Source organism: Centropristis striata, chromosome 4 (genome assembly GCF_030273125.1).
Source record: "Centropristis striata isolate RG_2023a ecotype Rhode Island chromosome 4, C.striata_1.0, whole genome shotgun sequence".
Lineage (NCBI taxonomy): Eukaryota > Metazoa > Chordata > Actinopteri > Perciformes > Serranidae > Centropristis > Centropristis striata.
In genome coordinates this window covers 41,763,261-41,907,439 of record NC_081520.1, presented here as the reverse complement: position 1 = coordinate 41,907,439, position 144,179 = coordinate 41,763,261, and the positions used below count along the sequence as shown (strand labels likewise).

General features: G+C 40.3%; 5 protein-coding genes across 7 annotated transcripts in view; 2 read left to right on the top strand and 3 right to left on the bottom strand.

Annotated features, from left to right (window-relative positions):
* The window catches only part of dnajc30b (DnaJ (Hsp40) homolog, subfamily C, member 30b), a 2,439-nt gene extending 1,241 nt beyond the window's left edge, over positions 1-1,198 (top strand). Inside the window, exon 1 of the mRNA XM_059331459.1 lies at positions 1-1,198. This exon is cut by the window's left edge and continues 1,241 nt beyond it. The gene's annotated coding sequence lies outside the window, so the exon portion shown is untranslated.
* A 3,835-nt stretch (positions 1,199-5,033) lies between these two features.
* LOC131969489 (SH2B adapter protein 2) lies at positions 5,034-21,845 on the bottom strand. The gene is made up of 8 exons (XM_059330507.1): positions 20,887-21,845; positions 11,977-12,078; positions 11,762-11,853; positions 11,372-11,472; positions 11,118-11,279; positions 10,838-11,040; positions 8,789-8,963; positions 5,034-6,275 (listed from the first exon to the last, which is right to left on the bottom strand). Exons 1-8 carry the CDS (start codon positions 21,820-21,822, stop codon positions 5,938-5,940), a joined length of 2,109 nt encoding a protein of 702 aa, XP_059186490.1. The 5' UTR covers positions 21,823-21,845; the 3' UTR covers positions 5,034-5,937.
* A 29,944-nt stretch (positions 21,846-51,789) lies between these two features.
* Positions 51,790-125,703, bottom strand: cux1b (cut-like homeobox 1b). 3 transcript variants are annotated; one of them, XM_059330687.1, is made up of 23 exons: positions 125,577-125,703; positions 106,510-106,620; positions 102,651-102,698; positions 98,671-98,749; positions 95,819-95,956; positions 91,316-91,439; positions 87,384-87,460; positions 86,383-86,449; positions 80,103-80,151; positions 75,183-75,284; positions 74,467-74,655; positions 74,167-74,225; positions 73,620-73,662; positions 73,425-73,521; positions 71,353-72,153; positions 70,525-70,608; positions 69,908-70,009; positions 69,239-69,786; positions 69,000-69,141; positions 68,071-68,358; positions 67,745-67,933; positions 65,642-65,906; positions 58,992-64,800 (listed from the first exon to the last, which is right to left on the bottom strand). In XM_059330687.1, the coding sequence occupies exons 1-23, from the start codon at positions 125,637-125,639 to the stop codon at positions 64,296-64,298; spliced, it is 4,170 nt and encodes a 1,389-aa protein (XP_059186670.1). In that variant the 5' UTR covers positions 125,640-125,703; the 3' UTR covers positions 58,992-64,295. The 3 variants fall into 3 exon arrangements, with proteins under 3 accessions (XP_059186672.1, XP_059186670.1, XP_059186671.1); XM_059330689.1 differs by lacking the exons at positions 58,992-64,800; positions 65,642-65,906; positions 67,745-67,933; ... (4 more) ...; positions 70,525-70,608; positions 71,353-72,153 and adding exons at positions 51,790-52,723; positions 53,336-53,400; positions 53,500-53,580; ... (3 more) ...; positions 56,038-56,150; positions 58,520-58,723 and having other exon boundaries at positions 125,577-125,701; XM_059330688.1 differs by lacking the exon at positions 70,525-70,608.
* A 6,959-nt stretch (positions 125,704-132,662) lies between these two features.
* On the top strand, positions 132,663-134,056 carry LOC131970331 (alpha-(1,3)-fucosyltransferase 4-like). The gene has a single exon (XM_059331703.1). The coding sequence runs from the start codon at positions 132,691-132,693 to the stop codon at positions 133,855-133,857; it is 1,167 nt and encodes a 388-aa protein (XP_059187686.1). The 5' UTR covers positions 132,663-132,690; the 3' UTR covers positions 133,858-134,056.
* A 9,685-nt stretch (positions 134,057-143,741) lies between these two features.
* LOC131970232 (collagen alpha-1(XXVI) chain) overlaps positions 143,742-144,179 on the bottom strand; it is a 36,778-nt gene continuing 36,340 nt past the window's right edge. Inside the window, exon 14 of the mRNA XM_059331571.1 lies at positions 143,742-144,179. This exon is cut by the window's right edge and continues 17 nt beyond it. Coding sequence (XP_059187554.1) covers positions 144,057-144,179 — 123 coding nt within the window. The 3' untranslated portion in view covers positions 143,742-144,056.

Genomic DNA, 144,179 nt, shown 5'->3' with positions numbered 1-144,179 from the left:
AGTTAGTTGATTCTCTCTGGTGTGTTGCAGGAGTGAACAGAGCGCGCTGCAGCTGACGATTGTTGTCATAGTTGATTAATCTGTTGATTATTTTCTGGATTCATCGATTCGTTCTTCGGTCTATTAAATGTCAGAAAACGGTGAAAAATGACAATTGCCGTTTCCCAAAAGCCCCACAAGAAGTAACAACGTCTTGTTTTATTTTGTCCACAACTCAAAGATCTTCAATTTACTGTCAAAGAAGAATAAAGAAAGCAAAAGTTTCACATTTAAGAAGCTGGAATTAGAGAATATTGAGTTGTTTTTTTTCCACTTTATAAACCAAATAGTCAATAATCAAAATAGTTGTCTCTTAATTTAATAGTTGACAACTGATCAATTAATTGATTTCTCTTTGCAGTTTGACAAGAGAGCAACTGAACATGTTAATTTTCTTCATGTCTAGGATCTAAAAAGCATAAATGTGCATACACTTACCTCCAGAGGGCTTTTGATGCATCAAAACACAGAAACAACACAGAACAGGATGTTTGATTATTTATGTCAGTTGCAGTGATTGGAGCGTGTAGCTCATTTGAGAGTTTTAAAACCACCGAATGTAAGGGTGAATATCATATTTCATGCTTTCCAACATTTTATTTATGATGAAATTCTCAACATTTGTCCAACCAGTTGCAACACTGTCTGAAGCCAAACAACTTTTTTTTTTTTTGGCAGCTTAAACACTTCTTTTAATCCGAATGCTGCACAAGTAGGGCTGGGCGATATCCTGATAATAATAGGTGGGTCATTTCATAAATCCTGATAAATTAATAGGCTACAGGAAATAACAACATGATACATTTTGTATACTCCATGTGAAAGGATCAGAAAATAAATTGTACTTCAAGTGAAGTAAATATTGCCATAGTGCAGTTTGGCAGCTGTTTTTTTTAACATTGCAATTGAAAGATATTCATTTTTGACAAAATATATATCGCCCAGTCCTGTGCACAAGGTTAGAAAAATGAAAAGTATCATGCTGATCAACGCACAATCCCTCCACCTGTACACTGAATCTGTAGAAACTTTGAAATGGAAAATAAATTATGATAATAATTAAGTATGTATATGCGGTTGTACTGTACATACTAATGGCCATTTATGTTAAATAGTTTATTTTGTGCAAAGGAAACAATTAAAAACTATTATAAAGCTGTTTGTATATTTGTTTTATTCTAGTTTTATTTATCAAAGTTGCAATCACCAAGCATGTGTTTTCTTCCTGCAGTGTTATGTTCAGATGTGACCTCTAGAGGGCGCCACAGCACATCATAAAGGTTCTCTGGTTCCAGCTGCAGGCCTGAGGCGCTCCGAGAGTTGAAACTGTGTGGGACGATATAAATGCAGGTTGTGGAGGTCCAGCTGGCTGAGAGCTGCTGCAGGGATGTTGACACTATGTCCGTTTATTTCCCTGAAGATGCAACATACATTAATCTTTAAACTGACTGATGTGGTCAAACCCACTTTGATCTTTGAAACTGGCTCTTATATACATACTGACATTGAATGTAAAACAACTGAAAGTGTGGTCCTAATTATAGATCATAGGCTCTTTCATCTCATCTAAATGGAAACAAAAGAAAACCACATCATGTTTCACCCCTCATAGAGCTCTACAGAGCGCTGCACTCTCACTTTGATCAGATTATTTTTGCAGCGTGTAAACTCTTGATTTACCTGAGCCTTTAACCCATAAGAACCCATGGTGACACGTGTGTAACAAACACTTTAAATCTTCTATAATCTCCCATATTCAGCTTTATGCTTCACCTTAACTCATTAAGTCCCTAAGAGACGTATACTGTGTGACTGGAAACAGAAATGTGTAAAAGTAGCTAATTTTAAAAAGCGTATTTTTTGTTACTAGGCTAAATTTAAACCCATTTAACAATTCTAATCCATTAATAGTTTTGTCCTGTGTTGCATTTAACTTGTTCTGATCAGATTTCCTGAACAAATTAAAGTCACAATTTTGATAAAGGTTATGGAGATGCAAAATAAAAAGGAAAATTTGTGTCCTTGTAAGCAGAAAATGTGTCTAGTTTTTCTCTATCTTAAAACAAAAAATATCATAAACATAAATACCATAAACGCCCATTGTAACGTATATGTCACATCACACATTTTTGAGATTTAGAGGTAGTATTTTTACTTTTAAAACATCAGAAATCTGTTCTATGTGGTCCACTTATAGAACACATCCTTTAAGGATAACTGGGTCTGGGTTCTTATGGGTTAATCTGCAGCATTTCAGGCTCAGATTGTGACATCTATGAGTTAAAAACCTGCAGAAACAGGTGCAATAGTTTGTTCACATTTTATTCACAGAAATATAAAGTAGTATGTCAAGTACATCACTTTGTACAAAATTGCACAGACTCTTCAAAACTCAGTCAGACAACAGAAAATTTAGCTTTAAGAAGTGTTAAGAAAATAAAAGGGAGGCATGAGCGATTTGTGATATGTGAGATGGGCTCCTGCAACAGACGGCTTCCACTGAGGACGTTTCATCAAGAAGAATCAATCAATTGTACATAAATAAGACTCGATAGGAAAAATGTAATTTACAACGACTGAGGAATAAATATGTTTCAAAAATAGGATTCAAATTGGCACATGAACTGCTCCGCCCGCTCCTCGACTCCAATTCTAAACTTCACCTTTAGAAGCTAAATGGCCATGCTTGAAAAGGCAGATGGTGACTCTTGATATGTTTATTATAACTGAACTAAAGTGTTGCATATGTTTGAATACAGTAGCTGGAAGGTGTCTGCTCCTCTCTTCTCTCCAGGTGTGTATTAAAGGCTGTGAAAGAAAAAGTTTGACCATTTGGGAAGAACACTTCATGAGACAGATAAGAGGAATGATAGCACTCAGGTTTCTGTATGCTAAATATGAAGCTACTGCTAGCTAGGTGGCTAAATTAGCTTAGCACAAAGACAGGAAACACCTGGCCCTGTCCAAGAGGAACAAAAAGCCTTTGTTATGTTATTTTATATTATTTCTCATTTGTCTAATCTGTACAAAAGTGAAAGTGTTAAAATGACAAATCCCGGTTTAATTGGAGGTTGTGTGCTGAACTATCTCTTGATTGAACTAAATTTCAAATAACCCCTCAATAAAACAGCAACTTCTCATTTTTTAATGTCTCTGGGCAACGAGACCGTTTCCCACTCAATTCAAACACTTGCTGCATTTAACACTTGCTATTTTGAGTGCATAAGTGCGTTCAAACTGACAGTCATGACAAAACGCAGTATGTGCACTACAAGAACCTGGACTGTTCCCCTTATAACCGTTCAAAAGTTACTAAAAGCTACTTTGCTATGTAGCAGAAGGGGCGGGGCCAGACTTTCAAACTTGTAAAAATGTCCTGCAGTGGTTGCAAATGAAACGGTTATCACAGAACTACACAAATTAACGTTATACATGTTTTTTTCACAAAGTACCACTGCACTGTAGTCTGATAGAAGTCATTATTGGGTTAATTTATTAGTCTATATTGAATATTTGTTGATACGGTGTTATTTTTGTGGCTTGTTCCACCTTTCTGTAAGTGCATAATTTTCGTGTGTAACTTGAGACAAAATTACTCTGTTGAAATTCACACACTTCGCAAATGAAGCACATAATGTATGCAGTGTGTATATAAGTGTATTAACAGAAGTATCTGAACTGAGACACATCAATCGTTTCCTCTTTTTTCAGCCCCAAAAAACCCCCACATGCGAGCAGAATAGCTTCATATTAATTACAGACATAAGAGTGGTATCGTTTTTATCATTCAACTCTCGACCAGAAGTGAATAGGTTTCCCATAATGTATTTTTCCTTTAAGAGGATATTTAGAATGATATGTTTTGCATGATAATGAGGATCATGATGTCAGTTCTTAGGGTAATTTGAGTATTTTGTGATGTGAATCTTTTTTTTTTTTTTGAGTTATTACCTTAAAAAGCTTGGTACTCTGTCAGCATTAAGTAAAGCAGCAATGTCTCATCTTTTCCCATTCAAGCATGGCCGCCTAGCAGCCTTCAGCTTCCTGCCTGCACCAGGCTGCACAAACAGCACGCAATACTGCAACCTTTCTAAAAAACAAGTCCCCAGTCCCTCCGGTAGCCTAAATGCTGGATTTGGTATAATAATATCTTCAAGGCATTACTTCAAAGTGAACTCCTATATTAACAGCATATCTAATCTACAGGTTATTGATATGATAAGCTTGAATACAGAACCAGCACCAGGCGGAGGGACCTCGAAAACCATGTTTCAGAAACACAACTGTAGCACACCGATCATTGAAAAATATTTGGACTCTAATACACCACCACACACTCATAGAAAGAACCAGTATGACCAGTATGACAGCAACATGGGAGCCACCCTGCCATATTCATACAGAATTAACCTTTGTTGTTCGTCATAACCAATTTGAAAAACAACATACGACCAGCCATGTGTCTGAGTGTGTGTGTGTGTGTGTGTGTGTGTGTGTGTGTGTGTGTGTGTGTGTGCGTGTGTGTGTGCGTGTGTTCTTGTACTTCCTACATAGTGAGGACCAGAACACGTTTTTAACCAACAGAGTGAGGACATCTTTGCAAAGTGAGGACATTTCTGCCGGTCCTCACTTCTTTAAAGGCTTTTTTTAGATTTCAGACTTTGTTTTAAGGGTCAAAGGTCACATGATAATGATAATTAACTGAAACTGTATTGTGTGGTTACAAAACTAACAAAAATGATCGTGAAAATGTCCTTAATTTTCGTCTTTGTCAAATTTTTCATACATAATGAAGATGGATAAGACAAAGGAAATAAAGGCAAAATTTACTGTGACCTCTTTTAATCTCCCACCCAACAAATACCCCATTACAAAAAACTAAAACTAGCAAACTCACTCTAAAAACTAATTAAAACTAACTGAAATTGAAAACAGAAATTAAAACTAAAACTAATGAAAAATCCAAAACTATTATAACCTTGCAAAGGAATTCACTGTTCCAATGAGGGTCCTCACAAAGATAGAAGTACAAGAATGTGTGTGTGTGTGTGTGTGTGTGTGTGGGTATCAGCCATTCATGAAACTGTGAGAACTAAACCATTTCAGTATGCAGTGATATGTATGTTCAGTGTGTTTTCAAGCAGAAACTGGCGGTAAATAATCACCTGCATTAGATATTTGGGCTTTTGTGATTCTGCGAGACGTCACCACCATCCTCCCTGTCACATAGGGCGACAGTCCCTTCAAGTCCAAGGTAATTGTCAGGCACTAAGACCCTTTAGGCTGTACACGTTTAAGAAAAACATCTCCGAGCTAACACTAACACACCCATGATTGCTGCAGAGCTTTGTAGGGAAACCCTGCAGGGACAGCGAGGATATCCGGGACAGACTCGAAGCAGCTTTACAAACATTAATGTGACGCTCTCGGGAGCTCGGAGGAGCTCGGAGGAGCTCTGAGGGGAGGGGCTGTTTCTTCAGGGGTCATTTCAATCTCTCAACCCTTCAGCGGGGTGGTGACACAGCATCTGCTCCCAGCGAACAGGAAGTGGTCAGGAGAGATGAATCAAAGCCATATGACTCCACCGGGTGACTTCCTTTTGCTTTTGCTTTCTCCGCCTACACTCATCTTCGCTGCTCCGTTTCTTCCTGTGGCCTTCTGTTTCTTTGTTCACTGACATTCTTTGAGTTTGAAGCGAAGCCACAGAGCCTGAGGGATTTATCAGCGTGGACGCGCTGCTGGTTGGATCTCACCTCCCATCTCAAATCAGAGAAAACAGGAAATTGCCTTGAAACAAAAACAAACAAACAATACGATGTGTGATCCAGTGATTTGGACCGTTTTCATCAGGAGCAGAGCGCCCCATGTCCCCTCCAGTACATGACTGCTCCGGGCCCTTTAGTAGAAAGAGTACTGGTTCTCCACGGCCCGGGCCCGGCGGGTCCCGTCAGCGTCGTGGTAGTCATCCGACGCTCCACTCGAGGCCTCCAGCAGGCGCTCAGAGCTGTTGCTCCGGCTCTGTAGGCCTCCTCCTACTCCTCCTCCAGTACCTGGGTCACTGCGGGAGAGGGAGGGGAGGTGGGCGGTGGGTGAGGAGGAGGTGCTGGAGGAGAGCGGAGGATCAGGAGGAGGCCCTGCGGGAGCTGCGATCCCAGGAGGGAGGAGGGCCGGCTGGGCTGAATCTGTCCGGCAGCCTGCGTCCCTGGGCGGCGTGAGGACCGGAGGCACCGTCACATCTGCAGCAGGAGAGAGAAATAATTGAATAAAAAGCTGATTAATAGTATAGATCAGCGGTTCCCAAACTTTTTCAGCCGTGCACCCCCTTCTATGTCCCAACTGGGTTGACGCACCCCCAATCCCCCACACCTTCAAAAACCAAAATGCAATAAGAGTTTTTATAGCCATATTAAAGGTGGAGGATGATGACAGGCTCAGGATCAGAGGCAGAAAGCAGATCAGTTGGGAAAATGTTGTAATATTTTGAGCTGCGTTGAACAAAAATTGCAGCAAATTTAAATGAGCGTGGAGTGAACACAACCCGTCATCATAACACAGGCTGGAAAAATGATACAAGAACAAGAAGATAACTTCTTCTACGCTTCATTATAAGATCAAAAATAAGCAAAAATGACACAAAATTATCAAAATAGACACAAATTGACCAAAAATACATGTAAAAATTACCAAACAACCAAAAACTAGATGCAAAAATGACCAAAATAGATGCAAAAATGAACAAGAAATGACACAAAATTGAATAGCCTGTATTTATTAATTAATAAATAACACGTCTTTATTGTGTGGGGGGAAAAAAATGTAATTGTGTCATTATCAGACTGCCATTACATTTTTCATCTCGCGCACCCCTTAGCAGCAGCTCACGCACCCCCAGGGGTCCACGCACCACACTTTGGGAATCCCTGGTATAGATGAATCAGTGAGGCTGATAACTGTTGGTTTATGGAGCAGCGCTGCCAGCTAAAGGCTCCTTCATGGAGCTCCTTCATGGAGCTCCTTCATGGAGCTCCTTCATGCAGCAGCATGTCAACACAGACACTGTGGCCTCCTTTATTATGCTTTCTCTTGGTGGGCAATAACACCGACAACACTGGTGCCAAAGACTCGCCTGAGCAGTGTATCAGTGGAGTCTTTTAGCGCTGAATCAAACCTCGCTCTATGTCAGTATGTGCATGGGGGTGAGTGTAGGTCCAGCGCTGGGAGGAACAGAGGGCCTCTTTGTGACCACCAGGGTGGGTCGGGGCCCGAGACTCGGCCTGCATGCAAAACTCCTGCGGTATAATCGCCCACTCACTCTCCTGTACAGGAGGGCATTCATCCCATGCCAGGAGAGAGGGGCAGGAGCAGTTAGCATGGAGGAGGAGGGGAGGGGAGGGGGGAGGGTCAGTGAGTTTTAGCTCTTTTACTCCGTCTGTAAGGACAAACTGCTGCAACACATCAACACAACTAACTGTCTGGAAGTTTCTCATTGCCCTTTATTATCCACGGACAGGAGCAAGTTGATTTATTCCAAGCTGATTTTTGGGGTGGGGGGTTAAGTGACTGAATATGAATAACTCTAAATCAAATCATAAATACATATTTGCTCTCTTACCTGTAGTGCTGTTTGTCAGTCTGTATTGTTTTAGTGTGAGTTGGAGATATCGGCTCTGGAACTTGTTTGTAAAAATACATTTGAAAAATTCAACAGCAACGTCTTCTTCTTGGAATCACGACCCCGTTACTCAGGATCATCCACAGATCTTAGTATGAGCAGTTACATGTAGGAACTACTTTCTTTCAGAAGGCAGCATGCATCTACTCATAGATGAAAGGTTTGTGATAGTGTGAGATGTTAATGATGATGTTAATGACGTCCTTCTGAGCTGTAAAGTTAACTAACTCTTAACTATTAGTGCTCTTCCTTCTGCACATTTAGACGGTTGGTAGGTGTAGTTTGATAGAAAGAAAACAACACAGACTGCTGACAACAAGGTCTGTGTTGCTGTCAGTAACCGAGTCATGATTCCTAGAAGAAGACGTTGCCGTTTAGTTTTTACAAACATATTTTTTTGGTGCTTCGAGTGCCACAAGTTAATTGCAGTGAGTTGGTTTCATTCTATTCAAGAAAAGGCAGACATCTAGATGGACACAGAGCACTACCGATTAGAGACAAATATGTATATTGTTTTTAATTTGGGGTGAGCTGTCACGTTAACTTAAGCAGACTCAGCTTTTTCAGGAGTGGGGCTTAAAGAGACAGGTGCTGAAATGGAGCATTTGAATACAGGTATTTTCAGATGGACAGTATGAGAAAAACAATGTATTTCTTTTACATTAAAGCATGTAAACAGGCTGCTGTAGAAACCCTAAATATAAGTATGAACCTGAAAATGAACATAATACAACCCCAATTCCACAATAGTTAGAAAATGTGATAAAAACATAAATGTAATGATTTCCAAAACCTTTATGATCTGCATTTAATCCAATAAAGTACAAAGACAAGATATTTGTTATGAAAAATGTAAGTCTGAATGCTTTGATCTTTCCAGTACACCTGCAATTAATACAGTTATAAAGTAAATTAATTACTCGTCTCTAATCTGGATATTAGGGACTGCATAGTAGAAGGCCTTTAAGTACACATTTCAGGCCTTTGTATGTTAAAAATAACACTTTTACAGCTTTAAATGAAAATGAATAGAGATGAACAACATTAAATGGTGTATGAGCAGCTTGTGTTGTGTACCTGTGGTGGAGCTTCGCTGCACTTGTACATAGGAGCGTAACGTGATGTCAGCGGAGCCTCCAGACTCCAGGGGGATGGGGTGGGCGTGGAAGTGTCTCAACATGTCCGACACGGTGTGGAACCACAAGTGGTGGACGTGGCACTGCCCGTTCTCATTTACCGACAAACGCAAATGCTGGAAAGGAGAAGGAAGGGAGGCAGGATTAATATCCAGGGGAGAAAAGTGCAGTGGCGGTTCTACACAGGGGCCTCCAGGGGCCACTGCCCCTGTGAAGAAGCCCTTGGCCCCTGCTGTGGCCCCTGTGTCAAATTAATAATAAAATGATCAATTTATAACGATGAACGACTGAACAATTCTTACCTATTTTTTGTTCAAACAATATCTCATTGTACACAAAAGGAACCCAGAATCTGTACATTGTATATTAGTTTAATAGTGCAATAAAAGCTTGTGCATATTAAAAAAAAAAAAAAGATAATTCTGACTGTACTGCACTTTTAAAATAAAAAAACTAATTGTGCACAAAAATGAGAAATGTCATTGTTGTACAAAAATAATTGTTATTGTAAGTAAGTCTCATTATTTCAATCAATGTTTTTGTATCTTCCAAATATACTTCAATGAAATTTTAAAATAAGCTAAAATAAAGGTTTTGGATGCTTTAATATCATCTTTGCCGTTTTTTAATGTGCCCCTCTGATTAAACACTGGCCCCTCCTTGGCCCCCACAGGAACATTGGTCTAGAACCACCACTGGAAAAGTGTGTGTGATTTAAAGGACTGAAGAGAGAGAGAAGGGAGAGAAAAAAAAGACGAAACACAGAAAGGCAGAGAAGAGCAGAGTGACACACGGTGAACATGTGGAACAGACGTCCAAGACAGAGGTCAGGACTTGATCTCAAAGTGTCTCAGAGCAGAGAGACAGCATGCCAGGCTGACACCAGAGGAAGTAGCGGCAGCTGACACTTCCTCAACACCGCCGGCTGGCAGGATGTGATGTGCAGGGATCGAGTTACAGAGGAGAACACAAAACGTTGACGCTACTGCATCGTTTCCAGGACCTGGACCACCGAGGACTGCTGAGAGCTGCAGAGAGCTGCAGGGACTACATCTCACAATGTCACAACATTTTGAGATGTAGTCTCTGCAGCTGGGAGCAGATTTTCATATATTCTTGTGCAAAAACAACAAGTTAATTTATTATTTTAAGGACTTATATTATGGAAAACTCACTTTTCATATTTACTTATGCATGTACATTTGGGTATCTGGAGTCCCTACCAACACAAATACTGAAACATAAGACCACCAAGTCTTATTTTAGAGGGCCTACCTGGATCAGAAAACAAAAAAAGAGCCATTCAGATTTGGCTCCCCTTCACATACAAGATCACAATATACCGCCTGAAATGTATATTTATAGCAAGCCAATCAGAGCTTTTTCAGGAGTGGGGCTTAAAGAGACAGGTGCTGAAATGGAGCATTTGAATACAGGTATTTTCAGACGGACAGTATGAGAAAAACAATGTATTTTTTTACATTAAAACATGTAAACAGGCTGCTGTAGAAACCCTAAATATAAGTATGAACCTGAAAATGAACACAATAAAACCCCAATTCCACAATAGTTAGAAAATGTGATAAAAACATGAATGTAATGATTTCCAAAACCTTTATGATCTGCATTTAATCCAATAAAGTACAAAGACAAGATATTTGTTATTTAATATGTAAAATCATTCTGAATGTGTTGCATTCTGTTTTTATGTATGTTTTACACAGCTTCACAAAAAAATGTGGTTACAATTTTGAGAACCAATGGATTGTTTTAAGTATTTTATAAAGTAGAAATATAAAATATTTTTTGGTTCCAGCTTCTGAAAAGATCATTTTAAACCTCAACTTTTGATTTCAATAATTTAAATCTAGAGCTCACTTTTTGATATAGAATTGAAATCTTGACATCACTTATCTATACACAAACAACACAATCATCCCATTAGTAAATTTACAGAAAGTATAAGACATCATAATTGTATTTGTCTCACCTTGGCTTTGCCCTGAAAGTTGAAGGTGAGGACGTACTCGCCGGGCCGCGTCTCGCTCTGACGGATCACAAAGAGCCCGTGGCTTCTGGCGCCGCCCGCCAGCACCAACTGAGCGGCTCGTACGCGGGACAGGGTCCCGTGGAACCACGGGTACCCCGCCAGGCTGGCATCGCCGTCGGACTCTTTCGCTCCTTCGCTGCCTCCTACGTCCAAACAAATCAAGGTTTTAATTCTTGATCTGTAACCTTCTTCTGAGTATTGAGTGTGTGTGTGTCACTACCTGCAGAGGAGTTGGAGCTCTGGGCCTCGGGCGACTGGAGGAAGCGCTCTAAAGGCATGTGGGACGGGTGCTGGGTGAAGGGGGGCTCCCTGCAGCGGACTGAGGGGGCGCTGTAATGCTCTGCTGCCGTAGGACACGACCTCTCCGGAGCACGATACACACCTGAGCACATATTAAAATATAAGAAACATCCACATGGAGCAGAAGAGTTAGGTTTTATGCTGCAGGTGCTGGATAAAAGAGTGTGTGCTCACCCTCAGACAGCAGCTCACAGCTGCAGGAGGCCACCATGGAGCAGTCTTTGGAGGCCTGACCGTGAGGACATGACGCCAGCTCGATGTCATCGCCGCTGTCACTGCACACAACAACGTATACACATGAAGGTAAACAAGCATCACAGTCCTGACTCACAACGCTAACACACATCCACATCCTGCAAACACCGACACAAATAATGGTTGTGTTTACGTGCTGCGACAGGAAGCTGAGGAGGAATGTCAGCGGTGTTTGTGTTAAAGCAACCTGTCAAAAACTCTCTAATTTGATGATTAATGACTGTATGTGTTTCCCCTCTTTCCCCTTCCCTCTCTCTCTCCGTCCCTCTCCATCCTCAGCCAACAGCAAATATTTATCTGGTGGTTTACCCGGGGTCGATGCAGTCCTGGATGTCAGCAACCCAGGAGTTCTTCTGCAGCGAGTCGATGGTTTCCAGGATGTACTCTCCCCCGTTTTCCACCTGTGGAAGCAGCCAAACACAGTGATCACACACTGAGCTCTGTTCACAGGACCACATCAGGGTTCAGAACAGATCTGAAACTAAAAGCAGGTTAATGTTAATGTTAATGTTTGCAGTTTGTACCTTGAGAACAAACGTGTTGTCCTTGTCGGGCATCTCCAGCGGCATGGTGGTCCTCACCTCCACGATGGCCGACAGAGGGATGCTCACTTTGGGCTTTGACGACTGAGGAGAACATGCAGACAGACACAGGTCACGATAACTAAAGAAGAAAAAGACCGACGTTCTTCTCGTGGTTTGTGGTATAAAACCTCATACAGGCGACCTTATAGGACCTCCACAAAGAAAACAACACTTCCGCTGCAACAGCATGTTTGAGTCTGAATTTTCAAATCTGATCAAACTACAGCTGTTTTTAACTTTAACTACTTATCTGTTTTAATGTATGTTTTACACAGCTTCACAAAAAAATGTGGTTACAATTTTGAGAACTGATGGATTGTTTCAAGTATTTTATAAAGTAGAAATATAAAATATTTTTTGGTTCCAGCTTCTGAAAAGATCATTTTAAACCTCAACTTTTGATTTCAATAATTTAAATCTAGAGCTCACTTTTTGATATAGAATGTGTTTCTGTGTTTTTGTTTTTGTTTTTGTTTTTAACTGTAATTATGTATTTACATTGTGAAGCACATTGAGTCTGCCTTGTGCATGAAATGCGCTCTATAAATAAAGTTGAATTGAATTGAATCTTAGTAAGTAAAAAGTATCAATAATTATGTTATTATAATTATAATAAAGTACTAATATCATTATTAATAATAATTGTTTAACCCTTTATCATGCGAAGAATTATATTTGGTAACTTCAGTGGATATCAAAATGGGGCGAGAAAAAAGTTGCAAATTTACTAGATTAAAGTGGCAAATCTACAAGAAAAAAAGTAGCAGATTTAAGAGATTTAAAGTGGCAAATCTGCGAGAAAAGTTGTTTTTTTCCCACTTCTTTCTCATAAATCTGTGACTTTTTTCCACGCAGATTTCCCACTTTAAATCTCTTAAATCTGCAACTTTTTTTCTTGTAGATCTGCCACTTTAATCTAGTAAATTTGCAACTTTTTTCTCAAAATATTTTTATTTTTTATTTTGGATATCCGCTGAAGTTACCAAATACAGTTCTTCGCCTGATAAAGGGTTAATAACAGATATTTTCAGCTAAGCAAATTTTTCACGCAGCGTGTTTACATACAAAACTTAATGCAGGATTCGATGTAAATACATATCCCAGCAAGCTGAAGTGATTCAACTCAAAACATTATAATATTTTGACCAAGTATCTCAATATCCATCTTTTACGATTGAATATTGGTGCTTTTATAAAAATATTTACACTAAAATAAATAAAAATAATAAAATAAATACTAAAACAGTTGGAACATCCTGGTATGTACAGTAAATTATATTACTTTACTGTTATATGGAAAACACAACACTAAGACGATGTCTAGTCTCATATCACAATATCAATATTATATGGATATATTGCCCAGCCGTATTTCAAAGAGCAAAAGATTTAATGTGACGCTGTTTTGAAATCATAATCAGATTCTCCTGACGTCACTCAGAATCAGACCTGGAAGACAAACGTAATGCTGCTCTCTGACTCAACGTCAGTACAGAACGAAAGAGGAATATAAAAGAGAAGTAAAAGTCAGAGACTACATGGTTCTGAATAGTTACTGATACAGGCTGTTAAAGGGGAATATTTGTGAGTTGTGAAATACCAAAAAAAACCTACTCCAGTTGCCGTATTTGTGTGAGTAACAGTATTATACCAGTGTTATACAGAACCTGGTCTCACAGGAATCCGTGGAATAGCCACGGATTCACTCAAATTTCTGTGAAACTGACACAGATTTGGCTACAATGCAAGTTAATGACAGTCATATCCCGTGGCTATTCCATGGATATTTGTTCCTATTGGTTTGTTCCAAGTCACGTGACTTTCAAGGTCCCGGCGGTCAGAACAAAAAACATGGCGGACAGTTCTCTCATTTTAGTGAAAAAATCTATATTTTGACTTAGTTTCTGCAAAAAAAATACATTTTGTGTCTTTTTTTTTGGTCATTTTGTGTCTTTTTATTAGTAATTTTGTGTCTTTTTTTGTAATTTTGTGTCTTTTTTGGCCATTTCGTGTCTTTTTAAAGTAATTTATTCAGTTTCTGCATAAAAATGGATTTTGATCACATTTCTAGCAAGAAATATATGTTTTATTTTCTAAATATTCACTCAGTGAATGTACATAATCACTTTGTATGTTGGAATAGCCACGGGATATGACTGTCATTAACTTGCATTGTAGCGAAATCCGTGTCAGTTTCACGGAAATTTGAGTGATTCCGTGGCTATTCCACGGATTTTGAGTTAAGCGAATCCGTGGCTATTTCCAGGTTGGTTGGTTATACAACATAATACCATAACAACATTTATTTTTCTGCTCAACAAAACTAAACTAAACAAAAAATGCATCTCTCCCTGGGTGGTACTGTAATTTTCCACCAGTGTAATAATCCCCAAAAACCAGAAAAAGTAATTATGAACGTTTCAAAGTTAAATCTGATTCTTAATTACATCCTGTAGGAGGCAACTGCAACACTTGTAAAAGTCGAAACTTTGCATTTTACTACAAAAAAAAAGCTTTAAATAGAGCTTTTAATTAGTGGTACAGGTTTAAATAGTTCCACTTCTCTGTCTTTAGTGAGAAACACACCCAACTTCTCCAAACGATAATTAAGAGGCAACATGCAATCTGAATCATCAGAACAACCTTAGCAGCAATAAACTGCATCCTTTAAAGAACTCATTCACATAAAATAAAACCAACATTACACCGGTGTAACAAACACTTTAAATCTTCTAGAATCTCTCATATTCAGCTTTATGCTTGAATAAAGAAGTGACTTCTCCAAAATGTGTAAAAGTAGCTAATTTCAAAAAGCTTTTTTTTTGTTACGAGGCTAAATTTAAACCCATTTAACAATTCTAACCCTTTAATGTCCTGTATTGCATTTAACTTGTTCTGACCACATTTCCTGAACAAATTAAAGTCACAATTTTGATATATGCAAATTTTTATTTATTCATTATTTTTTTGTTACTTCAAAACAAATCTGAAAAAAATGTGTTAAACAGCACTTTTAATGTCACAATTTTGATAAATGATGTGGAGATGCGAAGAAAAAGGCAAATTTGTGTTTCTGTAAACAGAAAATGTGTCTATGGTATTTATGTTTATGATATTTCTTATTTTAAAATTAAAAAAATAAACGCCCAATGTAGCGTATATATGTCACATCACAGATCTTTGACATTTAGGGGTAGAATTAAAAAAAACAAAAACATTATAAATGTGTTCTATGTGTCTACTTGGTCTGTGGTACATCCCCATAATTTTCCTTTAAGGATAACTGGGTCTGGGTTCTTATGAGTTAAAATAATAAGGAGGATTTTGCACAATCTGCACACTGCAAAAAAAGAAAAATTGGGTGAACTCAAAATTTCAAGGCAACAAACTTCGATAAAATTTTAAGTTGGACGATTAAACTAAATACTTTAAGTCTTGTTTTTGAGTTTGCTCAACTCTGAATTCAGATTTTTGTCAACTCAACTCTAAGTTGTACTAATTTATAATTTTACATTGTAATAACTTTTAATCCTTACTTCTGCTAACTTCTGCAATGTGCTGAATTGGCACGATTGAAACGCCGCTATGAAATGTCAGCTAATGTTGCAACCACAATTTTGAGTTAGCATTAATACGCTAATGGCTACTCTTGTAGCTGTAACAAGCAGCGCCGCTAGCATCAGTTAGCCGCTAGCATCAGTTAGCCGCTAGCATCAGAAAGAAAATAAGAGTTATCAGAACTATTGTCCCTTGTTGTGAACCCCAACTTAAAGATATAAGTAACAACAACTCACCAACTTGTTTTTGAGCAGACAACTGGCTTCCTTTGTTGTGCTAACTTACATTATTGCCCTAAATGTCAATAATTTATATTTCCAAGTTTTACCAACTTAAATCACTGTTTTAGGCCAAAAAATACAAGTTGGCTTTTCTGCAGTGCAGCAGTGAGTCCACAGCTCAGTTTTTATGCCGTCTCTTATTTCTCGTTGCGTTTCTCAGCGATTATTTCTGCTGACTGACTGCAACAAACATCAGAGTTTACAAGAGAGTGAACACAGAAAACATCGTGGCCTCTGTTTGCCCTCTGCAGAGAGTTGGATCCAGACGATAATCTTAACAGATCTAATGAGTGTGTTTGAGGCGGTGAGCTGTGTGTGTGTGTGTGTGTGTGTGTGACTGATGGTCTGGCTGAGGCTTATCAGCTGATCTGTCTGGAGCAACACTGTTCTGATCTTGATGTGCCTGCAGCTGGCTGCCGTCCACGCCCACCATTCCTTCCTCTGGATCAGATGTCAGAAACCACTTCCTGTATTAAACCATCTGACCGTTTCCTGTCCCTGTCTCCTGCATGGCCCAATCTCAGTGGGAACCGTGTGTTGAAATGTTAAGTTAGTGGAAACCAGTCTTAACCAGTGAACATGTGCTCCACCACACAGCTCTGACTGTCTCACAGGAAATTAGTGAGTGGAAATAAGCTGCTGTGGTCAGTCTTTCTGTTCTGTAGTAAAAAAAATAATACATGAAGGGTCCGTCTCCATCTGTTCAAACCCCTCTTCTTCAGCTTCAGTGTTGCAACTGCCTCAAATTCACATCGCTGCTAGTTTGAATAGTTTTGAATTGTTGTGAGTTGCTTTCATCATGATCTGATGTGAAAAGAGCTTTAAAGTCATGTGAGGAACATGAGATGAACAGCTAATAAGAATAAGTAGCTCTTTAGCCTCTAAATCAGGGGTGTCAAACTCTGGCCCAGTGTAATTTTATTTGTCCCGCGAGCCAATATCAAATTATTATATTATTATTGTACAATAAAAGCTGACCCGCCGATATTATACGGCGCATGTACCGCTAATACTAGATTTATTATTGTTATTTTATTTTTAAATGTATTAACCTGTTGAAAAAACTTTATTTTGATATTTAAATCAGAAGGATGCAAATAGAAAAGAGGCATACGATTTTTATTTATTTTTTATTTAATAAATTAATGACATTGATGTGTTTTTTATTTGAAATTTGATTTGCATGTCTGCACTATTTTGTTATATATTGTATGTTTATAAGCGTTGCTGGTTCCATATTTAATGTTAAAGCAAAACATGTTTGGTATATATTAAAAGGTTTATTTGTTCAATGTTGGCCCGCGATTTTATTCAAGTTTTACATTTTGGCCCATTGTGTATTTGAGTTTGACACCCCTGCTCTAAATGCTCCGCTATGATCACCAAATACTATCAACCTGTGTCTGTCTGCTGTACAGGGCTGAGCAGTAGCGTACTTTTGATTATTATCTATTATCTTACTTATTTAGGCAATATTTATTTATTTAAAGTTTTTTTTCACATCTTCTCCTATTTCGATTTTTACTACTTATATTTTTCTGTCATTCAATTGTATATTTGTAGTCTTTGTATAATTATTATTGTCTTTATCTTGTGTTTTTTTTAATCTATTTATTTTATTTTTTATTATTACTATTTTTTTATTGTTTTTTAATGTCACACTGTAAAGCACTTGCATGTATGAATGGTGCTAAATAAATAAAGTTATAACTATATAAATAAAATAGTTATTATTATTTGTTTTGTTTGTTTGTCACTACAAGTTATCCCTCTCACATTACACACATTATTAAATTTATTGTTTCTATGAAAATACTGATTAGTGCAGAATTTAAAAAAAAAGAAGGGATTTTAATATATTTACGGATTTTTTTTAATGGACAAATAAAACTAAAGTTATCTAAATGGTTAAATTCCACTTTGATGTAAGTAACAAAATATTTGTTCGGGGTTTTTTTCTTCAATTTCCCTGAAGTGACTCTTTAAACAATTAAAGGAAATGACTCAAACCAAATGAGAGCCAAGGGAGTATTGTTCAGATTATCTTTGTAGATATAAAAAGGATTTCTTACTGAACTGCTGTGAGATGAGACTTCAAAACATCTGGAAAAAATCAGTAACTGCACAATAACTTCAATCGCTCAAAGAAAGTTACCACTGTTTGGTGGTTGTGGACATGAAATATAAATGTTAGTGTGGCTAACTAAATAAATAATTATGAGCACGGTCAAAAACTAGTGTGCTCTCCTCGTCTCCATAATCCTAATTAAAACAAGTATGCAATTATAACGTTACACACATCTCAGCCAATAAGAAGAGTGCAATTCCTACGAACCAATAGGCATTCCTACAACCTCAATAAAGAACTATGAACTACAAATCTGAATTATTTATCAGCTTTTCCACAAGTTATATTCTGTTATATTCTAAAAGCCTGCTAGCTCATGGCCTGAGCAATTAGCATTTAGCAAATACTGCATTTATCTTTAAGGTTATATTATCCATGAAAAATAATAGAATCACACCAGCAAATGAATAGTCCCATAAAGGTTTTATATTCTAAGGGGGGGTTGGGTAACACTTTACAATAACCATCATTTATAAATGGTAAACAGATAGTTTATTAATGTTTAATCATCGTTTATAGACCGTATATAGGCCATTTAGAATGGTAAATACATAATTTTATTAATGTTTAACTAACTAAATGATTTATAAATGGCAAATAGATGGTATATTAATGTAAATTAATCGTTACTTTACCATTAACAAACCAATATATTATAATTAATAGTTAATTAATAGTTTTAGTTGCACTCATTATAACATTTTTAACACCATATCAAGTATGTTATGTGGTTTTGAAACGATTCATATACATTTAAGAAATTGGTTTAAAACATTTAAAAATTAAACATGTATAGCACTTTGTAAATGGTTAATAATTGGTCTATAAACATCACTTAGGTGGTTATTGTAAAGTGTTACCGGGGGTTGGATATTTTTATTTAAAGCTGTTTCTTTTTTGATAATAACAGGTAATGCGATGTGCTCCAGCTGCTGTTGCTCTGTAGTTTTAGCATGTTTCTGTGGGTTTTGTGCAGCAGTTTTCCGGCTGCTGTGTCATAATGCAGCCGGTTAGCGTGCTGCAGTGTGCAGATTGATGATCCTGACAGGGACGGAGCCAGGAGCGGGCCAGGAGTGAGATTTTATGAGTCAGTTTATCTTTCCGACACTGTTGACTCTGCACTGTTATGATTTGTAAGACCTGAATAAGACGGCGGAGATAAAACAAGTCAAAGTGTCTGCAGGGCCGGCCTGTCGAGGTGTCTGCCTTTTAATTAATGTGTCACTTCAGCTGCGACCGCTGCTCTGAAGTTTCTCCTAATCTCACATGATAATAATTTTCCCACGTGTGAAACGTTAATAGAACAGAGGAAACAGCTGAAGTGCAATTATTAAGTTTCGTCTTATATGTTTCCCCTTTTGGCTCCTCTCTCTGAGTTTTTCAGTGACTCACAAAAACTATTTTGGTTCCTATTTTCAGTTTGTCACTGCAGCCAAAGACGAAGAACCAATCAATATTTATTTTTTGCACATGAAAGGGAATCTTCACAATCCGCTGCCTCTTACAGAAATCAATGTAACAGCTTCCTCTCTCTCTCTCTCTCTCTCTCTCTCTCTCTCTCTCTCTCTCTCTCTCTCTCTCTCTCTCTCTCTCCCCCCCTCCCACCTGTCCTCCCCCCCTCTCTGCAGGCTTATCCCCACATTCCCACCAGCCATGATCAAAGGACAGTGGCAGATTTACACTCACTCAGCTGCACAGCCTCATGGCCTCCTTAAGGTCAGGGGCAATGATCTGGAAATCCCATATAGACAAATGTGAAGTGTGCATGTGTGCACCAGTGTGTAGTTGTGCTTCACTCGGGGTCAGAGGGGTCGGATTATCACGCGGGATATATATCTGGGAATCATGATGGGCTGCAACTCTTGATTATTTTCATGAATTATTAATATTTTAATCATTTTTGCAATCAATTTTTAAGTCTCATGTTCAATTAGACTTCTCTTGAAGGGCTGGAAATGCACTTGTCCTCCCGCTTTTAAAAGTGGCTGGACAAAATGACTTCCTCAATGTATATGGAAAATAATATCGCTGAGTTATGATATAGTGGGTTTGGTTAAATGTTTAATATGATTTTGGATAAACACATGGACTCTAAACCCTAATAACCCTAATAAGTAAGCTAATTTTACTGCATCTTACCTTGTTTTCTGTAAGTACTGATGTTAAAAATGTGTATGTCTATCTTTGTTGTCAGGCAGAGTTGGTTGGAAAGATCTAGAAATATCATTATTAATTGAATCATCCATTAAAGGAATAATTGGGATTTTTCTAAAGAAGGGTTGTATGAGATACTTATCTACAGTCATAAGCAATGTACTACTGTTGCATGTTACATTTTTTTTCACCACTTTACCTTGCTGTTTATATTTATTCAGGGAGAACTTCAAAACCGTTGAAATCCACCAGACTCCATTGACAAAAACAGTCATTTTACCTTGCAGACAGTAGAGTTGCTGGTCTCCCGCTGCCTTGATCAGTTCGTTTGTGTTACTGTGTGATTTGGAAATCTGAACGTACTCTTTAAAACTCCAGATACACAATAACACAATTGAACTAAACAACGGTAGATCAGCAACTCTGCGAGAAAAAATGAGTGTTTTTGTCAACGAGTCTGGTGGCTTTGAGTAGAGCAAGTTCACCAAGTTCAGTTCCCCTCTGTAAACTTTAACAGGACTGTCAGACGACAAGGTAGAGATGTGAAAATATTCTAAATATAGTATACACTTAAAGAGATATACAGTTTCTCTGCTGCCTGTCCACAGCTGTACATTGCTTATCTTCCATGCTGGTACTCGTGACAAACAACACTTAAATAAAGCCAAAGTATCTATTTAATCATGTTTTCTGCCTAATTTTCCTCCATGTCTGCGTGTGTTTGCGTACCTTGGGTGGCACATAGAACTCCAGCAGGAACCTCTCGCCTCCTTCGTCTCTCTTCGTCTTCCTCAGCAGCAGGCGGCACTTCTGCCACTGAGCGGCGCCCATACAGTTTGTGTCATCAGCCACCATGTACCTCAGAGCCCCCTCCCTCTGGATCTCCAGCATCTCGGCCTTGTGGCCCTGGGAGCCCCTGGGGAGACGCAGCTTTTGGGACCATTTCTCTCCCCCTGCAGCCTCCCCTCCTCCTCCTCCTCCTCCTCCTCCTCCTGCCACTCCTCCCCCGTTAGCCCTCCTGGCTCCAGAGGGCCCGTCCGGTTCGGGGGAGGCTCGTCGGTGCCACATCTCCTTCACGCCGTCCACCACGCAGAGGCTCATGTTCCTCAGGGAGAAGCCCTTCTTGAAGCGAGCCTTCGGGTGGCTGACCGATACGTCCTCTGAGCTGCGGGACTGTCCCAGAGCAGACACCTTGTGGGTGGGCTGGGGGCCTCGGGAGGCGGTGGGGCCGCTGCCTCCCCCGTCCATCCCTCCCCCTCCGCTGTCCATGCTGTCCAGGGACTCGCTGGACGCCCCGGCGTCCTTGCGTCTCTGGTACAGGTCGTGTCCGTAGGACAGAGGGCAGCCCTGGATTCCCAGGAAAGGAACGATGCTGTACTTGGGCGCTGCGTTGGAGCCGTCCTCCCCCGGCGAGGACGCCTGGTTCTCCCGGGCCTGGGTCAACGCTGCAGAGAAGCACTCCAGGAAGTGGTGGGCGAAGTGCTGTGAGAAGCTCGCATCGGCGCCGGGCGAGTCGTAGCACGGGTTCTCCGACAGGAAGCGCTGGAACTTGTCGGCGAAGTCTGCAGCGGAGGCTCGAGCATGAAGCTCACAGAACTCTCGCCAGTCTGGCAGCGGGCACGAGGAGGAGAGCTCCGGGCTACCGGGCACCGCCGCGCCGTTCATCACTGGGCCATGGCAACTCACCGAGGAGAGGCTGCAGGAGGAGGAGGAGGAAGAGCTCAGAGTTAGTGGGGATGCAAAGAACAAACTGCTGGCTTTGGATCAGACGTATCTGATGTAGTCAAAGATGATAAAGATGTGTGAATGAAGCAGCTTGTTACTGTCATTTTAATATTTACATCTCCAAACAACAACTCTGTGCAGATTTTGCTCTGAACTATGTTGTCTGACAGGAAAGCCAGGCGTTTGGTGTCTTTAAGGCGAGATGCCATACTGTACAGCAAAGTACCCATGGCTGCCCCCGCGACCCGGCCCTGGATAAGCGGAAGAAAATGGATGGATGGATGGATGGATCTCCATGATGATTTTCTACAACATATGGTTATCAATAAAAGCAAAAGTTTAACTTTTTCTTCTTTCAAAATAATTTAGTTTTACATCAAAATCCCCTCCAATATTCTCACATTGCATCATACTGAATGTGGAACAGTGATAACCAGGATCTTAGAGTGTTCACATCCCATAAATATGTGACTCGACATCAAAGTCTCAACATTTGATTATTTCAATTACATATTTTCATCTTATTTCTTTAATTATTGTTCTGTCTCTGTGCTGTAAAAAACCATTTATCTCCAATTTAGTTTATGAGATTAGAAAAAGGTCATTTTCTGATTTGTGACGATACATTTTTAGATGTATGATGATCCAGTGTAGTTTCTTCCTAATAACATTGGGCAAAAATTCTGACATAAGTTTCAACATATTCCAATTCAAGTGGTGGCTTGTGACAGGTGACTTTGGCCAATCACAGGTCATTTCACAGAGAGGACGTTCCTATTGGCTGTTCTACAACTGCAGCTCTGTGTTCACGTCCCTTCAGACGGTGAAAGCCTGAGAGACAGATTCATCATCAGAGAATCTAAATACAGTCTGACAATAAACGCAATAAAACACGTGTCACATTCAGTGAAGGGTTTCAGAGATGAAGAGAAAATGTTGCAAATAGTTTAGCCTGCTGATTACCGTAGCTAAACTAGCATGTTGGTGGCTAATTCAAGTTCATATTTATGTAGTTAGAGCTTTGGATCGCAGGACATCATTTGAAAGCTTTACAGGTCAAAACATTTGCAAAGAAAACAAGGTGGTAATTCTTGGAGAATTGCAACTATATAACATAGTTTGTATGAAGCTCATGCATATACTCATGCTGAAGGACAGAGAGAGGAGATCTGCAGGAGGAGGACTTTTCTTTCCTTGAAGTTGGAAATCAGCATAATCCCTCAATATGAAGATAAATGGTTTTCAGCTCAGCACACTGGCAGAAAATTATGACTCTTACATTAATTTATTGGCCTAAAAGTAGGCTTAACGACATATATTTCCTTTAAAAAAAAACCATTGTAATCAGCTTGTCATGACTAGAAGCTCCCTCCTGGTCTCTAAAACTCCCAAATACTCCTAAAATGTTCTGACACGATGACCTCATTGTCCTCGGCGGTTACTACAGCCGCAGTGACAACAAACACTAACAACACACAGAGTCCAGAATCTGTGACAGCTGAAGATTATGCACAGGGCTGGCATGTCATTGAAGGTTTGAAAACAGCTTGTCAACAGATTCAATGTGACAACAGATCGAAGAGAAATCATCCAGAAACCTCAAGTCTCCATCTGACGAACTCTGATTATCTGAATTATCTTAAAGTAAATAGTGTCGGACCAGGTGATGTCACATCCACCAACTCCTCTTTATGTCCCATTTATGTGGTTTTTTTGTACATAATGAGCGTTTTCTAAGACCGCAGTTGCTCTTGTCCACTCATCCTTACATTCCTCTGCTCCCCAGCATGTGTGTGTGTGTGTGTGTGTGTGTGTGTGTGTGTGTGTTGGTATGACTCAGCCCTCAGCGCTGCCTCCCTCTCTGTGCCAAACCACATCACATCACTGGTAGCAGCTCTGTCTCTGGCTGTGTCAGTAGCAACATCCAAGGCCAGTTTTCACCCCCTCCTCTCTCTTTTTTTGCCTCAACACATCAGTGACTAACACAGCATCAGTGAATGGTGTCGCACAATCAAACACATGTTGGTTTGGTTAGTGTTGCCTGTAAATCAGGCAGATAAAAGGATCTGGTCTGAGTGGGCAGGTTGGGTGACATTGCTGTGAAAGCTCATTCTCCCAGCTGATGATGCTTCTCCGGCAGTTTGATCACAATATGAGCTCAAATGTTTCCTTCCTGCGATTGCTCTCTGAAGCCAAATCAGATATCAAGCATACGTGCAGACATTTGCACGGAAGAGTTTCCTGGAGTTTCCCCCAGCAAGCAGCTTTATTGTCATTTTCAAAAAAGCATCCATGTGGGTCGTCATTTATTAAGGATTAGCGCAAAAAAAACAAAACTCTTCCCTGGAATTAAGTCTGACACACGTTCAACTACGAGCCAATCTGTCTCTCTTTCATTCCCTCTTATTCACTTTCCCTGCAGATGTGAAACAAACAGATCAGAGAGAGGATAAGTACACAGGAGTCCCAGCTCTCACTGCACAGAGAGAGAAACTCTTGGATGCAGAGACCAGGAGTCAGAATTCAAGAGGATGCTGTGATGGACTGAGACACTGGAGAGTAAAGGAAAGGAAAGGTTGGGATCAAGGTTATAATAGTTTTGGATTTTTCATTAGTTTTAGTTTTAATTTCGTTGTGAATTTTTGTTTTCAAATTCAGTTAGTTTTAATTCGTTTTTAGAGTGAGTTTGCTAGTTTTAGTTTATTTTTTATTTTTTGAAAATGCTTAGTTTTAGTTTAGTTTGTATCAGTTTTAGTGTTAGTTTTAGTTTTTTTGTAATGGGTATGTGCCTTCATTTCCTTTGGTTTATCCATCTCAGCCCCAATAAGGTTATTAACTCTTACAGTTCTGGGTGTTTTGTATTTTGGTTCTAGTGTAAACATCCCAGTCTCAGTAAACATATTCACCATGTGTTCCTGCATGCTGAAATAGAAACACTGAATTATGTATGAAAAAAGTTGACAAAGACGAAAACGAAGGACATTTTCACTATAATTTTAGTTAGTTTTAGTTATTTTTGTCACCACACAATACAGTTTCAGTTAGTTATCGTTTTTTTAAAAACTCTTGTTTTTGTTTTTATTTCAGTTAACGAAAATGTTTTTTCAATTTTAGTTTTCTTTATTTTGTTAGTTTTCGTTAACTATAATAACCTTGGTTGGGATTCAAGAAGAAGAATAACAAGTGTATCTGTGTGGATGTCCCAGAGGAATCTGAAGTGGCAACATTGTGGCCATTTAGCTTCATTTTACCTCAACTATTGTGAGTGTGGGTCAAATTGAGCTGCTTTGATTGGCAAAGAGTTGTTGTTGTTGTCCCATGTTCTGTTACCAGGTCTGAAGGTCTGAAGGGATGGGAGCGCTTCACAACATATCATCAGCTGACAGAAATACATCGTGACAGCTTCAGAAACTCACGCAGCAAAAAGAACGAGACGAGATGTTTGAATGTGTTTGTCTTATCCACAAACTGATGACAAACTCAGAGAAAGGTGGAAAAAAAGAAAAGAAAGAATGATATGATAATTATAAAAGGTATATAAGCTGTTAATAATGGTTATTAATTGATTTACTAAAGCAGACAGTTAGAAGCCATCTTTAGCCGGTTTTCTTTTTCTTTTGGAGGTTAAAGCAGACTCTTTTTTAGGACTACAGTGAAGTAATGACATCATATGAGAGTAGAAACCATGCCACTGCATCTTGTCAGGAAGCTAAGGTGGTTTTCAAAGTGGCCCTCTGATCCCAAAATTAAAATGTGCTCTATGGTACCCATATGTCTCCTCCTTACAAACATGCCTTATGATGATAACATACAGTTTAATAACAGCCATGGGTTGCCGAATGGTAAAAAATCATAATCATCATCATCACAAAAAAAAAGCAAAGTTTTAGATTCACCTATCACTCCCTGAACCATTTCTCTCTTCCGGTTCTGACACAATTGTATTCGTTCTTCTGGTTTTCAAGATTAGAGCTTTAATGCCCTCCTCTCGATCTACAAACATTAATAAATCATATCATATCTTGTTAATAAGTGGTACAGAGTAAATAAAACTAAGTCACCTACTACTTTCATTCATGATTCCATCACTTCATTCATCCAAACTAACGTCCATTCATCCCTTAGAAGGTTTGCAAGCTAAACTGCAAAACATGAAGTGTTGTTGTAATAATTATCTTGCTCCCTGTGTGTGTGCGTGTGTGTGTGTGTGTGTGTGTGTGTGTGTGTGTGTGTGTGTGCTGCTGCGAGGAAGTCAATACCCATTCAGCTATTTAAAAACCTGCACTGGGCCAACTTTCCACTCATTCAGCAGAAAAACAACAACACACAGTGAGGTGTGTTTCTCAAAACTCCCGTCCTTCCGCAAAGATGAGGATGTGCCTCTCTCAAGGAGACTGAACTGACTGTACACCGCGCCCACACACACACACACACACACACACACACACAGACACACACACATACCCTTACCGAGTCAGCATGAAACTTAAGCCATGAGGTGCTAGAGGAAGTGGACAGCATTAAGGTTTTCTGAGGCTCAGCAGACTGAAGCAGACGACTTACTGCAAAGCACACAAAATGATTGGCTCAGACACAAGCGGTGGTGGTGGAGAGTAACTAAATATATTTCATAATATACATTTCCAGTTATTGGCTGATCATTGCTTCGTACCGATATATCGTGCATCCCTAATTAGTAATCAATTGAAGTTGTGTTTCTGTCCACCTGATGAATGTAAATCCAGTATTCACTTTCTTTTTGCACCAACTCCTGGGGAAATATCTGACTCTTTAGCTGCTAAATGCTTCACTATGTTCCCCAGCTAGTCTCTAACGGTGTCTGTCTGTTGTTGCAGTAGGTTTTTGGAGCTTTGTCATTAAAAACAGCTGCCTGCTGCGGCCAAAACACAGCACCTGAGAGCGGCAAAACGGCAAAGTAGCGGACTGGCAGCTAAACAATAAGCTGAAGTGCTCTATGAAGCTCTGGGAAGTCGAGGGGAACTGCAGATTCTGGTGATAATTCTATTTAGGTTCATTCATATGCAACCCCTTTTCAGACTAATATTGATCATAGCTACTTTAAAAGTCCAGTGTGTAAAATTTTGTGCTATCGGGGTGAAGAGGCCTACGACCAACTAAACCAACTACCTTCAGGTCACCACAGCATGTAGAGAATCTGCGTCGGTTGTCAAGTAATGTAAAAAAAAAACTAAAAAAAACACCTTTTAACACACATGGGGCCTTTTAATGTGAGTTTTGGATGTGCAGGGGAAGTCCGAGAGACTTCAACGCGTGGTTAATGTAGTACATTCACACAGAAGCAGCAGTTTCTGAGGTGAAAGTCCATCCATCCACACCAACCTGCTCTCCACACACACTTTAGCGCTCTTGATACGACAAACTCTTACTTCCTGGGGCAGCCCAGCACGTCCAACATGGCGCCCAGTATGTTAAAGAGAAACGCCAAGTGGTCCTGGCCAAGCGTCTGACTGTGATGAATGAGGGAAGTGATGGTTTGTCTGCTAAGTATGAAGGACTCATTATAAGCTAACGAAACACAACAATTCTTGGTTTCAGTTGATTATACACAAATGGAAAACATTCACCTAATCTACGATTCAACAAGATTTTTGATCTTAATGTCACAATTTGATTAAATTTTTGATTTAAATGTTTTTTTCTTTCAGCCCTAAAGTCTTTGCTGTTTCAGATAATGGAGTCCTGATTGGTAAAGATCAACAGATCATTGCTTGTATGCACTACAGCTGTCATTTACATTTTTTTACAATTATTCTTTGAAAAAGTGTAACAGCCACATTTTCACATCGATTTTTCTGATCCTGCTTTTGATTTTGATAATTGAAATTATTTGGATCTGTTTTCAATTCAGAGCTGTTTCTCTTAGAACTTCTGTTTTTCTTAAGTCTCTCTTTTTTTTTTTTTACAGTCACTAGGACTTCACCTTGTAGTATTTGGACATTGTTTTATTGGTACTTTTACTGAAGTAAAGCATCTGAGTAGTTGCTCCAGCACTGGAGGGGGGCATGTTTCTGCTCCATAGGCCAGCTGCTAAAACAATCAGTGAGTGTGGAGGTGGAGGAGACGAGGGGAGCGTAAAGAAAGGGAGTCATACTGCAGGACGAGGGGGAGCAGAGGCACCATGGAGAGCCTCACATCCCCACGACTCCCTCCGGTCTTTTTTAGCCCCATTGATGAACCTGAAGTAGAGAAAAACAAGACTAAGGGGAGTCAAGGGGAATCTAAAAATGTTCACCTCCATCCTTCAGGCCTCAGAAGCCCCCCTCCTGTGTCTCCTCCCTATCTGTTGTAAAAATCTACCACTACTGTGCCCCCTCCTCCTCCTCCTCCTCCTCCTGCTGCTCCTTTGCCCAGGGGAGCAGGGCTGATATCTCTGTCAGATGGTTGGGAGTTCTGTCTGTAACAGTAAACTGACTGTGGAGGAGACGGAGGAAACATTACTGTGCAGGGAGAAACTATCAACTGCAGCCTGCAAAACACATCGTAGCAGATCCGTTTGGTTCAAGTCGTCTGTGGAGCCTCGCAGGACCCGACGGTGCAGAGCCAAGAATTACATATGGCTGATTAATACTGTGGTGTTACTGTGGGCAGCAATAAAGAGCTACTGAGGAAATGACACTGTAGCCAAGCATAGCGGATGTACCAGGATTTGTGTTTTTAAAGCTGTGTGTACGCATACCTCGGTGCACTTACAGAGATAAACACTGTATATGTAGTTTAACAGCCTCCTATATCCAAACACACACGCTGCTCAGAGCCGTGTTCATGCCAGCAGCACGCCCCTCTCTGATTGGCTGATGAGGATGATTGGTGATGTTGTGCTCCCACCCCGGGGAGTTTGGGCCCAGCCATGTTTTCTAAGATTAGCCCGCTCCACATCACAGCACACAGCTAGCAGCACAGCCAGTACAGTACAGCGCTGTACGGACACACAGCGCTGTGTCAATCCATTAATTATGTCTTCTTATATAAGATAAGTAAATATTGCAGCAGTTATGTGGATTGAGGGCAAACAGGGACATGTGATATGTCATGTTTGTCACATGTCACCCATAAAGTTGGAATCATTTTGTTTTCAGTCAATCCTCTGTTCATTGTGGTTTCACTTCCATTGTGACATGTGTTTAGAATACATTAATTAATTAAGTTTTACGAAGATATAGAATAGAATAAATCACAGTGTCACAATCATTTAATGGAAAGAGGTAAAAAATGAATTCCAACTTCACTGTTGCATTAATGCTGGTTTATACATACTCAGAATGATTTTCATACTTTTCATGCATACCCAAGTATCAATAAAAAGCATAAGTACAACTGGAACAATTGATTAGGTGACAGTTAGAACATTTTGATAACTAGTTTATAGTTTAAGTCATTCCAGTAGGAAAACTGGAAAAATCTTCTGTGGCTAGCATCTCACAGCTCTGGATTTGCCGCTTTTCTCAACTTTTTTATCAACCTAAATTAAACATTTTAATATTTTGGACTATTGGTTGGATAAACTAAGTTATCTGAAAGCACCACCATGGGCTCGGGGAACATGTTAGGAGTATTTTTCCACTATTTTCTGACATTTTATCGACTTAACAGTGAAGCAGTTGATCCCAATAGGGAAACAGCCTAGTCTAGAGCAAAACAATTAACAATTTAATGCTTCAGTAAACCACTGGTGAATCTGAAACTGTTTTATTTATCCAGTGACAAAGCAATCGTCTGCCATTGGTCCAGGGTGATTGTTGGATGGTTTGTCTCAAATTTTTTTAACATAGCATTGTCACCCATTTACAATGTGTTAAGGTAACCGTGTGTGCAATATGTTTAAAGCAGGATTCATCTGTCATAAACTGTCATGTTCAGCATTTCTGTGGTAAAAAAATAAAAATAAATGCAACGAATCTGTGGTTTGCAGGAACATAAAATGTTTCATGTTATTTTTGTGTTGCTCTGGGTTGTAATGTAAATAATTTTTTGTTGCAGTTTTGGTAATTAGGGCTGCAATCAACAAATCATTTATTTTATGAATTGTTGAAAAGAAAAAGAAAAAACTTTTAGAACTTCTGATGACATCTGCAAATGTATTGATTTGTATTTGATTTGTTTCTCACAATGTTAACAGAAGAGGAAAGATGTTTTATTAGCAGGTTTTACCTCGGCCTATGCTTCATCCTTCTATTAAGTTTCATGAAGATCAGACCAGTAGTCCTCGGTCAAAACACTCATCTTTACTTGGTAAAGTTAACCCTGTGTTGTGTCTGCGCTATGTAAACAACTTTTCAACTAATGACAAACACTAAACGTCCAAAATTAAAACTCAATCTGCAGCACAAAGGAAGGTGACAGAGTGGCAGAAATCGTCAGGATCATGCTGAAGAAGGAGAGAAAGAGCAGCAGACAGTGAGACACACTGACTCACCTACTGAAGTCAAAACAGAGAATATCACGGCACACATCCAGGTGTGTGAAGACAGAGAGAAGAGGAAACTATGTAAACCAGCTCTGAAAGTGGAAGGAAAAGATGTAGACACAAGATAAAGAAAAAAAATCGTCTGGAGGGAGAAACGGCAGATAAAGAGGATGACTGACGTGGTAATATAGGAGGAAGAGCAGGAGTGGGAGGCAGCAGTGATAGACTTTACCCTTTCCTTTACCTTCTCTTAGATCTGTCTGACCTTTGACCTGACCCCAGATAGCCCAGCCCCTCCCTGACTCGACCTCGATGTCGTCTGGAGAGTCTGTACCAGTCCCGACGCAACACAGGACCACCAGAGAGCCTTATGAAAGGTTTCTGATCCAGACACTGATACACCCGGCTGCATAAAGCTATCTGTGTGTCTGTCTCTGCATATGTGTGTGTGTGTGTGTGTGTGTGTGTGTGTGTGTGTGTGTGTGTGTGTGTGTGTGTGTGTGTGTGAGTGTGTGTGTGTGTGTGTGTGTGTGTGTGTGTGTGTGTGGACGAAGACAGACAGTGATAATAAACCAGACGTGATGAGAAGATGGAGATTCCTGAGAGACTGAGCACAAATGTTCAGCTTGTGGGTTTTTCACAATAAAGGTAGCAGGGCCTCATCACGCAGATATTAAACACATTAATTAGTCCTCCACCAGCAGGCTCTCCTCTCTCTCTCTCTCTCTCTCTCTCTCTCTCTCTCTCTGCTGTTTTCTCTGGTGAGCAGCGACAATGTAAATATTGAGTGAGCTGAGCATCCATATGGCAGCCAGTGATAAAGGATGGAGCGCGTGGGAGACGCACATTCCGCCACCGACTTCCATTTCCTGTCTCTCACCCACCGGGTCTAACTAATTTCACAGATGACCACAGGCCTCTCGCAGAGGAGGAATACTGCACAACCTGTGTGAGCATCAAGTGTGTCAGTTACTGGAACAGATGGGTTTTTTAATTCGGTGACGCAGAGTGAAGCTGATGTAAAAACCAGCCTGATAATCAGAGTTAGGCTGGAGAACATGCATGTCTCCATGTAACAGGACTTCCTGGGCTCGGGACACAGTTTGCCTTCACAGTGCTAGCTCTGTTGGCCAGCTATGGACTCCTTATTGCCATTAAAGGTCAATGTGTAAGATAGTTTTAGTCCATTGCAATAGTGTTTGACATGCAGGTGCAACATTCATTTTACACAGGAAAGTTTGCTTTGCATTTTGGAGGACTTGCACCTTTTTACAAGCACTTTTCAAGGTGAATTTTCATACTTTTTCAGCACCTAACAGCTAGTAAAATAAATTAAAAATTAGAAACTGCACATACAGTACTGATTATTTCACTTCCTCACCACATTAAATCAGATGTTACTGAGTTATAAACAAGCCAAACTCTATTTTGCAACACCAGTCTACGAAGTTTCATCGACTTGGTCTCCTATACAAGCTAAAATCCAACATCACGTTAAAATAAGTGTTTTCAATTATTTCAGCACTTGTAGGTTTACTGTGTGTCTAACACAATCTTTAACCGTGTCAAATGTAAAAACAAAATCTTCCAAATTCTGCACAAGGTAAAATACTGCCATGTTTTTGTTTTTGTTTTTGAGCATGTGGCCAATAATTACTAATTACCCTAATAACTTGTGTGATCCAATAATTTTCTCACTGTGTCATATTTGTAATTTTAAGATTTTTTTTTATGTTTGAATTAATGAATTGATATGTAAATGTGTTTGCTAACGTGCTTGCCTCAGTTCAAGTATTTGGGATTGGATTGGAAATAATTTATCAATCAATCTCTGAAGCATTTTTACAATTATAGACTAGCTTTGTTGAATGGTAACATACTGAAGTTGTAGCTCGTTTTGCTACAAATAGATCCTAACTCTCCGGTCCATACATGTGTACACTTGTAGCTTGTTTTGCCACTGACTGCTCCATCTCTCTCTCTCTTAATACTGGGCCAATTTGAAAAAAAATTGTTACCTATTCACAAAAAAAATGTAAAAATTGGGTCCAGGTTAAAAAAAATCCATAATTCACCTCTAAAACTGTATAAAGGGGAACTGGCTAGATCTTTTCATGTTTCATATAAACTCTCAAATGCATGTCGATTTGGATAAAAGCATCTGCTAAATGAAATTGTAAATTCAGAGTATATCTAGCCTGGGTGACATATGGTTTGAGCTGGGTCAGCTCTGAAAAGCTTAACTCTTAGTGAAGGACTTATTGCATCTTTGTAAAAAAAAAAATTAAATGCAACGAATCTGTGGTTTGCAGAAACATAAAATGTTTCGTGAAAAAGAGAGAGATTTTAGAGAGATGCTGCTTACATATCATAACAAAACAACATATCTAATAGAAAACTACAGAAATTATTTATGGACTAAAGCAGATGAAGAGACATTTTCTTCTCTTATGTCACTATAAAATCACAGTATAGCGCCAGAGAAGCAGTATGGAGGTATTATCATATGTGACAACGATCAGTGGTGGAAGAAGTCGTGAGATCTTTTACTGAAGTAAAAGAAACAATGCAACAATGTAAAAGTTACAGTGCTGCAATCAAAATCTGACTTGAGTAAAATTACATTTTTTACGTGTATATATAAGTATAGTCAGCAATTATTTTCACACTTATATTTTAAAACATAGACACACTACATATCTAAAGAAAGTGTTTAACTTTTTGGCACACAGGCTATATAAAATGTGGATTCTGATTATTTAAAAAACATTCTGTATAATATATTTTTAAAGCATAAAAAAGAACAATAATAAGAGTAACTTCAATATAACATGCTTATAAAAATGTATGTAGAATGGAAATAGTTTAAAATAAGTTGATTGATAAAATTTTAATCATAAAATAAACGCACATATCATTATTCATATAACTCATCTGAAAACTGATCAGGGACCCCCTGCAGAGAATCACTGGTCTTATCAATCACAATGCTAGTTAATAGTTATTTTTTAGTAAATAACTATTTTAAAGATAGCTCTGGAAAAAATAAGTATATAATTGTCCCAGTTTCCAAGTATCTTAAAATGGAAATACTGAAGAAAACTTCAGAATACCTCTAAACTGTACACGTAGCCAGTACTGGAGTAAATGCACTGCGTTAGTTCCCAGCCCTGACAGTGACGTAGAGGCCTTTATAAACCTGCATCCTGTTATAATGAGGCTTATTAGGCTTCATATTAACTGACTGTCTCGTGTAGCCTATAAAAAGACACACGAGAGAAAGTCAATAGCAGGCCTGGACCAGGCCTACTGCAGGCCTGTTTACAGCCGACACTGGATCGTTGTGCAGGCAGCTAATGGACTTCATGAATGGGACTGACTGACTGGGCTGACTGGGACTGACTGGCTGGCTGCAGCCTGCTGCTGAATGGCTGACAGCTCCGGTCCACGCAGCTCCACATGAATGGAGAGCTGCGCGCGGAGTCACGAGTCGGTCCACTGATTGTGGATCATCTCGAGCCCGGCCTGGGCATCATCACATCTCATCACATCACATCAGGCCCTGAGTCCTGTCACTGACCACGACTTGACCACCCTCGAGGCTATTAAATGGATTATCGGAAAAGCCCCTTTTTGCACCGCGGACCCGGTCCTCAGAGTCCGGGGACCCTGGTCCTCTGTCCCCCTAACGAGCCCGTTGCACTTGTTCTCTGGCGTCAAAAAGCCGATTGTTAACGCAGGATTCCTCCCGGAGGCTGGCTGTGCAGGGTGCATGGAGATGAATCGGTCTATCACCAAAACACAGCAGCCTCCTCCTCTCCTCCTCCTCCTCCTCCTCCTGCTCTCCTCCTGCAGGTTTGTTGTTGTTCTCCTGCCACCTCCTGCTCTGCAAACATCTAATCACAGCGTCAGAAGGTCCAGACGCGCTAATAAGAAATAAAAGACGCAGCAGCGGCTCTCACCTCAATGCAGGACTGGTTTCATGACGCTGGTGTCTCTGAGGGGGTCCTGGCTCTGTGGTTTATGAGGACGCTGTTTATTGTGGAGCAGACATGTTTTTATTCCCTCTCCTCCTGCTCTTCTCCTCTCCGCGTTATAAGCGCTCACAGCCGGCCAGCTCTGCCTCCATCTCTCCGCTCGACGCACTGTGCTGCTGTACCTTTGGCTCTGCTGTCCTCAGACCACTGACAAGACACACACAGGCAGGAAAAACACACTTCCGGTTGATAGTTTCAGAATAAAGGCCCAAGTTGTTGAACATGTGAAAAGCTTATAAATGTTTGTTCTTTTGGGACCATGAATAAGCTATTTTTTCTTCTTAAATATTTTGGTAACACTTTACAATAACCAACTAAATAATGTTTATAGATGGTTTATAAACCAATAATAAACATTTACAAAGTGCTACACATATTTAATCTTAAAAAAATGTTCAACCAATTTCTCAAAGGTATACAAATCATTTAAAAAATCATTAACATATTTAATATGGTGTTAAAAATGTTAAAATGAGTGCAACTAAAACTATTAATAAACTATTCATTATAATGTAATTCTTTGTTGATGGTAAAGTAACTATAAACTTACATTAATATACCATCTATTTGCCATTTATAAATTATTTAGTTAGTTAAACATTAATAAATTATGTATTTATCATTCTAGATGGCCTATATACGTTTATAAATGATGATTAAACATTAATAAACTATCTGTTTACCATTTATAAATGATGGTTATTGTAAAGTGTTACCAATATTTTTATCAAACTAATTTCATCATATAGGATAAATAAAGCCGTATTCGGTCGAATTTCTATATCTTTAAGTGAGAAAACAAAATAATACATTTTTTAAAAATCATTAAAATAGTAATATATATAAAAAAGTGTTTTATATTTTGTATATTATTTGGTGACTTGGTATTATGTATTCAAGAAATCTTTAAATTCAATAAAGAAAATAAAGGGACACTAGAAAAGGAGTTAATTTTTCTGGTTCTTAAAAGTAAATCTCTATGGGGATAAATAAGAAGTGTAAATATATTTGCCTCCATTTATCATTATAAAAAGGCCCTTCAACATAAATAAAATAGCGATAAACACAATAAGGGAAAATAAAACAAAGTATTTTAAAATACATGCTGTAAGTGTCTGCCTCAGACACCCAGAGAGACAAAAGGTCCCATGTTCAATAAATGTTAATGGGTTTCACTAATTTGATGGTAATTTGGTCACTTAACCAGCAATTTATGTTGCTTTTAAAGGTAATTTCCTAATGAATTCCTAGAGATAACTAGTTGTTATGGTACACTTTAGATTATTAAGGTATGGAAAACAATATTCTGAGATAGTTGGTTCAGTTTAGTTTGTCGATTTGTAGATGGATTAGATTAAATTAATTTGTCATTTTAAACCACAGATACAGAAAAAAAAAAATTTTGGCTAAGTAGGAAGTTTGTACCACAAAAGTACATTATGAATAAAAGTCCTATATCATTTTGGTTTATAATTTGCATGGTGAAAGGTACAAATGACCACAATCTGACACACAGAAACCTGAAGTACTGTTGACCTGGTTTCTGTTTCATTACTTTTTAATTACTGAACAAAGTGAATTATGGGTGATGACTCAGAAGTGTGGAAACAGGTTGAGTTGCTGTTATCAAAATACTGGTTCATTTCTGAGGCTCTGAAGCTGCATATGAAAACTCTAATGTAGGTCAGGGGACTATGAATAAAACAGAAAATGAAATAGTTACTGGGCTTTGAAAACAAACTCATGCTCACGAGGATATAGGGAACTGAGAATATATTAAGGTTCAGCACAAAAACATATTGATTCTTGGTTCCTTAAAAGCTAACATTTTAAACAAAAACCTTAACCCACAATAAGCAAACAGAAAAAACACATTTGTTCCTTACTTCTACTGCTAGGGATGCATCTTCTCATTCACAAGAGGCAAATCACACCAAAACAATCTAGACTGTAAAATAACACGACAGGTAAGAGGAAAAATATGGTTTTGATTCTAATTTTGGGGGTAACTGTCCCTTTAAATCATAAGGCGTCACTGAGTTTTTCCTAATACATGAGTCACTTATAGGCTCTGGAGGCTTTTATTTTGAAGGCACAATCAAGTACTGTCATATTGTGTGTGTCTCTTGACCCCAACTTCCTTCACTTGTGTGTGTGTGTGTGTGTGTGTGTGTGTGTGTGTGTGTGTGTGTGTGTGTGTGTGTGTTTCACTGATCTATTTAACAGCCAGCGATGACTGCCCTTAAAGGAGCCACGCCCTTTTATTGTTGCCATAACTGACACAATATAAGAAGTCCTGTGTGTGTGTGTGTGTGTGTGTGTGTGTGTGTGTGTGTGTGTGTGTGTGTGTGAGAGGCAATTCAAGAATTAATTAATGCATATAAGAAAACATTTGACCCCCTCCTCTCTCTCGCCACACACACACAATAAAAACACACAAAAATACAAACTAATCTTTTTTCATTAGGCTGTGGGGTCCACACACACACACACACACACACTGTTATTCTGTTATTCATTTTAAAAGAAAAGAAAAACTAATAATTCAATTCAATTCAATTGGCTTTATTGGCATGACGTAACAATGTATATATTGCCAAAGCAAGCATCAGAGAAAAAGATAACAAGATAAGGAAAGCAATATTTACAATAAATTATTATAATTCTGTTATTCATTTTAAAAGAAAAGAAAAACTAATAACAATAAAAGAAAGCAATATTTACAATCATTGAATTACAATCAACATATAATTTATACAATCTAACTGTCCCAGCAAAAAAAGAAGAAAAAATAAAATAAACACACACACACACACACACACACACACACACACATTCTTGTACTTCTATCTTTGTGAGGACCCTCATTGGAACAGTGGATTAGTTTTAATGAGATTTCAGAGTGAAATGCTTTAGTTTTAGTTTAGTTTTTATTAGTTGTAGTGTTTTGTAATGGGGTATTTGTTGGGTGGGAGATTAAAAGAGGTCACAGGACCGGCCGAAATGACCTCACTTTGCAAAAATGTCCTCACTCTGTTGGTTAAAAATGTGTTCCGGTCCTCATTATGTAGGAAGTACAAGAACACATACACACACACACACTCAGTATTGACTGACCTCGGTGTGTGTTTTCTCTCTGATGTTGTCGTTTCAGACTGATTAACTGAAATCATCCATGTTGTGTGGCCCAGCGAGTGTTTTCACGTGACTCGTGATGTTTACCACTCAGTGAGTGACTGGAGCGTAGCACACCTTCACTACTAATCCACTGTGAGAGGATTGACTCCAGGTGGGGTTAAGGGCTAAAATAATAACCTGGCTGGGCCTCAGACAGGTGGTAGCGGGAGAGGATGAGCCTTCAGAAGGTCGCCGTCTAATCTGAGCGTTTCCTCTTAAATCAGCCGCTCTGCGTGTGTCTTTCACACAGAGCTGGCAGGCCGGGGTCTTGTTTTGCAAACTCTTCTCAGCTGTTAAGCAGCTCTATGTAATGATTAGCAGTAGAGGAATAATTAAATGAAAGCATGTGATTGAAATGTTGCCAGTTTTATGGCCAATATGCTGCTGAGGTGTCCTCAAGGAAGCATCTTCCAAAACCCCCAAAACACAAAAGAACATTTAAACAGATCGTCTTCTGACAAAAGGTCCAATAAATGTCTGATAAATGTTGCTGTTTAGTGTTTAGTGTCAGCAGAAAGAGATGATTTTATATTGACCTCACTCACCCTACCTCATGCCCATTTATTTATCATTTTAACTATCTTTTGCTATACTTAAACATGTACTTTTCCTCCAAACCTTTACCAAGTCATTGTTGTTGCCTTAACCTACAAATGGAACTGTTTCACCACATTAAAAACGTGTTTATGTCAGTCCTTTATGTCAGTAGTTCTCAACCTTTTTGAGTCGCGACCCCCAATTTAACATGCATGTTGTCCGCGACCCCCGCTCACTGAACAGAATTTCACACGCACAGTTCAGATCACCCAAAAAAGAAACAAAATGATCAAAAAAAGACACAAAATGACCAAAAAAGACACAAATTGACCACAAAATGATCAAAAAAGACACAAAATGACCAAAAAAGACACAAATTGACCACAAAATGATCAAAAAAAGACACAAAATGACCAAAAAAAGACACAAAATGACAAAAAAGACACAAAATGACCAAAAAAAGACACAAAATGACAAAAAAAAGACACAAAATGACCAAAAAAGACACAAAAAACAAACAAAAAAAAAGACATTAAATGACCAAAAAGACTAAAACACATGAACACTTTAACACAGTGGAGACAGAGCTGACTTCCAAAATGATTTGGCGACCCCCAGAAATCATCTCGCGACCCCAACTGGGGTCCCGACCCCAAGGTTGAGAATAGCTGCTTTATGTTATGTTCGCTATGAGGACGTGTTCTTATGATTCCAGTGGTGAAAAAGTATTCAGGACTTTACTAAAGTAAAAGTACTAATACCACACTGTGAAATTACCTCACTACAAGAAAAAGTCCTGCATTCAAAAACTTACTGAAGTAAAAGTACAAAAGTATCAGCAGGTATCTGTAGCCTGTCAGCATCAAAATGTACTTAAAGTATCAAAAGTACTTGTTATATAGATATGTGTACTCAGATATATTAATATACTATATAGTCAATATTCTCAAGGTAGGGCCAATTTGTAATATTTAATATGCTGCTATGAGGTTTAATTTAAATAAATGTCTAGTCACTTTTTGTGTTAAATCTTGAAATATAACTAGTTGAGTAAAAATACATAATTTGCTTCAAAATGTAATAAAGTAGAAGTATAAAATTACGTAAAAAGGAAGTACTCAAGTACATTAGAAGTACCTCAAAATAGTCCTTAAGTACAGTACTTGAGTAAATGTATTGGGTCACTCATGTTTAAACTCTCCTGTAGATCATATTAGACGGCAGGAACAGACGTATGGATGTGGTTGTATGGTTTCGAGGATTTATTTTTTCATATGCAAAAAAATGTAATAGTAAAATGCAAAAAAAAGCTATGCTGGCAAATAAATGTGGTGGAGTAAAAAGTATTGGTAACCCTTTATAATAAGGTCCTTAATAACCATTAATTAACAAGTAATAAGGCATTGTTCTCGCTTTAGATCCGGTAGTTGCAAAAAGCATAGTTAACTTATAGTTAACTTATAATAAATGAGCAATAAAGTATATTTTAATATCAATAAGCAAACAAAATAAGATTAATAAAGGCATGGCAAAGACATAATGGGTGGGTCATGGGTGTTTGTAATGCCATTATTAACACTTATATAAGCTTATAAACACACAATAATGTTAATAAGCATCTTGTAAGGACTTACAAGGGCCTTATTACTTGTTAATTAATGGTTATTACAAGGACCTTAATATAAAGCGTTACCAAAGAATTTCCCTCTGAAATGTAGAAGAGAAGAAGAAGAAAGTGGCACAAGAGGAAAATACTCAAATACTCAAATACGTAAGTACAGTTCTGGATGTGTACTCACCACTACTGTCTTATATATTTGTCTCGTATATATTTATATATTTCTCTGTCAAATACAGATGTAAGATGATTAAATCCATTGGGTAAGATTAAGGCGGCCATTGTTGTTTTTATTATCAGTGTGATGGAGACGACAGAAAGCTTTAAGCTCATTATTCTCAGGTCTAACCCAGACCGGAGCGAGGAGCTGCCTAATGAAACTAGAACAGATCTGGGCTGGGCCGGGGCTCTCTCTGCTCTCCTCCAGAGACTCTCGCTTCTTATTGATCCTCACACACTTCCTGCCGGAAGGATGAATCAACGGGAGCCTCGGGGGGGCGAGGGGGGGCTCTCCACCCTCCTGGTCATCCATAGACCCCTTACTGTCTCTCCCACATCACCTCAGCTTTTAAAACCACCTCCGAGTCTTAATCCCTTCATTTCACCATCAATTTGTCACATTGTTCCTTTTTAATTCCTCCCATCTCGCCCCTTAAGGTCACTGTTCTCAGTCCTCCAGAGCAGCTTGTCCATATTTCTTCTCATTGGAGACACATAGTACAGTACAGCAGCTATTCTCAACCTTGGGGTCGGGACCCCAATTGGGGTCGCGAGATGATTTCTGGGGGTCGCCAAATCATTTTGGAAGTCAGCTCTGTCTCCACTGTGTTAAAGTGTTCATGTGTCAATGTGTTTTAGTCTTTTTGGTCACGTAATGTCTTTTTTTTGTCATTTTGTGTGTGTTATTTGGTAATTTTGTGTCCTTTTTTGATCATTTTGTGGTCAATTTGTGTCTTTTTTGGTCATTTTGTTTCCTTTTTTTGGTCATTTTGTTTCTTGTTTTAGTCATTTTGTGTCTGTTTTTGTTAATTTTGTTTCTTTTTTTGGTTATTTTGTGTCTTTTTTGGTCATTTTGTGTCTTTTCTGGTCATTCTGTGTCTTTTTTTTATCATTTTGTGGTCAATTTGTGTCTTTTTTGGTCATTTTGTTTCCTTTTTTTGGTCATTTTGTTTCTTTTTTGGGTGATCTGAACTGTGCGTGTGAGATTGTGTTCAGTGAGCGGGGGTCAGGGACAACATGCATGTTAAATTGGGGGTCGCGACTCAAAAAGGTTGAGAACTGCTGCAGTACAGGAACCCATCAGGCAACAGCACGTCCTCCTCGGTGGGCGTCATCGATCAGGAGTTTAAATATACACCTCATTTAGACTTCAGAGAGGTGAGACACAAGACAAAAGATAATAAAAGGACATGCTTTGGAGCTGATTTCCTGTGAAAGCATCTAAAGTGGTTGAGATGGAGATTGGCCTCCTGAGGCTGTTTGAGGATCAATGTGTCAGCAGGCTTTAATAAGAAAGTGCCCCTCACCAGGAAAACACAATACTGAGGGACACAGAGAACCGTCTCTGAAGATACCCTGCATCTGTAGAAATGTGTGAACGTACAGTCTGCACGCATGAATTACTGATGGGAGGCTTTTAAACGCTGTAACCTGAAGCTTGGTGGAAAACACGGGGATTATCTGCCAGAGGAGGAACAGACACATAAAAAGGAAGAATCTAAAGGTTCAGTGATCTGAAAAAAGGGGGAAAAAACAAAAATGTTCCTGACAGAAGGTGCTGATTATAGGATGCATAAGGAACGCACATGTCCTCTCAATCAACATAAACAAACCTCTTCTGATTCAACATGTATCTGATGAAGGTGGGGCTGAGTGTGGATTGAGACCAAATCAGTTGTAAAAACAACAAAGGAACAGAGCTGGTTGAAGATACCAGCGAGTCAATGAATTAAACCAACCAGGTGGAGTTAAAGTGTTTAACCCTCCTGTTATGTTCATTTTTTCAGGAACAGCAATAACCCGAGGCATGTTTAATTATCCAAAAGTGTTAGAAACAAAAGAAAAATCCCCATAACATTGTTTATATTTCATTAATAACTCCATTACTAACCATTTTAATCAATATTTAGTACAATGGTGTTCTTTACCTCTCATAGATCAGGTTCAATGAGGATAATTCACTTGTTTTTCATAAAAAAAATTCACGTTAAAACTTTTTTATGTACATTGAAAAGACCTACATATAAAGTACAATGGTTTTACATGGCACTGATCTTTTTAAAAAAATATTTTACATTTGAAGTTTTTTTCTTTTTATGAAAAAATCTTTTATATTTATTTATTTTTTTTTTTTTTTACAATTTTTACTGACTTATCAGATGCATAAACACTGAACTTGCACCTCTGGCCAAAAAGACAACTTACAAAAAGTTTTCTATTTCCACTGATTTATCCAGATGAGAATCAGAATCAGAATCAGAATTGGAATCAGAATCAGAATCAGAATCGGAGTCGGAGTCGGAATCGGAATCGGAATCGGAATCGGAATCAGAATCAGAATCAGAATCCCTTTTAATCGCTTATTATTCTGAAATTTTTGCCGACTTTTTGTGTGTAAAGCTACGAAGATGCTGGCATCATTTGACACCATAAGATCTAAGGAATCCAATGGTAGCAACCATTCAGGAGATATATGATTTGTTTGGTAAATGAAGCTACTTCACTCCTTTGCTCCAGCATGTTGAATGAAACCTACAGGTAGTTTCTTCTCATTTGGTCTAAGGATACATTAGCTGTAAACACTGTGTGCGTGTGTCCTCTCTGTTGTTGGCTGGTAGAGATGAAGTTAATGTCAGCTGGTATCAACTTCAACAACAATGTTTTCTGCTCCTTGTGGGAACAACACAGTTTTACCACCAAGGATAAAAATGATAAACAACTAATCAGTGAGAAAAACAAGCCTGTTGAAAGAAAATGTATTAAACATGAACCTGAAGAGAAAGAGAGACTTTCTGAGATAAAACCCCACATTACCTAGCAGCCAGCTCCAGCTGGTGACCACTCATTTAAGGAATGTGTAAATAAGGAAGTGATGACACTAATGTTTGAAAGCTTAAAGATATTTCTGTCTAACTGCCTTCACTGTGTGTGTGATTTACTTTTCTTTGCTTGTGCTACAGTTTGTCACATACAAAAACAAGTAAAACAATGAATCATGCTAATAAGTGTCATGTAACTGCCAATAATGTGGTTTCACTCAAACAAGGCCAGTCAGACTGTCATTATATTATATTATATTATATTATATTATATTATATTATATTATATTACCTGAGAGGCACTTTGGCACTAATGTACGTATTTTTTTATTGAACTGTTGTTGTTAACTTGTAATTGCATTTTATGTCAATCTTTCATAGTTATAATAATGTGTTTTTATGATGTTTTGCAGCCCGTAACCTAAGACTATTTTTTATCACTTTGGGATAGAAAATAAAGCTTTTAGTAACTCTTTATATTAAGGTCCTTGTAATAACCATTAATTAACAAGTAATAAGGCCCTTGTAAGTCCTTACAAGATGCTTATTAACATTATTGTGTGTTTATAAGCTTATATAAGTGTTAATAATGGCATTACAAACACCCATGACCCACCCATTATGTCTTTGCCATGCCTTTATTAATCTTATTTTGTTTGTTTATTGGTATTAAAATATACTTTATTGCTCATCTATTATACGTTAACTATAAGTTAACTATGCTTTTTGCAACTACCGGATCTAAAGCGAGAACAATGCCTTATTACTTGTTAATTAATGGTTATTAAGGACCTTATTATAAAGCGTTACCAAGCTTTTTAACTCTCAAATTGTTTATAATACTCACAGACTGGATTTCACAACTCCGGAAATGATCATAGGAGCATCTGTTATACCTTTTGTCACAAAAAAAACAGTACAAGGGCATGTCTTTCGTGTGTGTGTGTGTGTGTGTGTGTGTGTTGGGGTACTAACTGGTTTCAGCCCAGTTAGATCTCATCACACAGTGTCAGAAGTGTCAGTCTGCCAGATGAGTCACACCAACTTTCTTTGCAACCGCTTCAAACGAGGTGACAAGAAATGATCAGCGCTGATCCTGAGATGACCTACTGGTGAGTGTGTGTGTGTGTGTGTGTGTGTGTGTTCTGCGTCACCCTGTACCTGAGGTTGTGTTTCTCCCGCTGAGCTGGCAGGAGATGATGCATGATGTGTGCGATGATGTCATCGGAGCCTCTCTCTTGGAGCCGAGCCCAAGATAGCTCAGTAAACAACACTATCAGTGACACTGTAAACAACACGAGGAAACAACAACAGGAAGGAAGGGAAGCACGTCAGTTAATCATGTGCTGGAAATAAATGCCAATAAACTTCTCAGGGAGTCAGGACAACATAAGGGAGAGAGTGGTGGAAAGTACATTTACTCAATAATCATTATAACATACAGACTGGATGACTTTATATCTCTAGATTTTACATTTTGTTTTTATTATTTATATTATTTTCCTTTTATTAAGGAAGAGATAATGATTAATTAGTCTCACAGCAGTGAAATCTGTAATGTTAATTGAGAAAAATATAATATGTTTGCTATTATTGATTACCAAAAAATTGAATCTATCCTTGACTAAAGAAATTCTGAACCGTATCTGTTATTCAGGAAAGGACAAATAATGTGACGGAGACAGGTTTTTTTTCAATCCGAAGCTATGCTCAGCCATTCTGTTTCTTGAAATGATGAAAAGAACAGTGTGAGGATGTAGAAATAGACTTTATAATTAATGATATGCCAATATTAAATCAATTAGATGCTTTGAAGGCATAAAAATTGCATAAGCACTGAATATTATATTAGAAAAATAGAAGATGTAGATAGAATAGGAGTTTAAAACACGGTCTTCTAACAAATACAGAAACAGAAACAGATATAGATACAGATACAACTAACACTCAATTTTGACGACTAATCGATAATTTGATCTAATCGAAAGATCTATAACATTTCAGTCAGGTGAATATTTAATCTATTGTTAATACTTTTTTATATGTCTTCTGGTTTATATAGCTTGGTTACTATTTATTGTTATTTTATTGATGCTTCTCTTTATTTTTGCTATCCACTTGCTGCTGTAATACTGGAAATTTCCTCGTCAACGGGCTAATAAAAGGAATGTTTTATCTTGTAAAACTGAGTTTCTCCACAAAGAATAAGAAGGCACCAGTTTAAATCCTGTTGTTACCAGAGAAGTTTTTGGGGAGATAAGTCATTCAGCCTGAAAAAGGAAATCTTTGTCAACTCAGAACAAAACAACCGATGAGTTGACTAACTGACTAAGAGAGGACAGGCATAGAATAAATATTTTTTATATACTAACATGGAAATTTGTCTTTGGCTTCACAGACATAAACATCTGCTTAAAAACATCCTCAGATACGTGAGATAAAACAGTCAGATAATAATTAATTGGTAACGCTTTATAATAAGGTCCTTAATAACCATTAATTAACAAGTAATAAGGCATTGTTCTCGCTTTAGATCCGGTAGTTGCAAAAAGCATAGTTAACTTATAGTTAACTTATAATAGATGAGCAATAAAGCATATTTTAATATCAATAAGCAAACAAAATAAGATTAATAAAGGCATGGCAAAGACATAATGGGTGGGTCATGGGTGTTTGTAATGCCATTATTAACACTTATATAAGCTTATAAACACACAATAATGTTAATAAGCATCTTGTAAGGACTTACAAGGGCCTTATTACTTGTTAATTAATGGTTATTACAAGGACCTTAACCCATAAGAACCCAGACCCAGTTATCCTTAAAGGATGTGTTCTATAAGTGGACCACATAGAACACATTTCTGATGTTTAAAAAAAAAAAATACTACCCCTAAATGTCAAAGATCTGTGATGTGAAATATACGTTGCAATGGGTGTTTATGGTATTTATGTTTATGATATTTCTTATTTTAAAATGGGGAAAAAATAGACAAATTTTCTGCTTACAGAGACACAAATTTGCCTTTTTCTTTTGCATCTCCATAACATTTATCAAAATTGTGACTTTAATTTGTTCAGGAAATATGGTCAGAACAAGTTAAATGCAATAAAGAACACCCTGTTAACGGATTACAATTGTTAAATGGGTTTCAATTTAGCCTCGAAACAAAAAATAAGCTTTTTAAAATTAGCTACTTTTACATTTCTGTTTCCAGTCACACACATATTTTGGAGAAGTCACATGACCACCACACCAGGGTGTTGAGTATACGTCGCTTAGGGATTTAATGAGTTAATGTGAAGCATAAAGCTGAATATGGGAGATTCTAGAAGATTTAAAGTGTTTGTTACACGGGTGTCACCATGGGTTCTTACGGGTTAACATAAAGCGTTACCAATTAATTTAATAATTTGTTTAATAAAATCAAATTAGGAAAAGTAACAGAACATCCATTAAATTAGAGGCTGTGAGTTAGATCGTTGATGTGATGTTGATCACGTGTTTGGTCTTTGCAGTGACTGTATAAATCTTTTGTCTGTGAATTAACGTGATCAAACCAGCCGTCACTAATCATCACCTTCATCAGACGAGGTGAGAGGAAGGCGGGCAGGAGGGGAGGGGCTTTGGGGTCATGAGAGAGAGAGAGAGAATAAAAGAGAGAGAGAGAGAGGGTAAGGCTCCATATTCAGCATCTGGACTTGCTGATTCGGGATCACGTGGCCGAGTGATTCAGCCAGACGATGTCAGAGCAAATCAGAGCGCCAGGGAGCGTTCAGCATGGAGCCACCTGACAGAGGAGGCCTGTTTCCATGGCAACACCCATAGGGGGAGGGGGATGAGGAAGAGGAGGGGGGGTAAAAAAGAAGAAAAAAACAGCTAGATGCAGACAGAAAGGAAAGGAAGAAAGAGAATAGAGACATTATACACACACACACACACACACACACACACACACACACGCGCACGCATACACACACACACACACACACACACACACTCTTTGTATCCATGCAACAGTCCTCGGCAGTTTATGGTCTGAGCTACTTAGCGACACAAAGGGAGAATCCTGAATGGTTGTTGGTTCTGTGAACGCTCTGAATGAGATTTTCGCAGCTACAGAGAAATGAATGAAGACGATGCGTCTGAATGGGAGAGATGTCTGGGGGGGAAAATATAAAAAACATTTAGTTGCCAAGATAAAGCAGGATCATATGAAGTGTTTACACCAGGACTCCATGAGGAACCTTCATTCACTCATCAGTCCATTGACAAAAATACAAACCAACACTTTGATTCATCATCTCTTATGAAGCAAAAATACCAAACATCCTTTTAGTTTCAGCCTCTTTCATGTGATAATGCTCCATATTTCTCAATAGAAGGTAATCATTATAAACCGAATGTGTTTGGGCTGGTTTTAAAAATGCTGACTCATCATGAGTCCCCACCAAGACTGACCTGCCAATAACCAAACTGTTAGGTTTACCGCTTAATATTAATTTTTATCAATGTATCATGTTCTGCAAACTGTATTTCTCTGCATTATGATCTAAAATGATTTTTCCCCTTTCTGTTTCCCTATCTCCGTTTCAGTTTGTATCAATAATTATAAATATTATAATTGCAAAGGCATGTAAATATATTTGGAATTTTGACAATGTATTGATTCATTAACTGATTGCAATAAAAACAAATATGAATATATATAATAATATTTTTCAAAGCAGTGTCAGCACCACAATCTCTTTTGATAAATGTATAAGCTTTTATATTTTATTAAAGATAACACCTGGAGCTAATATAATAGCTGTGGTGGTTTTGTATTTCATCCTGTTTCATGAACAATCTTATAAAACAACACAAAGCACAATATGTGAATTATATTTTGTTCTGATGACCTGAAACTGTAAACTCATTAAAAAGTAATAAATGTAACGGAGTAAAAACTATGAAATGTGTCTCATAGTTGAGTGGAAGTAGACAATAGCATAACATGGAATAGTAGTAGAAGTAGAAGTCAAAAGTTTATATGAGTTTGTTGTTTTGAAGATGTAACTCGGGTTAAATCAATGATTAATTCTGCTGGAGCACATTAAACCTGCTTATATTAATTACACTTAGTTCCTGTGTAGAAATGGTCAAATCTTAAAATGTTTTATAGAATCCACCTTGAAAGTAACCTGACATCTGTAAACAGACTATAAACTCCTGATTAATTATGTTGAAGAACACTAAATGTGTTTATATTCATTTAATATACTTAGTGTCTGCCTTAAAGAAGTTTTAGATATTTAGTTGATAAAAATACAAGAAACTTTCTTGAAAAAACGTGCAGATATAGAATATAAAGTCCTTTTCGTTTGATTAAAATGCCCCAAATCCCAGAAATATTAGAGAAGACATTATCTTAAAGCCCTTAATGTGAGCAACCTGTTTTTTAAGATGTCACACTACTATGGGAACATTTTATAGATGAAACAATACAGCTGCTGTTAGAGGAAGACAACAGGAGTTATATTGACAGAAATGTCCCATTAAAAATGTTCTATATAAATATGTTAGATGCCATAAAACAAACACAGGAGGGAAAAGAGATGCAGGAAGAAGCTGCAAGCAGACAGACAAGAGGAACGACAGTCAGAGGAGTCAGCTAAATAATTCATATTGATAATAAAACATGACTTTACTGCCCTCTGCTGAACCCATAATGGAAATGAAAACTCTCAGCTATGAATGAAAGATGAAATAATCCAATATTATGTTCTCTTAACAGTTAGCCTCTCTCTCTCTCTCACTGTAAGAGGACGTTTGCTCCTTGGAACGACCTCAAAACAAACATGACAGTGCAGAAATTAAAATGCTGACCCATCAAGTGTGCAGTCATTAAAGAAAAAAAAAAAAGCTCTCTGAAGCAAAGATCAGTCCACGTGCAGCGACCCGTCCACCGCAGTAAAAATAACCTCAGGCCATTAGGCTTACTTAAGACTTTTGTTATTCCTCAGATGGAGGTTGTTAATATTTATGGAGCTGTCGATGTGCAGCCGGAGGAGCCGAGGAGACGAAGGATGTGGAGGAAAGAAAGATGGAGGCCGGCGAGAGGAGAGGAGAGGAGAGGAGAGGAGAGGGAGGAAGGAAAAAAAAAAAGGTGTTTGAATCCAACGTTTGGGGTTAAAGGTCAACGCAGCTCCGGAGGGAAGAATGAGGCTGTAATTGTGCTGAGATAGCTCAGAGTCTGCTGTGATTGATAAGCAAAAGGGGGCTTAGGGGGGGCTGTGTGTGTGTGTGTGTGTGTGTGTGTGTGTGTGTGTGTGTGTGTGTGTGTGTGTGGTCTGTCAGTCTCGTTAGTCTTTAATGGCTGTGAGCTGAGCTGCTCTTTAAGAGGAGGCCTCTCATGAAAAATGCAGTCTAATTCAGTCACACTCAGATTATCATGGGGCCGAATCACCGATCAGCATATTTATTCCCCACTGTGTGTGTGTGTGTGTGTGTGTGTGTGTTCTTGTACTTCCTACATAGTGAGGACCAGAACACGTTTTTAACCAACATTGTGAGGACATTTTTGCAAAGTGAGGACATTTCGGCCGGTCCTCACTTCTTTAAAGGTTTTTTTTGAGATTTCAGACTTTGTTTTAAGGGTTAAAGGTTACATGATAATGATAATTAACTGAAACTGTGTTCTGTGGTTACAAAACTAACTAAAATTATAGTGAAGATGTCCTTCGTTTTCGTCTTTGTCAACTTTTTTCATACATAATGAAGATGATCAGACAAAGGAAATAAAGGCAAAATGTACTGTGACCTCTTTTAATCGCCCACTCAACAAATACCCCATTACAAAACACTACAACTAATAAAAACTAAACTAAAACTAAAGCATTTAAAAAATAAATATACTAAACTAAAACTAGCAAACTCACTCTAAAAACTCATTAAAACTAACTGAATTTGAAAACATAAATTCACAACAAAATTCAAACTGAAACTATTGAAAAATCCAAAACTATTATAACCTTGCAAGGGAATTCACTGTTCCAATGAGGGTCCTCACAAAGATAGAAGTACAAGAATGTGTGTGTGTGTGTGTGTGTGTGTGACTTCCTCCTGGTCCAGCTGTTGAACAGACCTTTCCACAGATTTCTCACTATCAGCCGACGTTAGTCTCTTTTCCATTGTGACTCACATAAAAAAGGATATTGTAATATTATTATTTGTTTAAATGATACAACTGGTTTCATTCATCCTAAATGAGAAAAATCACACACAAAGAGACAAACTAATGCTGCATTAACACTGACCAGGACTTCCCCAGTTCATACTTTCTTTTATAAAAAAAAAAAGCTCAGTAAATTACTAGAAAAAAAGAAGCATTGCAGCAGTTATGAAATGTTACTTAAACACAGGGTCTTATTTAATTTAAGGGGTGGAGGACACCTTTTAAAAAATAAATAGATATACAGTTGGGTTATCTCTGCATTTCATTCATTTCAGAGAAGGAAACATATTTTTTTTATGCTTGGATTATTATTTAATATATATTTATATTTTTAAATCACATGATACGGCACAGTGAAGACCTGAACATGATTTATATTGAGAGAGTTTGCTTTTGTACATTAGAGTGCAGCGGTGGAAAAAGTATTCAGATCTCTAACTGAAGTAAAAGTACTCATAACAGTAAAATTACTCCACTACAAGTAAAAGTCCTTGCTTAAGTAAAAGTATCAGCATCAAAATGTGATTAAAGTATTAAAAGTAAAAGTACTTATTATGCAGAATGGACCCACTCAGTTTGTTGTTTTATGATTATTATGGTTTAAGATTATTATTGATTCATTTATGTATATAGGGTTTTAATTGTGTTATAAGGCTCATTTTAAACACTCATTATACTGTTGTGTGGTTTAATAAATAAAAAATGTCTTATCATGTTTTTGGTGTTAAATCTTGACCTGAAAAGTAACTAAAGCTGTCGGCTAAATGTAGTGGAGTAGAAGTATAAATGTGCATAAAATTGAAATACTCAAGTACAGTTCAAATACCTCAAAATGATACTTAAGTACAGTACTTGAAGTACTTGGTTACATTCCACCACTGCTAGAGGAGAACAGCTACTGGAACAATGGCCATCAGGGAGAAGAATCAGTCAAAAAAGAAGTATGTATGAGTTAGAAAGCTAAAAAAAAAAAAAAAATCTGCATAAACATAATTCATTAATAATCAAATTTAAAGACTCAAACCGAAAACGTAATCTCTGATTAAATATTTACACAAAATAGTTCATTCAAATCGTTTCACGTTCACAAACTTTCTGCAGATCGCCTCCAACAGAAAGACGGCCTCTGTCTAACATGAAACATAATTTGTGTCAGAATGAAAGACAGATGATTGTCTCTGGTGCAGAAGAACCAGTTTTAACTCACTTACACATCCAGAACGGAGGAGAACCTCTGACTCCACGCGGCTCAGAGAGATCAGCTGTTTGATGTTGTGGGATGAATTCATTCTTGGTTTTTGCCGTTTCATGAGAGTTGTTGACAATAAAGGAAATACAGGATATCTTGAGTCTTGGTCTGCCATTTATACTGCAAGTATACAGTACATTCCAGCCAATATTAATATATTTAAACATAAATATATATAAATGTTATAGATTTAATTTTGAGCATTATTTTACACTATTTATTGTAGTATATGTATTTATCAATATTTCTATTTTACTGTCCTGGACAAAATGCATTTCTATCTTGTAGCATACTTTTTTTTTTTTTGAGATTTTTCCTATTTCTATAATGTTTTTATATACTGTTGTATAATGCACATATTTCTACAGACTTTTTTCATGTCTTACCTTGAATTTAAACACCAGCACTTTCTCCACATTTAGATATATTTCTCTTCAAGAACAGCAGCAACTGTAACAACCAAACAACCCCCCCAGGAATCTAAATATTTCTTTACATAAACTATCATTATTTATCCCTGTGTAAGGATCATGCACAACCTGTAAAGCCAGCCTTCACTATTGCACACGTTAGATTTATAACATGTTTAAATTAAAATGATACAAGAAAATTGCTGCATAGTCTTTATTGGAATATATCTGCAATGCCAGTCAGAAAAGAAAGAAGCAAGCAGGTAAACATGCACAATAATGTGATTTAGAGGAGAATATTAGAATGAAGGACTCAGTTAGCATCAGTGTTGCTGCTGCAGAGCCTCGTCTAGCATCTCTGCATCTCTTCACAGCAAATAACAGTAACAAGGTGATTTCTGCCCCAGAGACACAAGTCAATAAAAGCCTTACTTACCAATTAATCAATCATATTAGTCAAACTCGATTAGGTCAAATCTCAGAGGAATGACAAGTACACTTCTAACTACAGAATATATATTGTTCTACCACCTCCTGCTGGATAAACCACCTTTTACAGCACACTCCCCAATCAAACATAAATTATAATGTCAACCATGTTACCTATAATCAAATATTTAATTGTATTTATTGATTCAAATTCTCTAATTATTCTAAATTCCAGCTAAACCCAGAAAAAAAACACCGACCCGAGTATTCTGGTCCCTTTGGTGCAGGAAGATCAATAAAATCTCAACCTCAGTAAACTTGTGCTCCATCAGCACAGATAATCAATATTATTATTATTAGTGATCAGTTATTATGTAAGCGTATAAGAAGGAACCTTAAGTTATAGTTTTGCTAGACTTATATATTAGTTACAACTTATTAAAGATCAAGAAAATTAAGCAAGAACCAACTGTTTTTGAATCATCAACCGTTTACAGTTTACGGCCCTAAGCTGCCCCCTAGTGGAGATTTTTAGCTACTGCAAGAACAAAAGTAAAGCTCCGTCTTCATGAGGAGCAGAATCAGGTAAACTTCTATGCAGGACATGCACGCTGCTGCTGAATGTTGAACAAGCTTAGAGGTTTTGGTCGTTCTCATGGAAACGGTGAAGGTGGTCCGAGTACCTGAGTGAGTAAGAGAGAAATTAAAGTTAAAAACTTGCATCAGGTTCTTGCAAATATGATCAAAATCAGGCTACATAATAAAAGTCTTCACTTAAAGTTTAAGTTACCGTAAAAAATTGGGATTATTAGCAAGGATTCAATTTTAAAATACATTTAGTCACATTCCTTAAATAATGGCCCATGTCATTTTTTGACAAAAAATATTTTTTTTGCCTAAATCATCTCATGACACCAGCCACCACTGGTAAAATCACCAGAGAAACCTGAAAAATGACATAGGCCTTTTTTTTTAGGAGGTTTCGATTTAAAAATATTATAAAATGTTAATATATCATATTATAATTTAAAAATATCTATTATTACAAGTCTCAATCAACATCGCTCCAGTCTCAAGTTAAATCATAGAACAGTTGCCAACTGAATTAAAACAAACAAAATTAAACCGAGTGATCTCTATTTTCCTCTGATTTTTTCTTCTTCTTCAAAAGTAATAAGTATTTGTATCAGAAAACAATTTTAAAGTAACTAACGCCTCCAATCCTGATCCAAACGGCACATGTGATAAAATAACTGTTGTAGCTTCACATTCAACTGTCGGAGGAACAAACTCACTTCTTAGCACAGAAGGCAGAGCAGTCTCTGCCGATGCTCTCGCTCCAGGCCGTCTTATACAGCACCTGGAAAAAAACAATCAGGTGATCAGTTTAGTGTTGAAGATGATGATGAAGAGGCGTTAATGCTGGATGGGAAGACTTTAAGACTTTAAGGAGACTGACCAAGAAGACCAGACAGTGCAGGAATAAAGTGTAGAAGAAAGCGACGGTCCTGGCCAGCTTGTTGGAGAGAATCACACGACCCTGATGGGCACAAAACAGATAAATGAAGAGCTGAAACAAACATGTAAAGTGTGTGTGTGTGTGTGTGTGTGTGTGTGTTCTTGTACTTCATACATAGTGAGGACCGGAACACGTTTTTAACCAACAGAGTGAGGACATTTTTGCAAAGTGAGGACATTTCGGCCGGTCGTCACTTCTTGAAAGGCTTTTTTGAGATTTCAGACTTTGTTTCAAGGGTTAAGGTTACTAAAACTAACTAAAATTATAGTGAAAAATGTTCGTCTTTGTCAACTTTTTTCATACATAATGAAGATGGATCAGACAAAGGAAATAAAGGCTAAATTTACTGTGACCTCTTTTAATCTCCCACCCAACAAATACCCCATTACAAAAAACTAAAACTAATAAAAACTAAACTAAAACTAAAGCATTTAAAAAAAAACTAACCTAAAACTAGCAAACTCACTCTAAAAACTATTTAGAACTAACTGAATTTGAAAACAAAAAATCCCAATGAAATTAAAACTAAAACTAATGAAAAATCCAAAACTATTATAACCTTGCAAGAGAATTCACTGCTCCAATGAGGGTCCCCACAAAGATATAAGTACAAGAATGTGTGTGTGTGTGTGTGTGTGTGTGTGTGTGTGTGTGTGTGTGTGTGTGTGTGTGTGTGTGTGTGTGTGTGTGTCTTACCAGGCTCAGAGTGGCTTTATCCCAGGGGCTGAGGCTCAGGTATCTGCGCTGACGCTCCTGCAAACAGTGAAGAAACCCTCAACAAAAATAAAATAAAATACATCCTCACAAGTAATCTGGTTATAAAAACACACTGTCAGATGTTTCTATATGCTGTGCATTCATCTTCACATATTCCACCGTGAAAATGTATGTAATTTGTTCCAAACTGCCTTATTCATCTCCTACATTTTCCAGAAAGACTTTCAACAAAGCCCAAAACGTGAGACAGGCTCGTATGTCAACATCATTAACTGTGTGACAGGAGTAACAGAACTGCTGGAGTTTGCTAAACTGGTGTCTTATTGTCAGTGGTGGAATGTAACTAAGTACATTTAAGTACTTGGAGAACGTTCTACTCCACTACATTTTAAGGAAAATATTGTACTTTTTACTCCACTACATTTAGATGTCAGCAAGCTTTTATCAGGACTTTTTTTGTCCCTGTCGAAGATCAGGATCTTTTTTCTCCCCCGAAAAACAGCCTGATTGTTGATTGGATAGATCGCTAAGCAGGATGTGACGTAGTACTCGATGCCACAACATTTCCTTTTTGTACATTTGTAAAAGCTAGTGAAGCAGTGTTGCCAACTTAGCGACTTTGTTGCTATAATTAGCAACTTTTCAGCTCTTTTTTTTTTTAAGATTCTTTTTTTGGCATTTTTTGCTTTTATTGAAAGTGATAGATAGAAAGGGGGTGATAGAGGGGAAGACATGCGCCAAAGGGAGCTCAGGCCGGACTCGAACCCGGCTCCGCCGCAGCAAGGACTCAGCCTTAGTGGTAAGCGCTCTACCAGTGTGAGCCACCGGGACGCCCCTTTTCGGCTCTTCTTAACGAGCTGCGGGGGCCGGCGGCTAGTGAAGAGGAGGAAGAACGAGTCGAAGCGCACATTCCTCCTGCAGCAGTCTCTCCCAGCTGCAGTCACAGAGCCGGCTAACAGTTAGCTCTGTAGCAGTACAGCGTGTATGTGCTAACAGGCTAACAGTTAGCTCTGTAGCAGTACAGCGTGTATGTGCTAAGTGATAAACTGGCAATAAACTGGTGGTTTCAGAGTATTTAAGGTGTTGTGCACACGAGAGGATTTTCAAATCTTGACTGATTTTGAAAATGTGGCAGACCACAGACAACATATTTAACTGATTTTTAATATTCCTAAGAATGCAAAATGAGCCCAATGACCCTGTGTGTGCCCAGGATAACAGCAGAGTTTCATGTGTGTGTGTGTGTGTGTGTGTGTGTGTGTGTGTGTGTCCTGTACCCTCTTGCTGAAGGAGGCGAACGGGTCCAGTCTCTCCTCGTACTGGGAGGAGTAGCGCATCACGGTGTCGTCACTGCCTCCAGCCTGGTGCAGAGAAAACACACATCTAAATGTTCCTGCTATATATTTCACCACCAAATCAACAACACGTCACAAACAAGAACGTCACCCATGTACAGCACATTCATCCATTCATCCATTCATTAATTCATTAATTCATTCATGCCCAAACAGACGCACTCTGCCAGGGTAGCTCTGCAGGAACTTGATTTTCTCGTAGAGTTTGATGTTGTCTGCTCTCAGGCTGTCCAGCTCATTCTGCAGCGCCTGCATGGTCTGCTGCATGGAGCGGCTCTCCTGCAGGGGACAGGGGAAACAAATAGATGAGAAATTAGTTCTCCAAGAGAAAGGCACAGGAATACAGGATGTGTGTGTGTGTGTGTGTGTGTGTGTGTGTGTGTACTAGAGAGAGATCGTGACTCACAGCTTCCAGCTCCTGATTGCGGGAGCGAAACCTCTCCCTTTGGCTGGAGATGATGGAGAGCAGAGAGTCCATCTGGCCCTGAGGAAGCTCAGGATGGGGGCCCACGCCTGAACCTGGAGGTACACGGACAAAAATACACTTCAATGCCATAACTCACTTCCTCTGTTATCATACACACATGCTCTCGTTCTCTTATCAAAAGATAAGATGAAAATGGGAACATTCAACTATATTTCGTGGTTAAATTTGGTGCTATTATCTGATTTTTGTCCGTCTAACTCTAGTGAATCCTCCTACATTTTCCAGAAAGACTTTCAACAAAGCCCAAAACGTGAGACAGGCTCGTATGTCAACATGATTAACTGTGTGACAGGAGTAACAGAACTGGTGGATCATCCTCTGGTGTCTTATTGTCAGTGGTGGAATGTAACTAAGTACATTTAAGTACTTGGAGAACGTTCTATTCCACTACATTTTAAGGAAAATATTGTACTTTTTACTCCACTTTAACATACAAACATGCTCTTGTTCTCTTATCAAAAGATACGTGGAAAATGGGTATATTAAACTATATTTCCTGGTTAAATTTGGTGCCATTATCTGATTTTTGTCCGTGTAACTCTAGTGAAAACCTCACAACTGGACTGTCTTGAGTGTCACATGAAGCATAGAATCACTTCTAATCACTCTAATCAGGATAGTCTGCAGCATTTAAAACAGACAAACCTCCTGCAGAGATTTCAAGAAGAGAAGTTGTGCTGTAGTCACACTTCAAGGAGGACTGACACCACTTTCACGTGCTCTCACCTCTTCTAGAACAAAGACTTCTCAGTGAGCACGTTTTCACAGAAGCCTCAAAGCCTCAAAAGAGGTTGCCCACGTTTAAGAGTTAAGATACGATCCTTTTGACTGTCTTTCAACATCGAGGGGAACAACAAGAATCTAAAACGACCTACAGATTCATTTTTATAGTTTTAAAAGAAGAGAGACACCTTAAAATCTAACTATCATTTTCAGGACAAGATTCTTATCATCCTACTTTTATAGAACAGAAACATTAATGCTACTGAGCAGCAAATTAAGAAAAATATGAATGTATATTTATTAATTTAAAAATATTGTCTTAGTCAGCTTCTCACAAGGGACAGAAAATCTTCTGTCAAAGTCAAAACAGTTTCTTTATATGACAGATTTTTGTTTTTGTGCTCCTTTTACTGGTTTGAAGCGGGCGCTGTGATGTCACACACAGTTTAAATTAAAGGCTGAACATTACTATTTGGTACAGGGAGATCTTTAATATTCTTCCTCATGAAAGGTTACAAGCTGCTGTGAAGGATAAAGACGAGTTGTTCTTAATAGATTATATACCTGAAGATCTGAAAAATCTGCCGTTGATGGGCAGACGGTTTTCTGAACGGAACTCATGATTACATGGAGACAAACAAACTAGAACTGTATGTAACTGTATTTTTTTTAATCTTAATGAATTATCCATCAGTATGTCATTATTATTGTCATTATGACTATTTTCACCATTTTTTGTGTCCAACTTTATGTAGCATGTGCTGTGTGACTGGTCGGGCAGGTTGGGTTTCTGTGTTCTGTATTGGTAATGTGTTTAAAAACAATAAAGTGTGTTTAAAAAAATAAAATAAAGGCTCGCATTTTAAAGAACAAGCACTTTTGCATTGACATAATTGAGTGCACATATTTATTTAGTTAAAGATATTTTTCCAGTCAGCTTCTCATCAGGGACAGGTTTATAAATCTTTTGATTTTTTTTTTTTTTTTGCTACTCTCACTGGTTTAAAGCTGGCGCAGTGATGTCACACCAGGTGTAAATTAAAGGTTTGCATTTGAAAGAACAAGTTCATTTCCTTAACCCATAAGAACCCACAGTGACACCCATGTAACAAACAAGCAGTATAAAAATTACCAAAAAAAAAGACACAAAATTATTTTTTTTAAAAAGGACACAAAATGACAGAAAAAAAACCTAATTTACTTAAGAAAGACACAAAATAACAGAAAAAAAACCTAAATTACTTAAAAAAGACACAAAATTACTAAAAAAGAGACACAAAATGACCAAAAAAGACACAAAATTACTGAAAAAACACTAAATTACTTAAAAAATACACAAAATGACCAAAAAAAAGACACAAAATGACTATAAAAAAAGACACAAAATGACCGAAAAAAACTAAATTACTTAAAAAAGACACAAAATTACCACAAAAAAAAAAAACACATCATAAATATGTTCTGCGTGGTTCACTTGGTCTGTGATATATCCCCCATAACTTTCCTTTATGGATAACTGGGTCTGGGTTCTTATGGGTTAAATTCTGTGTGCACTTGATTATGTCAATTCAAAAGTGCTATATCACTTTAAGATATTGTGAGGAGGTTGTTGCAATCTTTCAGTCAAAAGTTTTAAAAGAAAGCACAGCCCCAGAACTATTTAAATCCCGGGACGTACCAGCAAACATGGCAGAGGCTTCTTTGATGGGCTCCGGGATGTTCTCCATGTTGGTGACCTCTGACCCGTCGGCGTCGGGGCGGGGCAGCGAGGACATGGCCTGGATGGTGCTCAGGTCGTGCTCCAGCTTCAGGATCAGCTCCTTCTGCTCGGCGCTGGTCCGCACGGCGCCCGCAAACTCCACCTGCAGCTCTGCATAACGGCCTGTGGAGGGCGGAGATAAAAAATAACAGATTATTCTTTATTCAGGTTTCTTGTTTGTCTTTAGATTGTATTTATTGTTCCCATAATAACTCACCTGTGGAGGCTGTAAATGGCAGAAGCAGTCCAGCAACATGACTGTGTAAGATTACAGCTACACCTGGCTCTCTTGTCTACCTGATCTCTTTCTCTGAGAATACTTTTTTCACCATCAACGTGTTGCAACACAAAGACATTTCCAACAAGAAAAAAAAAAACTACCACAGCACACTTTTAGTATTTGTATAAAAGAGATTTACTTCAATTATCACACCTAGGGTGCATGTGAATAATAATGATGATGAATCAAATGTCAATCATAACAAATACATTGTGAACGTTTCATACAGTGATATTGCTTTTCAATGTTGTAGAAGGGACTGTTTTACAGTGCTGAGAACAAACAACATGATACGTTTAGTAAATAGAAAGATAAAGAAACAATGATACATGAGGAAAAACGAAAGGGAGGGAGACCCCAAAAAGGAGATAAAAAGCATCTCAGGAGTGACAGAAGTGCTAGGGAAACAACTTTCAAAAAACATCTTTAACCATCCCTTTACAGTCATGCAGCCTTTTGTACTACAACACACATGTACGCGCACACACACTCACAAAATAAGCAGTGGGAGAAGTTATGAGAATTATTACTTCCACATTGTTGATGACAAGGTTGGAAAAAATCATCTAAAAAAACAAAAAAAAGAAAACACTCTGAACTCGCTAAAGCCTCAACAAGCATCTTAAAGCTTTCCAAAAGGAGGGGGGGTGGAGGAGTCCCCCAGGTCATTTGGTTGTCAGACTACACTGTGGTTTAAGCTATGGGTGAACTGAAGCGACGACACAAGGTAGCAACATTCAGAAAACTGTCAGCAACCTTTCAACAGAGGTGGAGAACTACTTCACGATTTGGCTTTTTGCTTCCTCTTTTAAGTCTTGTGAGCTGAAATGTTTATATCGCTCCAGAGTTGATCTCTGGCTGTTAAAAATAACTAAAGAGGAAATGGGGTTAAGACTTAAAAACTAGCTGGAGCCAATGTGAGAAGTGAGTGATATTCAAAATAAAATAAAACAAATGGAGGGGGGGTTTCATAGGATGAGTGTATTGTGCTGCATTACGTGTGTATGTATTACTGAGCGTGCTATGCATACAGCACCACTGATTCGGAAAGTGTTTCCTTACAAAACCCACTTCATAAGATATATTCTAAAAGTATTACAAAAAACATCTGAGGTTTTTCTTTCTGTCTTTTTTTTTTCTTCCTGAATATGGTGACCAGTGCTGCTGTTCGGGCTTCCATTACAACTAATATGTCAAATGAATAACCACTACTTCAACAGATCATACAGTAAAGCTTTACGACTTCAGAAAACATGATATGATATACAGCATCTGTTACACCTTTACAATGTTATTCAACAGTGTATAGAATCATCTGATTTAAATTTGTAGAAAAATATCTGTGGATCATGGAAAAGTCCTGAATCGTCCCTTCTCTCCTCCTGCCTTCAAACAAAAGCATACTGTGACACAATAGTGAATCAATAGCTACTTGATCGACTGTATTTACACGTCTCTTTTCCAAATAACCATTCGAATTGGCACACGTCATTATCAATACCTGTAGTGCCGTTATTAATGTCACAGCAAACCTGACACAAACAGAAAAATACAAAATGCCCTATGAATAAATTCAGTGTTATTACAGTGTACGCTGTTTCTGCATGCTTCCTCCTTCATTCAATGCTCTGGCCTTTCGCTGCTAGTTAAGGTTATGTACAACGTAAGAAATGCATTGTGGGAAAAAAAAACCAACAACTGTCTGAAATAAAGACCCTCGGACCGTAACACGTCTGCAGGTCAGTCGTAAGAATACACAAGCTCCTTTTACTCTTTCACTGCACTCCAGGAATTATATATATATACAACCCTCTCCAGAGAGCTGAGAACAACTTTTAAGTACCAATATGAAGATTATGAGAAATTAATTTTGGGTCGAGATGTGGGATATATCACGGACAAACTGGGTGAAATCGTCTTCATCTAATGACATCACTAGTTTGGTGCCCTGCTTGGCAGTTAAAGGCACAAATCTGATGATCTCACGTGGTTTAGGTGAGGTTGATGGATCTGGCTATAAAATGGCAAATGGGTTAAGTGCTTATATACTTTACAGTAGCTATTTATCACCATTAAACATACTGGGGTTGTCCAGTCGGAGGTGATGAGCCTTCGGGATTCTGGAGAAGACGGATGTTTCACATCAGTCGTCCACAGGAAGCGTCGATGTTTTGAAGAATTTTACAATTATTAGATAAACTGGAAAATCCAATTTCAACTAATGCATCTTAATGCAGTGCAATGAGGTTATCAGTATCTTTTGACAGTCTGCCAATATGTCTGGATGATCCTTCAGGGGAAGGGGAGGATTACGGATGGACTGAGGAGATTTTGGGGTAGAAACCAAAACAGGCGTTTACTGGTAATATCTACAACTTTACAGGATGACGGCCCTTTCTGTCACACAGTTATGTCGTTTGAAATAAGGGGCTACTGTATAAGAATACAGTTTATCATGGAGAAAACATGGGTACAGCTATCTTATGTTTTAATTTTTAGTGTTAAGATGCGAGTTAAGAGTCTGTGCTTGGTTCACAACCAATTTTTTTTTTTTTTTTTTTAAAAGGCATACATTTCCCAGGATCCCGGGATCGTACTCTGCTGTAGTGTTTACAGACCCTGTCCCAAGTTAAGTCTTCAAAAAGATCCTAATAAGTGCTTTATTACGGACTGCAATATAAATTCTGCATAATCATAGGCTGGCTATCTGTTCAATCTGGCGTAGCACCCCTGCTAGCTGGTACACTTCTCTAATCTCAATTTGGCAGATATGACCTCTTTCAAGTTAACTTGTGTTTTCAAGTTTAGGTAATTTCATTTGACCTATACACTTGGACCTGTAAAAGTTCTGTTAATGTGACAGAGTGGGCGACCTCTATCTAAAGAAAGCTGCATGCCCTGCCGAGCATTAGTGTTGGGCTTGCCCAAGAAACAGCCGCAAAAAAAACAAAAAACATTATTGGAGGATAGAAAACAGGAAAAGAGATATGCTATCATATATTCACTGATCTTGATATGTCCTTTGATTCTCTAGCTAGCAATTTAAGAGCATAACAGTTGTGGTAAAAGCTTAATGCTTACGGGAGCATGAACTGTAGCAAACACATTTTTTTCAAAGCTATTGAAATGACACTAATCTTTAGGATTCATGAATATACAAACAAATGAGAACTAGTACATCTTTGTAAATATTAACCAATACTGCCGGCAGTCTATACGTCTAATAAAAATGTTACTTGCCCTCAGGAACAGTATAATCCCTTAAAAAATAGACAACTCAAATGATAAGACATTAAATGAAAAATACAGCACCTATAAATAAGCAGAATAAAAACCAAACTATAAATGCAAAATAGCAATAAAACCAAGCTACAGTAAATCATAGTATTACACTACTTTGTGAGAAGATTAATGTAATGGTAACGCATCAAACAGCTTAAAGAAGGGTGTCAGTTGTGCACTAGTAGTGTGTGCAAGTAGATACGAAATATGACCCCACTCATTTGGAAACACTGAACACTCCTCAATCGCACACACTTGTGCACACGCATGTATTGACAGGCATGTGTTTACATGCACCCACGCAGTCGCACGCACACACACACACAAAGGGGAGGCAGTAGGCTGACAGGCACTGAGGGCTTGTGTGGGACAGGGAGGAGGTGATATGCCTTATAATTTGTAGTGTATACAGTAGAATTCAATGCAAAACATCCCTGGATACAGGATAGACTGGAGGAGAGTGGTAACTACTCACACCAGGGTTGGGGTGAATTCACTTTGACGGCAATCAACACAAAGTACAGATTAGTCAGGTACTCTATGCTGCGATTTATTCGCTTAAAAACCCTTTCTTTTTTTTCTTCTTCAGTCAAGAATGTCATTATTGATAATCTTTAATTTAATTCTGAGTGAATTGACCTCGACCCTGACTTACATGCAGGCAAATACAAATGCACACAAGACACATACACACGCAGACAAACATACATACGCACACACTCTTCCTGATTTGGCCTATAAAAAGATGTGTGTTTGTGAACAGAGAAAATTTGTCGGTGGTGCAGACACACACACGCACACACACTCACACACACACACACCCAGCAGGTCCAGTGCTGGGTAAAAGCTGTGACGTGCACAACCTAAAACAACAAGAGACACGCAAAGTATCACCATGTCAGACAGCTACAGTACTACGTGAATTCATTGTATCGTATTTCAACAACGCAACATTATTCCATTCTAATTGTTTTTTTTTTTAAAAACAGTAACTTGTTATTCTCTTATTTTCTGTTCTTATTTTGTACTAATTAAAAATGCTTCCTAAAATTCCCTATTTTGTACTCTTTAGAGTCAATAGACTGTGCAATCTCTTATTGGCAACCAAATTGCAATATCAAAAAAAGAGATCATCCTTCATCCTTAAAAGAAGGGTTTAAGGAGGCAAAAAGAGGGTTCCTTCCATCCTTCCTCTTCAGATGAGTGCGTGTGTTTGTGAGGAATTAGAGATCCTTCTGGCCATCACATGGCTGTCAGCAGGATAGGATATGGGACACGACGGGTCAAAGTTCATCTCTCTTACATCAGTAACCATGGCAGCTCAGCCGGCAGGCCTTCCACTACCCTCTTAAGAGTGTAGGAGTGAGATAAAAAAGAAAACATGCTGCCATTGAGAAGAGAAAACACACACACACACACCATTTTTTTGGTGTACACACACACAAACAGGTGCACACTGACACAACCCCTAACATACAAACACGCACATACACACACACGCAGTGAGTGAAAAAGGCAAAGGGTTTGTAACAGTCACTCTACAGTGTGAAAAATGAGGCGTCTCACTGAGTGAGGGGAGGTTTGTGGACACTTGGGAGGTGAGAAGAAGAGCGGAAAAAATCTCCTTTAAGAAAAGTGAGAGTTCTTGTAAGAGAGTTCCTGTCTCTATCTATCATCTATCAGTGTCTATCACTGTGACAGCTGCTGTGTCAGGCCTTGCCTGTGTTACTGAGTCCAGGTTTCAACCCCAGCTGTGGGTCAGACCCCAGCTCAGGACTAACCAGTCTGGTGCACCAGTGGCTGGTGATAGGGGGAGGTACAGCAGGGCCGAAGGCCAGCAGGACGGCTAAGTGCTTTTCTCAGTACAAAAACAAAACTCAGTTTAAAAAAAACGGAGAGACACGTACGTTCTCTTATTTTGTTCTTCTAGGTATTCAGTAAATCTTCTTTTTAAGGGTTTTGCCAACCACTCTTTGTTTCTTTCCTCTTTTCGGAAAGCTTCTACGTAATAAAAATGGCTGCTGAGCTTGACTTTGGCTGTGTCCACTCTCCAACTGGAACAGAGCAGGAGGGGTCCAAGGTTAGAGGTCGTGAGGTTATGAGACAAGAGGGATGAAGGATGGTCAGGGGGAGCTAGAACTCCCACTCTGAGGGATCCTCTTTGCTGGCAGCCTTCTCCAGCCTGTGGATGATGTTATTGAGATTGGCTGCTTTCTTCTTGCGCAGATTGTTGTCCCTGGGGTTTCTGGCAGGGCCAGAGGCTGGGATGTTAGTACTAGAGGCAGAGCTACTGGAGGAAGCCTCCGTGAGGCTGAAGAGCCCCAGTCCTCCCTGTCCACAGCTGGAGCCCGGCCCGGCTAAGCCCGAGGTGGTGCAGTCTAGCTGGTCAGGGGAGTTATTAGAGCCCCCTGCCTCAGACTCCACCTCCATGTCGTCTTTGCATCCTCCTCTGTGATCCTCCAGGCCGATGCCCAGTCCCTGGCGTGTCTCCACTGTGCCCTCAGATTCTGTCCCATCACAACTGTCCCCCTCTCCTGATTTGGACCCGCGGAGGGACGGGGAGCCCCCCTCGCTGCCCGGCCCCAAGCCTCCCGCCGCCTGGATCTCCTCGATGAAGAGCTCTCGCCGGATACGTGACCTAGTGGAGACACACGGCTTCAGTCACGCTACTTAAATCATGAAATTCAATTTGTCAGATGCAAAACGTCTCACATTGTTCTGATCACACAACATTATATGATGATGTCCTGTTGTGACAACAGGGAAGGAACCGAGGCCTTCCTGAGACTAGACCCATTTATTTAACAATACCATTTACCATTTACATTACCTAAAGCAAGATCTAACGCCATCAAGCGCACGTTTCTGTATAGAGGTATGAAAGAATGGAATTCACTGCCTAAAAATATCAAACTCACCACTAACAAAGCAATTCAAAATATTAATAAAACAGTATTTATCAAAATAAGAAAACATAGTATATTTATATGTATGTAGTATATTTCTATAGATATGATATGTGTTATTATAATGTATATGCTGTAGAACGAAGGTTTATATACAACATATGTATTATGTGTTGGTAGATTTTGTAATGATGTATACATATATGTAGAAATGTGTGTAATATGGATTAATATGTGAATCATTTTTGTTTTGTTTTATTTTTTATTTTTACTATGTTTTGTGTTTTTAACTGTATATTTGATACTGTTGGACCCCAGGAAGAATATAATAGCTAATGGGGATCTTAATAATAAACTAAACTAAACCACACGATCTGTTACACACAAACACAAAGTGAAATGCAAAACTCTCTATTTCTACACAGATAAGGTTATCAACTGCAACCCTATGCATAGTTTCACTATAACACACACAGCTCAAGTTGTGTTTTTATGTGGAATTGGAGAACAGCTTGTGATAAAACACGACACAGCAGTGGGTCCATATTAAAGTGGATCTCTCTCCAAACGTACCTGTAATTGTGGAACCAGTTGATGACAGTACTGGTCTTCAGGTTGAGCTGGGAGGCCAGCTCCTCAATGGTTTTGGGGGAGGGGTAGGGCTTCTGCTGGTAGGCCCTTTTCAGAGCCTCCTTCTCCTCGGGGCCCAGCACCACCCGGGGCTTCTTCAGGTGCTGCTGTCCTGGACTCTGGGAGCCCTGCATGTAGTCTGGACCCACTAAACCCACGTCCACAGTATGGCTATCACTCAACGAGCTCAGCCGCCTCTTCATGTACGCTGAACAGTGACACAAAAACAAAAAGGGGAAATCATTACCTCAGAAAATATATGCATGTGATAAATTAATATGGGGACATCAAAAACATCATCTGTAGCAGATTATATCTAGGCTAGAATCCCCAATTTTAGTAATTTCTTTAGATTCTGTGCTGTAGTTAACAGAGGCTGGAGCATGACATCTTCATGGATCAGCTGACTAAAGATTTGTGAATTAAGCAGTTTACTACTCGATTATTAATAAATATATATCAATCAGCACAATCCATGTGGGTGCAGTTTGCTGATTTCTGTCTTTTAGTGTGCTATGAACCTTTTTTGCATCCTTAATAAAGTCATTATTTATATTATTACTATAACGGATCACTTAATTTTCTATGCAACAATGGGACAAACTCACTTTTTCCAGCTTCTCAAACATTAATATTTGCTTGTTGTCTTTATGTTCTATGACACTAAATTGTATTTATTGACTGCTGGCCAGAAAAGACAACGTCACATTGAACTGATGGACTTTTTTTCACAATTTTTGATATCCAATAGACCAAAACAATCATGACTATAACCAGCTTAATCGACAGTAGAAATAATTATTAGTTGCACTTTTTTTTAGCTGTTCTATAATGTTTATGCTGCTTTAGAGTATTTTGCAATTGTACTGGCATTTTCCCACAGGAGTCAGTTTAAATCAGCATAAAACAGACTTTTGTTTCTTTTCTTTGTGTTACCTATTAATCATTCTCTTCAGCAGCCACTAGGTGGTGCAATTGTCTTTCTCAGGAGCTCTAACAATAAAAGCATCTCTTCCATTTTAAAGCAAACAAGCAGCACCATTCACTCGGGGCACCAGCAGCTGAAAATGAACAGCTCATGGCAGCTTTGCATGAGGTTGACATTTTCTCAACCCCAATACACGCTGCCAGATATATTAGTGTTGCAGGGAAAAACCCCTCAGAGCAAGGTTAGACCACTCTGAAAGTTGTGTGCTGCCTCGCAGGCTTGTACCGCAAGGGTGAGAGGTCAAATATGGTTACTCTAGACTAGGTCCATGTCTTTCCTCTGGGCTCTGCTGTTGGCCAGGACTATTCCCCGTTGCTATTTGGATGCATTACTTTGGGGTCAATAATCTGAAGCAAAGTTGAATGGAGAGTCACCCCACCCACCCAAACCCCAAACACACTGGTGTAAGGTCAGTTCTGTTTTTTGCCCTTGTGCGTAGTCTGTGATATCGGGAGGGTAAACTGATCCCGGATGCTTTTGCCTACTGGCAGGTTCAAATATGTGTATCCCATCACTACAGAGGGGCTTCAAGTGGGCAGTCAGGGGTCACTGAGAGGCAGCGAGGAGGGGGCTCCTCGTGGCTTTGCTGATTCTTCAACGCATCATGCAAACAGAAGGGACTAAAGAATGATGGAGTGATAGAGTGAGCTATGGGCTAACAAATGATAAAAATACGAGCTTATAGACACTGGTGATTATCGTGATGATGAGGATGATGAAGAGGAGTGCTGATGACTGTGAGTAAGCAGGCCCCCGGCAGTCCCCTAGCTGTCACATCTAATACAGTATGTGATGTCTGCAGTCCTGATTGGTACTGACATCACACCAAGATGACTGTGATCTGCACAACATGCTCTGCTGTCCTGCACAAAGGATATTGTGTGTGCAGATGTGCATGTGTAATTCAAAGGCTGCTCCTTGTGCTTTTTTGTGAATGTATTTATAAAATAAACGCATGCTTAAACAGGTAACATGAAGGTTATTTTCTGTCTTTTGTTCATTAGGAAAAAAAGACTCCCTCTGTATGGATTGTGCATTTTTTAGCCCTGACTACACACCTTTCTTCTCCAGGCGTTTCATGTCCATCAGTTTCTCCACACTGTGTGGGTCCTGGAGCCAGAGCTGCATGCGGACGAAGGGCTCTCTGCCCTTCAGGCTGAGCTTGTGCCAGGGTTTGGGCCTGGCCAGCAGGTCTGAGACAGAACCCTGAGTCAGACCCAGGATAGTCTCCCCAAACAGACGCTGGCCTGGTTAGACGAGAGAGAGGGGGAAATGAAATGGTCATTTCATAGACTGATTCAAAGGCTGAATAATTCATCGTTGGGGAGGGAAGGGGAAACTAAAGCAACTAAACCGCACAGGCAGCACCTCCTGTGTTTCTTACCAAGGTTATTATCCGTCAGCACCTCCTTAACCTTCTTGGTGATGGCGTAAGTATCAAGCTCAGGAGACATTGCGACCATTTCCTGGATGCTTAAACCCGAATGACCAGGAACAGGCAGCGGGGTTCCGGGCTGAGACTCCCCACCTGAGGGATCCTCAGACGCAGGTTTGAGACCGGAGGACTGAGAAGCGAGTGGATCTCCTCCGAGGCCGTTGACGGACTCCTCAGCTGAACTGAGGGGGGACTCTGGAGCGGGGCTGCAGCTTGCTGATGTCTTAGGAGTACCCTCTGCTTGAGCAGAACAGATATCACACAGGTTAGCAGACATGCTACCATGTAAGAAAACAGAGTTTCATCTCCTCTCCCTGCTGGGTTTGGGAGGGACTTCAGTCATACTACATCAACTAATTTAATTCCTGTTAAACAAACAGCAAAGGTGCTTAAGTTTTCAGTTTGAAGCTTTTTTGGCTTCCTCCTCCTATTCCTTCATCTCCCTGTCTGTGTCTGTGTAGTACTGCTGTGCAGCTCAGCAGGCTGGAAGAGAGCAGTCATGAGGAGCTGTCAGTGTACATTAGCTGCTGTTTACACCCCCAGAGAGAAAGAGAGACACGCACATGCGCGCGCACACACACACAGAGCTGCCATCTGGCGCTGCAACACTAACTTGTCTATGACATGACAAACCAGCAGCTTGCTGGCTGACACTGCCACAGCACTGAGGATGGGGGGATGGTGGGAGGAGGAGGGAGGGAGGGGGGACTGGGGGGAGGAGGGGGGATTGTGTGAGTGACAGACTGACAGTAACAACTAGCCACTAGCTCTAATCAGGCTTTCAGAGTAATGCTCTAGCCCAAAGAGCCTGGTTGTGTGAATCTATGTACTCTATCTGCTGCTGTGTGTGTGTGTGTGTGTGTGTGTGATTTGTTTACCTTGGTTCTGAGCTTGCTGGATTTGTGTGTTTTGCCCCTGGTCTCCATTGAGCCACGGCTGCATGCGGAGGTATGGCTCTCTGCTCCTCTGGTTCAACTTGTTCCACGGTTTGTGTCGAGACAGACTGTCACTCAATATTCCCTGAAACACACAGACGGAGAAGACTCAGACATGCAACCACTGCGGAGTAAAAGCAGAGCAATAAAAACAGAGTAGGGCAGAAAAAGCCTGGCCTCACCTCTTTGGAGTCCTCCTGGTGGTGGTTCTCCTCCCCTGTCTGGCTGGAGATGGCCCTGCGGGGGTCTGTGTGCATGTTGCTCCACCACTGCTCCCTCCAGTAACCTACTCCTCCAGAACTTCCTGATCGGACCGTCCCCTCGGAGCTCCGGCCCAGCTTGAGCACTCCGTCCATAGACATGTCAATCCCTGAAGACGCCCTCTCTCTCTTCACGCTGGAGCTGAAGTCCAGGATGGGAGACGGGGAGGAGGGGGAGGACAGGAGGGAGCTGGGAGGCTTCTTTAGGGAGAGGGCCAGGGGGTTGTACGGGGGAAGGGGAGCGGTGAGCGAGGAGCTCAGGAAGTCCCTCTGAGATAGTGACGCTGAGGAAGACGAAGATGAGGCTTTGAGGAGGGGCTCCAGTGCAGTCTGTTGGGCCTCCATCTCTCTGCGAGCTTGCTCTAGGATGGAGCGGATAGCCTCGTCTGATCCGCTGCCCCCTCCGCCTCCTATCCCGCCTCCGCCCCCTCCTTTCAGTCCTGCATATGAGGGTTGAGCATGGGACAAGTCTGTTGAGGGAGGAGAAACAAAAAGGGCCGTCATGAGACACACCGACAAACACTCACAGCCACAATGTATCATCATCAACGTTCCCAGTCCTCCGGAGACGAGAAGGAAACTACGACTCACCAGCTTTCTGCACCTGCAGCTCTTTTTTGGCCTGCTCCAGAATCGACTTGATAGCCTCATCTGAACCGGCCTCGGGGGTGCGGACGCGGGCGGTAATGTTACCTGGAAGGAGAGGAAGAGGGAACGGGAGGAGATGAACAATCTTGTCAGATTAAGAAGCAGAGATAAGCAACTAGAGAGCAGGTGAAGAGAGCAACAACAGAGTCTATGAGGACATCCAATAATTACACCAGAGCACAGCACAAAAAAACAACATTCCCACCACTGAGCTACTACACTGGAGGGATTGTCATAATTTCTCTGGTCCCTTTGGAGCTCACACATGCACACGTGCTACAGGGTTCATACAGTAAATGCTCCCCACAGAATAACAACTACCAATAAAATCCCTAAATACACATGCTGGCTCTCCTTTGACGCAAATCACTGGAACTGTGCGGTTACCTTCAAGGCACATGTATATCTGTATGCCTGCCCGCAAGTTAATAAACGCCAACTCACACACACACACGCGCACGCACACACACACACACACACACACCATAGATACACTTCACCCCAACACAAACATGCCACACAGACAGAACGTGCTAGAATCTGTGTGTGAAGGGACAGACCTGTGTGTGAAGCTGTATTGGAGAGGGCTCTCCGCTTCGGAACGTCCTGAAACATTCGGCTAAGCTGGGGCTGGCCTGAGCCCTCTGTTAAAAACAATATACCACACACTATGTTACAGCACTTGTGTGTTTTTTTGTTTTTTTTTTACAGCTAGACTATATGGTGCCCTATAATGCTGTGCAAATCTATGAAATGTGTGGATGCTTCCATCCAGTGCACATTATAGTACTATAAATGCATTGATCTTCACCATATGTGGCCCCAGTATGAATTAAACCTCTACCAGGAATTGAACTACTGCTAAGACAGAGTAGTGAGATATACATTATTTAATAGGAAGTATTAAAGATGGGCATACTAACTGCAGTCTTATTTTTAACACAGACTTTGTCTAGAGGACTAGAGGTTGTAATATTTTTGTGCACCGTTGAGACCACCTTCAATCAGAAATGTCTTGATGCGTTAACAAAAGCAGGCCCGGGCTAATCGAATCTACCCGTAGTTAACAGTACCCCTGCCTTCCTCCTAGTTCCCACAATCAATACTATTGATGTGTGAAAGGTTTCTGTATTGACCACGATAGCTAGGAGAGGCTCTTGGGATCAGTGCGTGACTAGGAACTCACTCAAAACACACAGGTGTGGCACAGGATGGGAGTTAGGAAAGAGAAAGAAAAAGAAAAAGCTAGTCCATATTGACAAGCTAATCAATGGTTCTGTGCAGGGCTGTACACATGCAAGACGCACACACACACACACACACACACACACACACACTCTCTCTCTCTCTCTCACGCATCCACAGACACATTAAAGATACAGCCTTACCTCTCTGCCGTCCCTGGATGCTGCGCAGTGCGAGGATGTTCTGCTCATCGGCGAGGAACTGCCTCATCTTGTGGAAGGGCTCCTTCCCTCGGATGGTTAGCTTGTTCCACGGCTTCGGTCTGGCCAGGATCTCGCTGACCGAGCCCTGGGACAGTCCCAGCACATAGTGGCCGAACACACGCTGGCCAATGTTGTGCTTTATCAGCTGCTCTTTCACCTGTCGCGCAATTTCTGCCGTGTCCATATCCTCCCCGTCCAAAATACTTCCCGTGGTGGCGTCAGAGTGGCTGGGTGACGGGGACGGGGCGCTGCCAGCGGTGCTGCTCCCGTTAACAGGAGCCATGTCTGGGCTGGCGGGAGGCGGCTGGGGGCTGCTGGCTGCCAGAGGGATGGCAGCTGACCCAGAGCCGGGGGTGGAGGTAGGGATGGAGCTGAGGGTTGGAGTGAAGGGGGTGAACAGCAGAGCCCCACTGGGGATTCCAGACGATTCCTGCAAGGCTTTGGAGTAGAAGGTCTGTAGCAGCTGCCGCTGGATCAGGGAGTTCAAAGCCATCTTACCACCCACCAGAGGAAACACGGGGGAGTAGAAGTCCTGTCCAATGCCCGTAGGACTGAAAGGGTGCGTTTCGCCGCTGCTGGTGGTGGTGGCAGTGTTGAGGGGGTCCGTATGAGTGCGAGACAGGGGAAGCTGGGAGGAGGAAGGAAGAGAGGGAGGGGGAGGAGGGGGCGAGGAAGAGGGGTCGCTGGGCATGGTCTCCTCCTTCGCTGTGGACTCTTCTGTCCCTTTTCGCCCGGCTGACCCTACAAGAAAGGTCAAACACACCATGCATTATGGGGGAGTCAACAAAAAAGGGGTTCCAAAAAGAGAGAGAAAAAAAAAATAACAAAAGTTATCTTAATCAAGTCTTTTCCAAATTAGTGAACTTTATTTTCCTTTTTTGCCAACCCCCCCAGACAAAGTGCCCATGCATTTGTGATTTCAACCTTTCTTGTAAGCCACAGCCTGGAAGAAAAAAAGGACAAACAAAACAATTGACACTGTGCCACTTAGGCAGATTAGCTTGGCCCAGGGCTCGTCTCCCCCCTGTCTCCCTCTCTCTCTCGCAGGCACAGTGGAAGTAACTGGACAGGGTAAAATGATCCTGAGATAGCCAATACACCTTGTGAGTCCTCTTCCATGCTGCTGCAGCGTGCTCCTAAACACTGGATTATTCCATTGTAGATACAGCATCATAGTCTTTAGTTCATAAAAAAAATACATCCAGGAAAAAAATGGAGCAATAAAACTGAATTGAAAAACAATTTTTATGGCTGAACAGAAAACAGATGCATGTCACCAGAAAACAGACTGTGCAGCTCTGCTTACTTTACTTCTTTCCCCAGTAGTTAGACTGATTACATTTATACATTCACCAAAACAAACATAGATAAAAACTATATTTCCTCAGTCGTGTAACTACTAGAATCCATCTTGATGGAAGCGCTGGAAGAAATATTATTCTAATGCATAACCATTGAGACTGTAACATGATTGAGTAAGACAGTAAGCTCCCCTTACTGTGAATGTTAATCAATTCAAAGCTATTCAACTATTCAAGCCTAAAGCCATGACATTTCAAACCCATAAACACTGTTGCAGGGAGCTTGATGTAGGGTTGAGAGTATGGTGTCCTCGTTTCTGTGTGCTGCAACTTTGTTACTGTTGGGCTCGACTTCCTGCTGTGGTATTCAGACACCAGGTATGCATGTTCTTCCTCTTTATGTGACTACAGAAACATTTCTGTACCATGATAAAGTTTTGCATTTCTTTTGCATACTGTGGACACCATGACTGCAATTCATTCCCAAAACAACAATAAATGGTTATAAAGTATTCTCAGAGAAAAATAACAGACATACATACAGTATGTATGCACCAACCTGATGCAGCTGAAACCTCATCTAAGCTCCAATGAATACTGGACTCCACTTCTGTCGACATTCTTACGTTTTTGCTGGTCTGAAGGACGGTTTTGCGTGGACAGCCTGGCCGCTGCAGCCCTTACCATAATCTTACATTAGTGCAGACTTACCGCTGAGCTCAGTGTTGGCGATGCGCAGAGCGGCGCTCTCAGACTGGAGACTACGGTTCCTCTCCAGCAGCAGCACCTCCAGAGGTTTAGAGGAGTCCTGATGGAGGGGACATGGAGAATGGAAATTAAAGTGAGGCTTTTCAAAATTAAAAAAAAAACAGAATGTGAAGATAAGATCATGTATGTAACTTTTACCTGCGCAGAATCAGATGTCCCAAACTCCATAGACTTGAGGATACTGTGAAGAGAGAACAAATTTGTCACAAAATTTGTTAAAATTTAAACCATTTTCCAATGGAAATATGTATCAAAGTCTTTCAGAAAAATCTTATTTAAAATAAGAAATCAGTTTTAGCAATATTACTTGGAGCAGGAGCTTTAAAACCAAAGACTCTCTTTAGAAATGAAGAAATCAATTATGCAGATTGCTTATGCATTTTGTTTTTAAACTGTAGAAAATGTAATTTAAATACGACCCACTCAAATTTACATTGTAGCATACTGGCTTTTCTATATTTGTCTCTTTAAGGACAAAAAAAGAAAGACAGAGAGAATATAAAGCTAGAGACATACAAGCTTCACCTTCGTAAGGGCACTCAATTGAGTTACACATCTTAAATGAAGACATGCATCTTGTTTAACATTGTTAACAACATCAAACGCATGCAATAAATAGGTCAGTGTTGGACACACACACACACACACACACACACACACAGACATGCGCGTGCACACTCCTCACCTCAGCTCCTTCTTCACCTCCTCATAGTCAGCTTGATTCTGCAGTTTCTCCTCCAGTTCCTGTAGATAAAAGGAGGAAATGACATGAAAATGAATTTAATAATAAAAGCAATCCTTTGATCTTTATGTGTCATGTGCTTATTTCAGAGACTTAACTCTAGATAACAGAGCAGAGAGTGTGAAAGTGTGAATATAGTTACAGGTGTGATGAGAATACACAACAAAGCAGGAAAAGGACAAGAATACAGAAATAGTCTTCTCAGAAAACGTAAAAATCTAATGAAAAGAAGAAAGTTGCTACCTTGAGAATGGCGGTCTTGCTGCTGAGCTGCTGCTCCAGCTGGGTGATCTGGGAGCTGGTGGTCTCTCGGAGTTTGGTCAGGCTGGCCTGCAGTCTCTGGACATCCTCCACCAGCTGGGCGGTCTCCCTTTCTTTGGCCCTGAGCTCCGCCTCCAGACCTGAGCTGGACGCCACCTCCGCCGGCTGATCCTAAAGGAGAAACAGGAGCCAAGTTTTAATCTAATGAGCAAAATCAAATCAATATCAGTATGGAAAGAACTGCCCATACAAAGAGCTGATTTTAGATACTTTCAATCAATCAATCAATCAATCAATACAACAATCAGTATTGTATGCTGGACAGAAGCTGATCAATGTATTGATCATCGTTTCAAAAGGCCTTCTCCTTTAGATCAATCAGCCAATCACAACCACCCATCTCTGAGGGATCAATGCAGCTGATACTTCACCTCTGCGGTCTGCCAAATGGGTTCAATAAATCACTAAATCAATACCCCAATCACATATGCAACCTTGGTAACCTTTCTTGGAAATCAATACATTAGTCAACAAATCAATGCATTGCTGCTGACTCCAATGCTTGACCTTTGGGACCGGTGATCCATACATCGAAGCTTTAATCAGCCGATCGCCTCTAGCGTTAAATCTGATCTTTAGCCTATCGATAGCTCTGTGTTCAGCGCTGCAGTGACTCAGCGAGCAGCGAGGCGTGTTACCGTGTCGGGGTCGGCCTTGGCCGGGCTGCCCTGCTGGGATTGGTTGCTCAAGGACAGCTGCTCTCGGAGCGCCTCCGTGTCTCTCTGAGCTGCTTCTGCTCGCTGCAAGGAAACGAGGAGAAGTTAAAGCACAGAAAGTTGAGATTCTAATATTGTCAAACATGATAAATCAACGGTCAGTTCAACGCTACTGTGCAAGGTATTTCTGGAGAACACACACGTTCCTTCATCTCGTCTCAATTTTCCGCTGAACAGCTGAAAACCTACTTAATACATGTAGATGGAGAGAGCAGACTGACAAGAGAACAGGAAGGAAACAAAGTTCTTCTTGTCAGATGTTTTGAAATGAGGTTGCATGAGTTCAATATCAAGCCAATATCAAATTATTATATTATTATTGTACTATAAAAGCTGACCCGCCGGTATTATACGGCGCATTTACTGCTAATACTAGATTTATTATTGTTATTTTATTTTTAAATGTATTAACCTGTTGAAAAAACTTGATTTTGATATTTAAATCAGAAGGAAGCAAATTGAAAAGAGGCATACGATTTTTATTTATTTTTTATTTAATAAATTAATGACATTGATGTGTTTTTTATTTGAAATTAGATTTTGCATGTCTGCACTATTTAGTTATATATTGTATGTTTATAAGCGTTGCTGGTTCCATATTTAATGTTAAAGCAAAACATGTTTGGTATATATTAAAAGGTTTATTTGTTCAATGTTGGCCCGCGATTTTATTCAAGTTTTAAATTTTGGCCCATTGTGTATTTGAGTTTGACACCCCTGCTGTAGAGGATTGTGATTGTTTAAAGAAATACAAACAACATGGAGCATTTTTGGCTATCAGAATGATAATGGGAGCAGCCAGCCCTTTCTCCAGCACTGACACAGCGCTGTGGAAGACTGTGTACAGTGGATGGCAGTGGGCACGTCGTCATGTTTGGAGGGTTTTAAAGGTTTAGTTCAGATTCACCAAACAAACTTAATTGATTGAGGCAGCAGTAGGCCAGCAACTCCCATGTTGTGTGAGGTAAAATGACAGATTATACCCATAGTTCCCAGTCAGAAAGGGCAATCTAACGTCAAGGTAAAGTATAAAAACAAAACAAAAAAAGTAAAAGGTAGCATACAGCTTGTTTTAGATGGGCATTTTTAGCTGGCTAGAATATGTTTTGCTGTTCAGTAATCTGAGCCTTCATGCTGGTACTCCTGCCTGCTTCTCCAAACTTGAAGCCAACCGCCATCTTCTTAAGATAATATAATAATATCTATAAGATAATATACCTACAATGGATAAGTACCTCATACAACCCCACTCAAAAAAATCCAAACCACCCTTTAACGGTCTCTGAAGGATGAGGATGTTGTTGGTGATTAAACCACCAATAATTATCTGAACATCTTCAGCTTGATATTTTTATGCACAGTGTACAGCTGAAGTTACTATACATTGCACAAGCATTAGGCATTCCAAAAAAGGCAGATTAAAATATTTTTTAAATACACCTTCTACATACATCTGTATGGACAGGAAGACCACGTCCACCCAACATAAACAAACAGAGACTACAGAGTGGAAGAGGCAGAGAGAAGGAGTGTGGGATGATGGCAGAGGGCAGATTTTTCCTTAATTGAAAATATTAAATTAGTCCTCAGAATTGAGATGATACCCGCCGCCTTGTATTTAGGGCCAAACTGCCATGCTCCAGTTGGGAATCATCTGCAGCACTGGCCAACTTGCCATCATTAGGAGTTACAGGGAGCCGATTCCACAGAGTTCCTAATTGCAACCATATTGAGGGCTGTTATTGACTGGCTGGGAGTTGGACTGCTAGTTGCAAGAGAAAAAAAAAATCCTGTTTTCCATTTTCTCCTTATAAAAGCGTATAAAAAGTCTGTGACTGAGCTGGAGGCCATGCTGTCATCCTCTGTAAACCTCAAATCAGAAGTGTGAATAGTGCGAGTGTGTGTGTGTGTGTGTGTGTGTGTGTGGCATTATAGTTGGAGCGCTAACCTTTAGGCTAATATTAACATTACATGCCTATGCTACCCCTTTAGCCACAAATCATACTCTTGGGCTAATAATGAAAGTTAACAACAATGACATTAACAGATACCACAGGAATATTTACAACACAAAGGCAGAGGGCGTGCCAGGGGGCTTATTTCAGCGGGACGGCTTTAGTAGGTGTGTAATAAACATGTTAAACAAACAGCAGCCCTCACAGTGAGAAGAAAGTCATTATTTGTTAATGTAAGCCACATTTCATGGACTCTGAAGGGATAGTAATATTTATATTTTAAAGGATAAGGTTGGTGATTGTTCCTTGTTTTTGGTTTGCTCAACAAATTAGATTGAGAATAAGACCAAAACCAACATTCCCGCCTCTCTCATTCACAAGCCTGATTGTTCATTAAGATGTGAAAAAGGTCAAGAATATGAAGCTTGATTTTTAGCAAAACGCTTTGGAATTTTCTAAAACGGCTGGACAATGTAGCTTTTACAAATGTTACTAAAAAAGGTTAAAATAGCGATTTCATTGGGGAATATTTTAAGCCATGAATTATTTCACATTTGGTGCTACAGTGTAGCGATTACCAACCAGTGTTTGTACTCTTGGGGCTACTTCTGCTCTTCTAGCAGTGACATGGAAATACTGCAGTGTAGCAATGTAAAATTAATAAAAAAATGTATAAGAAAATATAAATATATTTATAGTACTGTGCAAAAGTCTTAGACAGGTGTGAAAAAAGGCCTAGAAGAAAAACTGTTTGAAGGCAAAGGGTGGTGACACCAAATATTGATTTGATTTAGATATTTCTTCTGTTCACTCAAAAACAAACTATTAACTTTCTATTATTGGAAACATTTCAATTTCACAGCATTTTTTCACACCTGCCTAAAACTTCTGTACAGTGCTGTATATCCATCTATTGAGTCAGCTGTAGCTTCAAGTCAATGTGTAACATTTAAGAGTGTGTGAAAAGTAGAAGCAAGCAGAGAAGTCTAACAGGTTAGCTAAAAGTATTGTGTAAACGTCTATAAAGTAGCTAAAAATAATGAATATACACTTTAAATATTGAACTTAACAAAAGTAATGGATACATGGATGAAAAGGGCAAGGTTATTATAGTTAACGAAAACTAACGAAATAACGAAAACTAGAATTGAAAAAACATTTTTGTTAACTGAAATAAAAATAAAAATGAGTTTTTTAAAAAACGATAACTAACTGAAACTGTATTGTGTGGTTACAAAACTAACTAAAACTAACTAAAATTACAGTGAAAATGTCCTTAGTTTTCGTCTTTGTCAATTTTTTTCAACACAAAAACTAAACTAAAACTAAGCATTTTCCAAAAAATAAAAACAAATTAAAACTAGCAAAATCACTCTGAAAACTAATTAAAACTAACTGAATTTAAAAACAAAAAATGACAACGAAATTAAAACTAAAATTAATGAAAAATCCAAAACTATTATAACCTTGGAAAAGGGTAAACTAAGTACAAATGCACACTAGCATTGAGAGTTTGATTATAAGAAAAAAATACTGTAGCAATATTGTAAAAGTTGGATGAAAAAACTATTGTTAAATGATTCAGATGAATCCAGTTAATGGTGAATTCAGCAGACTTGGAACCTGGTGGGTGGTGTTGATTATAGGGCTGTGCGGTACGTCTTAAAGAAAAGGAGGCAGCCGCTCTAGTGAACATTTACGACAGCAGGATGGTGAATGTGGGATCGACTCAAAGTAAACTACAGTGCTCATGTTCAACATAATGAAAGAACATGCCATCCAGTGCAGCTCATGTGTTTTTAACAGTTTTTGGGGCAAAAATAAAGCTCCATGACACAGAGCAATAGCAGATAGCAGACTCTGTAAACACACACACAAACACTTCTTTGTAGAATAAATTAATTGTTGGTTTCAGTCTTTTCATGACATTTGGTGACGGGAAGAAAAACATAGAATGGCACAAGACTAAATCCTTTGAATTAAATCTACTGGCTTCAGGATGCATTTATTTTTCAACATTTTCATTTCAGCTGTGTCAGTCAAATAACTGAGTTGCAGTTACTATAGTCTAGACGGAATTGTCCAAAATGGGAAAGTGAGGAGCATTTATGGGTACAAGTCAGGAACCGGCCTACTTTACTTATTTCAAGGGTGCTGAATCCAAAAAAATGGTTCCCAAGCGAAATTTTGAGTTTTTGACCTTCTCATTTGCATATCAATATGGCGGCCAAATTGCCCATCTTGCTCAGTTGTTGGACCATTTTCCCCAAGTTTTTTTGTAAGTAGGCAATCAAAGATGAGGAAATTAAGTTTTCTAGATCTATAGTCTAGAGTCAGAGCAAGGATATAGTGGAGGCTCAGTGTATATATGCAAAATACCAAGTTTTAAGGTGAAATTAAGCATTATTTGTGTGGTTTTTTTAAGGCCGGCATAAATATTCAATCAATATCACTTTTAAATGTTCCAGCTGGTATTTTGCATACATATATATACATAAAAAAGACACTGAGCCTCCACTATATCCTTGCTCTGACCCTAGACTATAGATCCAGAAACTTAATTTCCTCATCTTTGATTGCCTACTTACAAAAAAACTAAGGGGAAATGGTCCAATGACTGAGCAAGATGGGCAATTTGGTGGCCATTTGATATACAAATTAGAAGGTCAAAAACTCAAAATTTAGCTTGGGAACCATTTTTTTTGGACTCAGCACCCTTGAAATATGTAAGGTAGGCCGGTTCCTGACTTGTACCCATAAATGCTCCTCACTTCTTATAGGAGGCTTTTATTCTGAAATCCGTCTAGACTACTAGTGGAGTCTGGTGTGACTGATGGTTTGGACAATGCTGTGCAAAAATGTTCAGTTATGAAGTTGAGCGTGTTACCTGATTGGCTCTTTCCAGGTCTGTCATCACCATTTCAATCTCATCGGCCCTGAAAGAGACATTTATTGTCACTACAGAAGATGAGACATCGCTTACAGGAGACTCACAGAAACAAACAGACAAATAAAAACAAAGAAATGGATACATGGATAAATGAATCCCAGGAAGCAGAGTACACTGTGCACACATCTCGTGTGTGTGTGATTGTTCAGATGGAACACATTTAGAGGATGCCGGTGCCGTGTCCATTAAGCTACTGTCTAAATTTCACCTTAATCCATTGATTGTGAACTCCATAACCCAAACAGCTTGTATGTGTGCATGCATACATGTATTTAAGTGTGTGTTTATGTGTGTGTGTCTGTGTGTGGGTGTGCACATGTAAGCCCCTAAACCCGGGCCACACTAAAACAGAGGGATTACATTAATAGAGCTCTAAGTCCTAATACAGCAGACTAATCTGCTATGAAGCTGTGTGATTGTGTCTGACTAATGGTCTGGATAGAGGCCATGGTTCACCTCTCACTTGCTAGAGGTCAGACGGCAGGAATACATCCCCATAATACCACATCTTTTTAGGGTTTGGAAAAATAGTTTTAGAGCCTTTTAATCAGGAGTGACGTGAATACCTGTCACTTCCCTGCAAACAATGACAGATATGGAGAAAACTTTGAGAACTAAACAATTCTGAACACAATGTGTGTACATTTTAATGTAAGACTTGCAAAAATTGTAGGCAATACATAGGGCTGGGCGATATGGCCCTAAAAGAATATCACGATATTTCAGGCTATTTTTGCGATGACGATATTCTTGACGATATTAGGAAATACTTAAAAAGATATAGAAAATATGATTTTTTTTTTTTGTCTGTATAAATAATTAAAAATCTAACATGTAGTGTGAAGTATAAATCTCAACAGTTGCCAAATAAAAAAGAATTACTCTTGACTCTTGAGTATGAGCAAATAATAAAAATAACCATTTAGGGGTTCCGGGGGCAAATTTTAATGAATTTTGTAAAGGAGAATAAAGGTTCTTGTATGTTTTATTTAAGGCATTTTATTTTGACAGTCTTCTTGTGAGTTCTGTGGTGGATTCTGACAACACGCCATGCTCTTATTTTGAAAGCTGCATGTGTTTAGCGACAGGGAGTAAGTAGCTTTTTGTGATTAAAACAACTTTAATTGTTAGCCTAACGCCACGACATCAAGAAGTAGGAACGTTGCCAATATCATGATATGCATTTTTTTTAATCGTAAAAAAAAATACCGATATTATCATGAACGATACGATATGGCACACCCCTAGCTATACACCATGCATAACTGAATAATTACCTAAATATGATTTCCCTCTCTGTTAATACAACGTGTGCACCCCAAGATACACTTCAGGAAGATGCAATAAATAAATAAATGCATGAAAATCTTCACAAAACTCCTTTGTTGGTATTAATTGCTGTGCGAAGACACTGCATGCACGCATGTATGTTTATTTAAGACATTACGTGCCGGTAATAGTACATTGAGTGCAAAGATGTGCACTGCTGCGTCCATTAAGACCTTTTGATTTCACCGCTATCTTTTGATAGTGAACCCAATAACCCAAGCAGCTTTTGTATTTGTGTGTCACAGTATGAGAAACAGTGTTATGTCCCATAGGCTTGAGTACTACTGATTTGAATGTGTTTAACAAAACAGACACAGTTGATATTAGGTCAACATTGTGCCACAGGCAATGCAGCAAAAAGAATCAGATGTGGGTGGGAGAGCTTTTCACTCTCCGCTTTTATTCTTTTCCCTAACAGTTAAAAGGATCTAGTATGCATTTAAGCAACATAATAGTACACTACCTCACCAGCTTTTATCCTGTCTTAAGCTATAGTGTGTGGGACCCACATGCGCACTCACTCACTCACGCGCACACACACACACACACACACACACACACACACACACACACACAACTGTTCAGGTCAGAGAGCCAACAAGCCAGAAAAGCTTGTAATGGAGAGCGTTTATGGGTAGTAATGCAACCCAAATACACCACCGCTCCTGCTCCAAATGTGATCATTTAATCAAAGTACAGATGCACAAAGTCTTCTTAAATAACCTTTGGATTTGGCTGTATTTGGGAATTATAAAAGGCAAAGCTAGAGGCTGAGGGCCAAAGCAGATCACAGGGAAGGGATTTTCTGCATATCCTGATACAGTCATTCAGTCAGTCAGTCAGCCAGTCAGTCGCTGGGCAGGGCAGGAACTGTCCGCGGCCAGCCAATGCACCCGCTGGAATTAATTCATCAAACACTGAACAGTGAAGGGAGGGTCCTGATTTTAAGGTCCACCAAAAATGTACCTAAAAAGCTCCATATAGCAGCCACAGGGAGGAGCTATAGAGTAGATGCATAGCTGCACACACACAAACAACACACACTCTTTTGTGCCATGAAAGCCAATGGGTGCACAAGTGACATCAGTGAGTACTGTAGGACTTGTGAAACCGGCCCAGAGCCTCTGAGCCCCTACTGTACTTCCTCCATCTCAGACAGGCCTTTTCATCTCTTATCATCTTCTCTCTCTTGCTCCTCACTCAACCGCTCCTTTTCTTTTTCCACCCTCTGCCTGCTTCTATCCTTTTCCCCTCAACCCGTTCCCTTCCCATTGCCCTCCACTTTTTTCTCCTTTCATCTTCCTCCCCCCCCTCCTCTTCCACCTCCCCTCTCTCATCTTTCGCCCTCTCTTCTTCGGCCTCTGTCCTCGGTGCCAGCAGGATATTCCCCTGATTTAGATTTTCATTTCCCTCCTCTATCACACTCTTATCCCCTCTTCCTCGCTGTAGCCTGCAGCCCCTGACTCGCTTTTTGCCCTCTAGCTTTCATCACTCCATTCCTTTTCTTTCCTTGGCTTTCTCCACATTGCGTTTTCACAGCGTGTTACCTTGGGGATTTCAAGGAGGCTTAAAAAGAAGCTAGCTGTGAGAGTGTGTCCGTGTGTGTGTGTGTGTATGTTGTGCGCCATTTTGTATGTGTGTGTGTGTGCTTTAGATGGACACAGGCAACAGTCGATAGGCTTTTCTTTCCTAATTATCAGCAATTAAATGGTTTTCCCGAAATGGTATCAAGTCTTTATACGCAGATAAAGCACACACACACACACACACACACATATATACACACCACACACACACAGCATCTGTGGGGCAGGGGATCAATATATCATTAATCTTTAACAGGGACTAAACGGGTAAAACGCGGCCAGCCAGACCCTCACAGCGCCAACACAGACGGGGGGCTACGCTACATCTGCAGGCCCGCCTCCCGCTGAAGCTCACACACTCCGGGCACTGCAACATCGACCAAATTCTCAGCGAGTGTGTGTACGTCTGTGTGTGTTAGTGTGTATTTTAAAAGGCAGATTACCCGAATGCTGCAAGAGGATGGGGGATTTGTCACGCAATGTCCTCCTTAGTGGAAAGTTTAGAGCAAGTGTGTGTGTGTGTGTGCGCCTTATGTGTGTCTGTGTGGAAAGAGTGCATGATATGTATGGCGTTTGTGTTTTGCAGGGCCAAAATATATGCAGTCAAAGGGTTAAAAGTTGTGTTCAGCCAAACACTGGCGATTTGCTCAGCCAAGCAGTAAACGGGGGAAGGACTCCAAGGACTGGGAGGGTGCAGGGTTAGAGAGGGTTTGTGTGTGCTTTAAAGCGTTGCATTAAAATTTCAGATCACAGCACGCCACATAGTCAAGGACCCTGACTGCCTCAGGCTCACGAGTGAGTGAGTGAGTGAGTGAGTGTGTGTGTGTTGTGTGTGTGTGTGTGTGTGTGTGGGTATGGGCCGGCATGTGTTTATTAGCTTCTGTAAGCAAATGGGGCCTACGATATGTGTCTTTTCAAAATGTGTTTTCTTCTGACATAAAAGGAAAAGACAAGGACAGAAAAAGGAAGAAGGAAGTGTAAAGAAATGAGGGGAAGAAAGAAGAGGAGCGCTTCAATATAGTCATGGAGAAAGAAAATAAAGAGGGGGAGGGGGCTCTGATAGAGTATGAAACCTATTGATTAGTGCCATTACACTGCATGCAACATCTTCCTGTCGCTTTTCCTCTTACACTCACTCACACACACAATGCATAAGATAGAAGACAAAGTGTGGGAGGTAGAAAAGGGGGGAAAAAGTATTGTGAGGAAGAGAGAAGAGGGATCGATCTGTTTTTAACAGCCAATCAATTTAACAACTCTGTTAATGGAGAGACACAGAGAGTTTGGGGCATGGTAAATGTGGTGGGGGAGAACCTTAAAAGCCGAGTTGATGCGCTGCCGTACTTTGTGTGCAAGGCGCACACAGGGATGTCCTTGACCATTTTATAAACTGTCTGAGATTTAAAGAAAGAGTTAATGTTTCAAGGAAAGTGCGATCTAGCTTTTGCAGTTTACCAATTACCAATAAAACACCATGAAAAGCTTAGTTTTTCTTCACAGAATTTTAACTCCTTAACGATCTAACGTTGGAACTATTTATTTTCAGAGGCGATAGTGTTCAAATGTGTTTTTGTGGCTCATTGTATTGTAATATTTCTGCATACTAAACATTCTTGAAATTACATAAACTGGATAACACTGGAAAACTGAGACTCTTGTGGATTCCATGAGCTCATTTTTATTAATGCATGTGTGATGTTACTTCTCATACTAGCAATTCATTGTAGTGACTTTTTTTAACTTGGCCTTGCTGTATAAAATGACCTGCTGTGACCTCTGGGTTAATCTCACCCTGATAAAACTTCACAGCCACAAACTGCAGACCCAGAGCCTTCAGCAGATATGTGGCTTTACTAGGTTTAATGACAACAAGGTGGTTTCTCAGCAGAACAGAAGTAATCTTCTATGAAAATATGAAATCATGTTAAGTTGAACTCAAGTATGTTAATACATCTGCACTAACATCATGGTAAAATGAATGCTTACCTCGTTTACTCTTCTATAATCATGCAACTCTTTTTATAATCATGCCTTGTACTACTTAATATATATTATAATCATGTTAATATACATTATAATCATGTTAGGATGAATGACTTCATGTTATTATCTGTATAAATGCTGTAATGATGTAATTGTGTAATAATTGTTTGATTTAATGTGGACCCCAGGAAGAATAGTCTTCATCTCTATGAAGACTAATGGGGATCCAAAGGATACAATAAACAATAAACAATTGCCATCCAATCACCAGAACATGTATTTTTTGTAGAAATCGTGAATTTTACAAATGGCATCAACCTAAAAATTGGTGCAACTTATGGGACATAAGTGAATATAGGGATGACCTTCATTTACTTTCATCATAGTAAAAGTAAAAAAGTAGTAAGAAACCCTTATACACAATTTATTTTAAGTAATTAAATATTGTTGTTATAGACTCATGACAAGAATAACTACAACAGTGCTGGACCACTCAAATTATTCCTCAGGTTCCCATCTTTCAGATAATATACACAACTTTAATGTGGAGTCTACTGTTGACCTGCTATCTCCCCCTAAATATCACATTCCCCACCTATACACCTCCTAAAAAAGGGTGTTGGATTGTTAAAGGGCAAAAGAAAGAGTTAATGTTTCAAGGAGAGTGCTTTTTTTCCCATCAATTACCAATAAAGCACCATGTAGAGCTTTGTTTTTCTTCTCAGATTTTAAAACTTTCTGAATGCTTGTTTGGGTTCTCGAGTGGTTCTGGTTCCCGCTACTAACCACCAGGGAACAAAGAGTGTGAATGTCATGAAGTGCCACTTCACAGTGAGGAGTGCTGACATGGAAAAGCTTCTGTTCTCATCTTCGCCACTACTATAAGATCGATAATGATAGATGCCCACAGCTCCAGTAATTGAAGCCACCTTATCTTACAGGTCCTGTTAGAAGCCTGTGTGGCTTTTAGTCAGAGATCTCAAAGTGACCCTCGTCAGCCTTTCCTCTCCGCCGTGACCCCGATGAATCACAGAGCGCTTTAGCCTGTGCCACACACACAAAAATCTCTATTTTGGTGTTAGCTGCTGTTGCTGCAGAATGCATTACAATCCCTGTCAGTATTTACAGTGCGTGGGTAATGCTGGGATTTGGAGGCTGCTGAGCGTTGTGGGAGACAATCCAGCTGTTTGGGAGAGAAGGGGGGAGTTTCCAGGCAAGGAGATTCACTAAACAGGATGATTATGTCAGGAACAGACTCTGGAGGAGCCAGAGGGGAGAAGTCACCCGCAAACACACACATAGATCACCAAGACACGTACTTTGCTGTGGATTCCTCGTCATACTTGGTCTTCAAATCAAAGAGCTCGGCCTGAGTTGTTTCAAGTGCTGTGAAAGACGGGAAAAGAGTCGCTTGTGAATTTCCCTCGCATAAATCAGCTTTCAAACTTATATCAACTTATGAACAATACTTTATAAAAACCCAAAAAGCTTCTTTGAGCATCTTGAAAAGCGATATACAAATGTAATGTGTTATTATCATTATAATGTCTTGAACACAGTGCTTGAAAACTGGATGTCAGAATACTTTCAATATGTCCAGAATCTTAAAGCATTCATAATCACATTAAAATTGCATTTATAATTGTTACTATCAATGCAATTTTGAAAGTGAAATTTTGTGGGTAAAAAGATAAAGCAGATGGTGGCCCTCATGACGCCACGGGGCACAGTGGAAAAATTCATTTCATCGCCCACGTCAGTCAGTCAACTAGCTCCGGCCAGCTCCACGTCTGATGCAAGATAGTCATAACAAATATGATGATAGGATCGTTTTGTTTGCAAATATTGATTTTTGGATGACATGAGTAATTGTTTACAACACCAGGTAAACAAGCTTAGTATATCCAAATTAACGCATCTCCCTAACCTTGAAAACATGATGGTGATTAAAATGATGTAGACTTAACACAAACTCTGCATTCAAGTTATCAGAAGAGATATTTCTGTATTTGTGTTGCTGCCTGTGCTTTTCTCTGGAAGTGACAGTTGTAGAGTTATTTGCTTATGTTGCTAGGCCACTGTCAAGCTGATCAAACCACACCCATCTCATCCAGATAGAGCAGATTAAGTGTTAAACTTCACTAGGGGTGTTTTTCTTTCCATCTTTAGCAATGAATGGACATTAAATAAGAAATGTTTCATGTTATAAACAAAGCTTTTAGAGGCTTTCAAGCCAGCACCTCCTCGTTTTCAGTGATAATATTTTATCAGAGCTGGTTAAAACTGTACATAGGCCTGTAAAAAGTGAGTAGGCTGGTACCTGTCTGTAGGGACTGGGCCTTGTGTTCAGCCTCTTCCAACCTTGAGGACATGGAGTCTTGGCTCTCCTGGAGTTTCCTACAGAGGCAGACAGAAGGCGAGAAAGAGAGAGCCGGGAGCAGAAAGTCACAGATAGAGATACTGAGTCAGTAAATCTTGGGTTCACACTTTGTGGCAACTGCAACTATTCTCTATTTTCCCACCATTTCTGAAGTGTTTTCCCCACTAAAATCCTCCCAACACAACCCACTCCTCATTAAGCAGCCCTATTAGGCAGGAATGTCTGGCCACTGGGGCACACTGCACCCGGGGGGAGAGAGAGAGAGAGAGAGAGAGAGAGGGAGAGAGAGAGAGAGAGAGAGAGAGCAAGGGGTGAGTAAGAGAGGGGGGGAGGGGGGCGTCAGAAACCACAAGGATAAAATAGATTCATTCTTAGCATATAAAAAGTTGGGCTCTGCTGAGAAATTGCCACTGCGTGTAAAAACATCAATAATCTAGCACAAAGACGGTCTTTATGGCACTCTTTGATGCCCCCCTTCTCCGCCAATCTGTCTCTCCTGTCATCTCTATTTTTCTGCCCTCTACTTCATCCTTTCATCTCTCGCTCTCTCCCTCCTTCCCTCGCTCCTTGCAGGATAAAATGCATCAGAGGTGCCATCCATTTACTGCCCCTCTCAGACACAGGAAGTCAGCTCTCTGCAGACAGGAAGGGGCCTATAAAACACTGACGTAAAGGAAATACAGTTGGACAATTGATCTTCTGCTGTGAGGCTGAAAGGGGCGATGGGCTTCAACACGGCTTCACGGCAAACAAGATGATTGACACACGGGCTAATATGGGCTCTGTAATGTACTTTTAATAAACACAAATCTGACAAATCAACTTAAAGACTTATCAAAATGATGGCTGAGAAAGTTTCTTCTAAAGTCTAAATGACTATCATTGAAGCAGTGAAGTAATAATTTGTTGGCAGTACTTTGGACTTGGGAATAAAAGGCATAATATGATGCAACTGAAAGCAAGCATCTAAACTACTTTCAATTTTTTTCTTGAGAATAACTGTGACAAGGTTTTTAATAACCTTTATGCAGGTAAAAGTTTTGGAAAGGGATTGCAAGCAGTATCTGAACTTCTGCTAAATGATCAAGCAGCACAGAGGAAGTTATTTCCTGTGTAAACAAATAAAGTGATCCGGTGGAAAAAGTGACAGAATGTCTTTCACTTTTACTTGGATTAGGACATGTGGAGCCTCACCTATAGTTTCCATCACTCAGCATTACAGCAGTAAACCCTCTGAACCCCTCAACCCCCTGGCGGGGTTGAAAGGCACATTCTTTTTTCCCCATTAAATGACAAAATTACACCATTTATCGCAGCCAGAAAGTGTAAAATTACTGCTCGATTTTCACCTTTCTTACAGATCATGAACAAAGCACGTGTGACGTATAGTTCTGAATAACCAAATATAATATTAAATTGTGATATTTAATCGAAATCACTATATTCTACAAAGCTAACTTACAATTTTACCAAAATTTAACAGTTGCCACTAACCAGACCTTGTTAAAAACATGAATTTATGTATTCAGAAAGATCATGAATGACTCGGTAACGCTATTAATAACCATTAATTAACAAGTAATAAGGCCCTTGTAAGTCCTTACAAGATGCTTATTAACATTATTGTGTGTTTATAAGCTTATATAAGTGTTAATAATGGCATTACAAACACCCATGACCCACCCATTATGTCTTTGCCATGCCTTTATTAATCTTATTTTGTTTGCTTATTGATATTAAAATATACTTTATTGCTCATCTATTATAAGTTAACTATAAGTTAACTATGCTTTTTGCATCTACCGGATCTAAAGCGAGAACAATGCCTTATTACTTGTTAATTAATGTTATTAAGGACCTTATTATAAAGCGTTACCTATTAATTATTATCTGACTGTTTTATCTCACATATCTGAACCAGTGGAAGAGGAAGTTTTTAAGCAGATGTTTATGTCTGTGAAGCCAAAGACAAATTTTCCTGTTAGTATATAAAACATATCTATTCTCTGCCTGCCCTCTCTTAGTCAGTTAATCAACTAATCAGTTGTTTTGTTCTGAGTTGACAAAGATTTCCTTTTTCAGGCTGAATGACTTATCCCCCAAAAACTTCTCTGCTAACAACAGGATTTAAACTGGTTCCTTCTTATTCTTTGTGGAGAAACTTAGTTTTACAAGATAAGACATTCCTTTTATTAGCCCGTCGACGAGGAAATTTCCAGTATTACAGCAGCAAGTGGATAGCAAAAATAAAGAGAAGCATCAATAAAATAACAATAAATAGTAACCAAGCTATATAAACCAGAAGAGATATAAAAAGTATTAACAATAGATTAAAAATTCACCTGATTGAAATGTTATAGATCTTTCGATTAGATCAAGTTATCGATTAGTCCTCAAAATTATGTCTTTGCCATGCCTTTATTAATCTTATTTTGTTTGCTTATTGATATTAAAATATACTTTATTGCTCATCTATTATAAGTTAACTATAAGTTAACTATGCTTTTTGCAACTACCGGATCTAAAGAGAGAACAATGCCTTATTACTTGTTATTTAATGGTTATTAAGGACCTTATTATAAAGCGTTACCAATGACTCTAAGTCGTGTGACAATGAAAAATGTGACAAAAGCAAAAAACGTCTTCAAGCGCCTGGAGTTCGGAGGGTTACCACAGTTATGTTGTCGCTCTCTATGACTGACAGTATTGACCTTTTTATTGGCTTTAAGATTTTGGCAGTGCTTCATTTCCTAGTTAAGAAACATTTTTAGCTTTGATGCATCCATGGCAGCCTTTGACTCCTGCTCGGCCTCACTGAAACCGTCTTTCAGCCCCGAGGCTGCAGCAGCTAATCATATGAGTGCTCATCATTTCTCTTCCACTCTGCACATGTTTATCTATCCCTTTAGTTCATAATATGAACACACAGTTACACAAGATAGCTACATGTAAAGTTGACAGGTCAACTCTCCACTTGCATTTGAAAAACTGAACCTTGTGTGGATTCACACGATAATTTAAACTGGCCACCCTCTTATTATTCTGGTTTACTGAGAGATGTAGGAGGAAAACAGTTTTAAGTGAAACAATATTCTGTTGAACTGACAGTAATCAAGTGACTCATTCTAGTTCTGAGAATTAAAAAATCATTTCAGTAGTTAGCATTGTTTTTCATGTTCCTTAAATATCTGGCAGCAATTTAGAGCTTATTTATTACTGCCACAGGCTTTCTGTGTATCTGAAAATCACTTAAAATGCAGTGAAAATGGTTTTTGGAAAGGAAGTGACCTATTAAATCAAAATGAATTACTTTGTATCAAAATAAAGTGACACCTAAGCATATTTTTTTTGCCTTTATATAGTAATTTGGTGGTTTTCACTCAGTCACCAACTATTTTCAGACACAGTAGATGTCTGTGGTGGCAATTATTCTGAACAAAAAAGGCTGAAAGATATTGTGGTAAAGAAAGAAAATAGGAGTCTGAGGTGTTGATTCCCATCTAGACAAGAATGGCAAGCACCCACATGACAAAAATGCTGCCTTTGTCTTTTATGTATTTTCCATTCCAGCATTCATCTGTTAAAGGAAGGCAATGCCAGGGAAGCAATAAGCTGTAATTTGTTGATTAAACTGATAACTACGAGAAAAAAGTACAGGGAAATAATTAAGTTGTGAATACCTCTGCTGAATAAAGGCAGAAATCTTAAATCTATCTGAGATTAGTATCACAGCGGTTCTGTCTGAGGGCACATTGACCCAAAGGTTTGCAATGACAAAACAATGCAGAGGTTATTACTTGAAACAACGCTGCAGCAGCACACACACACACACACACAAACACACACACACACAAACACACAGAAAGTTGTACCTCTCCTTCTCTGCATAGTCGTTGTGTAGCTGAAGCTGCTTTTCTTGGGCCAGGTTCTCAGCTTGATTCTTCAGAGACTGCTCGTACTCACGGATCTTCTCCTTCAAGGCCTTAATGGTCACCTCTGCAGGAAGTGAAAACAGAAAGTCGGGCGTCGTGAGAAAAGGCAGGAAACCCCACACCCCTAACTGACAGGTCAAACATTTTCACCGCAGAAAGAAACTGTGAAAACGGAATTAATTGTCTGAAAATGTAAAAATTCCAACAGGAAAAATACCTAAATCAAAGCTAAAAATTGTGATTTTGTCAAAATAAATGCTTTGTCCTCACCAGATCCTGTAAAAAAATGTTTTAATTCTGCGATCCACAGCGTAACTGAGAAGCCATTCATGACTCAGCTGAACTGTAACGTAGGGCTGGGCGATATGGCCCTAAAAGAATATCACGATATTTCAGGCTATTTTTGCGATAACGATTATTCTTCACGATATTACAAAATACTTAAAAAGATATACAAAATGTTTTTTTTTTAGTCTGTATAAATAAATAAAAATCTAAAATGTAGTGTGAAGTGCAAATCTCAATAGTTGCCAAATACAAAAAAATTTACTCTTGACTCTTGAGTATGAGCAAATAATAAAAAATAACCATTTAGGGGTTCCGGGGGCATATTTTAATGAAATTTTGTAAAGGAGAATAAAGGTTCTTGTATGTTTTATTTAAGGCATCTTATTTTGACAGTCTTCTTGTAAGTTCTGTGGTGGATTCTGTTAACACACCATGCTCTTATTTTGAAAGCTCCATGTGTTAAGCGAGAGGGAGTAAGTAGCTTTTTGTGATTAAAACAACTTTAATTGTTAGCCTTACACCACTACATCAAGAAGTAGGAATGTTGACAATATCATGATATGCATTTTTTTTAACCCATAAGAAAAATATACCGATATTATCGTGAACGATACGATATGGCACACCCCTAACTGACAGGTCAAACATCTTGAAACATCAAAATTCCAACAGGAAAAATACCTAAATCAAAGCTAAAAATTGTGATTTTGCCAAAATAAATGTCCTCACCAGATCCTGTAAAAAAAATAATTAAATTCTGCGATCCACAGCGTAACTGAGAAGCCATTCATGACTCGGCGGAAATGTAACGTGACAAAAGTTTTACTGAATTGCAGGCTTCTTACACAGAGCAGTGAGGAGAGGACAAGAAAGGTTGTTCGCAGAAGTTAGTTTAATATGTATAGCATCAGAAGCCTCCATTTCGCCAATATTGGTAACAAAAATGTTGTATAAATGGACTCAATTTTATTAAAAAGTAAAATAAATTATCCAAGACATTCAACTTAGGGATTTTTTTTATGATTAATGGCATTATAACTGTGTTATACTGCACAAGACATTTTAAGTTCTCCCTACTCCTCGCCATGATTGTGCTGTTTTTATAGAGGTGCAGGATTTATATATCACAGTGAAAAATGAGGCCACGGTGAGTAAAATGTGACATGAGCAAAAAACGCCCTGGAACCGCCTCGGTTTCAGAGGGTTAAAATATGGGCAATTTGCAGAATATATAGACAACAGACTCAAGCGGTTTCCTGTGATGTGATAAACGGCAGTGATGACGATAATCCCTGTGAGCGAAGGGGTTTCGACCTTTTGCTTAAGGAACCACGTTTCATATCCCACATTCTTCCTCTGTCAGCGCTGACGAAGGCCATGGCCCCCATGGCTCCCGTCTAATCTTTACATCTACGTCTGCTATAGAATATTCACCGTTCACCAACAGTAGATATGGTGTATTCATTAGGACTGCATTAGTGCTGAAACCCCATAACCTGCTGACGGCTGAGCTCTGTATGGGGCAGCCTGAAATAAATCCAACACATAACTGGGGTAATAAATAGGCCTCCGTGTGTGTGTGTGTGTGTGTGTTTCTCAGAGAAAGATATAAGTGAGTGAGACAATGATAAAGAGCATTGCTGCTTGCTGCCTTTGACTGAGGGCTCTTAGCACTTTGTGTGTGTGTGTGTGTGTGTGTGTGTGCGTGTGATTTAAACTCCAGTCTCACTGCTCTGACACATAATCAATAGAGGAGAGTCCCCTCAGAGCCCTCTTACCCCTTAACTGCTTAACTGAACTTTAAACATTTAGGTTGCGGGGATCAATGGCCCCTGCACTCTTTTGTATGTGTGTGTGTGTGCGTGTGCAAGTGTGCGGGCAGGTCCGCGTGTGCATTTAACAGGAGTGGGAGTTCCACAGTGTGTTTTGGGGTTTAAATATCCCCCATCTATTGAGGCGGGAAGGAGGGATAAAGGATGAGGGAACAGGAAAATCAATGGCAGAATGGAACCCTGCCGCTATCGAGCTGTTCCAATTAACTCGCGCTGAGGAAAGGGGGATTCCAAAACATTCCCTGCTCGCTCGCTCACTCCTCCTTTTCGACTGAAATTACACCACTTTTATTACCGCTTCTCACTCATCTCTCTGCCTCTCTGTCAGTTTTTCCATCTTTCTTTACCCTGAGGTAGCCTGTCGTTTTTTATTCATGAAACCGTGCCTCGTGTTTTTTTTCCCCTGAAAACCTATTTGAAAATGTAAAACCTTGTACATTTTTTGTGTTTCTGAAACATTTATGAGGCATTAAAATATGTTCAAATATGGCCTCTTCCCTTTGAAAAAGCCTTCTAAATATGTTGCCTTGACCTTACATTTGCACGTAAAAGTTCATCAACATGCAAACATAATGCTGACATTACCTTCCAGCATACCAAAAATGATTCTGCAGCACTTTTGCACTTGAACATTTTTAATTTACACGTGATGGTCAGTGTGGAACTTGTCAGACTAAAATATTTACAACATAACTACTTTTGTTGTAGCCAAATACCATACTGAAGAGTAAAATTAAAAAATGTATGTCATCACAACATTTCCAACTGACAGATGGCAATCACCTAAACTACATTTTTCATTTCCAAGGCTTCTCAGTGAACTGCAAATTAGGAAAATACATCTGAACAGACACGTCGCTGGCAAATAAAGAAACATCTTTACCAATTTGAAACATATGCACAACATTTACAAAACATCTTCATCCACTTAACGACTCACTAAAATATCAAGAGATGCTGCAAGAAGCTCACAAGACAACGGAAGCAGTTTCCAGAGGACTCAGTCAATTGAGTAAAAAAGTGACCTAAAAGTTTGGGTTTTTATTTTATCTTTTAAACATTGTCATGGCATAATTCAGATATTGTTGCAGGTACCTACTGTAAACCCTGCGTTAGTCTTTTGCCTGTTATTATAATATCTAAATTATAGGATCACTGTGACAGATGGCAAACTTCAATATATTCATAATAGTCTCACATCGCCAGAACTGTCTCCACGACGCCGATGTGCCCTGCGATAAAGGAAAAAAAAATACTCTGGCTTGTTTGCATTTCTCTAAACCAATCACAGTCGTCTTGGATGGTGCTAAACTCAGGATGCAGTGGAAATAGAGGATGGAGATAGAGGAATGGAAGGAGTCTGAAACATCCAATGAATGAGACTTCTTCATAAGCCACAAACAAAAAACCACATCCCACCTACGTGTGTCATTTTTTAGTGTCGCCTGTGATGTGAGCTTCTTGCAGCACCTTTTTTTTAAATACTGCACGTGTCATCAAATTGATGTTTTCATATGTCATCAAGATGGGGAAGATGTTTCTTCATTTCCTCACAATTACAGTCATGAAAAAAAAAAAATAGACCACCTTTGCTTTGTTCTTTTTCTTGTTCATTTTCATGCCTGGTACAACTTAAGGTACATTTGCTTGGACAAATATAATAACAAAAATACCTCAAAAGAGTTTAATTTAAGAACCATTTCCCATGGTTTTCTTGATAATAACCAAAATTATTATCAAGAAAACAATGGAAAATGGCTAGATATCAGCTCTAAAATTAAACTCTTATGAGCTATTTGTGTTGTTATCATTATATTTGTCCAAACAAATGTACCTTTAGTTCTACCAGGCATTAAAATCAACAAGAAATTAAAGAAAACAAGGGTGGTCTAATAAAGTTTTCCATGACTGTCTGTTGTTTCTATCTGCTGTTCTTTTCACTTTTTCTACAGGTTTGTAAATTTTTCTTTTCTATGTATTTCTAGAGCAACATTACTGTATCGGTGTTAGCCAAAAGGCTGCTGTCGCATGGCCAGATGTTAAATTAGCCATTCAAAAAATGACATGCATAAGCAGTTTTCTCATTCTCACTCGAGCAACCTGCTTCGCCATCTTAGCTTTGTTTTGGTCATATTGGAACGCTCTGCAACGTATGGGAGAAAGGAACATTTAAACACTGCACAACTAAATAAATTATAATCATAGCTATATGAAATTTTGATATGTGCTTATCTATGATTAATTGCGTGTCCTACATCCATGCCCCCTCTCAAAGTCAGAAAAATCCCAAATTGTGTGTCCCCGCCTGTGTCCCGTCTCTTACCTTGGTTTTTGACCTCTGCAAACTCTTTGTTGTAGTCCTCCAGTGTCTCTCGAAGTTTGGTGTTCTCTGTCTCAATGTCGTGCATCCTCTGGAGCTTCAGCTGCAGCTGCTGAGCCAGCTCCAGCACAGGTACAGGATCTGGCAGAGACAAAACACACCACGTTAACACACCGCGAAGCAGATTACACAAACAAGGGCGTTAAGGTGGCATAGTGAGCTAGGAATAACTACATCCAAGGCCCTGAGAGAGCAAGCGTTGCCCTGGTGAAGTGTCCTTGAGCAAGGCAATGAATCTCCTGCAGCTCCAGGAGAAGTGTTCTGGAGCTGACCCTGACCTTTGACCTCCCTGTGGAGAACTGCTGGTTCCAGCAAGGACCAAAAAAATATCACAATTACATGCAATGTTATGACAAGGTGAGTTACATGCAGAGTCACCGGAGCATCAGCTTGTATTTGCAGAACTAATATTGTTATTTGATACTGAATAATCACACATTAATAAATGATCAAAGCAATGTGTGTTTGTTTTAACAGATGTGTATGAAGAAATTGTAGCGCTATTTATTCAGTAATAAATGTCACTGGATTTGACTTGTTTTTCTTAAAAGGTTGATATGTTATATTTGTTTTTATTCATTGTTATTATTTGTAAATGGAAATGTTCAACTGTAAAATATCCTACCTTAGACATGACATTACCACAAACTTTACCAGCAATATTTGAAAATGTTCTTAAGATTGTTCTTGGATTTTTTTAACCTTGATATCGATCTTAAAAAATCCAGTGCTGTTAACTGTAAATACATGAACATTTTCTTAAGATTAAGATTGTTCTTGGATTTTTTAACCTTGATATCGATCTTAAAAAAATCCAGTGCTGTTAACTGTAAATACGCACAAGCTGTGAGTGACTTTACTGAATAATAGAACAATGAACGACACACAACACTGAAAGGTCAGGGTTAGTTATGCACATTCTGTTTATCCATAAAGGTTATTGAATGATACACTATCAGCCATTGTATCAACAGAGACTATTGTTGGTGCATGAGATAAACTTTAGTTTTTGTACGGGGGAAAAAAAAGTAATGCGTCAACGGCTGACACAGCGGGAGAACTGGATAAGTGATAGTAGATAGGCACAGACAGTACCGCGGATGAGACACATTAACAGAGATTAATGGGCTATGATCAGTTAAAGTGTTTGCTATGATGCAGCTTGAAAGCTAAAAAAAAAAGAAAAACATGGGAGCAGACAGATGGACAAAGTGGAGCCGTAAAATAGGCAACGCAAAAAGTAAATAAGAGATTAAAGGAACAAGAGACAGAAGGAAGAAAGACAACTTTTCTGGAGGCATTTTACCAACATCTCTGTGAACACACAGCAGGGTTAACTGTCAGTGTGATGAAGAGAGCCCTGTCAGTCAGGCCAATCACATCTGATTGGTGCTCATGGGTGGCAGACTGGTGACAGGCAGCCAAGAGACGCAGGCGACGCTCATCAGCATGCCAGCTAAAAGAGCAGTTTGCGTGCATGTGTGTGTTTATGTGTGTGTGTTGTACAGATAACAGGAACTGACAGCTTACAGCTGGGGGTAAGGGCTGTGTGTGTGCGTGTGTGTATGTGTGTGTGTGTATGAGTTTGTGTGTGTCATGTCTGACGCAGTTAGATATCTTAACTATGCTAATGAGAGATCAGCAGAGAACGATTGGGGAATTTCATGCTGATTTTGTGCTGTCAAGGTGACACACCATGCAGGGCTAAGCTCACACACACACACACACACACACACGTGTACATGGAGACACACACACACACACATGGAGACACACACACATACACTTTTTCACAAACTCATGTGCACACTAGTCTCATACAAATACACACAAGCAGAAACAAACACTAAGGAACATAACTGTATGCCTTGGATTTGGACTCCTATCTGCTGCGGCGCCCTTGAAAATCAACTTTCTCTCGCTTATCAAACCTTCGTCCTTCACATACGCAGGCCCTCCTCCAAATCAACTGCACAGCCTGTTAAAAGCAGTTTGACTTGTGGGCCACTGGTGCTGAGCGCTCTCGCCAGACACCTTTAATCTAAAGCAGAGCACACTGGGCTGACTAACCAGGCCTTCAGCTGATAGAAGACAGAACAAAACACACTGTTTCCTCTTTCAAGACTGCTGCATTAGTCAGGCTGGTCTGTGTCTGTGTGCGTGTGTGCATCAGGCATTACATCATTGTCTCGCTGCAAGTTAAGAATAGCCCCGTCAGAGCTGGCGCTGACTTATTGGGAGCAGTACAATCCAAAGATATTACTGTAGGTCTATCCATGTGGGAATATGATGACCTCCTTACGCTATAGATGAACTCAACTCCTCTCTCATTCCTACATACACAGCTCCCCCCCACCTCCAGGGCTCCCATCCAGCTGAAAACCTCCAACCAGTAGCTCCGTAGATCTGTGTGTGTTCTGAAGCACTGTGAGGACCGTGTCCCTCCTCGGCCTCAGTGTGCTGAACGTGACTGCTCATGTGTGCACTTCGCGGCAGCCAATCGCGGGCGCACTTGTCATCCGTATCAGGATGCACCTTCTGCTAAGACCCTCTAAAGGCTTCACCAGTGGGGATGAGATCTCGTGGGGACATATTAAGGCGTCGCACACGCCTGGATGCACAGTGAAGGAGCACCAGAGGGACGGTGTCATGCTTTCTCTCTTCCCCTGTTGGTGCTGTCTGCATGGATAACGGGGTCTACTGATCACGTTTTTGGGCTTGGGGGGAGGGGGTGGGGGGGGGGTCTTGACACACAGACGTACACAATGCAGCACAGACATGAAACGTGGTCTTACCTGGGACATCAATTATTTTCTTATACACGTTCAAGAAGGCGGCCTCTGCTTCTTTACTTCTCTTACTCAAGGCATCGATCTGTGAGGAAAGAGGAGGAAAAAGAGAACGGTTAATTGTTGGCTACACCACGTCATAACTGACTGTCACATCACATCCATACACTCCTATGGCGGGCAGGCCCATTAATTTTACAGGAAGACTCGTCTACATATCCGTCTATCCTCACTATGCGTCGGTATGCTGCATGGGATGGCGGCTGTCTTGACAGTGGCTGCGTTGGTGTTTCCTTCCCGTGAAGTCAGTTCAGCTGTTCAGCCGATGACGGATGCGTTTCGTTTGCCGCGTGCGTGTCTGCGTCTGTCTGTCCTCGAGTGTGTGTGCCTAAGTCCGTCAGTCCGTCTGTGTGTATGTGTGTGTGAATGTGTGTGTTCGTTTCCCCTCCAGCACGCTGACATCATTAAACAGCTGGCTCAGTCTTTCCAGCCACAGCAGGGGCAGATTATTCAGTCAGCTCTTAGCAGCAATACAGTGTGGATCCATTACTGATGCAGCCATTAACACAAGAGGGCACGGCATGCATTCCATCACCGATATTATTGAAATGGACAGCATTAGATTGGATCCATAAGAGATTAATTCTAAAAATCATACTGGGGGGAACTTTTTTACGCTGTTGTCAATGCTGAAACATCAGGCGGCGAGCTCTACTACGGTCTCTGTGTCACACTTCAATATGAGAAGCAGACAGAGTAGGCGAAAAACGCATCTGAAATCAAGTCTAAATCGAGGGAAACAGATGCCAAATAAAGACATTCAGAGGGTGCTACTGTACTGGGCAGAGCTACAGCTGACTACTCTGGCTCACGCACTCAGACTAAACAGCCTTGTGTTTCTCTTCCAACTCCTCCAGCACATTCACTGAGAGAAAAGGAATAAAGACAAAAGCCTATATAAGTCCAAATATAAAGTCTTCACATTCCCAGCCAAGCCAGTAGTGTAGTTGATGGGTGGTTTAGGGGTTCTTGCCACTGTAAACAGAGCGGGCTACATGTAATACTGCCTGGGCTCCTATGGGAACCTAATAAATCTCTTCACATGGCTTTGATTCATCTCTAGTTTTTTAGCCGCAAAACATCTGGCCCTGAGTAGGCTGGTGCCAGCACCCCTCCCTCTCCCCCCCTCCCTTTATTTCTCTATGTCTTTCTCTCAGTCTCTCTCCCGAATTCTCCCTCTTGTCACTTCCATGTTCTCTGACTCATTTTTTTTCTTTCCCTCAATCTATTTCAGTGTCAGTCTTTCTCACATGTTTCTCTGTCACACACTTATGTCTATCTGGCATGTATATCTGGCAGGGCTCCTGTCTATCTCCCTCTCTTACACACACACACACATATACTGCCCCACTACTATATCTCATTCTCACATCATGCTGCATCATGTACTTTACCCTCTTCATGTGCTGTGTGACATTGAGCGATCAGGATCCTCAAATGCAAGGCCACTAATGGGAGATTACTGATGCCGAGGACTAATACCTCTCACACACCAACACCAAACCTGTTCATCAGGGTTGGAACACATGTGCATAATGTGTGTGTACGTAAGAGTATGTGATCAGGGCGACACAGCACAATCTCATGATAAAGATAAAGAAGAAACACACACGCTCACAAACCGATGCACAAAAATGATCTGCCGATGGCAGTGAAGGAAGCCGGCTGCGTGACTGTACAATGACTGGGCCAAGGTCAGTGGTACAGCAGCTTTATATAGCCCAACATGGGAGGCAGGAAATAGACATTTAATGTAGGACACACCCTACAGTTAGAGGCAGGTTAACTGCAGGACCAGAGCCATTAGAAGACCACCCAGGATTTGCAAATACAACCCTGCTGCTCCAAACTGCAGCTCTCTCAACCAATCCCAATGACATCTGCTATTACATGCTCCCCTGCCCCCATCCCACACACACAGACCAAGCAAAACAAATGAAGTGACACAAATGATACCTCACCAGTATCAGTAGGTTACCGATGAGAAGTGCTTGCAATTGCAAAAGGTATCCCTGACACATCCACACACACAAACACATACGTACATACGTCAGCACCTTGTGCCACCATCACTCAGCACCGCCTCGCTCCCCTATCTAACCCAGAGTGTGTGAAGGGCATCAGGCTGACCTGCGTGTGTGCGTGCATGTGTGAGTATGTGTGTGTGTGTGTGGCCCCAGTGGAGTCTGATAAGGGGAGGCTATGGGAAGCAGAGACTGAAGCCTTGGATAATGGAAAAGCTTATCTGATCGATGGACCAACAAGGAACACTGAGCATGCAACATACACACACAAACACGAGTACACACACACATACACACACATAACCCGTTTACCAAACTAAGGCTTTGTGGAAACAGTACTGTTATTGGTAATAATTAATAACCTGAGGGCATCCACCTTTCAATGACAAAGATTAAACAGGAGTATCAAGACCTCCAAGTTCCTGGGATAAAACTTTTTATTGTTCTGTCTGGGTTCCACATTCACTTAGTAAAGATTCAAGCTCCGAGGGTAAAATGCTTAAGGATGAGTTACTGTGGGACTTAGACAGGAAGACCCTCTGGTTTCTGGTGCTGTCTTGTCCTTGATCAAAGCACGTAGGGGTAAGCAAACAAAGCCAGGCTAAAATTACACATTCTCAGAGCTACTCATGTTGTGGCATGCAAGCGCGCAAAATAGTCGACTGATTGATGGGCTGCTCTAAGACTGGCGCGGGTGTACAGTATTATCTCAATAATCATAAGATAATGTCTTTCTCAGTTCCGCGACCACCCACTATGTGCCTCAGCGTGTTCTGGTGTGCACGCCGTCGAGGTGTGTCAACATGAGGATGGTGGAAACAGCTGACAAAGCCGCAATTATATTGCTGCCGTTTCTATTCTCTAAATAGACTGTGGATCATCAGCAGAACATGGTGGGACCACTATAAATTACAGCATTTTTACATAACCACTGGCTGTGGTTGCTGCTCTAACACAAGAATATGGAAACTAACCCAGTGTTAAACTGTAATATTCTATGGCCAGTAGCAAAGCAGCCCTGTCACTATCTATTCAGATGATTTTATTTGCGTGCATGTGTGTGTTCATGTGTGTGTGTGTGTGTGTGTGTGTGTGTGTGTGTTCAAGTGTGTGTGTGTGCTAGGGAAGAGATACTGTTGGGCTGAATGTCCACCCACTCCAACCCCAAATAACGCCCCAGTCTAAACCAGCCGCTTCCACTCCTACCCTCTGACTTTCACATATGGGAGTGAACTGGAAATGCATGGCTGCCAGAAAGGAGGAGTCATGATGGAAATAGGCCAAAATGATGGAGGAGGAGATAGAGGGAAACGGTGGGAGTATGATATAGCACACACACACAAAAGTCACCTCTTATAGGTCAAGGTACATGGAAACCTACAGGCGCAACATTAAATTGAAAGTAAATAAATGAGCCACAATGAACAAAAATGGCTCATGATTCACCAGATCAACAAATAACCCCACCGAATCATGCAGACAAACAAAGTCTGAGGAAATAGCATTGGGAGAGTTGTGACTGGCTAGAGCGGGGGTTTTGTGGTGCCTTTTTTTTGCAGGATGCAATTTAAACACACCCTCGGGCTACAGGACTTCATGAATAGGACAGAAAATCAAGAGCAGAGCAGAGCGAAGAAAAGAGGGAGAGGAAAGAGGGGAAATGAGATAGTGGCAAGAGAAAGAACAGGAGATGGCGGAGAGAAAAAAGAGAGGAGAGAGAGAAGTGAGAGAGAAGAGATGACAATTTAAGAGGAAAGACGAAGGCGGAAAAAGAAGAGAAGGTTACTAAGAGAGGGAGCAAGACCAGTCAACGAATGTCAAACAGGCTTTATAAAAAATGCACTGTTTGAATGCTGCCTTGTCTATCACTATGTAAATATAAATTCCCAATAACACACTCACCTCCCCTTGGAAACTCTTGAGCAATGGGGCAACCTGTTTCCGGAAATCCTGAAAGATAAAGAGAAAAGGAGGTGAGTCAATCTCAAAAATAAGATGACGAACAGATTAATTGTAATCCTAAAATAACAGTTAATACACAGGAATGTGTGGCAGAGAGGTTGAGGAGCTGTGAAAAGCTCCTTAGTTTTATACTAGCAGACCACGGTGTGATCAAATAAGTCATTCATTTATTGAATACAAGTAGGGGCCATTCTTGCCACTGCTGATGAATAATGAGTGATGCGTGAGCGAGTGATGAACATGATGGGAGAGAGGAGGCCAGGTTTGTACCCTGAGGTGATCTAGCGGACTGCGTTTCTCGTAAGAACAGGTGCAGCACCACCTGGGCCACCCAGAGGCACCACTAGTGCGTGTGAGACAGAGTGAGTGAGCCAATGAGTAGGACTACAGTTAATGCAAATTGTCTCCATGCACCAAGTTTTTACTATAAAGCAAAGGCTTTTTCATCCTGCGAGTCCCATTGCATGACTTTCCAGTACGAGTCAGCGGTTTCAGATTAGATAGCCAGTCGAGTATGTATCAGGGGAACATGCAAATCACCATGCTGTTAGCTGAGCCTACATCCTGACAAACTGAACTGGAGCGTACGGTAAAAAGCATGGCAGAATAGGACATTCTGTACAGGAACATTTGATTTGCACAGTTTGTGGACACACACATAACTCACAAAACTGCCTAATGAAGATGTGAAGTAGGGCACCGACAGATGTGTGCTCGGGAGACTCTGCGCCTTTTAGAAACCTCCGCCTAAAAGCCTAACCGATGCTGCATGGAGCGTGCATCCCAAACTGACCTGGGACCAGTGTCTGAGGCTGGCCTAATCCCAGGTTGGTCCAGACAGGCTGCTTGTCTGGGGCTGAGGACAGGTCATGACCTTGGTGACCCTGCCCCATTGTTACCTCATCAGGGGTCGTTGTGGCTGTTTGTCTGGGCCAATTCAATATTCCCCTGCTGGGGATAATGACCTCCACCCCCGCCTCTCCCCCCGCTCTGGCTCTCCCCTCTCACTCACACACACACAAGCATCGAACACATAAAAAAAGCCACCCACACAAAACACCAGAGTGGTGTCAGTTTTGTCATTTGCATTAGATTTTCATTATATCCTAATTTTACATTTCAGAATTCACTTTCCATTCAGTTGGTTTCCATAGGACCTGCTATAGTTCCTGTTTGGATGAAAAGATTTTTTAGTTTGGATCTTTTCTTCCATTGTTTTTACAGAGGCAAGCAAAATGTGCTCAAACATTTGTCTGTTTGAGTGTAAATTAACATTAACAAGACTTTTTTCACTTAACTATGTTACACTATGGCTTAAAACTAATGTTAATACTCAAGGCCCCAAAAAAGAACCCCCTCTATAATGTAATGCAGTGTAGCCTAGTAGTCCTACAATAATTACTACCTTTGTACAAATCATAACGTTCAACCTCCGTTGAGACATGACAAGCCACTTCAACACTACCATTATAGTTTGATGTATTATTCTTATTGAATTTTTAGTTAAATAGATTCCTAATGTTACTTCGAGTTTAGAATTTATCCACTCATCTTGCATTTTTGTCGTCTTAGTTTTGACTAAACACTGCAGCCGGACTAGCTTGTGCTAACAACAATCACTCAGTAACACACACTACACCCACAAAAACAAACAGACTCCAATAACACGCAGAGGCGAGCCACTGCTTTAGCTAAACACCGAGATCTGAACCCCTTTGGTCCACTCTCTAGTGCTCCGCCCCCCTGCCCCCTCCACTTCCAAAGATTTATGACCATATAACATAACAATGCACACAGACACCATGGTCAATCTGTGTGTGTGTGTGTGTGTGTGTGTGTGTGTGTGTGTGTGTGTGTGTGTAATGAAGGGAGTGGAGGGGGCCAGGCAGCAGGAGATGGATGGCTGGTGTGTGAGCTGCCGGCAGACAGCAGACAGGCCAGCCCGAGGAATCCTCCAGGGAGTATGGAACTCCCATTCGCTGTCTGTCTGCCCTGCAGCTAAACACAAACGTGAGTATGTGCATGTGCACACACACACACACACACACACAAGCACACACAAAGTTGTTTTACTACCACTGCCTCTGGCTAGCAATCTTTGGGACATTTTACAACCATTCCCACCCTTGCCTTTATAACAGTGTGGTAGAGGAGTCTTGACTAACTAAAAGGAAATTAAGAACTGGATGAATAATTCAAGCAACTTAGGAAGCACAGTGAGATGCAGTCTCCAAAAAAAAATTCAACAGCGTGTCAGTCCTAATGAATTATGAAAACTTTGTTTTCACGCTGCATTTCTTTGCACTACTTTCAAAATGCTACAAAAGCCTGTGTGTGTGTGTGTGTGTTATTATGCAGACCATGAGTGCAGTTCACGCCGAGTACAGCTCAGCAGACTAGACACAGTCAACGTGGGCAGGTCTCCTGGTTGTTGAATAATGGATCAGAGACGGACTCCCGCTCAGCCTAATGCAGTCTGATCTGATGTGACTGTGATCTCCGCTGACTGGTGCAGACCACAGAGAGCTGACAGCCCGCTCTATAGGCCTGGTCAACCACACACACACACACACACACACACACACAGCCTCAGAAGAGACAGAAAACACAGCTCGGCGAACGCACACAAGACGACTGGGGCATTTTTAATCAAGCGCAAGCCATCACACGTTATGAACTAGCCTATTTGGTAGGCAGGCTTGATGCTTATACACCTCCAAACGCCGGGAGTTTTAGTGCTGATTCCTATTGAGCCTGTTACAGCCCTGTAATGAATCCTGTCGCTCGTCTGGCCTGGCTCAGATTCCTCCTCCACATACCAGGGAGATGCCAGGGGCCACACAGACGCCAGAGGAGCCTTCCTAAATCACAGCCTTGTTACACTGATGAATGTGTGTGTCCTGTTCTGTGATCTAGGCTATCTGCCTCTGTGTGTTTGTGTGCGCGCCTCTGCTTCTCTGCATGTTTTCTTTGTGTGTGTGTGTCTGCTTTCTCTCCTGTGTGTTGCTACTTATGTGGTTATACTTGAAAATGAGATTAGAGATGAATGTGTAGGGTAAAGGGAAATTAGCATCTTGTGCATGCAGGTAGAGTTTCCTCTGGTGTATATTCCTCTACACCGGGTGGGCTACAAGCTGAAGTCAATAGTCACAATCCTCATCCTGTGGTAACTATAATAGGCCTACTGTCAACTCCACAGAGAGTTGACAATTTTCTATCCACAGTCTACTCCATTCATACATAATTCATACTACCATCAATAATTCACCATGGTGACATTACCAATAATAACACAACAATACTTTGTTTTCGCTGTGTGGTTTAAAGTGTGTTGCCTTGGTAACAGAGATGAAACAAATATTCCCAGGAGGAGTGATGGGAACACAGGAACAGGACAGAATTCCCTCCTGATCCCACTTAGTAGTGTTGTCACACTCTCTTTCTTTCTCTCTCCTGCTCTGCCTCTCTCTCTCTCTCTCTCTCTCATTTCTCTCTCACATACACACTCACGGACCACACTTTCTGCACGCATAAAAAACTAGGTCAGATAATACAAACTCCTGAGGGGTTTTCTGTTTTGTCTCTTTAGGATTTCAGGGAAACTAATGGAGAGACTATTTTTGGGAGCCAAGCCCGCATCTCTGCGCCGTCTACTCCTCCCCTGCTTTCTCAGTAAATAATCACGGCTGCATTTATGAAGAGGAGAAGAGACACAGAGAAACCATGATTGTCAAAAGAATCGAGGCACACATGCATGGCTGTGTGTTGGTGCGTGTCTGTGAATATCTGATTTTCTCACCTCTGGTGTGTTCTTCTTGAACTCGCGGCTCAGGTCGATTAGTTTCTTCCTGGACTGTTCACTCTCGTCCTGTCTGTTGGCAAGCTGTGTGGCGGTGGCGTCTAGTTCTTTCTGCAACACAAAGACAAAACTTTTGTTAGAGCATCTAAATTAATCACACTTATCATTAATGTCTCTGTCATTACAATCAGCGTTATTGTTATCATTTCAGAATAAAAAAGATGGGAGCCGTTTTCTGACTAGACAGCAGACTCCTTGACCCATCTGGCATGCTGCAGACTACCCGTCCTGCCTCAGATGAACTTGGCCAGTATGTTGTAGCAGCAGAGGCAGAGAGCAGAACCGCAACACCGACGTCCCGCCAAGAAGAAAAAACCCATCTACACCAGTAGTTTGATCTGCTACCAGCACCAGCAGAATCTGGAGCCATTCAGCCTGTCAGTCAATCAGTTACCACTGTGTCGGGCATGACAGCCTCTGTAGCAATAGACTACTACTACTACTCCACACACAGTTCACAACAATTATTGACTGTCTGCAGCAGGCGACCCCTCCCCTCCCCACATAACAACAGCACAATTATCAACAACAGCGGTGTTGTCAGGACCGAGGCAGGGCCCCGTCTTTATCCACAACCATTTTGCATTGTTATTAATAGCTATTTATGGGACTTGTTCCAGATGATGGGCCAAGTGCTGACATTAACAAGACGTTCAGGCCTTGTAAAGATTGTATCTCCCTCTGTTGAGTGTGTGTGAGTTGCTGGATTAGGTTTCTCTTGGATTCTTGCCTCCTGTCACGCTCACTCCTTTTTTCCCCCTCATTTTTCCGTACTCTCTACAGATCATCCACTCACTCATTCAACCAGCAGTACCTTCCACTCCGTTTAAATCGCTCTCTTCTCCCTTTTCCCCGCCTCCCCCTTTGCTTCTGCCCCCTCCCATCCACCTCCTGTGAGGCCGCCCACCCCTGAGAGTGATTAAACGCTGCTGAAGGGCCGTTATGCTAACTAACACACTAATCATTTAATACACACATTACCACAGGGGCCCTTGTGGCTCAGTCTGCTGACAAGGTCCCAAAACACACTCACGCACACATGCCCACCTCCCTGCATCGCCCACACCCCCAGCACACACACACACACACACACGAAACTACAACCCTCTAAAGAAATAGTGTGATCAAGTACTAATTAGAAGATTTTTCCCCCATCAGCAGTAAGTTTAATTCCCTGACCGGCCGTGATCTCGTTTTATCCACAAACCATAAAAATATATAACAAATGTTAGTCGACTGTCCTCTGCAAAGGATTTTACGCAGTAGCACAGGACGTTTGGAGAAATAAAAAAAAAAAACAACAAAAAAACTGCTCACTTGCTTACATGCCATCTTGCTCTTGCTGCCCATGGAGCAGTTGATGTAGCAGCCTGTCTGCCCATGGCCATGGAGCAGCTGCACTATCTGTTAGTGAATTCGAGCGTGCGCAGAAGCTTGTGCAACGCTTGATGAAAGGAGGAACCTTGTAAATTTTAATCATGTTAAATTAATTGTCAAAAAATGAATGCTCTAGTTCATGAATAGAGGTGTAATTATTATATTGGTAAAGATTAGCTACAGGACCAAGAATATAAGGCCCAGTTGGTTCAAGATACTAACATCAAATTTGGCAGATATTAATCACAATTTGATGTATTAGGCCTTCAGGCTAATACATCTTAAATTATTTAAATATAATAACTCACTGGAACACTTCCGTGTAAAGCCTGATCAGCATTCAGAAGGCATAAGCAGCGACCAGGACAATTTTAGGTATAATCCGAAAGCGAAGAGATAATGGCGTTAATCATTCAAACTGTGCCATTAAACACTAGGAATTAATTTTAAAATATAGAACTGATCATCTGAATCACTACAGAAGTAAAATACCATGGGTAACAGATTACTACACGCTCATGATTATTAAGTGTGCATGTGTGCATTATGCACTTCAAGACACAATTGTGCGTCAACTTGAAAAATAAACTTAATTAAAACAAAATAGAAATTAAGTTTGGTTTTCACCAAGTCATAACTACCTCTTACAGTGTTTGGCTTTCTTATCTCAGCTATGGGTTTATAGAAATAACACACTATGAACAGATTACACTATTGTGCAGCTCATGTTGTTGCTTATTGACCATGTAAACAACACTTTCTTTATTATTAAATGCACCAGACTTCTCTTTGATATGCAAATGAGTCCATGCAAGCTTCCCGTAATTTATTGTCAACGAACTTCCCAAAAGTCAAAGGAATACCACACAATAATCTTAATCTAATTGATCTGTGCACTCTGTTTCAGAGCAAGACTTAAATAACCACAGTCCCCCACTAGGGTTCTGCTTTAGGAGGTCATGTGCCAATCCCTGACGCCCTTGATTCTGTCCAATCCCTTTCCAAAACCCTGCACATATCCCAATGTGTTACCAAATCCCCATTCCAAAAAAAAATTCTCACTGCTAAGCTAAATAAACACATCACACATGAAAGAGGATTGATTCAATGCCAAGTGGGCAAGCAATTATGGGCATGGTCTCAGTTTGGGGGAAAAAAGGACCCTCAGACTCAGTCAGGTTTTGACTATGCAGCAAACTCTCTGCCCACATCAGCAGACACGGGCAGACTTTACACTCATCTTGCTGATAGAGCGTAACATCCGAAAGTGCACAATCCCTGCTGCCGAGCCCTTGTTCACACACATCAAGTCTTACTGACCATTAGGGGACGGATACTAGTCCCATTTTAAACTACATATAAGCACAATAGGTTGTCAGATTAAGTACCTTAAGTGAAATACTGACCAAATATGTTTATTCTGCTGAATGCGGTTTTTGTAGAACGTGGGCTCTTAGCAAAATAAAGCCGGACTGAACTGTGGTCAGTTTACATGTTACAAAGGTGCAGACTCAAGCTAGAAATACATAGGGCACATGTCCCTTTTCTCCTTGTGCCTTTGTTCCGAACAACTATAAAACAGCACATCTGAATAGTTTCCCTTTTTTAATGAAAACAAACTTTAATGTGCTGACACAGGAAAAAAAACCCTGTGTTGTTTTCTATAGCCAAATGTGTACTGATGGCGCCAAACTGACTTGATGTTAGGGGTGTGCCATATCGTATCGTTCATGATAATATCGGTATATTTTTTTCATGGTTAAAAAAATGCATATCATGATATTGGCAACATTCCTACTTATTGATGTAGTGGCGTAAGGTTAACATTAGCTAACAATTAAAGTTGTTTTAATCACAAAAAGCTACTCTCTGTCGCTAAACACATGCAGCTTTCAAAATAAGAGCACAGTGTGTTAACAGAATCTACCACAGAACTTACAAGAAGACTGTCAAAATAAGATGCCTTAAATAAAACATACAAGAACCTTTATTCTCCTTTACAAAATGTCATTAAAATATGCCCCCGGAACCCCTAAATGGTTATTTTTATTATTTTCTCATACATTTTTTTTGTATTTGGCAACTGTTGAGATTTGCACTTCACACTACATTTTAGATTTTTATTTATTTATACTAAAAAAAAACATATTTTCTATATATTTTTAAGTATTTCCTAATATCGTCAAGAATATCGTTATCGCAAAAATAGCCTGAAATATCGTGATATTCTTTTAGGGCCATATTGCCCACCCCTACTTGATGTCTCCTCTGAAACTGGATTTAGATAATTTACAAAAGACAAATAGATGCAACTTCCTGGTTGATATCAACTCTGATAAGAGATTGCAGTATGCAAATATGGATAACTGGTTTAAATTATTTGCAGTGAAGACTGTCAGTGCCCCATCGGTCCAGCTACCTGATCCTGCTAGCACCCACATCGCAGTTTATATTACAGTCATGACTAAAGATAGCAGATTAATAGATGGCTAAATTGAAAGATGAAGACCTTTCATTTCTATAATGACTGGAAAGGTGACATCTGTCACTATCTATCCAAAGTTATGACAGTGACCACAAACAGGAATACTGTGGGCAGATTAAAAGCTAAAAGTATTGGGTACAGCACAACAACATGAAGGAAATTTATTTTATTCATGTAAGCGCAGTGAACGCTGCCATTTCTTTCCGTAATCAAGCATGGCCAAAATATCTGTTATTGCTGATTTAAACCTGGTGAGAAACTCCAAGATAACAGAACGCCGTCCTGTCTGAGTTCATACAAGGATCCAGAGGTGCACACCGCACATTTTGATGTAATTTTAGAACAATACAACGGATCAAATGTTTACCAAATATCATAATGCTGATGTTAAAAAGTCAGAATTAATGGATCATTATTTCCGTCTACAAGAAGATTTTACTATGCTTTTTTTTCCTGAATGGAGTTCAGATCGATTAGGGATATCTGGGCTGCCGCTACTACAGAGGTGTTTGGGTTGGACAATATAACAATATATACCTTTCAATAGTAGATATTGTCCATTTTGCATTTGTATTTGTCGCAGTAGCTACTTTTTGCACAAACCCATAATCTAACACGATTTCTAAAATACCTCTGTAACCACAGAGCAGGATGAGGCATCCAGTTAATCTTAAAACCTGTGACACTTGAAAAGCTTGTTCTCAGGAACCTGAAAGCCTCCATTTTGGAAGAATGTGTGTAATTTTTTGGTTTGTAGCCCAGGAAGTTCCACATAAGAAAATAACAAATTTGAAGTACATTATGGTTATGTTAATCAATTTCTCAATTGAATGTACAGCAAATGTCGTTTGCATTGAAACATTTCAACTTGCAATAGGATGTGGAGACAGAAATTGTGCAAATTCTGCATCTACTCAAGTCTTTGTATTAACTTTGTATGCAATCATGCCACATGAAAGATTTGCTCTGCTCTGGTGGTGTAAATACACCTTTAGCATGCTTCAGTTTGAACAAAGTGGTCAGAAGTTCAGACATGGCAAGTATCAAACTTAAAGAAATCCATCCAACTTATGCTGTCTGTTATAAACAACATTTCCAGCTAAGAGTCAGTTATTACAGGATTTATTTGGAAATTATTAAGAGGCATCAAATAGCAGCAAGTAAATTTAATGATTCTGTTGGCTTCATCAAGTTCCAACCATTTTTAGGGGAGTGCTGCTAACTTTAGCAGAGGCTGCTCTACAGGGGCTCTGCCATCTGCCATACTACTGGGATTCTCTTTCCATCATGTTTGACATAAATGACTGACATCATGCTAGTTTGATAAACCTAACATATTACCATGTTTGACAAGGAGCCAAGACATGAATAAACTCTAATTAAAAACATCCAACATCATGCAAATTAAGGGAGTCTATATTTCACAATGCATGACTTATGCAACAACAAGAGATGTAATTGCAGAGGCAAAGTGCAAATACCAGCACTCATGTTGATGCTTCGCTGTAACGGCTCCAGAGCGCCACAGAGCACCAAACAGCATGTATGAAAACTTGTGTACTCTGTGCTCGGGCCTTCAGGCTGGCTCTCCGAGGTCAACGCTCTGTGGCTCTCCTTGGCCTGACTTTGAATAGTTTTACTTTTCAAGTCTGAAAACGGTTTAATTTGCTGGTGAATTAATTCATTTAACCATTTCACATTAACTCCGACACTATTTTTAAATCTGGCTATGGCTGGTTAGGACTGCACTGTCTAGTTTAGCAGAGGATGGAATATGGTGTGTGCAGGGGAGCATTAAGTGGGCTGTAATGTCTGTGTGATTGCTGTAACAGCCCTGCTTGGCTTGGTTGGACTGGCCCACAGCAGCAGTCCCTGTCCTGGTTCATTTGGTCGTCTGGTCAGCTGTAAAGACGATTGGAACAGATTGCCAACACTCCCTAGAGAGACTTCAACACCGACTTGGCCAAGAAGCCTCCCGCACACTGCTCCACACGCGTGTGCTCTCACATGAATGCACAGACAGGCCGCTGTAGTAACTTGGGGAGCCCAGTCTTTCCACATTCTTTTGAACTCTGTTTCAAAAGAGGAAGCCTGCTAACATGTTCGCCCAATGAGATTTGGCATGGTGAGCTATGTTCTCAGCTAGGAGGGGAGGTTGGGCCAAACGGAAATGACTATCTCTCCGTCCTACAACTGTGGTAATAATACTAATCACTGATAACAGTCACGGGTAAACAAATCCTATTACCACTGGCCATCAGACCCAAGGTGTATGTGTGTGTGTTCATCTCTCCTAATGAAATTCCTTCCACTCGTCTGCAGGCAGAGAGAGGCCTTCTATCTGACTAATTCGCTCTAATTACTCTAATGAGCCACAGGTGATGATACAGTGAGACTGATTAATTAAATGGGAGGCACCAATCAGGCTTGTCTGATTATGCCAATCATATCGACTACCGACTAAATGAGATAACAGGAGACAGACGCACTTTAATTGAGGTATCAAAACTTCATGGAATTCCTTATGCCCTCACGCTCCGACGATGCTGAGACAGATAGGCTGGTGGAATGACAACAAAGTTATTGTTATGTACACAGTATGAAGTCAATCTGCAGCTGCCGTCTGTGCCGCCACGGTGACCAGGAGTGCACACAGAGGGGAGAACACCACACAAGGATTTGCTTCAGATCTCATTCTCTGTGGAATAATTGGGACTGTAGCTGCTAGAAACACTTTTGTTTACACCTAGTCTGCAGCCACACATGCCAAGTAGTCTGCCACCACTCCTTTAGTCCAAACACAATGTAGGTTAACTGCTCCACATTCGCTGCATGTTTTACACATTAATCTAATGGAGTACCACTCTTGAATTCTTGCCAGGCGCGGAGAAAGACGGACAAAAATACATTTACTTCTTCTCACTAACACTAACACCATATTAGAGGGTACAGAAGAGGCTAATATTTTAAGATAGAATGTTTCTGTGTGCTTTACAAAGAGTTTTTACAGCCTCTGTACTTGGCAACATGACACAGATGTTTAAGAGATGAAGTTTTCTGTCCTGCCAGTGCAGTCGCTAATCTTTCCTTTTATCTCCGACATGTCTGAGGCTGTTACGTGGTTATGATAGTAAACAGTAAAAGGCGTCTGGAAAGATGTCTTATCTCCAATCTACGAGGCCTACCTCTGAAGCTTCCCCTCCATCTCCCCTCAGAGCGTTTCACCTCCTGTGCGGCTGACTGTTCTGTATGCCAAACCTACTGTGTGGGGGTGGAGTCGTGGGGTGGCGGCTCAGTCAGGAGCGACAGCCACGCTTGCTACAACGACACGGTACATGATCACAGATCACAGGCACGCCCCCTCAAAACACAGCACAACAGCAACACAGATAAGAGACTACAATCCTGGCTGCCTGTCTGCCTTCCTACCTTTGACATAGCAGGGTGCAGAACTTTAAATGTGCCAGCAGACGCTGTTTTCGCAAACCACACAGGGTTTTGAAGACGCAAGTCATATCCTCCTGAATCTCTGTTTTTGCTTTTCCTCTCACCCATTGGAGTCAAAGCCACAAAGTTTTCTTAACCTCAAGCTAACACAATAGTTTCACTGTGACAACTGAGGTCTAAACACTTTTGTGTGTTTGTGCATCTGTGTGTGCATCCATGTTTGTGTGCAGAGCGGTTGGGGGCGGGGGTCAGCCTACCACTCTCCACAGTCTAACAAGACGCTTGTGGTCCCTGAGCGTTTTGCTCCTTTTTTTGAACACAGATCCATATCTACCGACAGCACAGGAGCTGTCAAGACTCACCTCACTGACGCTGACGCAAGCCTGGATCAAAAACAGGCTTTTTACACCGCAGCCTCGTTTGTATTGATCCATGTTTCTCTGCTGAGAGACTGGTTGTTGTTTTATCTCCCCAACATCCAAGCCTTAACTCTCCTGAAGCTTACTGAGAGCTAGTCATTATTTTGCTCGACCTATTGTCTGACAAGGGGTTTCAGAGGCCGGGCCTGAGCCTAAATACAAATATAATGAGACTAAGATAGTTTCTGGCGTGGAAGGAAGTGCAGCTCACTTGGTCTCATTTTTGCAGAGTTCGAATTTAGCTGGAGGCCTGTGTCACAAAGGGTGAGTGGTGTGGAGGGTGCAATGGGAGGAGAGGGGTACGGCGATATGCTAGGGTGTAATGCATTGGTGAAAGGGCAAGATTTTTCATCCCTGCGTTTACAGGGTGGAACGGCTAGGATATTGAGATCTGAGATAGGATCAGAGGGTAGTGAGCTGTTTCAGCTACGATAAAGGCCACGCATTACAAACAGAGCAAAGATAGAGAGAGAGAGGGAGAGGGTGAGAACCAGAGAGAGAGAGAGAGAGAGAGAGAGAGAGTATCACACCTCTCATCCCTGAATTAATGCCTCCATTCTGCCAGGAAGCCATTCTGTGCCAGTGAGAGGAGATTGGGGAGGGGATGAGTGCACAGATACGGACTAAAAAATGGAAACTGCGATCATGGAGAGGGGCGATAGGGATTAATCAAGTCTGGAAGAAGAGTGGGGCTCTCCAGGCCCTGTAGCACATATACAAGCCCCGGTCCCAAGGACTCAGGCAAGCAATTGACATCACCGCTATTAGTTTATATGACACCAAATGCACATGCAAGTAACCATGGATGGATAATGACAGGGTCACAGGTGCAGGCTAGCAATGCTGTAGACATCCACTCATCATCCACTGTGAGCTAGTCTTTCTGGCCCAGAAAGTCTGTGACCCTCGACAATGGAGTCAGTGTTCAAAGTTGCTCTAATTTAGTTAAGATTTGATCTGTTCTCAATTCGTTAGCCTATTTCATTTGTTGTAATTCATTTAGATCTCCATTTAAGGACTACAAACGGCTTCATACCATTGGCACAGTGACAGGACAGTGAAAACAGTCTGCATCACTCTCATGTGCCTCTGGTACATTAAACCGCTGCTCTGCATGATGCCCTTTTCCACGTTTTAATTTAGCCATATCTATCCGTTGTATCCAGTAATTTTCTTGACGCCTGAAGATGACACAGCAGCAGGAGTTGTGCCACAGCCTATAAAAGCAGCATGTTGACTTCTCTGCATTAATCAAAAGCATGTATGAAAATGCCCCATTAGGTTAGATATATCTAGACGCTTTAATGTGTCCAACACATGCTGTCACTATTTTCTAGCATGGCCTAGCCTTCTGACTGAGTTTGACACCCATGGTCTATACGATCAACATCAACAGAGCACGGCCTGGGGCTAAGTCTTACTCAGCCTTTATGAGTAAGAGTTTTTCTGCCCCGCTTGCACGACTTTTGAGAGGAAAACGGCAGAGAAACACAAGTGAGAAAGAGAGAATGAGCATAGCTAATCCTTACAGTAATGACAGAATAATTAGCTTGCATTAGGCTATGTAATGGGTTATAATTATATCATTTATTCTGTGTTGAGAGAATGTGATATAAAGCCTGCACAATGAAGGAAGAGGAATTGAGCTCAGTGGGAAGTAGGATGGAGCATGTGTAAGAGCTCAGGCTCTTTCTATTGATTGATCCAAACATCAAACGAACCACTAGAGTAATGGGAGGAGTGAAGGACAGCTAAAAGCTATTTGGAGCCTCCACTGCATAAAAGACTTGACCTGTTCCACACAGCCTACATATCAAAACCATCAAACAGCAATCAATAGACCAAAGCGGTCAACTCAACAAACCGTCACCCTACTAAAACATCAAACCCCCGGCCCAAGCGTCAGATGATAGGCTACACTCAGCTTATCCATTACCATCAGATAAAGAGGAGATAAAACACAGAGCCTAATCCTTTCATGTGTCGTGACAGCCACAGCAGCCTCCAAGGCATTCCTTCAGTCTGGCTCTCAAATAGTTTTATGGCGGAAGGCAGCCATTCAGTCAGCCAGCCAGCCAGTCAGGGCTGTTCTGGTCTGTTTGTCTTATTTCACAGTTTACACGCTGTTTTATAGGTAGTTATTATGGTCACCATGGTGATGCCATACGTTTTTATGGTCTTTTGGTCTGAGGGCAGAGAGTGTAATAAACGAAAAAACACACACACATGAAAACAAAGACTCACAAAACACGCTCCTGCTGTGGAAAGGTCTCCTGTCCCTCCCTTCCTCCCTCCTTCACTCTTTATCAGTCTCACCAAATGCCTATCTCCTTACTTTCTGCTTCATGTGAAACATGGATAGGCTAACGTACAATTGTCCTCTCTCATTCCACATCTGGAGCTGATCAGAGGGCCTCCTGGAAGTTGAGGCCTCTGGGCCTATTAATAACCATACCGCTGAACTCAGGGTCAGACAGCAGTCAGCGGATGAGCCTGTGTCTACTAAACACATATTCCCTTCCCCCCTTCCCCGGTCCTCAAGAGGACAACTCTCACTTTTAAAAATGAGATGGCAGGCTGCAGAGTTTAGCAATGTACATTCACTTTAAGTTAGGGCTTTTAAATTGGGGCATACAGATACTCCTCAAACTCACAAATAAGTCAACAGAGACTAAAGTTTGAAACTTGTGACCTTGCATTTGGTCATTCCTTAAAAATAAAACAAATACATAAGTGTAGGAAAACAGCCTGAGCTAATTGTGAGACAATTTTCTCCCTTCTTGAATTGTTATTTTCCTCTTTCCACGTCCACACAAGTTCAAGTTCAAGGAGGCTAGACCTGTTAAAGGCAAGACAGATGGTAAAGTCATCATCTGTTGGCTCTAAAGGTTAGACCAGTCAGACAGCCCAGGTCATACCGGGGTCTGCAGGGTCAGACCACCTCTGAACCCTGGCTCCAGTCGGACAGCTGCTCAGGTCAAATGTCAGGGAGAGGTTAAGGTATCGTCTGAGGACGTCCAATGAATTTAACAGATACGAGACTGGCTCATTGGTGTAGAATTTCCCATGTTTTGGCAAAAAGAGAGAGACTAGTAGTCCTAGTTTCATTAATTATGCAGTATTAATAGCAGGTTGCTAGTAATTAACACTATTAAATCTGATTCCCTCAACAATTTAACTCATTGACGCCTAAAACTTCCTGTAAAACCTCTGGGCGATTTTAAAATAAGCCCCTAAAACCTGAAGTTTTTCTGGAAATTCAACAGAAGTGTCAACTCTTCCTACTAAATAATAGATTTTTCAGCCTCTGTAGCAGATAGAAATGAAATTCAAAAAGTATTTGAGAGCTTATACAAACACTACAAAACGACGTAAACGCTTTCCAGGCTTCAATGGGTTAACTTACAATATCAAGCATTACATTGATTTTGCTCATCTGCACCTAAATAAGACAGCAGTTCTTTCCTTAAATGATAACAGCTCAAAAACTGAATATACACATAAGCAGTCAGTGTATATTCTTCCTTAGCTGAGCTCCTCTGACTGGGCAAAGTTCGTCAACCTACAGCGTACAACTGAAGCACTGAATATATCACTGAATGCAGAGAACAATTTGTTAAGCATAAACCATCCCCATCCAGCACACACATGCACGCACCTGTGAATACAGGGTAGTTGAATCATCATAATCGGTGGTAGTTTTCTGCTGAGCCCAGCCAGCAGTCTGTGTTATTTTTAGAGGGCTGACACAGAAGCAGGCCGTCCATTTACTCTGTGAGCTGGCAGCAGGACCATCACAGCTCTGGTTGCTTTTAAACTACCAAAATGGGAATGAGCTCAACATAAACACTGCAAAGGTGTGGACACTTACAGAAACGCAGTTAGCTCAGATTCAGAGCCATTACTTTAACATTAGGCTCCTAAGAACACAAGGTGGTGGTGTATGGAAATGCCAACTCCACACACATTAAACCTTCAAACACGTCATCGTCTCATGGCGGTGATGATGCATGTTTAAGTTTAGAGAAGAATAATACAACAACTACTACTGGGCCGAGTGTCTTTTAAAAAAATAATAATAAATATCTGTACCAATACCAGCACCCTTAAAGTGATATCAATGCCAAAAGAGTACTTAATTTAATACCTTTTTTCTCCAGGAACTACACTGTGCTCGGTAGTGGCCCAATCACATGTCCCATTAAAATGAAGAACACTTGCAGTGATTGGTTACAAGAAATTAAAAACAAACAGTCATTTCTTTTCTAGATCTGGGTACAAAAAGGATCAAACGCCATCGTTGGACTAGAGAGGTTTTGATTCTATCTGAGCTTGTGTTATTACAGAGTACCCAGCCCTAACAACTTCTGCATTAACACTGTGAGTCAATAGGACAAATTTAATCATAGCGTCTAGAGAGTAATTGTAGTAATTGTTGGATAATCCACATGAAACCCTTATTTTCAGAATAATAAAATTCCTGCGGTAGCAAATCACATTCTCCTGGATGGGCTGAATAGAAGGTAAAGGCAAGCGAAAAAGGACAGAGTAACAGAAATTGGAGAGAGAAGTGAGGCTAAAGGTTGAAGGCTGTTCCCATCTGACGTGACTGATGGGTTGAGCCTGAAGGCCAGCTATGGATCTAGCAACTGAAGCCATGATTGACATTGAAAATTACACAGAGTGAGCTATTAGCAGATAGCAGGCCATATCATAATTCAATCCCTACACCATCAAAGTGCACCAATATCATAATTCAATGCCAAGAACCATTAGCCTGCAGCACACCAATATCGTAATTCAATCCTGAGGCCATCAGCCTTTGCCAATATCATAATTCAATACTTGGACCATTAGGACACGCCAATAGGCCTATTAGAATTCAATACCTATGGTCAATGATCTAACAAGACACTGATACAGGAGTCATGGGTCTGCACATCAGGCCTTATTTAGCCCAGACTTCTTGATAACGGTGAGATAAACAACACTAAAATTAGGTAGGGCAAATGGTTGACCATAACTCGGCTCCACCAGGGGCTGAAGGCCGCAGAGTGTTTGCTACAGAAACACATTTCGGCAGGCTTATGCAGAGGGACACGTTTGTTGAACAAAATGAAGCCCTGCATTAGCTTCAAACTCAGCAGTGCACTCAGCCAAACTCGTCAAAAACGTTTCAAACACTGGCCTCCAGTGTGTGACCGTCTACAGTTGGTCTAAATTATCACATTGTGGTACCTTGTGGAAATGGGACTCCATTTCGTTTTCTGGTCCATTGCCTCTGTTTATATTTCCATGTTAACATCTTGTTTAGCTCCTCAAAAGAACTGCAAATCTCATCCAGGCTCCGCTTGCTGGGTCATCAGAAATCTGCACCTTAACAACCAATCAAATGGTTTTTAAAAGCTCAGATTTCCTCGGCTGCTTTGAGTCAATTTTTCACCAGAGTTGTCATTATTCAAAGTTATTCCCACCACACATTTCTTAGGTTTCCCCACTTAACTCTAATCCTTACGTACTGCATGTATAGTGTAAAATGACTCTGGAGAATGGAAAATACAGGAAAGAAGAATGTGTTACTGAAAAATTGAATGAATTACTCAGCAACTATTGTGACAATTGATTAACCATATTTCTGGTAAAAAAGGGCCAAAAAGGACAAACACTAACTGGGTTCCAGTTCCACAGCGGTGAGGACTTTCTGCATTTTATATCATCGTCATTTAATTATTGTAAACTGAATATCTTTCGGTTTTTGACTGTTGGTGGGACAAAAAAAGCTGAAGATGTCAGCTTGGGCTTTAGGATATTATTACAGGCATTTCCTATTTTTACTGATATTGTATAAACTATAGCAGATAGCAGTAATAGTAGCTCTAAATTAACTGTTCTGCAGCCTGAATTTGATCCTACTGTGTGACCAATAACTTTTAATTATTTGTCTGTCACCAACCTCTAAAAAAAACAAGAGGTATTGATTATTGTAATACAAAACTAAATTAGATCACCTTGATAAAAGGTGAGACAGCTGACAACATGTGGTATACAGGTATAAAGATAAGAACAAAAGCAGCAAGAAAAAAAGAATGGGAGTGTGTGTTTTGTTGAAACTGGATCTAAGCCCACTGCTGGTCTGCACCTTCTTACTTTACTAGTCAACTATAGACAACAACAGACAATTTTTCCCTTGGGAATGCAGGATTTTTGTTTACTGAAAACCATAGGCTTACTATTACAAGGCAAACAATACACTGTACAAGATTACATCAGCCTCGGAGGCACTGTTTCCAATATACACTTGATTTTTTAAATAAAGTGGACATCATTCTCAAACTTGCAGATGGAAACAGCTAGTATTCTCCAGAGCGAGCCTAAAGAGAAGTGTCCAGTCACTGAAGCCCAAGCCCTCTCTACTGTCTGGAATACAGAGCAGCAGAATAATGGATGCTTCTGTCATGAGATACGGTGAAACTCTATGATGCTGGAGGTGAGAGAGACTCCAAGTGGGTCTGTAAATAATGCCTGCCACTTGAAAATAGGTCTCTGGAAACTGCCCCCTGTGCTCTTGTTGCTGGTTGTTGGGTGTTGGGGAAGTTTTGTCTGTGTAGTTATGTGTACGTTTGGGAAATATGAACGAAATATTTGGATGATTATGAGCCACAGCAAATATGAATGCTTTTTTCTAAAGCGTTTCTAAATAATAATGCAACTAAAAGAGCTGCTTTGTTAGATTTTTCTAAGAAGAAGATAGAAGTTACTGAACCAGCAAGATAAAGTACACACTTGAGCCTGTAACAAGGTCGAACTGCACAAATTAATTAGATATTATTCAGGTATTGATCGAGCAAGCCAAGACAATAATTATGTTTTTAAAATATTGTCGAGGGATTAATTTGTTTACTGAAGCTGAATAGTCTCTCTATGGTTTAGAGAAGCAGGGAAGTTGCAAAGTAAAAAATGAAAAAATGTTAGGTGAACATGCTTTAACAGAAGCCAGATAGAGAAATTTCACACGGGCTGGAGGCCCCTCTAATATGTTGTGATGTCCACAATCGGCCTGTGGAGAAACACTGCAACTTAGATTTGCTCATAATAAGTCTGTTGTGAAATCTGTTGTGATGATTCATTTCAAAGTGTAAGAACACATGAAAGTCACTGCAACAAAAAAGTAACTCTACTCTCTTTAAGGTGTCAGTTGGCCCAGTTTTTTCCAGGCGTATCTCAGTATATAATCCTGCATGATTTGAAATATTTTCAATTTATAGATTAGAATAAAAAACTAAAACTATTTTCTTGGGCTAAAAAAAGGCCTTCACAATAATACAAAGTATTGTGACTAATATTATTGGGGATTTTTACACTGTGCAAGAAGAGAGAAAATTACCATGTCTTTCGTATTACAAAATGTGCATTTTATATCACATTGGAGCAGCTTAACTACAGGCCGTTCAAATGAAATGCAGCCACATTAAATGTTTTAGTGTTGCTGAATCTAAAATTACACATCGTGGAAAGAAAAACACATTTACGTGATATTTTTATCCAAAGCAAGAGACTTCCACACCTTCAAGTTTTATAAGGAAACATTTCTATTCGTCTCACACTTTTGCATAAAGGCCTGCATTAAGAGCTGCTGACTCCATCTGTTTGGGCACCCCTATTTTTAGACTTCTGTTAAGTGCTTTTTATCTTTTGTTCAAACATCAGATGACATTGGTCAGAAATGTATTTTTTACAATGCGGGGAAAATTGTTTAATTAAATATTCTGGTATCGAGTCGAGAGAATAAAATGTATTCACTTTTTTGTATTAAATCAGGTAAACTGAGTCCAGTGTAGACACTCCTCAAAGCAGGAGGAGGGCGAAGAAAACTGAGCCCGAGTGTGACGTACAATAAATCGCGGAGGAGTTGGGGAGTATGGGCCTCCGGTGAGAATTAGCCACTGATAAGGTAGATGAAGAGAAGTTTTTTTTTCCAGAGCTGCACATTCCTCTCAGTCGTATGGAGTTTATCGTTCATAAGGATACACTAGAGCGTCTTAGAAAGTGGGATTACATAGCTGACCAAAGAAGACCGAGGGCAGACCAAAGACCTGACATGCACTCGTCCCTCACTCTGACTCATGCTTAGTCGCTCACCACCCACCAACACACAGTGAAACCTCAGTCCCAATGCCAGGTTTTGTCACTGGGCAGAGAAGCGGTTGGCTACAGTAAAAGCATGACGTGATGCCCCTTCCTCTATGCTCCCCCAGCCTGTGCAGCAACAGAGGGGTAAAAATATCCCACCAGTGAGTTCAGACAACCAGCTCATAAATTAACACTAAAACTCCTGCAGACAACAGCGGGCCAGTCGCTGAGAGATTTAAACCACTCAGGTTGCCACTGACCACAGCTCTGGGATCAGTTTACAAAACCCTTTTCCTAAATTTACCCATTAGGAGGTGGTGAATAAGAACGAACGCTATATCAGTTTTCACCGAAGTCACTATTTAGCTGTACGCTAACATAGTGAACTATTTTTCAAAATGGCTCTAGGGGGCTTTGTTCCAGGAAATGTTACGAGGTGAGATGTAGGCTATTAGGCCTAAATTGGGAATTGTGTATAGCGAAAGGTCTGTTCTTAATTTTCCGAGCGTACACAGAAAATATAAAGTATAGGTTTAGGCTTAGCTATCCGCTCATATCTTATTAAGGCTTGCCTGTAATGAAGCACAATCTCTCAAGTACAAACACAATGTTCCAGCAAACTGCTTCACTGGGTCAAAAAAAAAAGAAAAAACAACAGGAGAGAAGAGTGATGATCCCCTCTAAAGAAACTCAACTCTGTAATGGACGGACAGGGATTACAGACGTTAAAACCTCCTCCATCTGTAATTCACTGTCACCCTGCCATCATCTCTGAATCACTGATCCATTTTGCAAGTGTGCGAGACCTTGCTAAAAGCATCACTGTTGCACCCATTTGTGTTTGTAGTGGCGGTGGGGAGGGGGTGAGGAGAAAAAAAAGCATGCAGAAAAGACAAGTTAACAGCTCGCTGTGCTGTTTCAAAGCACTCTCTGTCCTGTAACAACCACCTAGCTAGTTTCTCACACAGGGAATGGGACACGCTGATCAAATAGGATTTTAATGAACATCAGCAGTTGGAGCCTGAGGAGTAGACGCTATGATGGCTTAAAGCTACTGACATCTAGGTTGGGTTGGATTTTCATCATCAAACGAAACAAAAAAAGAAAACATTCCTTTGCTGGTGCCTCACGCGCTCACACACACACACAAAAAACACAGACTGTGAATCTACACTGTCCGTTCGATCACAAGGAAGAGGCAAATGAGAAAGCAATTGGCTGACAAGGCCAAGTGTAGACCACGATCATATCATGCTAACCCCGCATTATCCTCACAAAACGGATAAAAAACAGGTTCTTCTCTGAAGGCTTTCCTCTTGGAGCCTCTCGGTGGGAGGGAGAGTAAATAAGATGTCATCAATAATAGACAGTGAATGTTCTGAGCAGTTCTGCACACACACACACACACAAACACACAAGCTCCGACTGATTCCTATCCTGCAGACAGGCCTGCCAACCGCCAGGCTTTTTGCACACGCTCAGATTCACTGTCCTGACTAATCGCTTGTGATAGGGGCCTTTGCCATAATTACCCAGGGCCTTATCACAAACTTATGCGATGCATTTTTCATGTCCTGGCTGCTGGCAGTGCCTTCACTGTCCGTGCTGGCAGTCAATCTACGAAAAAGACTGATCTCAGACAAATTCACACACACACACACACCAGTTCAGACGGGGCGAAATGGGTGAAAGCCGGGTGAAGGGCCAGAGAAGAGAGAGGAAAAAAAAAAATTAAAAAGGAGGGGAGGGGGAGGTGAGGGAGAGGAAGATTGGAGGGGAGGGGGGGTGGCAGGAAGGGGGTGGGAGATAGATAGTGAGGAAAGAAAAGAGAAAGCAGTCTCAATTTTTTTTACATAATGCATGAACAAGGGGGCACGAGTAGGAGGACCAAACAGGATCAAATAAATAGGAGAAGTGAAGCCTTGATGATGTGGCATAAGTGCAACACAAAGCCCGCTGGGAAGACTTGTTCACTGTCCTTTTGTCTACCCAGTCATAGGGGCATCATGACCTAAATAAAAGTTTTAAATCCCAAGCCTGTGCCATGTACAAAATTATGTATGAACAATTGGGCTAGCCTACATAATGCAATCTTATGTTAATTACGACGGCGACTGGGCTACTAATATTCATAAACTGTGATTTGAAATTCAGCAATGCACGTTAAATGCCACGGGAAAACACAACAGTGCTATTGTCTACATGTCTTGTGATAGGTCAAACACGCTCTAATATACACTGGCTATATTCACACACACTGAATAGGCCCAATATTGTCCTCATATCCTTCACTGTGCATGGATCTCCTCCGTGCACACCGAGATCAGCAGCGTGCGTGAGGCTGGCACATATCTGGAGTTCATCATAATCAACAAGGTCATGATCTTTCATATTTCTACTATCATTTTTTATTTAATTGCACGGCGTCAACAAACACCGTCCCGTCCCGTCCACTTCTTCCACACAGACGTGGCAATGTCTGTATAAAAAAAAAAAAAAAAAAAAAAAAAAAAAAACCTCACAGTGTATAATTGCCGTCAAAAAAAACCCACCGAGTTGATCAACCACAATCACCGAGACGACTTCAATATCTCCAAACCCCGTTAGCCGATAAGGCTGCTAATGTTTCCATTCCCAACTAAACTTAAAAGCAGTTAGAATAAAAACATAATAAGCAAAGCGGTGTTGTGTGTGTGTGTGTGAGCTGGCTGGTGTCACCACAGCGCCACCGGATAATGAGTCGCACTTATTTTTCCCCCAAATGATCCAACCTTACCGCGGCTAAAGCGTCGGGCTAACTACGGCTACTCGCTCCGGTAAAAGTTGAAGAACACGCAATAAAGATAGCCAACCGAAAGCTTTCCGCCAAAGCCCCGCCGTTTGGTTTTTATCTCGGCGCATCCCCGCGGCGTCGCCCCGGCTTGCCCAGTTGCAGTGTCCGATCGATGTTGAATTGAACAAAGAGGATCAATTTCTGATCAGCGCGAGAGAGAGAGAGCCACTTTCATCAATGTGAGGAAGAGCTCTTCAATTCTCTTCCGAAACACGTTCGAGGCTACCGCGGAAAAAACACAAAACACCGCGACTGAAAGAGACAAGACAGCCGAAGAGAATAGAGGACAGGCGGGTTAAACAGAGGTGGAACTGACCTGTAGTTGTTGTAAGTCAAAGCGCTTCCAATATTGAAACATCGATCCTGCATTGGCCGCCATCTTGAGACATATTGAGACAGGAATGAGATGCTGATAGAGAGCGCGGGGGTTGGAGTTCAGTGGAGAGGACCGGGCGGCCGGAACACCCGGACCGGATCACTCCCAGCGCTCACCCGGACAGCAGGAGCCGCACGGAATGGAGTCAGTGACAGGAGTGTTGCCTTAATAACGCCATTATAATTGCTTAAATAGCTTTTTTATCAACATTCAGATATTCCAGGTAAATAACCCGAGCTGGCATTAAATTACTCTTCATTTTATTACCTGGAAAAACACGAAATGTCAGCGCCGGATGAGTCCCATGTTTGATGTTGTAGTATGTGTCATCATTGTGTTTTATGGAGAGCAAAGATCATATAAAAATAAGGCCAGGAGGCTATTTGGAAGCCATATCTAAAAAGAAAAAAAAAAAAACATCGCACCGGGAGAGCATTCAGGAACAATGTTTGCTGTGAGCTGTGTGGAGAAGCTGTGCAAGGATACCATTTAGACCAATATGTTAAAAAAAATAAATATATTACACCAATTATCAATGCTACTCCAAAATCAGCATGACTGTCAGATTTTTTAAATAAAAAGTCAATTGTTTTTGTTTACATGCACTCACTTGGATTCATCATATGTTCAAACTAATGCACCCCTTTCTATAGTACAACTGAATACATTTAACAAAGAAAACCCCTGAAATTGAATTTGTGAATTTGTTTGTTTGTGTGTTTGGAAAGGTTTTCTGTGGTTTTGTTCCATTTTGGACGTACATAAAGAACAGTTGCAATAAAAACTACAGATAAATAATACAACTTTTTATACAGCAACTTCCCTACAGGGGATGTAGCTCAAAGTGGTTTACAATAATGTGATAATAAGTAAAAACAGGCAAATTAAAACAAGTGATACTGTGTGCTAAACAACGAAAATGCAAATAGCAAGAGCAGGTATTAACAATATATGTAAAAAGATACAAATAAAACATGGGAAAGCATAAGAACAATTTAACATGTAAAATACACATTTAAACCAAATGTAATTCAATAGGACTGCTGAAGATAGCATCCAGACTTAAAGTGGATTAATTGTTCAAGTATTCGACTCTAATCATTAATAAAAAAATAACCACAATAATTTAGGTTTCATGATGAATGTATGTGGTGCTTTTTTGTTAACATGGTGGATCTAGTGTACAAACTCAGCATATGCAACAAAGCATCAAAGGCTGCTGGAACCTGCTGAACTTGGCTGTTTAAGAACGGGTAAAAGGTGGAGTGGATTTCCACTTGGCACAAGGTATTTCCAAGTTCATGATCTTGTCAGCTGACCATAATATGAATAAGAAAGTGCGCCTGATATTCTCCTTGAAGGCATTCTTCTGTGATACAGTTATTAATCAGACTGGTTATTTAAATCAGATTGCTATGCTGTTAATCCAGTCTTTGCTGCAGCAGGGCAGCCCACTGGTTACAGTGTCAGTGTGCATACATATCTATTGTTGAAGTGACCTTGAGCAACACACTGAACCCTGGCTGCTCCTGAGGCGTCACTCCTGCTGACCACGTCCTCTGACCCCCTTCAGCCGGAGGATATGCAAAGAATTTCTAATTACACTGTACGTATGTACGGATTGCCCTGAATTCCTGAGTCAAACTGTGCCGATCGTGCACCTTAAAGCACACCACGCCTCGGCTTCAGCCTCCAAAAAGCTCCTCCTGCACAAAGCGGAGCCGAGCTCCTCAGGTTTATCAGGGCAACACATCTGTTGTGCACGTTGTTTTCATTTTTAGCATTTTGTGGGTTCCCAAATGTGACTTGTCGAGTGTGTTGCGAGGCCTTGGCTGGGTGGAAAATCAACGCTTGCATTCACAGGCGTCTTTTTTTCTTTTTCCTGAATGCTCAGAGGCTTTAAAATAAATATTTTATTTTAGCTTTATTTTTGCTCTCAAATCATTTTCATTTCTCTACAGCTATTGCACTTTAATTACCTTCACTAAAAATAACACAGGAATTTGCCATAGATAATAACGCCTCTTTCACTGCGCTTGTGTGGATACAAAGGTGCATTTTTGGGCTTTGAATCAGCCCGACTTTCAGGTCATTACTTGATTTGATTTGACGCTTTTTGGGTCTCCCTCCATTATGAATGGTGCTCAGTGCTCAACTGATGTGTAGCCTCAATCGCTTTGCCTTATTTCATACTTCATTTCTAGACATAATGCAGCAAATTAAAGGCTGGCTTCAGTTTGCCCATGACACCCAGTCACACGCCTTTAATCAAATGTACTGAACTGTGCCTCAGTCACATACAACAAATAGCAGAAGCTGCTTTAAAATCATGAAGAAAAAATATAGAATGGCAGGATGATTTGTGTTACAGTGTCAGTTGTTATTTCTTTCTAAAAAATGTTTTTGACTAAAACACTTTTTAGTCAAAATGCTGCATGTGAAGCGAAGAATCCTGTGTTTAATCCTCTCATTTCTTTCCCTTTCCGCCATGTTAATCAGTGTTTCTTGGCCTGGCCTGCATGACTTGTGATGCTACCTATCATTAAGCCAAACCAGAAATACAGGTCTGAGATAATCCCCACAGGCTTAGTATCTCTGCAGTGTGTCCATTATGGTGTGTTTGTATAGTTTTCTCTTACTATCACACAAAGAAAACTCACAGCTAAAAGGAGCATGATACATATTTCATTCCACAATGTGAAAACTATTTTATCAATCAATAATATGACCTCAAAGTAACTCCAAGAGTACTGCATCTGTGTTTTATGATCATTTATAAAATGCTGACTTTTTACTTTGGACATTAAGACACAAGTTGTTATTGTTACTTTGTAAATATATAATATTATATAGAACATTACACTGCAAAAAAAATCCAAAAACAGCTCATGTTTTTATAATCTTCCATCCAAAAGTAATACTCAGAAATGAAGGAGATGTTAGTGCAGCCTTTAAACTGTCATACAGTGAACGATAAAACATTAAATGGAATAAAGCTGCAAATATTAATTGATTCCTTGCCAACTAAGAAGTGAATCTGCAAATATTTTGATAATCGAATAAGAAAAGAAAGCTTTCTTGTTTCTTTAATCCTGACGGTAAACTAAATATTTTTTTTACACATTTGAGGACATAATGTTGGGCTTCTGATCTACATTTTTCATAATTTTCTGCTTTCTTATAGTCCCAAGAATGAATCGATTCATCAAGAAATGAATCGGCATTGAAAGAAATTGATGAAGCCCTAAAAATGGACTTCATGTTCAATTAAACATACAGTCATGGCATAAATCATTAGACCACCCTTGTTTTTTTCAATGTCTTGTTTATATTAATGCCTGGTACAGTCAAAGGTACATTTGTTTGGACAAATATAATGAGAACAACAAAAATTTCACCGCCACAAAAAGCCATTTTCCATGCTAATTGATAATTACCAAAATCATTATCAAGAGAAACATGGAAAATGTCTAAATACCAGCTGTTAAATTACTCTTATGAACTATTTTTATTGTTGTTTATTGTTATATTTGTCAAAACAAATGTACCTTTTGTTGTACCAGGCATTAAAATGAACAAACAATTGACGAAAACAAGGGTGGTCTCATATTTTTTTTCCATGAGTGTATATTCTGTTCAGGGAAACCATTAACCATGTCTGTTTCTATAGCTAACCTCTATCTCATATTTACCTTTTCTTTGACATTTAGTTACATTCTTCTTCACATACAGCTCTACCAACAAACAGACCCTCCATGTTTAGATTTAAAAATTGTATCCGACAAAGAAATAATGAATTTAGTCAAATTATCTTAATGCGGACTTCATAGTGAATGTTACAAATCAGTTGATTTTGCGCTGCCAGACGCTCTCAAACTCTCTGAATTTCAGCACACAGTATCTCCACAAGGATTTGACTGAAGCTTCACTAGGCTCTGGATTACTTTGAAGCAGTAGGGGGTACACAGTGTAAGTCGGAACAAGTAAGAGTCTGAGTTATCAATCCACCTACAAATTATCATGTTCCTGCCACAGAGGCTCATGCACGTCTGGCATGAACGACATGAGAGGCTTTTTTTCCCCTCACTTGTCTTTTTATTACACTCGATGTTAAAATTAGAGAGGAGGGATAAAAAACACAGCGTAAATTGTTCTTGACAAGGACGGCAGGAGGAACATGTTGAGGCCCAGAGTTTTAGCCTCTAAAAAGCCTCATCAGTTCATGTACATTTGGTTAAAGTTTAAACATGGAGAAATAAACACACATTCTTTGTGTCAGTGCCATTATACAACTAGATCTTATACCCCAAAAGAGCTACAGGGGAGAGAATAAAACAGCCATTCTGTCCTTTAGCTTTCCCACTTTTCTCTGTTTGTGTCCCTTCTCCTGCTGCTCATTGACTCTGCCTGCAAGGTGCTTTTAGCGGGCCTTGTGTGGCCGGGTTAGAGATGGATGCGTGGCCCTTGGGAGCTGCAGGCAGAGAGCAACACTGATCATGTCAGACAGGCTGGGGAGGCTGCATAAGATCATCATCACCCAGCAGTGGAGTGAATCGCCGCAGTGGCACTTTCACACAACCTCTGACCTCTGGGGTAACCTCTGAGGTCATGATCAAGGTCAGGGGTCAGCCAGGGCCTCTGTGATCAGCCAGCTCGCAGGCCCCTCCTGCCTCTTCCTCCTCTTTTTCCCCTCTCAACATTTTTTTCCTCTCTCTCTTCTTCCCTCATCTTCTATCTGTTTGTCTATCGCTCACACTCTCTTTCACCGGCCGGGACCAATTGAGACATCCCATCCCCTGGGAGTGCAAAAAGGAAAGCAAGAGAAAATCAATAGGGAAGATGAGTGAAGACCTGGGGGTCCCATCAAAAACTGAATGCTTCTATCTGTGCTGGTATGATTCACACACTCACACAAAAACACATACAGAGTGGTATTACTTCTGACAAACAGGAAGGAGCTGTAAACATGGGTCTGGAAAGTGGAACAAGGCAGAGAACAAAAATGCGTAAAGCCTACCAAATATGTTGTTTTGTTTATTTGACCCGCACTGACAATAATAAGTGCAGTTTATCACCTATAATCCTCATAAAAGACTGACACTGTTCATGTAAAATGACCCGAGAAGCTTCACATGTTGCCAGCTTCTGCAGCGATGTTTGAAGAGATAAAGACGAGATATTGATCTGTCTGCGGAGATTCAAGGTCTGCAACAGCAAATGAAAGGGCTTGATGACAAATAAAGTTCTTTCTGGCATAAAAGAAGCGGAAAAATTGAGCAAACATAAATGCCAAGCTTTGTGTATCACCCTGGCTGTAATTTGAGCTGAACAAAATGTCACCATATCACCAATCAGTACAACTTTAATTATAGCACATTTCCAGTAACATTTGTGTGGTTTTCTGCAGCCTAAAAAAAATAAACACTGACATAAAACTGAAGTGAAGGAAGACAGGCAAAACTAATTCCTATGTGTCATTTCCTGAACTCTGCTATTTCTGAGAAAAGACATACATGTGTTTATGATGTTTGAGCCTCACAGTGTCTCCATAACTTATGAGATCGCTGAGTTTCTTTCCAACACAAGATAACTCCGGGCAGGACATTAAATGATCGGCTGAAAATAGAATCTGTTCAGATGAAAGGGAGGATAAATAATGCAGAAAGAATACAAAACCTCTTATGGGGATAACTAGTCGCACACACATGCACGCACACAAACACACAAAGAAATGCCTTTTTTTTTTCCACGGTGAAGAAAAGTGAATGGATGTAACAGGAAGGAGGAGGACCCAGTGGAGACACACATGCTTCTTGCTTCATCTCCTCCCACTCCTCCTTGTCTGCCATTTTTTTCCGCTCACACTCAGACTTCATGACATACTCTGTGTCTGTGGGGAGGAATAATGTTGTCCCAGTCACGCCGTGTTTTTCCTGCCCACCAGAGATCAGACACAACAGTGCAGGATTTTCAGCCCTGCCGCCTCATCATTTTTTCATGAGTTTTGATCAGAACGCGTCCACATAACGACAGTTGATCCCTTTTCACAAAAAGTTAAGTGCCACCATCTGAGGCTCTTTTTTAAAATTATTATTCCTGTATTTGTTTGGGTTAGATCACCAAATTAAAACTGTGAGTCATTTATTAAGATTTTTGGTTGGAGGGTGTTGCAATGCTGGGTCATATCTGATAAATAAAACATTAAAGACAAACCTTTTCAAAGCTTTGCTGCTGCCTGCCTAATTTCCAGATGAAATGTTTATTCATTGGCCAAATTAAACATGCATGTTTGGAGAAAAATCCCAGTGACACTGCACAATACAGGCTGCACAGGACCACAGTCTTTACTTTGTGCTTGTGTAGGGAGACACCTAGTGGCGGGTGGAGTGTAGCGTTTCTGTGGGGATAAATGGAAGATTGAGGGTCCTCTTGCATGGTTTGTTATCTTGACAAATTATTTCATTAGTCAACCTATGAAATCTGAGGGATTATTTGCTAATTAGTTTGAGTTTATTGGCTTTATCATTCTGAATTATGCTCCAGTGTTGCCAATCCTCATGTGACTCTTGGCCACAATTCTAAAATAATATGATTTACAAGCTAAATGAAAAATATGCCTTGTGCTTTACAAAGTGACCTCTGCTTACTTCATCGGCAGGACGCCGCGCCCAACAACTGTTTACCCAAACTAAAAGTTCCTGGAGACTGACCGGCCGACCGGCAGCAGGCCGCACAAAAGCCCCATTCACCGGTAACAAGAAGCCTGACCAGTGCTGCCACGTCAAAATATTTCAGCGTTGCAGAACTGGTGCAAATGTGTATCTGACTAGAGCAGGTAGGGCAGGAAGGCTAATGCAGGGACAACAATATGCAGCAGCATTTATAAGGCCCATAAGGCAGACTATGTGTTAGCGACACTTATCTCACCTGAGATCTTAAGTAGGTCGTTAAGGTGTGTCAGCAGGCTGCAATCATTTTTGAATGAGGTCACTAGATCTTTGGACATAGGGGACCATCAAGTTCTTGTTGGACTGGGGTGAACTGGAGTCTGTCGATGGGGGTCGGGGCTCAGTGGAGAGCAGCGGGCCGCTCCACAATCACAGCTCAGCGGGCTGACACGCGCTCAGGTTGGTCCCCGCAGGGCAAATGTTGTGTTCATAAGAGGACTTGCTCCAGTGTGTGTGTGGCCACGACAGGGTTTGTGTTTCTCCTGGGGGTCTGCCTGCTCTACCTACCGGACCCGCTAACGCTGGAGCCGCTGGTGTCTGAGGAGGACAGCCCGGTGACGCTTCTGGTCTGGACTCATCCGTTCGGTCGGTACCGCAAACTTCCGGATTGCTTTGAGCTCTCTCAGATCAGCGGGTGCGCGCTCACAGACGACTGGGGCGCGTACCCGCAGGCTGACGCTGTGATCATCCACCACCGGGACGTTGCCACCGGCGCCAGTGACCTGCCACCGGAACCGCGACCACCTGAGCAGAAGTGGATCTGGCTGAACTACGAGTCCCCCTCACACACACCCAGACTGTGGAGCTTTGCGGATGTTTTCAACCTCACCATGAGCTACCGGACCGACTCGGATGTGTTCCTGCCGTACGGGTACCTGCTCCCCCGGGAACCCAACACTAAGACTCTCCAGAACCGCTTTGCGCACCCGCTCCGCGCGCCCTCGCGCTCTCACCTCCTCCGGCCCCGCCTCCTGGCCTGGGTCGTCAGCAACTGGTCGGAGTCTCATGCGCGCGTGGCCTTCTACAATCAGCTGCGCCGGTACGTCCATGTGGATGTGTTCGGGCGCGCGGGCTGGCCGTTACCGGAGGGCAGCGGCAGCGTGGTGCGGCTGGTCCGCCGGTACCAGTTCTACCTGGCGCTGGAGAACTCTCAGCACACTGACTACATCACGGAGAAGCTGTGGAACGCGGTGCGGGCCGGGGCCGTCCCGGTGGTCCTGGGGCCGTCCAGGCAGAACTATGAGCGCTTCCTGCCCCGCGAGGCCTTCATCCACGTGGATGACTTCCCCACAGTGCGGGGCCTGGCCCGGTACCTGCTGATGCTGAGGCGCAACCCGGCCCGGCTGAGGCGGCACCTGGACTGGAGGGACGGCTACAGCGTGCACCAGCCAGCCTTCTGGTCTGAACACTACTGTGCGGCCTGCAGGGCGGTGAGGAGGACCAGGGGCAGGACCGCCCTGGTCCAAGACTTGACAAGATGGTTTCACTCGTGAAAAACAACAGAATCACCTCAGAGCGACTCTCTGCTCACCTGATGTCCAGCAGCTATCAATGTTTATTTATCACTGTTGATTTGTTTTCTCTCATTCAATTATGTAATAACTGTGAAAGACTTGTCATGATGTTTGTTGATTGATTGTGTTGTCTTACCTCTCAGTGACACCCACAGAGTAAAGTTAATTCTGCAGAGTTTCCTCTGTGTTTCACATCTTCATCTGGCTGCTTGTGGTCCTAAAAAAATTTTTGCATAATGTATTCCACTCAAGTTAACTTTTGCAATAATGTATTTCCAGGCAGCCACTGGTTTCATCGTGTTGCATGACAATAACAAACGGAGCCTGCAAAGACAAGATTTACTTGAGATGATTCATCACAGTAAACATATTTCTGTTTGTCAAATATATCAAAATCCTTGCTTTCAAATTTCGAGTCTTGCAGCATTAGTTAGTGCTACGGCACAACTTACTGACAAATCATTAATGTGATAAAATATTAACTGTGATACATTATCAAATGCAGGGAACAAATCTTTGCAAGGTGACTTATGCACAGAGCTGAAACAGATATCAGGCTTGAAAGACATTGGGTTGGTTCCAATACCCATACTACTGTGTTCAACCAGAAAAAGATTAAGTATATCCCAAAACACAGTATGTCATAAAATCCTACAGTGATATACTGCATTTGGTGGCATTTTGCAGTATGCAAGTCAGCACACATGAGCATGAGGGTCAAAGGTCAAGGTTCAATGTTAAGTCAAAGCAGTAGGTCCCATTTGTGTCTCACAGAAATCCGTGAAATAGCCACGGATTTCGCTTAACTCAAAATCCGTGGAATATCCACGGAATCGCTCAAATTTCCGTGAAACTGACACGGATTTCGCTACAATGCAAGTTAATGACAGTCATATCCCGTGGCTATTGGTTTGTTCCAAGTCACGTGACTTTCAAGGTCCCGGCGGTCAGAACAAAAAACATGGCGGACAGTTCTCTCATTTTTAGTGAAAAATCAATATTTTGACTTAGTTTCTGCATAAAAATGGATTTTGATCACATTTCTAGCGAGAAATATATGTTTTATTTTCTAAATCTTCACTCAGTGAATGTACATAATCACTTTGTATGTTGGAATAGCCACGGGATATGACTGTCATTAACTTGCATTGTAGCGAAATCCGTGTCAGTTTCATGGAAATTTGAGCAAATCCGTGGCCATTCCACAGATTTTGAATTAAGCGAAATCCGTGGCTATTTCACGGATTTCTGTGAGACCAGGTTGAACAGAACATACTACATTTAAAAAGAAAAAGCATGTGATTTGAAACGCAGCATCATCAGCAGTAATATCACAAAAATCTGATTAAAACATGCAAAAATTAATGAATATAGGGTTGATGTAATGAATGTATTCAGAGGTTGTGTGTGAATGTGTAACCTGCTGTGTGTTTGAGTCAGAGAGGCATTATCAAGACCATCTCCAGAAGCAGCACCTGCCTGATGGGTTTGTACTAAATCATGTTAATAATAGCTTCCCTGGCTCCCCACATGGTTGATGCGTGTGTTATTGTAGTCCGTGCATCCCTAAAAAAAGCACTCTGCTTTGTGTCTGCACAGCATTAACAGTTTGGTTGCAACACTGAGCTGAATGAGCTAAAAGGTGCTCTTGGAGCCCAAACCTTGTCTTTTCAGTGCCGCTCATACTTCTTGCACGACTTGTTTGAGGGAAAGACAGCTGTACTAACACACACATCCTCTGCTCTTTCATTAAACATCACTATTTACACAGCCATGCTCATTTTGCTGATGTTTTTACTCTCCTTTATATATTGTCCTAGCCCAAGCTGCAGAAAAACCTTGAAAACCAGAAAAGGAAGCGGGGGGTGAACATGTGCGCTTCAGGAGTCACTTGATAGGAATCAGAAGCTGCGATGTGGATCATTTAAATTTACACCTCTGAGTTAGTGCCCTGACACAGAATTAACACTTTACACTGCCAAATGAGACATTTCCTGCAGGCGCAAGGGCAGCGAATACTGTTGGTCCCCATAATGTGCTGATGCCTCAACAGCTGCTGAAACCGCTGACGTCTATCAGCAATAATGCTTTCAGACGGCCAGAACACGCAGAGCCCTCATCCCCTGTCATAATCCCATTCATGTACACAAGGGAGTTATAAGCATATCTAGTTACTGTGAGCAAAATCGCTTTGTATGCTTTCAAATATCAATCCAGATATGACGTGAAGCTTGTTTGTGGTGTTCTTATTCAGCACATTTCTGCTGTGGGAAGCATGTAAAGCGTGGCCTGTCATCGTCCTCTCATCGTTTAAGAGCTCATCTGTTCACAAATGAGAGCAGATAGAAAGTTAGAAGACATGGATGGATTACTGAACATTTATTAATGGAGGGAACCAAAAGGTCAGGTCCACGCTGGCCTTCACCTGCAAAATGTCACTGAAAGAGACACATACCAACCAGGACGAGACACAAAGAGACTTAAAATGGCACACAAACAGACTAACAACTAAAAAAAACAAAATAAACAACCAAAAAGAAACACAAAAATACTACATAGAGATGAAAAACAGCCTCAAAGAGACACAAAGTGACTCACACCAACTACTGAAAAGGGGCAAAACAACCACAAAGACAAAAGAGACAAAAAGGAAAATAACAACAGACAAAAACATGAAAACCAAAGTCTCACACAGACTGGTTGATAATGAATATCATGTAGTGTTTGATCAGGGATTATATCTTGCAAATCAAGCAAAAAGGTTAAATACACTGTTAAAAATGTTTGTAGAAATTACAGTAAACCCCTTCAAATTATATCAGAAATGGGTCGTAAAATTTAAAATTGTATATCACTGTAGTAGACACTTTTAAATCAAAGAATAGCACAAAACTGTAACTTTTACTGTCATTAACTGTAGGAAACACAAAGTTTTGCTGTAAAAATATAACATTTTTATGTAAAATGAATGGAGAAATACCATGATGACACAATTACCCTAAAAATAACGGGTATATTCAGTCTAAATAACAGTTTTTGCTGATATTTACATTTAAATGTACAGTAGAAAACCCACTCACTGTAATTTTTACGGTGAAGTTCTGGCAACCACAGCTGCCGGTATTTTACCGTAAATGAAACAGATTATTTTTTACAGTGTACAACAGAAATATAATTAGCTTTGCCACTTTTTGTTATTTGTTTTTGGTGTTCGGCTGGCTGAGGTTGGTTCCCACCTCCAGTGGACAGTGGACCTCGTCTCTCATTGGACACATCTGTTCAGTTAGATGCACCAAAAGAAACCCAGAAGAAGGAAGCAGGAGGCTCCAACACCATCAATGTGTTTGAGCAGAACCAGATCCAGGAGTTCAAAGAAGCCAGAGGACAGGTGCTGCCTCTCATGGTCACCTGTGTAACTGTTCTAAGTTTTTTTTTATTACCCAACAGTCACAAAGGCAATATGTGGGTCTTACATTTCCATATAAAATGTTCTTTTTCAGAATGTATATTTCTTCTTTTTTTTTTTACTTTCTTTTATTGGTTTTATGTAGTATAGTCAGAGAGAGAAAGTTAGAGAGAAAGATATAAAGTGGGAAAATAGAGAGGAACAGTACCTGTTGGGGGGCACTCCCAGAATGTATATTTCTATGTCTCACATTTACTTTGATAATTAATTTCACAAATACTTTTTAAAAATAATTTTCCTACACCAATCAATTCAATTCAATTCTATTCAAACAACTTTATTTATCCCAAATAGGGCAATTCAGTTTGCAGTCTCCAGTCTGACAGCGCACGAGACAAAGCAAAAACAAAACAACAAACAAAACAAACAAACAAAACAAAAGCAGGACAGCACATAAACCAAACAATTCCCTCTGTCAGTGGCAACAAATCAGTGTGAGTTAATGATGACATGATGAGGGTCATATGAGTTCAAGACCCTATAAGTTGGAATTATTCCTAAACAGATATAGAATATAGAAGGTATATTAATGTAAGTTGATAGTTTCTTTACCATAAAAAAACAGTTACATTATAATTCTTAGTTTATTAATAGTTTTGCACTCATTATAACATTTTTAACACCATATTAAGTATGTAAATGATTTCAAAATGATTCTTATACCTTTAAGAAATTAAAAATGAAAACATTTAAAGATTAAATATGTATAGAATTTTGTAAATGATTAATAATTGGTCACTCTGTTGCTTTTAACAGCCCCCCCCCCCCTCCTCCTCCTTTTTAGCATGATTGTACACATTTTTGTGTTTTTAATGTTTGTTTGTTTCTTAGTGTTTTTTATATGAGCCTGTCAAAAACGAATTTCTGACAGACAATAAAGTTCTATCTATCTATCTATCTATCTATCTATCTATCATCTATCTATCTATCTATCTATCTATCTATCTATCTATCAACCATCTAAAAACATCACTTAGATGGTTATTGGTTCTTGTTCTTTTCTTAGCTTCTTAAGTGTTCTTGTTCTTGTTCTGTTCTGTGTTTTTTTCTATTGTTGTTTTTATTTATGCTACCTCAGTATCTTATTCTATTGTATTTTATTGTACTTGAATATCGGACTGCTGTGACAACCGAATTTCCCTTCGGGGATGAATAAAGTAATCAATCAATCAATCAATCTATCTATCTATCTATCTATCTATCTATCTATCTATCTATCTATCTATCTATCTATCTATCTATCTATCTATCTATCTATCTATCTATCTATCTATCTATCTATCTATAAACCATCTATAAACATCACTTAGATGGTTATTGCAAAGTGTTACCAATGGAATTATACTAAACTAAAGTACACGTACCTCAAAATTGGACTCAAGTACATCTTCTGGCTTTTCCCTTTCCCCAATCTATCCCAACATCACCATCGCATGTGTGAAAAGGCTCAAGACAGAAATGTTCCTGCCTGTAGAACGTGTTAGTAGTAAATCATTAGCAGTGTCTGACAGATTAACCTGGGAGCTATGTGTGAAAACAGCCATAGTAACACATAACATGACACATCACCTGGAACTGAGTCGCTGCAGCGCGCATCATGTCTGTGTGGAGAACAGTTTTTACTCGCAGTTCTACCTGTGTTTCTCTGTGTTTTGTCAGGAGCTGACGCCGAGGACACGAATCTCAACGCCTTCAAGGTCTCTGACCCAGAAGGAACAGAGTCCTCAGAGGGGGAGGAGTGATTCTCTGCACAGCCGGCACAAACACAGCAGCTCAAACAGCTCCGTGGCTCCTCTGATGGCTCTCACAGACACTCATCTCTCAGATAAACCATGAATTACTTTGAAAAAAATAAAAAAATCACCACCAAAGTTCCAAGATGAGATAACACATATCTTGGTCAATGAAACACAGATCACAGTTAATTCAAAGTCAAAGAGATGGAAGCAGTAATTCTTCTCTCCTGTTGCTCTCCTGCAGGATGAAATATCACCTCATGTCACAGGCTGACAAGTTTACAGAGGACGAGGTGAGTTGTTGCTTGGCAACAGGGTGAAATATTGGATGTATCAATACAAGATAGTGATTCAAAGGTACCGGCAGTGGCGATAGCGTTGAACAAGTTGAAGGTGAGCACTGATGAATACCCAGAATCTGAGGCAATTTAATTTGATTTAAACCCCTTAACTACCAGCTACAGCTTATTACAAAGATCCTTCTCAGCTCCCATCCAGACCCCCTCTTCACTAACGCTGCCATTCATAACCTACATGGCCCCTGGCGAGAGACACAGTAATCTCATTTGTAGAGCAACAGATGTTTCTCTTAAAAACATCCGTTGACTGGGGAGTGAAAAGTCTGCCTCTCTTTCTCTCCAGGGATCAAAGAGACCAGTCTAATCGCTATGAAATCTGTCACTTTTGTACTGGTTTGAGAAAACGTATTGACTTACAGTAGGCTTACTATGTTGTTAAACGTAAACGCTCTCCCTCTCACACAGCCTACACATATTTTACGAGGAAGCTTTCAGGCTGTGTACATCAAAAGGCCGCACAGAGGGAGGGGAAAGGAGAGAGGAAAAATGCATATGAAACAACAAAACCCCCAGACAAATAAACAGCGCAGTGTTCCCATGGCAGCGCGGCGCAGTAATCTGACGGCTGGTTTCCCATGGCTGTGTCTCACTGCCCCATAGACCTCCACTCTGTCTCACTGATGGCTCCTGTGATTGCAATCATCCATCTTACTGTCAAAGGCAAAAAAAGGGGGCAAGAAAGGGGAAATCACACACACCATCTCTCTTTTGCTCCCTTGTGTCCAGCAAACAAGCCACCCCACTGTGAGCAGAGCCAACACGTGCACCGTGTGTGTGTTTGTATGTATGCATGTGTGTTCATGCTCATATGATCTACAGAGAGAACATGTGTGGGTGTGCATCTCTTGGTTGTCTGTGGCTGCCCATTATACTGCATGATCAGTCACTGGAGTGTACACGGGGGAGCGGTGGACATGTCTGATCTTGCAGCTGATCAAAAGCACCAGAGACTTGTTCCCTTGTGGCCGTGCAAGCGGGCCTCATATCAACATGTCTCTGTTCAGTAGACAGGAAAAACAAGAGGAGAGAGACAGACAGAGAAAGAAAGAGGAGGAGGTGGAGGAGGGGTGGGGTGCATCAGGAGTTAGACAGAAACAGGCAGACAAAGCGCAGATGAAAGGGTGCATAAAGAGGCCAGAATGGAATATATGACAATGATACATAAGCGCACTTATCTCCCAGTTGTGATGAGCTAATTGAAATGGCAAAAGCCAGCTCTGTATTTGTCTGTAGATGTAATAGCATGTGTGATCTCTCTGTCTGCAAACCTGACAGCTCTCCTCCTCTCAAGAGCTGAGGATTTAAAAGAAAAGAAAGAAAGAAAAAGTGCAAGAAACCTTTTACCTGTTTGCTTGCAGTTAAATCGGATGTTTACAAACTTCCCTCTGGATGTCGCTGGTAACCTTGACTACGACTTGACTTGTGCTGTGTGATCACCCACGGAGAGGACAAAGAGCAGGAGTACAAGTAGGAGTAGAGACGGGAGGATGAAAAGAAGAGGAAGAGGAGGTGTTGTAAACAGTGTTGCCACGCTGAGAGGCTGCGGCGTACAGTATGTGTGTAAATGTAATTATGTGCAATAAAGTGGTGACTCTACGAAATGAATCCCTTTGTTGTTGTCGTGACTTTAATCTTACTTCAATAATGAACAGAGATAAATATCTGCTGAGCACGTCTCTTACAAACAAAACAACAAAGCACACCTCAACATTGTTTAGTATAAAAGAAAATGAAACATGCACAAGACACAACAGAACAATATTCAAAAGGTTCATCAGTAGGCTCAACCCATTATATGATAACATATCAGAAACAACAACTACAGACATCACTCTGCTAATGCTGAAAGGAAAAGTTTGACATTTGGGTTCACCCTCCTGCTAGGACTTAGATGATAAAATCAATACCACTTTCATGTTGGTGTGGTGAAAGCAGCAGCTGGTTAGCTTAGCTTAGCACACAGACTGGAAACAGCTAACCTGGTTTGTCCACAGCGAATATAAACCTCCAGATATTCAGACTTGGGATTCAAGCAACTTTCTATCACCAATAAATGTGTAGAACTTTCCGAAACTAGCTGCTGTTAATGTGTTACATATGTGTAGCAGTTCATCAACAAGTGAAACCAGACAAACTCAGTTTATAGCCTTTAAAAGGAGCAGTGTGTGTTTAAGTCAGAGGCTGATTATAACAGTTTTTTCCCACTCGGCTGCTCATATATTCTGTCTGGATGCTGATCAACAAGTCCTCCAACCCATACGACCACATAGATCATACGTTTACCTAGTTAGTAGCCCTACTGATAACAGGAGATGAACACATGGTTAAATTCATACATCCTTTGATTTAAGCCCAAATAAATAATTGAGGTTTCCTGTGTTTGCAGTGATGTCTAGATACAGAGAAATAACAGAGAGATAAAGGAATCAGAAGAGGACAAAAGTAGTGGAAACAATTGCACACTGAGATGAAGTGGTCTCAGATCATTGTCTTGAATTGTAATTAATAATTCAATGTGTTTGGTGCTTAAAAGATAAAGTCTGATTTTTCCAAGTTCAGAGTAAACTTGCAGGACTAATGTTGTGAAAGAGTTGCAGTTTGATTAGGTTTAGGCAAAAAAAAATACTTGGAGAAGTTAATGGTTTTGGTTAAAATAAGTATGTTTGTAAGTATTTGACATGACGCAGAATGTGAAGTAATGGTAGTTATGTAATGTCACATTACTTACAAGCAAACCTGGAAAGTAAACATTGATTTTTTATTTCAGCAGCAGTCATCTGGGTCAAAGTCCTGTTAGTGACACATCCATCCACCACCTCCTTCCCTTTGTCGCTTTTATACTAGGTCACCTGATTTCCTGTTAATAATATATTTATATCATAACTATACCTACAATGCAAAAAAAGAAAAGTTGGGTGAACTCATAATTTCAAGGCAACAAACTTCGATGAAATTTTAAGTTGGACAATTAAACTAAATACTTTAAGTTTTGTTTTTGAGTTTGCTCAACTCTGAATTCTGATTTTTGTCAACTCAACTGTAAGTTGCACTAACTTATAATTTTACATTGTGATAACTTTTAATCCTTACTTCTGCTAACTTCTGCAATGTGCTGAATTGGCACGATTGTAACGCTGCTATGAAATGTCAGCTAATGTTGCGACCACAATTTTGAGTTAGCATTGATACGCTAATGGCTACTCTTGTAGCTGTAACAAGCAGCGCCGCTAGCATCAGTTAGCCGCTAGCTTTCGCTAATGAATTTCACTGCTTTTCCGCATTTCCCAACAAAGAAATAAGAGTTATCAGAACTATTGTCCCTTGTTGTGAACCCCAACTTAAAGATATAAGTAACAACAACTCACCAACTTGTTTTTGAGCAGACAACTGGCTTCCTTTGTTGTGCTAACTTACATTATTGCCCTAAATGTCAATAATTTATATTTCCAAGTTTTACCAACTTAAATCACTGTTTCAGGCCAAAAAATACAAGTTGGCTTTTTTGCAGTGTATAGAGGTCGCCAGCGAACAACAAACATAAATTTGGGTTGTAATAAGCTGCTTGCACAAACGGCCTTTGAAGTAGAATTTTAGGGGAGGGCAGTCTCTACGTGGGGCAACTAGTTTTAAATTGTTTACTTAGTTTAAGCCTTGTTTACTTGAACATGAGAGTGTTATAAATATTTCATATAACTCCATGCAGGAGACAGGAAGACAGGAAATAAGGTTATATCCCCAAATGCCAAACTTTTCCCTTTACACATGAACCTTGTAATGGAGAAAACAGCGATTGTACCAGACATGGTCAAGGTTTTGTTCAGAGACCAGGCTTGGTCTCTCAGAGACATATTATACAATAATCATATCAGCTTGGAAACAAATCTCAGAGGCAGTTTATGAAGAAGTCAATGTAATCCTGTTTAGTGCTCCATCAGCCAGTCGCATAAAGGTGCACTGGAGCCGAGCCGGGTTTTGAGGTTTCCAGGCCAAAACTCAACTGTTCCAGCATCTCCTCCTTTTGCTTTCCAGATGTGCGCTCTCCAGATGCTAGTCATTTCACGTCACTTTATTTTAAGCAGATATTCTTGGCCGTCTGTCATGTCTTACCTCAGTTTTAACAAGGCAGAGCAACCAGGGAGAGACAGAAAGAAGAGAAAGGAAGAAATATGTTTGACAGGGTAACACAAGATGAACCCCGAGGTCCTTCCAAGAATGTGTTTGACACTAAATAGTATATTTTGGGTCCAGCTCTGGGGAGCTCAGATCGCAGCCTGAGGAGCTTTGCAACATCAGCCAAGGAAACTGATGTGTTTACTAGGCCGTCTGTTATCTGAGGAAAGAAAGATGCCAAAAACCCTCATAACACTTAATGAGAATATATTTCATTGTACAACATTGAACACGTGCTGCTGTTAAGGTTATGTAGACTACGATCATGCAGCAACAAAAGAGTCAAAAAGACTCAATAAAAGCCTGAAATGCTTAACATCTCTTCATTTTTACAGCTGAAAAAAGACAATAAATGGCAAATATATGAGGAACATGATATAAACAAAAGTTTTATGTCCAAAATTTGACTCAAAATCATACATATACATACAAAATTAGCCTATAATATTAAAGGGGAGCTCGCCTTTGTCGCTCCCCCAGTACTGGAGCTCTTAGAGGGGCTTGGAGAGGCTGGCGGCGTTTGGTCTTTATGGCAGAGAAAGACAGGGGGTCCGAAAAGCTGCCAAATCC

Coding starts and splice junctions, on each gene's coding strand:
- LOC131970331 (XM_059331703.1), top strand. CDS start 132,691: ATGGGGGTCGGGGCTCAGTGGAGAGCAGCGGGCCGCTCCACAATCACA.
- cux1b (XM_059330687.1), bottom strand. CDS start 125,639: ATGGCGGCCAATGCAGGATCGATGTTTCAATATTGGAAGCGCTTTGAC. Junction 87,461..91,315: donor GACTATGCAGAGAAGGAGAG/GTACAACTTTCT, acceptor CTGCCTCTGTAG/GAAACTCCAGGAGAGCCAAG. Junction 70,609..71,352: donor CATCCAGGGACGGCAGAGAG/GTAAGGCTGTAT, acceptor TGTTTTTAACAG/AGGGCTCAGGCCAGCCCCAG.
- LOC131969489 (XM_059330507.1), bottom strand. CDS start 21,822: ATGAACGGCGCGGCGGTGCCCGGTAGCCCGGAGCTCTCCTCCTCGTGC. Junction 11,280..11,371: donor CTGTGAGCTGCTGTCTGAGG/GTGAGCACACAC, acceptor ATATGTGCTCAG/GTGTGTATCGTGCTCCGGAG. Junction 6,276..8,788: donor GCAGCGAAGCTCCACCACAG/GTACACAACACA, acceptor CTCCTGCTGCAG/ATGTGACGGTGCCTCCGGTC.